The 143,438-nt window shown below is 40.4% G+C and overlaps 2 protein-coding genes across 6 annotated transcripts; one reads left to right on the forward strand and one right to left on the reverse strand.

Annotated features, from left to right (window-relative positions):
• Positions 1-1,020: 1,020 nt before the first annotated feature.
• FAM210A (family with sequence similarity 210 member A) lies at positions 1,021-63,455 on the reverse strand. Of its 3 annotated transcripts, none has more exons than XM_003276706.3 (4): positions 63,195-63,455; positions 16,061-16,561; positions 9,519-9,630; positions 1,021-4,387 (listed from the first exon to the last, which is right to left on the reverse strand). In XM_003276706.3, exons 2-4 carry the CDS (start codon positions 16,531-16,533, stop codon positions 4,154-4,156), a joined length of 819 nt encoding a protein of 272 aa, XP_003276754.1. In that variant the 5' UTR covers positions 16,534-16,561; positions 63,195-63,455; the 3' UTR covers positions 1,021-4,153. The 3 variants fall into 3 exon arrangements, with proteins under 3 accessions (XP_003276754.1, XP_030666675.1, XP_030666674.1); XM_030810815.1 differs by lacking the exon at positions 63,195-63,455 and adding an exon at positions 57,198-57,259; XM_030810814.1 differs by lacking the exon at positions 63,195-63,455 and adding an exon at positions 17,399-17,588.
• Positions 63,456-63,529: 74 nt separating this feature from the next.
• RNMT (RNA guanine-7 methyltransferase) lies at positions 63,530-100,700 on the forward strand. Of its 3 annotated transcripts, XM_003276709.3 has the most exons (12): positions 63,531-63,599; positions 67,458-67,586; positions 68,308-68,766; positions 71,288-71,423; positions 73,900-74,025; positions 77,075-77,187; positions 78,426-78,607; positions 79,473-79,637; positions 82,716-82,833; positions 88,799-88,900; positions 90,259-90,292; positions 96,094-100,700. In XM_003276709.3, the coding sequence occupies exons 3-12, from the start codon at positions 68,350-68,352 to the stop codon at positions 96,129-96,131; spliced, it is 1,431 nt and encodes a 476-aa protein (XP_003276757.1). In that variant the 5' UTR covers positions 63,531-63,599; positions 67,458-67,586; positions 68,308-68,349; the 3' UTR covers positions 96,132-100,700. The 3 variants fall into 3 exon arrangements, with proteins under 3 accessions (XP_004087807.1, XP_003276757.1, XP_030666676.1); XM_004087759.3 differs by lacking the exon at positions 67,458-67,586 and having other exon boundaries at positions 63,530-63,599; positions 96,094-96,443; XM_030810816.1 differs by lacking the exon at positions 63,531-63,599 and having other exon boundaries at positions 67,412-67,586; positions 96,094-96,443.
• The last annotated feature ends 42,738 nt before the right edge of the window (positions 100,701-143,438 follow it).

Genomic DNA, 143,438 nt, shown 5'->3' on the forward strand with positions numbered 1-143,438 from the left:
GAAGAGGCTCCCACTTCCCTGAGTGCACATGTGCCACTCAGTGCATCAGTATGATCTGATGCACTGAGACACCTCCATGCTCATAAGGACAACTGAGTAGTGAGCTTTCAGTAGCAAAAAATATAAGTGGCTTGCAAAAAAGATATTTAAACAGGTGCAAACAACTTTGATAACATTTAATCTATTTTATTTTAGGCCTTATAGAAACTCAATTTTGAAAATAAAAAATAAATGAAGGCCCCCATTTCAAAAAATGAACTTTGGCCAACAGAAAAAATATGTCCACATTACCTAACAAGTTATATTTTCAGAAGGAATCCTTTAATTCAGAAACGCGTATCTCACAAAAACATCTTCTCAACGTATCATTTCAGAAAAAGCAGGAAAGATGACTTTTTTTGCCTCATTGGCTAAAAATCATCTTCTGTCCATTCCATTACAATTACTATCTTCTACAGCAGCCTGATTCACATCTGAATTGGTTAAGAAATCCTGAATGACCCAAACCCAACACTAAGAACACAGAAAGAAGCTCAATGTGTCAAATATACAATTTCCTTCTTTTCTTCAAACACCTTTCTGCTCATACTATTAAGATCTTTAAGGCCAGGCACGGTGGCTCACGCCTGTAATCCCAGCACTTTGGGAGGCCAAGGTGGGCGGATCACGAGGTCAGGAGATCGAGACCATCCTGGCTAACACGGTGAAACCCCGTCTCTACTAAAAACACAAAAAAATTAGCCAGGCATGGTCGCAGGTGCCTGTAGTCCCAGCTACTCGGGAGGCTGAGGCAGGAGTATGGCGTGAACCCAGGAGGTGGAGCTTGCAGTGAGCCGAGATCACAGCACTGCACTCCAGCCTGGGCGACAGAGTGAGGCTCTGTCTCAAAAAAAAAACTTTAAAATTCCTGGAATTATCTTCTAAGATCATTGAAACAAGAGAGCCAGTATCTCCATTTCATCTTGAGCATAAAGCATTTGTAAATAAGTGTAGATTCTGTGACAAATAAACACACGATTCTATTTCAAGGGATAAATTTATTATTTTCACTACTGGGAGGTAGGTAATCTCAATATAACCATTCTTTTTCTCCTTTCTTAAAATCTGTAAACAGCACCCTGTTGTATGTACAAAAGGCTGTCTCAGTAAAATACATTTTTTGATGTGGTTGGTTTTGCTCTTATTCCTGAATAAACTAAGTCTCTCACCTAATCCATCTTTCATTTCAAATATCAATTTGCTTAGCAGACCCTTTTTGTGCATTTTACATAGGCGAATCTCAGTCCTAGCTCCCTCCCCACCTGGTCAACACACCTTGCATAAATGCAGACATGCGTTTAGCCAGGCATGGTGGTGTGCACCTGTAGTCCTAGCTACTCAGCAGGCTGAGGTGGGAGGACCACTTGAGCCAGGAGTTCAAGACTGCAAGTGAGCTATGATCATGCCACTGCACTCTAACCTGGGTGACAGAGTGAGACTCTGCCTCAAAAAAATAAATACAAATATAAAGGTAGACATATAAGACATGGGGCTGCTTCTGCCCAGCGCTCGCAGTTCACAGAGGTTATAGGTGAATTAATCCCAAGTGTAAGGTGTACTGTAAATGAAATGAGTTCTTTTATACATAGCAAACTATACTGTATATATTCTCAATTATTTAACTTGACATATTGGTACTATATTCTGTTAGCCCGCTATTAATACTCCAAACTCAACATATTACAGGGGTCCCTGAAGCTTAAGGACTAGGTTAGCAACATGCTAGCAACAACATTTTTGTAACATTCCTGGTGCCAAGTAATACAACAGAACTTCTCACATCTTCAGAGAATTTTTTACTAGAAAATTTCATATCACTCAAGCAGTAACTCATTGTCTATTAGATAAACACAACATGATTATGAAACTGGATGGCAACAAAACTCAAATGGACTAACAAAAGATGTCTATGCAGGAAAAGCAAATTTTAGTTTCAGGATTATTAGTAATAAGAACCTCCAATTTATCCCCACTGGAAAATATGCAACATGAAAAGTAAAAGGAAATTGTTTTAGAAGAATTCCATATAACATAAGATTTTCACATAGGTAGTCTCCAGTGGTTAAAAAGAAAAAAAACAAGGAACGTGTTTAATATCTTAAAAAATAGCACTTAAACCTGCAAAAATGTGAATTATTTGATAAATACTTAAAAAACATGTTAATCATGTTTAGATTTGAAAATGTGGCATCAATGTGAAGCAGTGCATTCAACCTTCTGTATCAGGAGACAGCGGTGCTGCCTGCCCAAGACTGCAGAGAGCGGAGACACAGCTGCATCTCTCAGCACTCTCCCCGGCCCCCAGGAAGAAAGATTCCAATCACAGCATATTCATTTAAAAAGTATTCTAAATATAGTAATTAGACTCATCAAATGCAAACTTTTTTCCCCCTTTAAACTATTCTCTAAATTTGGCCAAACCAAGTACTTGATACAAAAATCCTGGCAAAGAGCAGGGGCCCCTGCGGGACTGTGTGGCAAACCCAGACATTCTCTTGCCTTAGCAGATAAGTCAAAACAAGGACAATCTAAAAAGAGGCCATTCCCTCATCCAATTAGCAATTGAAGGGTTAGAACTGAAATAATCACTGTTAGAGCACAGGAAACAGACACATACATACTCAAACACACCCCCACCACCCCCACAACGCTCACAGCTGACAATGGCTGAATTTCATTACAAGCAAATGATTTAATGATAGCTTTGTTAAGACGGTGAAACCCCATCTCTACTAAAAATACAAAAAAACTAGCCGGGCGTGGTGGTGGGCGCCTGTAGTCCCAGCTACTCGGGAGGCTGAGGTCAGGAGTTGGAGACTAGCCTGGCTAACATGGTGAAACTCCACCTCCACTAAAAATACAAAAATTAGCTGAGTGTGGTGGCACATGCTTATACTCCCAGCTACTTGGAAAGCTGAGGGGGGAGGATCACTTGAACCTGGGAGGCAGAGGATGCAGTGAGCCGAGATCGCACCACTGCACTCCAGTCTTGGAGAAAGAGGGAGGCTCCGTCTCAAAAAAAAAAAAAAAAAAATCAAGTAGAATGCTCAAACAAGGATATTTCCCTTCAATGTAAGACAAAAAGCAGCAGCCACAATTTAAAACTTTACTCCATAATGAAATCAGCATGAACTCTGAAACTAAGACATTGGGAAATTGCACTGGTTTGCTGAGGCAAGGCCCATGTCTACCTCAAGGAGTTAGCAGTCTCCATGACTACCTGACTCCATTTTTAGTCTCCCAAACCTTTTTCTGCTTGAGAACCATGAGCTTGAGTTACTGCTGACAAATATTTGATTTTAACCATGAATTTAAGGTTTAATGATTTTTTACCTTTCCTCTGAAAGACTAGTTGAAAAGGACACAAATGATTCACAACAGAGGTTTATGTTTGAGGTGATCACCACCAACACACACTTTGAAAAGTACCATCACCATATATATATTTGCTTTAAAAAAATTATGACAAGCTTCAGGTAAAAATAATTTTTAAAGGGTCCATTTTTCATTTACGTACAATCAATACATCTTATTTACATATATATGACTGAATCTTTATTCTATTTTATTTTCTTCATATAAGATATTTTAACTGGTAGGTAACTGCTCTATTCTGTTTTTATAGAAAGACTAAATACCTTCTTATTTACAGGCAGTTTTGATGATGCTAGTTTGTCTCCAAATTACGTACTGAATATAGTTAAAATCTTAACGAATAACATAAAAATTAAGATCCAGTATTAACAGCCTATTTTATGGGTCACATTGGATATTCAAGGAGTCAGCTGCCTAGTGTGTGTCAATTACAGCTGCAACAAACAGAAATCAAGTGTGGTTCTGAAGACCTTGAAAAAGAAGTCTGACTTCTAAGACATTAACCACTGCTTAATACTGCTACTGATGGGAAATTCTTACACTGGGTTCATTTCTTCCCTTGTAATAACACTGATTTTTCTAGTGATATTTAACTTTAAAAAGGTATTTTACTTCTTTAACCCTCAGAGAACTAGTATATTTCGGCAACTAACCAAAAAAATAATCAGACACGTATCTTTGCCCATAGTTTCCAAAGGGTTAAAGTGCAGGAATTTTCTATACTGCTATATAAGGCACCTTATTCCACTTTTTTCTTAAAGGAAACTTTTTCTTTGGTTTCTTGTAACTTTTCAGTGAGTCTATCTTTTGTTTCTTCCATTTTCTCTGTGATAAGCTCCTTTGTCTCTTCCATCCTGTCCTGCAGATACTCCTTGACGGGTGGTGGCGTGGACATGTAGCCATGACTGCGCAGATACTTCACAGTGACAGATGTTCCTCCCAAAGTCACGGTATACCGAGCAGGTGTTGCAATCTTAAGCAAAAAGCAAACAGAGGCAAATCAAAACCTGGTTATTACTGTCATCTTAAGCAAAAACAAGTTAAAATTAAAATTCTTGGTAATAACCCATCAGAATAAATTGCCTCATTGTTTCACAAAGCTAATGTAGTAATATCCTATATGGTTTTCCCTCCTAACAAGAGATATTTCTTCTGTAAAGTCATTTTATGAATGTTTGTCCTCTACACAATCCTGACTCAGATAACAGAATCATAGCACTGATGTTCCTAGTCGCATGCTAGTAAACTTGGGGGACAGGTCAACCTGGAAATCAGAAAGAGGGCTCAGTACCAGTAAAAATAATAAAGGAACACATGTTTCTATTCCTTAAAACCCCTGCCATCCTGCCAAATGCTTTCTATCTGGAGCTAAACTAGAACTGAATGTCTTCAAATGGTGACAGGCAGAGCATGAAGCCACTCTCTGTTGGATTTAGGTTAGCTTCACTTCCAAATCCCTTTCCTTTGACTTTTCCAAACCTATGCTACCTTCTCATCACAATCTACCCTGAGTCTCAAATCCTAGCCAGTAATTTACACGAGGCCAAAAGTAGTAAAATGGCACACCTGCTGCAGACATGCACAGGTTTAACATTAATTGGAACTTTCAGGACCAATACTAAATAGCAGATGACTGGTCAAAGAGAACCATAAAAGTAAAACGACTGCATCACATTCTAAGTCAAAAATCAGGCTGGGTGCAGTGGCTCATGCCTGTAATCCCAGCACTTTGGGAGGCATAGGTGGGTGGGTCACCTGAGTTCAGGAGTTCAAGACCAGCCTGGCCAACATGGTGAAACCTGGTCTCTAATAAACGTACAAAAATTAGCTGGGCATGGTAGCAGGCGCCTGTAATCCCAGATATTTGAGAAGCTGAGGGAGGAGAATCGCGTGAACCTGGTGGTGGAGGTTGCAGCAAACCGAGATCGTACCATTATGCTCCAGCCTGGGCAACAAGAGTGAAGCTACCTCTCAAAACAAAACAAAACAAAAAACATAGGTGTTGGCAGGTACAGTGGCTCACGCCTATAATCTCAGCACTTTCGGAGGCTCAGGCGGGAGGACTGCTTGAGCTCAGAAGTTCAAGACTAGTCTGGGCAACATAATGAGACCCTTCAGTCTCTTAAAACAAAAAGAAAAAGAAAGAAGAAAAAGAAAAGAAAAATAATTAGCCAAGAGTAAGTGGCATGTGCCTGTAGTCCCAGCTACTCGAGAGACTGATGCAGGAGGACTGCTCAAGTCTAGGAGTTCGAGGCTGCAGGGAGCTGTGATTGCACGACTGCACTCCAGCCTGGGAAACAGCAGGATCCTGTCTCAAACAAAACAAAACAAAATGCATAGGTGTGCTGTATAACAAAACTCTGAAAGAGCTGTCTGCTCTATCTCTAATTTCTCTCCTAAACTCACGTTAAGCAAGCTTTCACCCATACCACTTCACCAAAACTGCTTTCAAAGTCACAGTGACCTCTACAAAACTAAATCCAGTTATCAATTTGGAACCAGCCCCTGAACCACTGGAACCATCTCACACAGCTTTCACTTCCCTTCACTTGGCTCCAGGCCCTCAACTTGCTGGGCTTCCTTCTAGTTCATCGCGGCTTCTCATTTTTGCCAATTCCTCCCCTTTCACCCACCTCTGAACATGGTGTGACAACAATCAATCCCTGGACCTCTTATTTTCTCTACCTATCTCACTCTCTGGTCTTTAGTGCCATCTATACATGGATGATTCTTAACTTTAATCTCCAGACTGAACTTTTCCCCTGAATTCCAGTATATACAACCACCTCCATTTGCATTAAGATCTCAAACTTAATGCAGATGAGTCACTTAATAGGGATATGTTCTGAGAAATGTGTCATTAGGTGATTTTATTGTTGTGTGAAACTTCACAGAGTGTACTTACACAAACCTAGATGGTGTAGCCCTCTGCACACTCAGGCCACAAGATACAGCCTATTGCTCCTAGGCTACAAACCTGCACAGTACACTGCTGCACCGAATACAGTAGGCAATTACAAGACCACAGTATTTGTATACCTAAACTATCTAAACGTAGAAAAGGTATAGTAAAAATATGATATTCATAAAAACATGGACCTATGGGACCATCACTGTCTGCAGTCCATGGTTAACCGAAATGCTGTTGGGTGGCACATGACTGCATGTTCAAAACTGACCTTCGGATCTTCGACTGTCCTACTTCAAACCTGCTTCTCTCAAAGTCTTACTCATCTCAGAAAATGGCAATTCTATTCTTCCAGTTGCCCGGGCCAAAAACTTACAAGAAAGCTTCAACCCCTCTTTCTTTTCCATAATTTATATCCAAACCACCAGAAAACCCCAGCAACCACGTCTTTAAAACATATCGAGAATCCAACTACTTCCTGCTACCACGTGGGTTCTGGCCACTACTGCCTCTCAGCTAAAATACTGTAATCACCTCACCTCACACCAGGTCCCTTGGCTTCTCCCCTGATCCTGCCATGGTCTGTTAATAGAGCAGCCAAAATGATTTTGATGGAACAGAGGCAGTATGCTTAAAATTGTCCAGTGGCTTTCCATGTCCTCAGGGTAAAAAGCAAAGTCCTTTTAAGGGCCAATAAGGCTGTCCTGATCTGATGACACGCCATTCTCTGCCCTGTTCACTGATTCCAGCCACACTGGCTTCCCTGCATCCCTCAAATACTCCCAGGATCCTGCAGCCTCAGAACTTTGTCTTTCGGATTTTCTATGTTTGGAATGCTCCTCCCTCTTGGAGGAGCAACTCTCTTACCTTCTCAGCAAGGTGTATCATCTCCCATTGAAAAACAAATACCACAAACATACCCCCATCCCTGGTTTCCTTTCTTAGCAGTTACCATCATCTACGTACACATACTTTGTGTGTGCATGCATTTCTAACTTCATCTTGTCTCCCCAAACCACTACCACTCACTACACTATCAGCCCTACGAGGCAGGTATTTTGCACTGTCTTCTTTGATTTGTTTATTCCCAGTACCTAGAATGGTACCTGGCACACAGTAGACGCTGACTAAAACTCTGGGTGTATTTCAAAGAGATTATGAGGCAGTCAGTGAATACATCCCGTAGCCAACTGCCACCAGACCATACATGCCATACTTCATTTGGGGACTTTGTCTTGTTGAAGCAGTAAATCTGTGTCTGTTGTTCTATTTGAGCAACTGTGGGTTACAGATAATACATAGGAGAATCCCCTCCATATCTCCTACTTCACAGAGGAATAGTGAGGGGGAAGAAACACCACTGGCACTCATCTCCCTACCATGACACCTACAGCTTCATTTTCAATCCCAACTCCACAAACATGCGCTGAGCATTTTATTCACCTACAAAACACAATACCAGGTGCAGTGAAAAAAAAAACAAGAAAGAAGACATGATTCTGAATTCCTGGGAGCTCCTAATCAAATAAACACTTAACACCTAGCACAGACTGTGCTATCAACTGTCATGCTATGGGAGTGGGATTAAGGAGCAATTAAATTAGGAAGGTTTACATCAGCATGACAGTTTGACTTACTCGGGTTAAAATTATACCCACCATAATTAGAAACTTGATAATTTTTAAGTTTAATACACTTTAATGTAGAAAAACTCAACAATTAAATGTTAGCCCTCTGCATCAAAATTATAAGAGGAAATCTACCAAGATTTCAGAGGATGCTAATGAGGATGACAGAATGAAACAATGCTACTTTTGAGTAATGCTATAAAACTGTAATTCTTAGATATTCTTATACAACATAAGTAAAATAAAACATCTAGCTTCTAAGTGTTTTCAACTTTCTTAGGTAGAAGTTTCATAGACCCTCATAAATATTTGTCAGTTTAGAAAATGAGATTAATATGGCTAAACTCCACAATTTACAGTGAGTCTTCCCTTCCAAAATAAAGACCCATAGGCATAGAAGCTATCAAGATGATGCTGTCAGGCCAGGTGCAGTGGCTCTCGTCTGTAATCCCAGCACTTTGTGAGGCCGAGGGCGGGCAGATCATCTGAGGTCAGAAGTTCGAGACCAGCCTGACCAAAACGGAGAAACCCCGTCTCTACTAAAAAATACAAAATTAGCCAGGCATGGTGGCACATGCCTGTAATCCCAGCTGCTTGGGAGGCTAAAGCAGGAGAATTGCTTGAACCCGGGAGGCAGAGGTTGTGATAAGCCGAGATCGCGCCATTGTACTCCAACCTGGGCAACAAGAGCGAAACTCCGTCTCAAAAAAGTTGTCTAAATCCAGAGAATAGTTATAAAGATTATCAACTTTTAAAATGAAACATATGTTAGGTTAAAATCTAACAAAAAAGGGTTTATCATATGAGACAATTTGGATTAAACCTATTTTACTTGCTAATAAAAGATGAATTATTAAAAACAGTAAAATGGGGAGACCTCCTCTTTCGGCTTTGGAGGCCCCCCTTCTTCTGTCTGTGTACAGGGGAGCTTCTTCCTTCTCCCTTCCTTCTTGCCCCTTCTTGCCTATTAAACTCTCTGCTCCTTAAAACCACACACAAAAAAACAAAACAAAAAACAGTAAAATAAATGCTAAATTTTGCTAACAAGTCAGGTGGCATGTAGATCACTGAATAAGAAAAAACAAATATAATTATACTTAAAATAATTATATCTCCATTTATCAGTGGGAGCAATGTCAAACAGATGACTACCACAGAAAAATCACACAAGTCTAACAATTATCTGATCACAGAAAGTTATGAATGATCTACCAATTTTTAAGGCATTTCTTCCTAAAACCACATTTTTACTTCCACTTTATTTTGTTATCTTGTACTCCCAGATACTTGGGAGGCTGAGGTAGGAGAATCACTTGAACCTGGGAGGCAGAGGTTGCAGTGAGCCAAGATAGCATCACCGAACTCCAGCCTGGGAAACAAGAGCGAAACTCCATCTCCAAAAAAAAAAAAATTATCTTACATTATTCCATTATTCACCAGACATATCAGAGATGAAATACAGTGTTTCAAGTTACAAAATACAATTGGAAGCGAACGTGGAGTCTCATGGGAAAGTGAGCAGGTCACTGGTGAGTCCTGAGGAGCAATGGGTTTGTTACAGTACCCACCTTAAACAAGGCATATGCTGTGAGTGCATTTCCACTCTGGGAGTTTTTCAGGATGCTTACCACACTGTCAGGTAACCCAATGAGTTCTAGAAAAGGAACGACATTCACTCCTCTACAAAAAAAAAAAAGTAATTTTCATATGTACAAACTTTGAATGATATTTTCAAAAATTATCTGAAAATACCAAAACCACACTATAATTTTATTAAATTTTGCTTAAAACTTGATTCTACATCACTTTACCTTCACTCTAAGAGAACATCTTACTTGATGTACAATATGCAACATGCACACAAACATCACATCATACGGTATCTTACCGCCTACACTTCTATTTGCTTCATGTGGGCATCCTAGTATGTTTAGAAAAATAGAGGCAGTTATTAGAATAAAATTAACAGCTTTAAGTAAACTATGAGAAAAGGATCAGAATCATTTGCCTGGTCTTAGTTTCCTCAACCAAATACCACTTCCTTAGAATGCTCCAACTCACATTTTAAGACCTAAAATTTTTACCTTTAAAATTACATGTTTTGTTTGTTTGTTTTGGTTTGTTTTGAGACAGAATCTTGCTCTGTTGCCAGGCTGGAGTGCAGTGGCGCAATCTTGGCTCACTGCAACCTCTGACTCCCCGGTTCAAGCAATTCTCCTGCCTCAGCCTCCTGAGTAGCTGGGATTACAGGCAGGCAACCACCACGCCCAGCTAATTTTTGTATTTTTAGTAGAGACGGGTTTCATCACGTAGGCCAGGATGGTCTCCATCTCCTGACCTCGTGATCCGCCCGCCGCAGCCTCCCAAAGTGCTGGGATTACAAGCATGAGCCACAGTGCCCAGCCAATTACATGTAATTTTATGTGTAAAATTGCCCTGTAAAAGCAAGAGATATTTTAACATCACTTTAGTGTGTTATTATGCAAAGAATAAATGACACTATGGGTTTGATGAAAACTTCAATTACTCTAAAAGGATGCTTCTATTCTATTAACAGACTTAAGGCAGGTGAAGGAGCAATTAACATATACCGTGACAAATTTCTGGAGACAGGAGAGAAGGCAGAAAAGTCTCTAACCTGAGCCGTGACTTCTTCATTTCCAGTTTCCTGATTATTAACATTGCTGAGCCCCGGCTTCTTTATTTCCAGTTTCCTGATTATTAACATCCCTGAGCCCCGGCTTCTTTATTTCCAGTTTCCTGATTATTAACATCCCTGAGCCCCGGCTTCTTTATTTCCAGTTTCCTGATTATTAACATCCCTGAGCCCCCGGCTTCTTTATTTCCAGTTTTATTTCCAGTTTCCTGATTATTAACATCCCTGAGCCCTGGCTTCTTTATTTCCAGTTTCCTGATTATTAACATCCCTGAGCCCTGGCTTCTTTATTTCCAGTTTCCTGATTATTAACATTTTGCCACAATGGCTCTTGCTCTCTTTGGACACTGTGACCCTTCACCCCTAAATCAGAACGAAGACATTCACCTACATAAGCATCACATTTATAACATACACAGTAGTCTACAGTTAACATATAATCTAGATTACAGTTTCCTAAATTGTCCCGGTATGTCCCTTATGGCTATTTTTCCTGTCTCTCTAGTCTGCTTTTCTCTAGAAGTGCTTCTCAGCATTCTGTGGTGGAGGAGGGCGGGATGTCTTTCTTGACATTGAGATTTGTGAAGCATGCAGGCTCGCTACTTGGAAGGACATCTCTCAGCTTGGGTTTGTCTCATTGTTTCCTCAAGATGAGATTCACGTTAAGTACTTTCCCACGGGAAAACGACAGAATGGACACTGTCCACCTCAGCACATCACAACAAGGGACACATAAAGCCAGTCTGTCCATCCTTAGTGCAGCAGGACGAGCCGCAGACAAAACCCCTCAGACACTGAGTTAAAGAAGGAAGGGCTTTATTTGGCCGGGAGCATCGGCAAGACTCACGTCTCAAAAACCGAGCTCCCCAAGTGAGCAATTCCTGTCCCTCTTTATTTATTTATTTATTTATATATTTATTTATTTATTTATTTATTTTTTGAGACAGCGTCTCGCTCTGTCGCCCAGGCTGGAGTGCAGTGGCGCAATCTCGGCTCACTGCAAGTTCCACCTCCCGGGTTCATGCCATTCTCCTGCCTCAGCCTCTCCGAGTAGCTGGGACTACAGGCGCCCGCCACCACGCCCGGCTAATTTTTTGTGTTTTTAGTAGAGACAGGGTTTCACCATGTTAGCCAGGACGGTCTTGATCTGACCTTGTGATCCGCCCGCCTCGGCCTCCCAAAGTGCTGGGATTAGAGGCATGAGCCATCGCCCCCGGCCCCTGTCCCTCTTAAGGGCTTACAACTCTAAGGCGGCCTGTGTGAGAGGGTCGTGATTGACTGAGTAAGCAGGGGGTACGTGACTGGGGGCTGCACGCACCGATAATCAGAACAGAACAGAACAGAACAGGGATTTTCACAGTGCTTTTTCATACAATGTCTGTAATCTAAAGATAATATATTGGGTTCGATCTTTAACTACCAGGCCCAGGGTGTGGCGCCGGGCTGTCTGCTTGTGGACTTCATTTCTGCCTTTTAGTTTTTACTTCTTCTTTCTTTGGAGGCAGAAATTGGGCATAAGACAATATGAGGGGTGGTCTCCTCCCTTATTAGTATTACTGAGTTTGCCTCTTGGTGAAGGCAGGGTTGGTAGACCTCCACTGTAAAAAAGCAGCTTTCCCTATGTCATTAAGAAAGAGCATTGCCTAGATCTATTATGATTACGGTAGCGGTAAACTTTTAATTTATTTTTAATATTAATTAGGAAAAAGATGTCCCACTCTGTGACTTCACCATAATACTAAGCAGTCAGGGAGCACCCTCCGTAGATATGGCTGATCACCCTCAAGAAAGGACTATTAAAATTACTTGTCAGAAGTCAGAGGAAACCAGAACAACTTAAGGAAACTTTAAAGAGATGAATTAAAAAATAAACCATGAGTCCAATCTCATTTCTTCTATCTTCATTCTTTCTTCTATCTTCAGTTTCAATTCTTTTTCAAATCTCTTTCTAGATAACAACTAAATCTCATTAAGATAACGTTTAGGCCAGGCGTGGTGTCAAGACTTGTCTCTATAAAAAACTAAAAAATAAAAGATCATACAAACAACAGACTGAGACTCTAAGCACAAGCTGTTTCGTCACTGGCCTGCATCCTCTGTCAGATAAAGAAGCAAGCATCTAGTTCCAATTTTTTTTTTTTAGATGGAGTTTTGCTCCAGGCTGAAGTGCAATGGCGAGATCTCGGCTCACAGCAACCTCTGCCTCCTGGGTTCAAGCGATTCTCCTGCCTCAGCCTCCCGAGTAGCTGGGATTACAGGCTCTGTAATTCTGTAGTGTAATGCACCACCATGCCTGGCTAATTTTTGTATTTTTAGTAGAGATGGGGTTTCTCCATGTTGATTAGGCTGGTCTTGAACTCCCGACCTCAGGTGATCTGCCTGCCTCAGCCTCCCAAAGTGTTGGGATTAGAGGCGTGTAATCCCGCCCCCACTTATTTCTAAACTGTTGATGACTTTTCTTAAAAATAACTTTCATTTCCTCTGGAATTACTGAACGCGAAGTATTAATGAGGGTCTGATTCAAACAGAAACATCTACTGTTTGTCACTTTCTACTCTGAAGTGCCCACAGCCAGCCAGGAATCTGTGCTTCTCAAACTGCCAGCTTTACAACTGTTTCCATAGATGAAGAAACACACAAGGACAAAAGCACATTCACCGTCTGGATAAAGTGCAGTAGAAATCAATCAGGGTTTTGCCTCACAGTGGATCTGTAACTTTAGGAACTTGAGGTCTCAAACACAAGGCATCTAAATGCAGGGACCACAACATCATTGCTGAGCCACATTTGACCAAACTAAAGCACTTCTGGACATAAGACATCAGATCTCTGCAAGGCTTTGCCAGATAGGAGCGGCAACAAAGCTCAGTTTAAAATAAAATCTATTAGCATGCACAATGTAGAACTCCTTGAAATAAGTATTTCAAAAACCTGAGAACTTCATCACTCTGTTAACTAAATATAGAATGACATTTTGCTCTACGGTGCCTAGAAAGGCAGTAATGCGAGCTGTCAGAGTAACCAAGACAAACACTGGTCAGTAATGAGGCATGATGTCAAATGCCAATCTTTCCAGCTACAAACTATTTTTCTCCCTTTCTTTTAATAGTAAGTAGGCAACAGGCAAATAACACACAACTTTTTCCAGCTAAAACAAACAAACGAACAACACTAAAATATAACTAGCCTCTTGTCAGGTGAATTGACAATCTGTATTTAGTATAATCAACTTCAATTTTTACAATACAATCATCCTACGGTGAAAATATTCTAATTCCTTTTTCTTTCATTCATGAGTTTGATTTTTTTTAAGCATTACTTGTGATTAAGATCTTCATTTAGAATAAATCGACTTTCAAATTTTGAAGGATCTAATAAAAACCTCAAGGAGGACTGTTCTGGAAAGCAACCCATCCTGCCCATTATAAATTCTCTATGTGATGCTATGACAGAATTGACCCAGTGATCGTGGTGGGGCAGTAGTGGTGGTCTGGCAACCCGATTCCTATGCTAACAAATAGCACCAAAGCAAGGTGTAATGGGGAAGGGTATTATTTTAAAGTAGACAGTTGTATCACCATGTTTACATATAAGCATTCTGCAAAAAAAGAGGGAGGAAAATAAAACTAAGAAAGTTGCATTTTACAGGGGATGACAGAGTATCACCCACAACTGCTTTAGATGCCACACAGCACTGAAGAAATCTTAAGCATTATTAAGATCACTAGATTATTCTGGGTCTACTTTTTCAGTTACAGAACTTTTACCAGAGAATAAGGAAAAGTAAAAGGAACAAAAACATTATTCTTAATAGCCTAAATGAGAATCTCATATTCAATTAATTAAAAGCTTGAATTTCTCCCTCTAAGGCCAGCCAGGAGGCTGAATGCCTTGCCTTATCATACATGGGCAACGTGACGAGGGCAAAAGAAACACATATGTATTTTTCATGTCATCTTTCACAGACTGAATCACAAAAATCCTCCATGACTCTAAAAAGAAAATTTAATATGTAGAAATCCATTCATTACACAGCAGGACTGAATGCCTACAATAACTTTTGATCAAAATGGTAACTTTATTTTCTGTCAAAAAACCAAGGGCAGTTTTGAAGACTTCTATAAATATTAAACATGTCCAAAAATGTCATTAATAAACAAAGAAACAATTCCATAAAATATACACCTAAAGAATCTTCTGCAAGGAAAGATACAATTCTTAAAGAAAATGATATGCAATGAAGAAGGATGTAATTAAATAACAGGAACATAATGTAAAGATACAAAGTGAAACAGAACAGCATCAATTACACAAGGTGAAAAAAAATCCTTTTAGAAATTTTGTCAAGAAACCTATGTGATCCTGTGTTCCCAAAAATAAGTAGTTTCTATTCCATCATCCTGGAAGAGCTACTTATAGCTTAGTCTGCAATAGGCTGCTTCTAAGGAGTGAGCTTTATGTACAACACTAACCATATTTTGTTAATGTCTTGATATCAAGCCATTAAATATAATAAAGCACTGAAAACCACTCAACTCTGGAAAGTATAAAATAATTCTCAACCCATTAGGAGAGTTTACTGAAGTGTCTAAGTCCTTCATGCACACCAGGCCCGGACACTGAGGAATGGGCACTTGGCCGACTAGTGGCAGAAATGGGAAATCACTGGTCCTCCTGCGCCTAAAGCAGTGTGAAGCAAATAACTTACCTTAAGGGGAAGGCACAGTATTAACAAGAGAGATGCACTTTAAATTGTATGTTTCAAAACGCTGGGAGGCTAGACCTACTAGATTCATTTCTGATCGGAACAAAAGACCTTTCCTTGACACTTACTGGACTTCAGTAATATCAATACAAACAAATTAGCCGGACTTTGGCAAAATCTTGCGAATTTCCCACCAAAACCATACATAGGGCAAAATAGATATCTTTTCACATTTATGAACATTCTAAGAAATATATAATTATGGAGTCATGGTGCTGCCAAATTTCTGAAATTTGATTATTTTATATCTGTGTTCTCCTGAATGCCAGGATGAGATCTGCATATAGGAGAGTGTATGCTTTGAGATCAGATGCACCTAATTGGGTTTTTAGTCCAGGCACCACTTCTTAGCAGCTGAGTTATTTTGGGAAAAGCTGAACTATTTTTACTTCTTCTTGCCTAATCTGTTTTCTCATTCATAAAATGGGTGTAACTGTAACTTGCTTTTTATGGTTGCTGGGAGGATTAAATAAGATGAAACAGTTAAAAACTGCACCAGTTGCTTGCTCCAAACAGTAAGCAAATGTTACCTATTATTATTAAAATGTGAAAAAAGCTATGAAAAACAGTTATCCTCTACTGATGAAAAACATTAAAGCATTTAAAAATCTAAAACTATCATTAGTACAATTAAAAAGATTAATATTCTGGTAAGACAGGGAAAGACATTCAACTAAGCAAAAACTTACTTCAAGGCTGCATAATAAAATGTTCCAAACCAAACACCAGAAGTTATTAGATGCACTGGAATCAGAACTTTTCCATACTGTCTAAACGTCTTCTTGAATCGTTGATAAAGACTAATAGATTTGTCTTGCAAAGGATCAGGCTCTTCCTTTTTTTCCGGAGTTCCCTGAGCTGTGGCACTGGATGAAAAAACCCTCCTGAACGAAACATGTTGCTTCCCTTGCTTATGGCGAAGGACTCCTGGTTGGGGTGGATGAGCATCCAATGGCCTCCTTTCCTTTGCAACACACTGGGCAGCAGATAAATGCAACCATTGTTTTTGAGGGCCTTGTACCAAAACCACTTTGGATTCAGCATTGTACAAAAGTAAAGGTCCCTTTACATTTTGACAGTGTCCAAAGAGACCAGCATTATGTGGTTCCAAGCATGTCCTGCGTGCCAGTCGAGATACAGTCCGTGGTACATTCCATTGCATTTTGAAGAGTGTTGATAGGTTTCAGCTTCTACAAAGACAATTTTTCAAAAAAATTAGGTAATACTTAGGTTTCCATTTTAAATCAATTCATTTGAAAATCAATCATTAACCATTAGGAGGTAAAAAGACAGACACTGCTACATAATCCACAAAAACTGATGTTAGGGTATAGAGTTTAAGCACAGTGTAATTTTAAAATCTCATAAAGGCCAGGTGTGGTTACTCACACCTGTAACCCCAGCACTTTGGGAGGCCAAGGTGGGTGGATCACCTGAGACCAGGAGTTCCGAGACCAGCCTGGCCAACATGGCAAAACCCCATCTCCACTAAAAATACAAAAATTAGCCAGGTGTGGTGGTGGGCACCTGTAATTCCAGCTACTCAGGAGGCTGAGGCAGAAGAATCACTTAAACCCAGGAAGCAGAGGGTGCAGTGATCTGAGATCGCACCACTGCCCTCCAACCTGGGTGACAGAGCAAGACTCTGTCTCAGAAAAATAAAATAAAATAAGCCAGGTGAGGCGGCTCACGCCTGTAATCCCAGCACTTTGGGAGTCCGAGGCAGGCGGATCGCCTGAGGTCAGGAGTTCGAGACCAGCCTGGCCAACATGGCAAAACCCTGTCTCTACCAAAAATACAAAAATTAGCCAGGTACGGTGGCGCGTGCCTGTAATCCCAGCTACTCAGGAGGCTGAGGCATGAGAACTGCTTGAACCCAGGAGGTGGAGATTGCAGTGAGCTGAGATCATTCCACTGTACTCCAGCCTGGGAGACAGAGCAAGACTCCGTTTCAAAAATAACATAACATAACATAACATAACATAACATAACATAACATAACATAATAAAAATCTCATAAAACACACCATTTAAGTATGATATGGTAAACTAGTCCAGCTGACACCATGGGGAATAATGTTTTGAGGCCTCTTATTCTATAGAAGCAGTGTAGCATAGTGGGGGAAAATTCAAGATCTGGGTTCTGATGCTTTGGGGATATAATTCCACATAATTCCTTTTCAGACTCCAAGCCCAGGTCCACTACTAAAATGAAGATTACAGCATTGTTACCAGGAATTACACAAAATTTCTGATGTAAATACACTTTTGTAAACTAATGAGCATCATAAATGTTATTTATGATTACAAATGTTAAGATCTGATGAATTGTTGATATTAGTATTATTTACACTATAACGCCTTCGGACTAAGTTATCAAGTTATAAATCACTTATGTTATTGAATGGCGAGAAGAATTGCCTGGTATTTATTTTCTTCCCCACCCCCATATCAATGGTGGAGAGAAAAAAAAAGTGTACAGTGATGTCTCACTGTTTGATCTGGCATCAGCATAGAACAAAGATTTAGAAGACAGCGAGACACAGCAGCTTTGGCTTGTGGTTCCAGCTACTCAGGAGGCTGAGATGGGAGGACACTTGAGCCCAGGTATTTGAGGTTGTAGTGCATTTGTGAACAGCTACTCCACTCCAGCCTAGACAATACAGCAAGACTGCAAGCCTTTTTTTTTTTTTTAAAGAATTATAGAGACTTCCAGATAATTACTTAGCCTCTCTAGACAAAGTTTTTCCCAGTGGTAAACCTAATTATAGTAGCCATTACCATATAGTCAATCAGTCCTCCTCCTTCAACATCAGGTGGTACCACACACGCCTTCCCACTCCCAACGCCAGCTCTACCTTACTACTAACATGTTGAGAACAGACAATTTAACTATATCCTAAATAACAGACAGTGAGATCTGAACTAGCACCCCTATAAATTAGCACTCCAATAAATACAGATACTCCATTTTACACGAATATTCTTTATCTGGTGTACAAAGTTGACTGGCAAAACAAAAACTGCCATCATATAAAAACATTCGGGCTGGGCGCGGTGGCTCACGCTTGTAATCCCGGCACTTTGGGAGGCCGAGGCGGGCAGATCACGAGGTCAGGAGATCGAGACCACAGTGAAACCCCGTCTCTACTAAAAATACAAAAAATTAGCCGAGCGTGGTGGCGGGCGCCTGTAGTCCCCAGCTACTCGGAGAGGCTGAGGCAGGAGAATGGCATGAACCCGGGAGGCGGAGCTCGCAGTGAGCCGAGATTGCGCCACTGCACCCCAGCCTGAGTGACAGAGCAAGACTCCGTCTAAAAAAAAAAAAAAAAAAAAATTCATCAGTAATTATCCACCTATAAAAATTAATCCTGACTCATCCCTCCCGAATGAATAATTAACATCAGCTCCTAACAGACTCTCACAGATAATCTGACAACAGTACAAATGAGTTGATAAGGGAAACTTCAAATCTTGCAAAATAAACAGGCTCCCAAGAAGTCTTTTAAAAAGTGATACTGGGCTGGGAGCCGTGGCTCACGCCTGTAATCTCAGTACTTTGGGATGCCGAGGCAGGCACATCACCTAGTGAGGAGTTCGAGACCAGTCTGGCCAATATGGTGAAACCCCATCTCTCCTAAAAATACAAAAAAAAAATTAGCCGGGCATGGTGGTGCACGCCTGTAATCCCAGCTATTTGGGAGGCTGAGGCAGGAGAATCACTTGAACCCTGGAGGCGGAGGTTGCAGTGAGCCAAGGTCGCGCCACTGCACTCCAGCCTGGGCAACAGAGTGAGACTCGTCTCAAAAAAAGAAAAAAAAAAGTGATACTGGAGATTAATTTCAGACAAAGCAGACTGCAAACATTCTTTGATTATAAGAGTTAAAGAGGGGCATTGTATAATAACAAGAATGAAAAGAAGACATAACAATCCTAAATATGTATATACCTAACAAGAAAGGATCAAAATAAATGAGGTGAAAACTGACAGAACAGAAAGGAGGAAAGAAATCCACTCTCAGAGACGTCAATACTCCGGTCAACAACCTTGATAAACCCAGCAGGCAGAATGTCTGTAAGGGCAGAGTTAAACTAAACAACAATGTTAATCAATTTGATCTAATTGACATTTACAGAATATTCCATTCAACAACAGCAGAATACACATTCCACTCAAGTTCGCATGGAACATTCAACAAGCAGACCCCATGCTGGGCCATTAAGTATACTGTAACAAATTCTAAAAAATGAAAATCATGCAAAGTTATGTTCTCAAACTACAAGAGATACTAGAAACCATTAACATAAAGATAGCTGGGAACTCCCCCCACCCCCAATTATGTGGAATTTAAACAACATACTTCTAAAAAAAAAATCTTCAAACTTCTAAAAAGAAATTTAAAAATATTTTGAAGTAATTGAAAACAAAAATACAACTTAACAAAATCTGTAGGATGCAGCAAAGCAGTGCTTTGAGGACTAAACTTTGACCTTTTTCCTCTTGCCCAAATTCCTATCTAAGAGGTCTGGGGAGTCACACCCTGCAAACCATGAAATTCCATCAGAGGGGTTTTATTTAACCCTACATAAATGGCTACTTTCCAACTTGACTCTGGCATAACATCACATGACAGATAGAGAAGGAAATCAAAATATTTTACCCCAAAACATGTTTCTTTGCCATATTTTCAAATGACCCTGCAAAGCCATTTTCTTTTTTTTTTTTTTTTGGTGGAGAAAACTGTATTTGTAAAGACTCTATTAACATAATCGGATCCCCACTTCCAGGTCCTCTCAATCCTGAAGCGGTTAACTGGGAGTCTAGCACCTTTTAAAGGTCCGAATAGGAAACATTTGCCATCTATTGTCTCTAAGGGCAGCCACCTTTGAGACTTCATCTTCATCTATCAAGGTTCATCTACCAAGAACCTTGGTATCCACAACCCCTTATCTTAATTCAGACACTCTTTTTCTATTGATTCCAGGTCTTTAGATAGTAACTCTTCCAACCAATTGCCAATCAGAAAATCTTTTAATCCAGTTAAGACCCACATGCCCCCACTTTGAATTGTCCTGCTTTTCCAGGTGGAACCAATGTCTGTGTATACCCTACATATACTGACTGATGTCGTATGCCTCCCTAAACTGTTTAAAGCCAAGCTGTAACCCAACAACCTTAGGCACTTGTTCTCAGAACTTCTTGAGACTGCCTCAGACCTTGGTCACTCATTTGGTTCAAAATAAACCTCCTTAAACATTTCATAGAGTTTGACTCTTTCATCAACAGCTTACAGGAGGAATGCACATATTAGAAAAGAAGTAAGATCTAAACTCAATAAGCTAAGTTACCTCCTTAAGAAACAGAAAAGAGGAGCAAGCAGAAAGAAACAATAAAAATCAGAGCAGAAAGCAAAGAACATGAGGAAAAGAAAACAAAAAATATCAACAAAACCAAAACCTAGTACTTTGGGGAAAAAATGAATAAAATTCATAAATCTCTAACCAAGATAAACTAAGAGAGAAAACAAATGACCAATATTAGAAATAAAAGAGGAGTCATAACAACTGATCCCACAGATATTAAAAAAGCAATAAAGGAATACTATGAATAACTTTAACTCTATGCCTGTGAGAAAAGATCTTATCTGAGGAATGCAAGTCTTTTTAACTGTCAGGCCCAAAGAGACATTAAAATGAGACCGAAATCACGCCCTACCTCCCCTCACCAACCCACCTCCTCTAAGCTTTGTATTCACCTCTTGAAACTGCTTGTTATTGCCATAAGTAACTATGAATTAACCTAATAATGCTATAATTCACAATCTATAGCTTAACAACGTATAGCCAATAACTCAATGCTACGTCTGTAAACCAGTGAGAATTCCTGACAAACAACTCTTTATTAGTTCATTCCCTGTCCCCCACAATTTTGCCTTTAAAAATCCACTTACTTATAACTGCTGCTAGTAAGTGTGTATATTCAGGGCAACTTGAGTCTATGCTCCTGGGTTGCAATCCTCAGGCTTTGCCCAAATAAACTCTTTACTTACAATAATTTTGCCTCAGCTTGTTTCAGGTTGACATCCACAAATTTGATAACTTAGATGAAATGGACCAAGTCCTCAAAAAGACAAACTGCCAAAACCCACACAAGGAGAAATAAAAGACTTTACTAACCCTATATTCATTATTCATTAAAGAAATGGAATCAAAAATTAATATCCTTTCCAAAAACAAAAAAAGAACCCAGGCTCAGACTGACTAGTGAATTCTACCAAACATTTAAGGAAAAAATAATACAATTCAGAAAACAGAGGCAGAGAAGACTTACTAACTCATTCCACGAGGACAAAAGCGGCCCTAATACCAAAACCAGCTACATATAATCCAAGAAAGGAAAACTACAGACTAATACTTCTTATAAACACAGAAAGTAAAAATCCTCAACAAAATAATAGCAAGTCAAATCCAACAATGTCTAAAAACTATCATACACCCTGACCCAATGGGATTTAATCCAGATATGCAAAGGTATATCTAAGAATCAACTTAAAGGTATATTTAAGAATCAACTGAGAATAAAAATGAAATTGTAATCTCCCAACTGACTGAATGGACCTCTCTTGGCCAAGGGGACCCTGGTGAAACCTTGGAAGCTGAGTTCAGGTCACATGCCTGTTACAGGTAGTTAGACAGGTATGGCGCGGGCAGGAGAGGGCTCTTTCCCACCCACTAGAGATGTCAGGTGATGGTTCAGCAATTATCACACTACCTTTCTAAAAGTGATAAATTGGCAGCAGGGGCCAGAGAGACGCCATTTCCTGATGGCCCACACCTGTTACACTAAAGTGTTAATTGAATGAAGGCACCAGGGAGAAGCAAAAAGGGCTTCCAATAAAATCTCAGGTATTGGACGAGTGCGCCGGGCACATGCATTAAGAGACAAAATGGCAGAGTATGACCTTCCAGGGTCACTCCACAGGAAAAGGGAAGAAAACCTCAGATGGACGTGCATACAACTTCCTAAACACACTGCTCGTCCTCACTTCCCAAGTGTAAGGAGGGCACTGTACATGCAGGTAGCCCACCCTAAGAAGAATCATGGGAAAAGCGTGCAAGACACTGGAAGTGGTCAGCCTATAAAGTCCTAGGATCACGGTTAAACACTGCACTTACCCTTCACATGCCCGCTTGGGTCTTTCCCAAGCATACTTTCTTTCTTGTTCTAAAGCTTTTTTGAAAAATCTTCCACTACTTCTCTGAAACTTGCCTCGGTCTCTTTTTCTTCCTTATGTCCATCAGTCAAATTCTATCTTCTGAGGAGGCAAGAAATGAGATTGCTGCAGACCCATATGAATTCGTCACTGGTAACTTTTGGATACCTTCCACCACTAACACACCCTTCAATATACCCCATCTCACTAACCTCCATTAGGCTTTCTTCCCGAGGAGATAAACAGAAACCAGCTCTCCAAAAGACTCCACACTGATAATGTCGATTACTAGCTTATCTTCCCATGTACAGAACAAAGACAAGATGAGATTAATTATTCTGATACAATGACAGGGACAGGAGGCAGAAAAATTCTAGGCAGACAGGGACAGGTCCCTGGCAAAACCCCACCTTTGAGCAGGAAGCCTGAAATCCACAGCCCAAAGTGAGAACTTCCAAATCTGTGTGCTCGCTCTCTCCCAATTGGTTCGTTTGTTTGTTTGTTTGTTTTTTGAGACGGAGTCTCGCTCTGTTGCCCAGGCTGGAGTGCAGTGGTGCGATCTCGGCTCACTGCAAGCTCCGCCTCCTGGGTTCAAGCCATTCTCCTGCCTCAGTTTCCCAAGTAGCTGGGACTACAGGCGCCTGCCATCACGCCCACCTAATTTTTTGTATTTTTAGTAGAGACGGGGTTTCACCATTTAGCCAGGATGGTCTCAATCTCCTGACCTCGTGATCCGCCCGCCTCGGCCTCCCAAAGTGCTGGGATTACAGGCATGAGCCACCACGCCCGGCCCAATTGGTTCTTTCTGGATGTCTTTTTACCAATCGAATGTTGTCTTTTCCAAAACTACCTACAGCTCGGCCCCATCCTGTGCCTACAAAGACCCCAGACTCAGCTGACAGAGGGGAGAAGTGGCTGGGCATCAGGAAAAAACAGCTGGACATCAAGAGAGGCACCTTGACTTCAGAGACGATGGCTGGATGAGGCAGAGAGGCAACTTAATTTCAGGGGAGAGCGACCTGCCCTTCTCAGCCCCTTTCCAGCTCATCTCCTTGCTGAAAGAGGCTTTCATCACTCAATAAAATTCTCCATATTCATCATCCTTCAATCGTCTGCATGATCTCATTCCTCTTGGGCACTGGACAAGAATTCAGGAGGTGCCAAGTGTGGGTGCCCAAAAAGGTTGTCACTCTGGCTCTTTCCCCTCACTGGCGGAGAGCAGCCACCCCATGTGACGAGCCAAAGGGTCCACTGAGCGGATAACGCTGCTGTCTGTAGATGGCAGAGCTAAGGCAGCACTGTATCACGGCCTCTGGGGCCTTGGGATCACAGGCACCCCCACCTAGATGCTGCCACAAGGCCTGCACGGAGTTTGCTCCAGCTGGTGCTAAAGCAGCCGGTTCCTGCACTCACTCGCCTGGGCGCTTTCTCCTGTGATGGGTGGAGCACAGCAGACCTGAGTGAGCAGAGTTTGGCCCTGCTGGCACCAAAGTGGCCGGCCAGTTCCCACGCTCATTTGCTCACATGCTCCCTCCCGTGAGGGGTTGAGTGGGGCAGGCCGAGTAAACAGGGCACCGCTGTCGCGAGTCCTGTGAAGGGGTCAAGAAAATATCCTGCATCAGTTCCTTCATCCCTCCCTGAGGCATCTGCTTCCTCTGTTCCCTTTTCCTTCAAAGGTTCACCTTATCTTGTGTAAAACGTACATTTACCAGGCACTAACTAAAACCTCACAAATATGCAAGTATTCCTGTCACTAAACCTCCTGAGAACCAAAAAATCAGCCATAGATGTGTCTGTAATTTGTGTTTTTTCCGGGCACACCTTCGAGATGGCCCAATAAGCCTCCACTGACTGTGACACCTACCTCAGTCACTCATTTTGGTTATCACAATCAATGTAACCCACCATAACAAGCTAAAGAAATCATATGATCATATGAATTAGTGGGGCAGCAAAAGCCTGACAAAATCTAACACCTATTCCCAACACCTATTCATGATTAAAAACAAATTTCTCAGCAAACCTGGAGGGGAACTTCTTCAACCTGATAAAGAACATGTACAACAAACCTATTGCTAAACTCATGCATACTTAATTGTGGGAGGCTGGACACTCGCCCCCGTGGCTGGGAACAAGGCAAAGATGACAGACAACCTCTACTGCCACCCTGATTCAACATCATACTGCAAGTCCCAGCTAGTGCAACAAGGCAAGAAAAAAAATTTAAAAAGTATACTGATTGGAAAGAAAGATGTAAAACTTTTTATTGCATATAGTTATGATGGTCTTTGTAGAATATCCAAAAGAATCTATTAAAAGACTCCTAGAAGTAATTAATTGGCTGTGGTTCCAAGATGGCCAATAGGAACAGCTCCAGTCTGCAGCTCCCAGCATGAGTGACACAGAAGATGGGTGATTTCTGCATTTCCAACTGAGGTACCGGGTTCATCTCACTGGGGCTTGTCAGACAGTGGGTGCAGCCCATGGAGCAGGGCAGGGCATCACCTCACCTGGGAAGCGCAAGGGGTCAGGGAATTCCCTTTCCTAGCAAAGGGAAGCCGTGACAGATGGTACCTGGAAAATCGGGACTCTCCCACCCTAATACTGCACTTTTCCAACAGCCTTAGCAAACAGCACACCAGATTATATCCCGTGCCTGGCTCAGAGGGTCGCACCCCCACGGAGCCTCACTCACTGCTAGCACAGCAGTCTGAGATCACACTGCAAGGTGGCAGCGAGGCTGGGGGAGGGGCATCTGCCATTGCTGAGGCTTGAGTAGGTAAACAAAGCAGCAGGGAAGCTCGAATTGGGTGGAGCCCATCACAGCTCAAGGAGGCCTGCCTGCCTCTGTAGACACCACCTCTGGGGTCAGGGCATAGCCAAACAAAAGGCAGCAGAAACTTCTGCAGACTTAAACGTCCCCGTCTGACAGCTTTGAAGAGAGTAGTGGTTCTCCCACCACAGAGTTTGAGACCTGAGAACGGACAGGCTGCCTTCTCAAGTGGGCCCCTGACCTCCGAGTAGCCTAACTGGGAGACACCTCCCAGTAGGGGCTGACTGACACCTCATACAGATGGGTGCCCCTCTGAGACAAAGCTTCCAGAGGCAGGATCAGGCAGCAACATCTGCCATTCTGCAATATTTGCTGTTCTGCAGCCTCCGCTGGTGATACCGAGGCAAACAGAGTCTGGAGTGGACCTCCAGCAAACTCCAACAGACCTGCAGCTGAGGGTTCTGACTGTTAGGAGGAAAAGTAACAAACAGAAAGGACATCCATACCAAAACCCCACCTGTACATCACCATCATCAAGACCAAAGGTAGATAAAACAACGAAGATGGGAAGAAACCAGAGCAGAAAAGCTGAAAATACTAATCAGAGCACCTCTTCTCCTCCAAAGGAATGCAGCTCCTCATCAGCAACAGGACAAAGCTGGACAGAGAATGACTTTGACAAGTTGAGAGAAGAAGGCTTCAGATGATCGGTAATAACAAACTTCTCCAAGCTAAAGGAGGATGTTCGAACCCATCGCAAAGAAGCCAAAAACCTTGAAAAAAGATTAGACGAACAGCTAACTAGAATAAACAGTGTAGAGAAGTCCTTAAATGACCTGATGGAGCTGAAAACCATAGCACGAGAACTACGTGATGCGTGCACAAGCTTCAGTAGCCAATTTGATCAAGTGGAAGAAAGGGTATCAGATTGAAGATCAAATGAATGAAATGAAGCAAGAAGAGAAGTTTAGAGAAAAAAGAGTAAAAAGAAATTAAGAAATCCTCCAAGAAATATGGGACTATGTGAAAAGACCAAATCTACGTCTGACTGGTGTACCTAAAAGTGATAGGGAGAATGGAACCAAGTGGGAAAACATTCTTCAGGATATTATTGAGGAGAACTTCCCCAACCTAGCAAGGCAGGCCAACATTCAAATTCAGGAAATGCAGAGAACGCCACAAAGATACTCCTCAAGAAGAGCAACTCCAAGACACATAATTGTCAGATTCACCAAAGTTGAAATGAAGGAAAAAATGTTAAGGGCAGCCAGAGAGAAAGGTCGGGTTACCCACAAAGAGAAGCCCATCAGACTAACAGCTGATCTCTGGGCAGAAACTCTACAAGCCAGAAGAGAGTGGGGGTCAATATTCAACATTCTTAAAAGAATTTTCAACCCAGAATTTCATATCCAGACAAACTAAGCTTCATAAGTGAAGGAGAAATAAAATCCTTTACAGACAAACAAATGCTGAGAGATTTTGTCACCACCAGGCCTGCCTTACAAGAGCTCCTGAAGGAGGCACTAAACATGGAAAGGAACAACTGGTACCAGCTACTGCAAAAACATGCCAAATTGTAAAGACCATCAATGCTATGAGGAAACAGCATCAACTAACGAGCAAAATAACCAGCTAACATCATAATGACAGGATCAAATTCACACATAACAATATTAACCGTAAATGTAAATGGGCTAAATGCCCCAATTAAAAGACACAGACTGGCAAATTGGAAAAAGAGTCAAGACCCATCAGTATGTTGTATTCAGGAGACCAATCTCAGAGACACACATAAGCTCAAAATAAAGGGATGGAGGAAGATAAACCAAGCAAATGGAAAACAAAAAAAAGCAGGGGTTGCAATCCTAGTCTCTGATTGACTTTAAACCAACAAAGATCAAAAAAGACAAAGAAGGCCATTACATAATGGTAAAGGGATCAATTCAACAAGAAGAGCTAACTATCCTAAATACATATGCACCCAATACAGGAGCACACGGATTCATAAAGCAAGTCCTTAGACACCTACAAAGAGACTTAGACTCCCGCACAATAATAATGGGAGATTTTAACCACCCACTGTCAACATTAGACAGATCAAGGAGACAGAAAGTTAACAAGGATATCCAGGACTTCAACTCAGCTCTGCACCCAGTGGACCTAATAGACATCTACAGAACTCTCCACCCCAAATCAACAGAATATACATTCTTCTCAGCACCACATCACACTTACTCCAAAACTGACCACATAGTTGAAAGTAAAGCACTCCTCAGCAAATGTAAAAGAAGAGAAATTATAACAAACTGTCTCTCAGACCACAGTGCAATCAAACTAGAACTCAGGATTAAGAAACTCACTCAAAACCGCTCAACTACATGGACAGCTTGCTCCTGAATGACTACTGGGTACCAAACGAAGGCAGAAATAAAGATGTTCTTTGAAACCAATGAGAACAAAGACACAACATACCAGAATCTCTGCGACAAATTTAAATCAGTGTGTAGAGGGAAATTTATACACTAAATGCCCACAAGAGAAAGCAGGAAAGATCTAAAATTGACACCCTAACATCACAATTAAAAGAACTAGAGAAGCAAGAGCAAACACATTCAAAAGCTAGCAGAAGGCAAGAAATAACTAAGATCAGAGCAGAACTTAAGGAGATACAGACACAAAAAAACCCTTCAAAAAATCAATGAATCCAGGAGCTGGTTTTTTGAAAAGATCAACAAAACTGATAGACTGCTAGCAAAACTAATAAAGAAGAAAAGAGAGAAGAATCAAATAGATGCAATAAAAAATGATAAAGGGGTATCACCACCAATCCCACAGAAATACAAACTACTATCAGAGAATACTATAAACACCTCTACACAAATAAACTAGGAAATCTAGAAGAAATGGATAAATTCCTGGATACATACACCCTCCCAAGACTAAACCAGGAAGACGCTGAATCCCTGAATAGACCAGTAACAGGCTCTGAAATTGAGGCAATAATAGCCTACCAACCAAAAGAAGTCCAAGACCAGACGGATTCACAGCTGAATTCTACCAGAGGTACAAAGAGGAGCTGGTACCATTACTTCTGAAACTATTCCAATCAACAGAAAAAGAGGGAATCCTCCCTAATTCATTTTATGAGGCCAACATCATCCTGATACTAAAGCCTGGCAGAGACACAACAAAAACAGAATTAGACCAATATCCCTGATGAACATCAATGGAAAAATCCTCAATAAAATACTGGCAAACCGAATCCAGCAGCACATCAAAAAGCTTATCCACCACGATCAAGTTGGCTTCATCCCTGGGATGCAAGGCTGGTTCAACATATGAAAATCAATAAACATAATCCATCATATAAACAGAACCAAAGACAAAAACCACATGATTATCTCAATAGATGCAGACAAGGCCTTCGACAAAATTCAGCAGCCCTTCATGCTAAAAACTCTCAATGAACTAGGTATTGATGGGCTGTATCTCAAAATAATAAGAGCTATTTATGACAAACCCACGGCCAATATCATACTGAATGAGCAAAAACTGGAAGCATTCCCTTTGAAAACTGGCGCAAGACAGGATGCCCTCTCTCACCACTCCTATTCAACATAGTGTTGGAAGTTCTGGCCAGGGCAGTCAGGCAAGAGAAATAAACAAAGGGTATTCAATTAGGAAAAGAGGAAGTCAAATTGTCCCTGTTGGCAGATGACATGATTGTAGATTTAGCAAACCCCATCATCTCAGCCCAAAATCTCAAGCTGATAAGCAACTTCAGCAGGATACAAAATCAATGTGCAAAAATCACAAGCATTCCTATACACGAATAACAGACAAACAGAATGCCAAATCATGAGTGAACTCCCATTCACTATTGCTTCAAAGAGAATAAAATGCCTAGGAATCCAACTTACAAGAGATGTGAAGGACCTCTTCAAGGAGAACTACAAACCACTGCTCAACAAAATAAGAGAGGACACAAACAAATGGAAGAACATTCCATGCTTATGGATAGGAAGAATCAATATTGTGAAAATGGCCTTACTGCCCAAGGTAACTCAGATTCAATGCCATCCCCATCAAGCTACCAATGACTTTCTTCACAGAATTGGAAAAAACTACTTTAAGGTTCATATGGAACCAAAAAAGAGCCTGCATTGCCAAGACAATCCTAAGCCAAAAGAACAAAGCTGGAGGCATCACACTACCCGACTTCAAACTATACTACAAGGCTACAGTAACCAAACTATATTACAAGGCTACAGTACAGCATGGTACTGGTACCAAAACAGAGATATAGACCAATGGAACAGAATAGAGCCCTTGGAAATAATACCACACATCTACAACCACCTGATCTTTGACAAACCTGACAAAAACTAGAAATGGGGAAAGGATTCCCTATTTAATAAATGGTGCTGGGAAAACTGGCTAGACATATGTAGAAAGCTGAAACTGGATCCCTTCCTTACACCTTATACAAAAATTAATTCAAGATGGATTAAAGACTTAAATGTTAGACCTAAAACCATAAAAACCCTAGAAGAACCTAGGCAATGCCATTCAGGCCACAGGCATGGGCAAGGACTTCATGACTAAAACACCAAAAGCAATGGCAACAAAAGCCAAAACTGACAAACGGGATCTAATTAAACTAAAGAGCTTCTGCACAGCAAAAGAAACTACCATCAGAGTAAACAGGCAACCTACAGAATGGGAGAAAATTTTTACAATCTACCCATCTGACAAAGGGCTAATATCCAGAATCTACAAAGAACATAAACAAATTTACAAGAAAAAATAAACCCCATCAAAAAGTGGGCAAAGGATATGAACAGACACTTCTCAAAAGAAGACATTTATGCAGCCAACAGACACATGAAAAAATGCTCATCATCACTGGCCATCAGAGAAATGCAAATCAAAACCACAATGAGATACCATCTCATGCCAGTTAGAATGGCGATCATTAAAAAGTCAGGAAACAACAGATGCTGGAGAGGATATGGAGAAATAGGAACACTTTGACACTGTTGGTGGGACTGTAAACTAGTTCAGCCATTGTGGAAGACAGTGTGGTGATTCCTCAAGGATCTAGAACTAGAAATACCATTTGACCCAGCCATCCCATTACTGGGTATATACCCAAAGGATTATAAATCATGCTGCTATAAAGACACATGCACACATATGTTTATTGCGGCACTATTCACAATAGCAAAGACTTGGAACCAACCCAAATGTCCATCAATGACAGACTGGATTAAGAAAATGTGGCACATATACACCATGGAATACTATGCAGCCATAAAAATGGATGAGTTCATGTCCTTTGTAGGGACATGGATGAAGCTGGAAACCATCATTCTGAGTAAACTATTGCAAGGACAGAAAACCAAACACCGCATGTTCTCACTCATACATGGGAACTGAACAATGAGAACACTTGGACACAGGGTAGGGAAGATCACACACCGGGGCCTGTGGTGGGTCGGGGGAGGGGGAAGGATAGCATTAGGACATATACCTAACATAAATGACCAGTTAATGGGTGCAGCACACCAACATGGCACATGTATAAATATGTAACAAACCGGCACGTTGTGCACATGTACCCTAGAACTTAAAGTATATATAAAAAAAAGACTCCTGGAACTAATACGCAAGTACAGTGATTTTACAAGATCAAATATATAAAAGTTAACTGTCTTTATAGATACTAGCAATGATACATATGAATTTGAAGTTAAAAAATACCATTTATATAATAATATACTCTCCCAAAATAGGTACTATAAACAACATATGTATGAGACCTATATAAGCAAAACCTCAAAACTCTGAAAGAAATCAAAGGTCTAAATAAATGGAGAGATAGTCTACATTCATAGATAGACTCATTATTGTTAAGACAGCAGTTTTTGTCAGTATGATCTACAGATTCAACAATATCCAAATCAAAATCCTAGCAAACTGTTTCTTATATCAACAACCTGATTCTAAAGTTTATATGGAAAGCCAAAATATCCAGACTAGCCAACAAAATACTGGAGAACAAGGATTGACATTTGTTAGCAGACTCACATTATTAGACTTCATCAAAAAGCAGGATCTATGAAATAAAAAATTGGTAAGTTGGACTTCACTAAAAATAAAAAACATCTACAACTCTGCAACACATACTGCTAGGAAAATGAAAAGACAAGTCACTAAGCAGAAAATATTTGTAAAACATTTACATAATAAAAGACTTGTATCTAATACAGTCATGTATCACATAGCTTCAGTTTCAGCCAGTGATGGACAGCATAAAAGATGGTGCCATAAGATAAGAGAGTGGAAAAATTCCTATTGCTTAATGACATTATATTCATGTGTTTGTGGTGATGATGGTGGAGGTAGAAGACAGTGATACTGATGATCCTGCCCCTGGGTAGGCCCAGGCTAATGTGTGTTTGTGCCTTCATTTTTAACAAAAAGTTTAAAAAATAATATAAAAATAAAAATGTTAATAGGCAAAAGCTTATAAGCATAAAAAAAAAAGGTAAGCTAAGGTCAATTTATTACCAAAGAAATTTTTAAAAATAAACTTAGTGTAGCCTAAGTGTACAGTATTTATAAAGTCCACAGTAGTATACAGTTATGTCCTAGGCCTTGACATTCACTCACTGACTCACCCAGAGCAACTTCCAGTACTACAAGCTCCCATTCATGTGAAGTACCCTGGTATAGGTGTATCATTTTTTATACTGTATTTTTACTGTAACTTTTCCCCATTTAGGTATGTTTAGACACAAAAATATTTACACATTACAATTGCTTACAGTATTCAGTAATGTGCTGTAGAGGTTTGTGGCCTAGGAGCAATAGGCTTTACCATCTACGTTTGTGTAAGTATACCCTATGATGTTCTCACAATGACAAAATTGCCTAACTATGCATTTCTCAGTCCACATCTCTGTTAAGCAACGTGTGACTGTATACAAAGAACTCTTAAAACTCAACAATAAGAAAACAACCCATTTACAAAATGGGAAAAAGATCTGAACAGAGCCCTCATTAAGATCTACAGATGGCAAAAACACAGAAAAAGATGTTCAATGCCACATCATTAGAAAATTGCAAATTAAAAACACTAAGACACTACTACAAACTTATTACAATGCCTAATATCCAAAAACATTAACACCACCAAATGCTGGTGAGGACGTGAAGCAACAGGAACTCTCACTTATTGTTGGTGGGGATGCAAAATGGTGCAGCCACTTTGGAAGAGAGTTTAACAGGTTCTTAAAAAGATAAACATACTCTTACCATACAATCCAACCATTGGCCAGGCATGCTGGCACACACCTGTAATCCCAGCTACTGGAGAGGCTGAGGCACAAGAAGTACTTGAACCTGGGAGGTGGATGTTGCAGCCTGGGAGACAGAGTGAGACTCTGTCTCCAAAAAAAAAAAAAAAAAAAAAAAATCCAACAGTTAAGTTCTATTTACCCACATGAACCGAAAACGTATGCCCCAAAAAACCTGCACATAGATGTTTAAAGCAGCTTTATTCATAATTGCCAAAACTTAGAAGCAACCAAGATGTCCTTCAATAGGTGAATGGATAAACAAATTGTGGCACCTTCATACAAACAGAACATTATTCAGTAGTGTGCTATTAAGCCATGAAAACACATAGAGGAACTTTAAATGCATATTGCCAAGTCAAAGAAGCCAGCTTAAAAAGGTATTCTGGGAAAACACACTTTCTATACTCTCACACAACACCAAAATAGTTTTTGGTCAGGTACAGTGGCTCACATCTGTAATTCCAGCTTAAGAATTAAGAACTGGCCTGGCGTGGTGGCTCACACCTGTAATCCCAGCACTTTGGGAGGCCGAGGCGGGTGGATCACCTGAGGTCAGGAGTTCCAGACCAGCCTGCCCAACATGGTGAAACCCTGTCCTTACTAAAAATACAAAAATTAGCTGGGCGTGGTGGTGGGCGCTGCAATCCCAGCTACTCGGGAGGCTGAGGCGGAAGAATTGCTTGAACCCAGGGGGTGGAGGTTGCACTGAGCCGAGATCACACCACTGCACTCCAGCCTTGGTGACAAGAGTGAGACTCCATCTCAAAAAAAAAAAAAAAAAGAATTAAGAATTAATTCAGATTAAGAATATCTGAATATCCTAGGATCCTAAGATCAAGATCCTAAAATCAAGAATTAATTCAGATTAAGAATATCCAAATATCCTAAGATTCATTCCTTTCTACCTCTTTCTTTTTATTTATTGCAGAGACAGGTTACTCCAAACTGCTTTTGTAAGCCCCCTGCCATTTTGCAGACCTTGGTCAGAGTGAAACATTCCGCAGGGGTTCAGGCCATGAGAAACACCCTGCCTAGCCACCTGACCACAAGGCACAGGAACATTTTTATCATACCCTGTCAGGCAAAGGCCCAACTGAAGGAACATCCCTATCATATGTTGCTGGGCAAAGGGCCCAAGGAACATCCTTGGCCAAACCGCCAGACCACAGAAACATCTTATCAATATCCTAAGGGGCAGCAAGGCGTACCGCCCAGACCCCTCCCCCCGATACCTATAAGTACTCCAGCCTGTAAGCGGCAGTGAGCACTGGCATTAAACAGGTCCCCAACCTCTCAGGTTTATGCTGGACATAAATGCCTGCAGTCGCTGTAGAGCCGCCCTCTTTCTCTGTGTGTGTGTGTCTTTCTTTAACTCTCGTCTTCCCTTCAAATCCTAACAATAGGGACTCGCTATGTTGCCCAGGCTGGTCTCAAACTCCTGACCTCACGCAATCCCACTTCAGCCTCCCAAAGTGCTGGGATTACAGGCATGAGCCACTGCCTGGCCTCAATCTCTTTCTTAATCATACTTTGGCTGCTGTTTTAAATCAAATTCAGTTTGCTGCTTAGAGAAAGTAAAAAGGTGTGCAAGTTTGTTGACAGTACTTTCTGGGTTCTTACTTTCCTACTCCCTAATGCACTGATGGCTCCAATTTAATTTCTACTATATAATCCATCTCCTTCAGCCTATTCTGCTTTGGGGGCTTTCTAATACCACATTTGAACCACATAAACAAGCTGAATTAAGGATGAAGCCACTGCCAAATTCTTAATTTTCAGAAAAGATTAAATTATGCCCCCCTAGTGAATTCCTATGGAAGTTCATTAATAATTCATTAATTTCCAGAGCAGTCTTATATGTCAAGTGTACCACTTATAAAAAAAATCAATGATTTTTCCAAAATCACTAGATAAATCTATTCATTTATACAAAATATTTATATCTTTATATCTTTTCAGAGGACCTAAACCATGGTTATTACCTGTAATGGTGACATAAACCCAGAATCCACAGTTCCCTTGCATCCTTTCCTTTTCACTTCCGACAGGTTGCAGTAAGAATGGAGGCTTTTGTCATCAGAAAGACCTGAGTGCTAACATTTTCTTAGCCTTCTCCTTATCAGTAAAATTAAGTTATCCTTTTATCACATGGTATTTATGAGATAAATGAGCTGGTTAAGTGTCTAGCACTTACTATGCTTTACCAATAATTATTAGTTCTAGCTCCCTTCTTCATCTTCTCATCTATGACCTGGTCAAACCAAGCTCATATTCTTCCTTCATCTAAACTTTTGCCATTATTTAATTTGGGTGACCATGCAAAATCCTACACTAAGGGTAAAAAAACTCTTTTTCTCTCTCTACTCTCACAATCAATGGAGAATACTTCTACAACTAAATGTGAAGGAGTTTTCTCCGCACATCAAGCAATTCCCCAGAGGACACCAACTGGGTACCCTATAATTCAATTCCAACACTGTCTTATTTAAGAGTCAGAATCCACAGATCAAGGGCTCAGTCCCACAAGACTACTCCTACTCCCCACTTCCGACACAAATCACAACTAGTAAGTTGTTACCCATACTTCTCAACAGGCTATACATTCAAGTTCCCACCTTGGGTTCAATTAAGTTGATAAACCTTCCATTGGAGAAACTAACAAGACCTACAAGCCAGATTTTAGGCAGAATTATAGTTAGGCCCTGACTAGGATGCATGCACTGGTACACTCTGGCCCGCTTCCCTGTAGCTGCTGAGAGTCACATAGCATGCTGAACCACCTGCTCCCCGCTGTTCCTATGGACAGAATCTCTGACACCGGACCTTTTAACCTAAGAATTGGTTAAGGTGTTTTCCAGATCCTAAATTCCAGCAAAACAGCTGACACCAAACTGTCTGAAGACCCCCACCAAGAAACTAACTCAGCAAAGGAATGCAGTTTCTTCATCTCCCTGTCACCAGACTTTACCTCTCACTTCTCGATTAATCAGCAATCCCCACACTCTAGCCCATCACTTGTCCAGAATCCTTAAAATCTTCATCTCCAAACCTCTCGGGAAGGCAGATTTGAAGTTCTTAAAGCAAAATAAATATGGCCTAAGAAGGACTCCATACTTCTATATTTGAGTCCTTGTGGACAAACTGTAACCTAGCTTAAGAGGCAGACAAGATTGAAAACCAAACTTAGGAGTATGCACCTGTACAATAGCTGAGTCTTGACCAATTCCAGTGGCCAGCCATACTTCAACCACCCATAGACTGCTAAGTGTTCGAATAAGGCAAATGCCAAACTGTAGCCAATCCAGCTGTTTCTATACCTTGCTTCTGATTTCCATATGTCATTTCCCTTTTTTTGTCTATAAATCTTCCACCACATGGCTGCATGGGAGTCTCTGAATCTGCTTTGAGCCTGGGGGCTGCCTGATTTGCAAATCGTTCATTGCTCAATTAAACTCCTTTAAATGTAATCCAGCCTAAGCTTTTAACAGATGGTGTCAGAAGTGGGATCCGAACTAGAGCTTCTAATGATCCCCAGGAGCACTGAGTGAACAAGCAAGGTACCTGCTAGACCCACTTGTGTCCTTTGATCTCTCAGAGCAGCTGGGGATCATGGTTAAGTTCTCTCTCAGATTTCAGAGCTCTACAGATTTGTGTTTTGAGCTCTCGAGTTTCTCTGAGCAAATTTCTGGTCCAAACTGGGTTTGGAAATCGCAACAGAAATTGAACTGGGTTCAGGATCAGATTGGATCTGGTAATTAACTGGTTTGGATCCAGTTAGAGGCCTCTTACATCTGACTGGGTCAGAAAGAAACTGGTAGTAAATGGTAATATTGCAGGGGGTGTAAAATTTGGCTTTTAAAAATTTGTGAGGATTTTTGTGTTCTACCCCTTCGTTTCATTTTTCTTGTGTGTTTAGGTAGGGAAAAAAAAAATCATTGGCTAAGTTAATCAAGGGAACCTGAGACTAAAGCCAACATTTTAGGCAAAAACAGGATCCTTAATTTCTGGAAATCTAAGTTCCTTCCAGCTTATACATTAGGCACAGAAAGCAGCAAAGTCTTACAGAATGGCAAAATCTTACTTAAGCTAACTTACAGTAGAACGTTCTGAATAAACCACAACACACTAAAGTGAATTTAAAAATGAGGGCTCTCAGCAATTAAATCTACTAAACTTTTAGCTTAGTTATTATCCAGATCCAAAGGAAATAGACTGCACTACCAATTGGCTGACTTTGGATAACTTACGGGGTACATTTTACTTGAGTAAAGGATGGAACTGGGTTAGACGCCCTCCCCTCAGTAAAGTCTCTCTTGGATAAAACATCGGTTAAAGATAACAGGGCCCAATCAGGGGCAAATTTGAACCCTGCCAGTTCAGTAATTTGGTACCCCCATGCAGCTGGTTGAGTGGCAACTTGCAAAATCAAGATACTTTTACCTGTGGTTCCACAAAACAGAAAAAGATGATTTTGCTTTGTGTGGCGGCTTGGCCCCCAGGGCTTTGGTGCAGCCAGCCAGGTCACAGGGCCACTCAGAAGAAGGGAACTCAGAAGCCTGGCATGCCAGCAAAAGGGTAAGACTTTCTTACCAGTCAGACTTCTGCCTCTCTCTCCCTGTGCAAACTGGTTGAATGAATGGTAAAAATCACTATTTATCTCCTGTAAAGTTTTGAGTAATGGGAAAAAGAATTTATGAGGCTAGTCTTAAGCTGTAGCCAATTTGGTATGCTTATTTATGTGTCTTCCTGCATCATTCTGTCATAAAGACAGCTAACTTAGAATAGAACATGGGCTTGAAACCCCATAAGCCCGCTGCTCAAGATGGCCCAGTAAGCTGGTCAGTAACGCTTTGCTGCAGGTCCCTCACACAAACAAAAAACTGTACGAGGTCTCCATCGTGTTTTATGTCCTTGGGAGCTTGATCCTGTGACCACATGGCTACACTTACTCTTGGTCTCTGCCTTCCGGGGAAGAGGAATTTTAAGGTTCATGTCATAGGTAGCTCTAAAAATCATCCTGAGTAGTTAAAAGCCTTTGCAAGCTCAAAATTAACTACTCTAGACTCCTTTTGGAAAGGGCAATGGAGGCTGCCCAGTGCTGTAGCTCAGTAGCTAAGGTTTTCTCTTTCATAGTGGCGACCTGTGTCCAATACCTGGCTTAGGGAATGAGTTCTTTCTTGTTTGATATCTGCATAACTGTTACCATTTGTTGATTCTCTTCCCCTCCAGGAACTGTGGAATTATCCTTTCTAAGAGCACCTGTGAGGTTGCTTTTGCTAAAGTTTAAATGCCAACAATATCAGCCATTTGGCCTGGCTAAAGTTGGGTAATAGGAAATTTAAAACGACTTTTAAAAAAAAGAGCACTGTGGTTAAAAGTCAGCTTAATTACAAGCAGATATTCAAGCTCTAACAGCATGGGACCCCTTGGGAAAAACAGGAGTTACCAGAGACCCCATTTTGGGAAAAACTTGTTTTCCTCATGAAATCCCAGGAATTGGAAGTGGATACATTCCTTTCAAAATCTAAGGCTCTGTACTGTTTTGCATTGCAATATCTAACATTTTTTACTTTTGGGGGTATCAGCAATTACTTCACATTATGAAAGAGCTTTGGTATGTAATAATTAGGTAGGAAATATACTTTTAGGGATGTCTAGTGCCAGCTATGGGGAAATACTGAGCTCTGCACGTTTGGATCAGAGAAGCATGCTCTGGGCAACCTAGGAAGTATGGAGATGTCCCCAACTCCACTGAAAGATAAGACTCCTACAGGGGATGGGCTAATTACCAATGGGCTGATTGGTTTTGGGTTGCCATACAATTAAATGCACAGTAAAAGCATTGCACTGTCTTTTCCAATAGTAGCTCCCTCTTTTGGGGGACTCATAAAAATGGGACCCTTAATTTTGGGGATCTGTTTTTGCTTTCCAGCTGTGCCTGCTTATTAGGCACTAGAAATTGCATGTTGCCCTAGCCGGTTCTTCCAAAGACTCCACCCTAAAGCCAGTAATCCAATTTAGAAACTTAGAAACTAGGAAATAAAAAAATCTTAAAACTACTTAATTTTTTTCTATCTATCTGTGTAGTTATATATGTGTTGTGTGTATAGTGTTTACGTAAAAAAGCTCTAATTAATTGGCTTAAAGAAAAACAAGCACTTAAACATTTTGAAAGAAAAATAAAAACTGTAGTATCTTTTAGTTCACATAACTTTAGTGATCTTTGGGAAATAAAAACAGCTTGGAAGGTTATTGGTGAAATAAAAACTTTTGGTCTAAATTGTGCAGGTCAGATACTAGGTTTCCTAAATGCTTTAAGGTCATAAACCACTTCTTTGACTTTTAAAAAAGAGATTTTACATAAGAAACAATCTGGTATGGTAAATTCTTTTCCCAAAGTAAAATAACTAGTTGTTTAAAAAGAGGCATGTTTAGGACAAGTCAAAGTCCAAGCATGCCACAGATGGTCTAAGTCATGAAAGAAATTTATGCACCAAAAGTAAAAGCTGCTAAGAGTTACCATAATAACATGTAATTAAAACTACTAAAAAAATAGTTTTACATGCAAGGCGTGCGAGGAAGGTGAAATGTGTTTTCGATAAAAGATTATAAGAAGGCATGGGAGTGTAAGTTTTTGCCTAGAGGGTGAAGGGGTTTTTTAATTAGATAACATAAAACTAAAGGTTTAAGTTGCTTAACGTTTATAAACACTAATCTTGTAAAAAGAAATTCTGTTTGTGAACATATTGACTAAACTTAAAGGGGTGTTATTCAGCATTCCATAAATTAAATCTTGAAATAAAAACACAATAGGGTTTTCTTAAAGCACTGATTTACTCTTTCACAAAAATTGCTAAGGGTTATATAAGGTTTATAAAAATCTCACCTCATGGTCAAATTGGTTAAGTATAATGTAGTGTTTTAAACCTTTAACGTATTTGATAGGCTTCCACAAATCAAATTTCAGCTTCAAAATTGTCTTTTCTAACTTCCAACTTTGGGATACTACAGAGGGCCCCTGAAGCATCCAAAAGAGAGGTAAGCACAGGATTATTTGACATGTTAAGTTTTAACTTTTAAATGCGAAGAATTGTCAAAATAAAAAATTATGTTTAACTCTTTCAAGTTATATTTTAGTGAATGTTAATATATATTCTAAAATTGTAAGGGATTTCTAAAATTAACATGTCTGCATATATGCTATCCACAATTACAGTTATTAGGTTGTTATAGACCATGGAAATAACCACATTTCCTTGTCAACTGTGTCTTTATAACTAAAGTCATTTCCAGTTAATTGCTAAATGCTTAATGCGGTTTCTAAAAACTTCATAAGCATGTAAAATCCTAGAATATGGTGTCTTTTAGGAGATTCATGAAAGGATGGAAAGCACCCTAAAAAGCACTCTTGAATACAGGTTTCTAATAACCTTAGAATCATATCATTTAATCTGGGTAAGAATTCCTGGAACTTTAATAAAAAGACTGACTGGTTCATAAAACTGCTAACCCAAGTAGACAGAAATTAATTGAACACCAAGAAAATACTTTGCCAGATTTTCACATTAAATCAGCTGGTACTGAAATTGTTTAAATATACAATTTAAATGAACTCCATAGTCTAAGTCAAATTGCCTGTGATAACCCATCAGTTATCAGTGCTATGTACCTAATTTAGAAAAACAACTGGCATTCAAGAGGACATAAATCTAATGTTAGTTAAGCATGGACACATGGAGAACCAGGATAGCTACCTTGTCCTTCCTAAGTCCTTACAGCTTTTGTTACTAAAAGTTATGCTTTCCATGACTCATCATGGAAAAGATAAAATAATTCAAATTAAATATACTGGTGTGGTACCTTATACATTGCTAAAATAATTTTTTTTTTAAGACAGAGTCTCACTCTGTCGCCCAGGCTGGAGTGCAGTGGCATGATCTCGGCTCACTGCAACCTCTGCCTTCCAGGTTCAAGCGATTCTCCTGCCTCAGCCTCCCAAGTGGCTGGGACTACAGGCGTGTTCCACCACGCCTGGCTAATTTTTGTATTTTTAGTAGAGACAGGGTTTCACCATGTTGGCCAGGATGGTCTTGAACTCCTGACCTCAGGTGATCCTCCCGCCTTAGCTTCTCAACATGCCGGGATTACAGGCATGAGCCACTGTGCCCAGCCTGCTAAAATAATTTCATAACCAATGTTTAGTTTGTCAAACCCACGTGCCTGAGAAGACAATGAAAGCTTCAGGTATATTTGGCTACCTGATGGGTCATTTAAACATTTGTAAAGGGGTTTCATTCAATTGTCATTTTCAATGCATGTTTTCTGGTTGTATAAAAGCTTTCCCATGCAAGAGGACTGAAGTTATAACACTAAGTTATTATGCCACAGTGTATTTTTATGGTTCACTGAGGAAAATTAACCCTTTCACAATCTAGACCCCAAAGACTGAATATTCTGAGAACATCAGAGAAAGATTGTCCTTGCTATCCATACTGCAGCAAAACTTCAGGACCTTGTATTTTGGCTTCATAATCTCACAATAGAGAAGGGTCCCTCCACAATCTTGGAACTGTACACCCATCGGAACCCTCAAGGTAAAGCTAACTAGGGAAATTTCTCCCCAGAAAAAGATGGCATCCTTGATGTGAACAGCTTTTCCCAAGATCACAGATCAAGAGTTCTACTACCATGAGACTCTTATCTTTAAATACTTTTCCCTTATTTATGCCTCTATGAACAACAGAAATGAAAATGGGGGGGTCGTCTGTTGTGTGCACTTATGGGGTATACTTTTATTTGAAAATGATTTTGCAGCCAGCCTTACATATGGATAACCTTATACCTTCATAGATAAAACATGAAGCCCCAATGTAGGTAAGAAACTTTAATGGTACATATGTTGCCTCATAATCAGTCAGAAACAGCACATTGATTCACTCCTCTTAACCCGCATAGGTTAAAGAGAACATTGCCAGGAGGCCTTCACTCTTCTAGAAGGGCATCGTTTGTTAGGTCCTTTTTTCACAGTTTGGAATAAAAGAGGGAATGATTTAAAACGTATCCTTCATGATAGGCTTTATAGCAGTTTCTACTGTAAAGGCTATTGTTGCACAACAGACTTTAAATTCTCTTGTGAAGGTTATGCTAAATAATAGAAGTGGCTAAATAGAAAAGTATCTGTGCAGCTGCTGGCACTTGTGGCCTATGAAGAAATACATCAAATGTAGCTTATAAAAATTCAGTTGTAGGGGATTAACAGAAAAAACCACTTAGTTAAGCGAGTAGACTCTTCATTTGGCTCATTCTTTGATCTATTTGATTTTAGGTGGTTTGGTTTACTGGGACCCTGGGTAAGAAGCATACTCCAAACTCTTGGTATTATCCTCCCGACAGTCATGATAACAGTCTCCCTGGTGTGCTGTATTCTCTCAGAGATTTTAAATGTTTGCATGCAGCCATCTCTAAAACGTCACATGGTCTCTCTTCAACTGGAATGACAAGAGCTGAAAGAAATGTGCAGCCATGAGGACACCATAAGCTATAAATGACATGCTGAAACTGGAAACCCAAAATAATGGTAACTGAGAGTGGCACTAAGGCCCTACGTTTTGGTCACACTCTCACCTAAGTGAGAACCAGAACAGAAGGGGGAATTTTTTAAATTATAGGAGGCCATTGTTTTGGACTGAACTCATGCACTAGGCCCCAACAGACCAAACCAAACCAAAGTGGAGCCACTTCTGTTAAATCTGACATAATCAAACTAAAACTTTAAGGAAACACATAGATCCTAGACCAGAACAGAACAGGTTTTGTTTTTCTCCTATAAACAGGACATTCCGGCATAAGGAGGTACCCTCTACTCAGTCCTTGTTCCTGCCTTTGCAAAACTCAATTCTACTGTTTCCCAGTGGTTTTCAAAATCAAGTAAGTATATTTATGATGGTAATAGTGACATCAAGGACTAAAGTTTTGGTCAATCTCTCAAAATTGAAAGAATGACCAAAAGAGGGGAACTGTTAAAGCAAACTAAACATGGCCTGAGAAAGACTCTGTACTTCTACATTTGAGTCCTTGTGGATGAACTGTAACCTAGCTTAATAGGCAGACAAGATTGAAAACCTAACTTAGGAATATGCGCCTGTAACAACAGCTGAGTCTTGGCCAATCCCAGTGGCCATACTTCAACCACTCATAGACTGCTAAGTGCTCAAACTGTGTTCAAATAAGGCAAAGGCCAACCTGTAACCAATTCAGCTGTTTCTATATCTCACTTCCAATTCCTGTACATCATTTCCCTTTTTTTTTTTTTGTCTATAAATCTTCTTCCACCACGTGGCTGTGCAGGAGTCTCTCTGAATCTGCTGAGATTCTGGGGGCTGCCCAATTTGCGAATAGTTCATCGCTCAATTAAACTCCTTTACATTTAATTCAGCTGAAGTTTTTCTTTTAACAATGTTTCCTTTCATCTTCTCATTTTGCTGCCCTATTATTATTGAACTCTTTCTCTGCTGTGGTTCCCATTGTTTCTGCATATTGGTTGTCACCTTGCAATGGGCAATAGAACCTGGTAGTCCTTTAACACTGGGTTTAATTAATTTGCTAAGAAGGATTTACTGGATTATTATAAAAAATATTGCAGAGGATACAGATGAACAGCCAGATGGAAGAGATGCAGAGGGCAAGGTATTAGGGGGGTGTCTGGATGTCCATGCCCTCTCTGGGTGTGCCACCCTTTCGGCACCTCCACGTGCTTAGCAACAGAAGTTTATCAAGTCTGTTGTTCAAGAGTTTTTGTAGAGACTAATCTCCAGCCCTAGCCTTTCCTGGAGGATGGTGGGTGAGTCTCCAAGTTCCACCACTCTAATACTCTGTATTTCTAGTGAGTTGCCCCATTCTGAAGCTACAGAGGCCCTACCCTAAGTTAGCTCATTAGCATAACCTGTTAAGGGGATCATTATTTTTTTTTTGAGACGGAGTCTCTCTCTGTCCCCCAGGCTGGAGTGCAGTGGCGCGATCTCGGCTCACCGCAACCTCCACCTCCTGGGTTCACGCCATTCTCCTGCCTCAGCCTCCCGAGTAGCTGGGAATACAGGCGCCCGCCAACACGCCCGGCTAATTTTTTGTGTTTTTAGTAGAGACGGGGTTTCACCGTGTTAGCCAGGATGGTCTCAATCTCCTGACCTCGTGATCCGCCCGCCTCAGCCTCCCAAAGTGCTGGGATTACAGGCTTGAGCCACCGCGCCCGGCTAGGGGGATCATTATTAATAAAACATACTCCCATCACTCAGGAAATTCCCAAGGGTTTTAGGAGCTCTGAGACAAGTATGGGGTAAAAAGACCAAATATATTTCATATTATACTATACCTAGCTTCTTCAGCAATTCATTTCACTGGTCATGCCCTTGGCCTTGAAATCATCTGATACTGCTCCACAAGTGAAATTCTGAAAACTACACTATCTCACTTTCAGCTACCACCCTCCATTCCCTTCTTTTCTCTAGAGCCTAGTACTAGCGCCTTGCCCAACCCTGTCCTTTCCCTAGTTCAAATCTAACAGTTTCTCCTGGTTTCACGCTGAAATCTTTAACCAGCCTAGATTCTACAGCACATTACTTGAATCACTACCTTGCCCTTCAGCAAAATCCAACCTTGAGCCAGTCCTATTATCTGTTTCTTCCACAACCACATCTCAATAACTAATCACTGCTAACAAAACAACAGAGTAAAATAATGCCAGCATACATTGATAGTACATCATCATATCTCAGACTGGCTCTGTCTGCTCCATGACAGTCCATGACAATTTCTGATCAGATTCCTCTCACATTCCGCTCAGAAACTATTCCATACCTTTCCAAATCTCTTCAAGCCTCATATATAAGCTGACCATATATATGACATCTAAGTCAGATCATGACTCTCCTCTTTTTAAAACTTTCCCATTTTTCTTTGAGTAAGAGCCAAAGTCCTTAAACTGTCAGACCAGGTCCTAAGTAATCTGTACCCCCTCCACACACCCCTACCCATGACGGCATCTCTCTCAGTGTTCTTGCTCGCTCTGCTCCAGCCACACTGGGCTTGCAGCTCTGCCCAAAGGCTGAAAAGGTGCCTGCTTTAAGACTTTTTGCAGTTCCCTCTCCTTGGAACAAGTCATTCTCCAGATACCTACATGGCCAACTCCTTCGCCTCCTACAAGCCTTTGTTCAGTTGCCACTTGCTCTGTAAAGCCTACCTTGACCATCTTATTTAAAACTATAGCACCCCTCATTTCTGGCCCCAATATCCCAGTCTTCGTTACCTTGCTCTATTGGTTTCACTTTTCCTTCACCTCTTATCTTCTAACTTCTTATATAATTTACTTACTTATTATGTTTACTACTTACGGTCCCCCAAGAGGAGAGTTTTTTCACTGTTTTTTTCACTGCATCCCAGGTGCCTAAAACTAAGGCTTGCTGGCACACAGGAGGCACTCAATAAATGTTTGCTGAGGGAATAAATAATTAGATGAAACTATTCCCTCCTCCCTTTGAAAGTGAACCAAAGTTACTGACCCCATTTTCCTTGTATTTTTCTACTGCCATTCTCTTTCCTGTCCCTTCGACTGCTCACTCCATCAAAAGTGCCTGTGCAAAGATTATGTCAGTGAGAGAAATCTAGCATGGCTGACTCCATCGTGCTGCCAGCCTCACTAGCTGGCTGTCTTCACTTGTTCCTGGGTGTAGAGAAAGCTAACCAGGGGAGGAATTTAGTTGATGGTTTAACTTTGAAGCCAAGATAATATCCCTCCCTAAAACTGATATCCTCTTCGTATGGGGACTGAAATTGCCTTGTAAAACTAATGAAAGGTCACAAGATTAGAATTACAGGAAGGGCCTAAATTCTGATTAAATGTAGGCATAGTTTCTTTTTTCTTTTTTTTGAAACAAGGTCTCACTCTGTTGCCCAGGCTGGAGTACAATGGTGCGATCTCAGCTCACTGCAACCTCCACCTCCCAGGTTCAAGCAACTCTCCTGCCTCAGCCTCTCGAGTAGCTGGGACTACAGATGTGTGCCATCGTGCCCAACTAATTTTTATATTTTTTGTAGAGACAGGGTTTCACCATGTTGCCCAGGCTGGTCTTGAACTCCTGAGCTCAGGTGATCTGCTCACCTCAGCCTCTCAGAGTGCTGGGATTACAGGCATGAGCCACCGTGCCTGGCCTAAATGTAGGAATAGTTTCTATAATCCCTTACTGTTCAGGAGTCATGGGGCCAGCGGTCACAAGATGTGTGACTTCCCTAATGGTTCCTATGGATAACATCATTATTGTAAAATCTAAGATTGGTCTTCCTAAATATTTTTTATACTGACTCCACCTGGACTTGTGACTCATGACTCAACCAGTCCTACCGCCCCCATCCAGAGATAGGCTGGGCACACAAAGACCGTTTTCCACACCCTATGATTTCATCCTCAAAGCAATCAGCAGCACCCATCCCCTAGTCCTGTGCCCACCAAACTATCCTTGAAAAACCCTAACCTCTGAGCCTTCGGGGAGAATGATCTGAGTAATAACTCTGTCTCCTGCATGGCCAGCATGACATTAATAAAACTCTTTGTGTACTCCAATAGCACAGTCTCAGGAAACTGGTTTTTTCCATGAAGCGGACAGGAAGAACCCATTGGGCAATTACACCACTGGCTTCTTTCCTTCATTGTTGTATAGATACGCCATCAAGAAAGTAGGTCTTTATGTGATGTTTGCCCAATTTCTCTTCTTCCTGTTACCAGCAAAGTGTCTTAAAACAACAGCCTTGGCCTGGCATGGAGGCTCACGCCTGTAATCTCAACACTTTGGAAGGCCAAGGCAGGTGGATCACCTGAGGTCAGGAGTTTGAGACCAGTCTGCCAACATGGTGAAACCCTGTCTTACTAAAAATACAAAAATTAGCCGGGCATCGTGGTGGGTGCCTGTAATCCCAGCTTCTTGGGAGGCTGAGGCAGGAGAAACTCTTGAACCCAGGAGGCAGAAGTTGCAGTGAGCCAGGATTGTGCCACTGCACTCCAGCCTGGGCAACAGACAGGCTCAGTCTCAAAAATAAAACAAAAACAAACAAAAAACAACCCCCCCCAACCAAAAAACAAAATAAAACAAAACAAAAAAACCAGCCTCCTCTTTTTCACTACCTCCCATTCCAAAATGCTCCTATTAAAACCAGCAATGAGCTTCTATTGATAACCTTTCGGGCCTTTCATTCTGTTACACATAATTACCCCCACTACTTGCGTCCTACTTGTTCAAAGTCTCTCAGACTTTCCTTTCTATAACTCCAGCTCTTTTCTTCCGCTTTTCTTATCCTGGAGGTTCCTTCCTGGTCTTGTTAATAGACTCCTTTTTTCTCTTAAACCTGAACGCAGGCTCTATACATTTTATCTGGGCAATAACTTTTATATCCATTAGGTGATGAACCCCAATTTATGTTTCCTGTCCAGATCTTTTTCTGACTCTCAGCATCCACCTGGATTGCTCAACATCTTTTGTATCTGGGACACAAAAGATCCTACATGGTACTCAATGACTACCTCTTCCTCCCACTCCCCAAATATGTACCTCCTTTGGAGCCCAAGTCGTCCAAGACAAAAAGCTGTATCAAAGTCAGCCAAGGATCTTCCTATTCCCTTGTACTCAGCAATTTATCAAGTCTCCTAAAATCAGTACTGTGGAGAGTACTGTGCAAACTAGAGAAGCTGTGTAGGAGTAAAGAGAAATGGTCAAGAAGACGAAAACGACAAAGAAAAGTTCACAAATACACAGATTCAAAAGAGATCTTAGGTTTCTAAAACTGTAATTAGAAAAATAATGGTGAAAAGACCCGAGACTGCAAAATCAACAGGTTCAATATGTTTAAGGCAAATTAAATTCCTTACATGAACTTGTTTAAATTATAAGAAAAATATACTATTAAGACACAGGGAAAAAGAGCTTGTCTTCATAGACCTAACTATCATGCTGGCCTTAGACTTTTCAGCTTTATTACGAACCAGAAAACAACAGCAATTAGTTGCAAAACTTAAAGAGAAAAGCATGTGACCTAAAAATTGTAAGAAAATTCAATTTGACAATCATGTTAAAGACATTTTCAAGTATTTAAAAGCTCCCAAATCCTGCACACATGCTATGATTTGAATATTTGTGTCCCTCCACATAGGAAGTCCTAACCTCCAAGTTATGGCATTAGGAGGTAGGGCTTTCGGGGAGGTGATTAGGTCATGAAGGCAGAGCACTTCTGAATGAGAATAGCGGCCTTATAAAAAGAGACAAGAGAGCTCATGGACCCTCCACCATGCGAGGTTACAGTGAAAAGAGGGCTGTGAGCCAGCAAGTGGGCCCACACCAAACACCTTTATCTGCCAGTACCTTGCTCTTAGACTTTCCTGCCTCCAGAACCATGAAAAATAAATTCCCATTGTTTATGAGCCACCCAGTTTATAGTATTTTGCTACAGCAGCCTGAACGGACTCAGACACCACATATCCTTCCTCAGAAATTCCACTGATACAAGGACTCAAAACTAAGTACTTCAAAACATGAAAGCTGCGGTATACAAAGACTGATAGCAGTGTGCTAACCTGAAAAAGGACAGATAGTGCTTGTGGACTTGGAACAGACAGGTCACCTACTGAAGTAGCTCATTTGCCGCCCTGGCTTTCCTCCAGCCCAGCTCTATTTTTCGTTGTTACAAACCCCGGAGATGTTAACAGCTAAGATGCTCAGATCCTGAAGGGATGACTTGAAGATACTCTTATCTCTACTTACAAGTTTGAACTATACATCTATAAGAAAGTCTCTTTCCTTACAGCACAACTTTTTTTACCAATAAAAAATTTAACTTTTTTGATGTTAAAACCATTACCTTGTCCTTAAAGCATAAATTAACTTTTGCTGTTCTTGCCTACGTCTAGAATGTATGTTTGTATGTTGATACACAAATTCAACATAACTTAACAACATAACTTACAATTTCCATACCTGAGATAAGATTTTATGTTCTGCCACTATCATCCTTTATGGCCTTTTGTCCAAGTTAGCATGATATATTTCTTCTATTCTTAGTCCCCCTCTTCCTTACTACTGATTTAAAATCTCTCAACCTTCAAGGTACTTCTTAAACTAGGTAAAATTCACACCAATACTAAATCATCCCATGTGTACATATATATAAATATTCCTGAATAAATTTAAACATGTGAATTAACAAAAACATATTTGCAGTTTCTGAAGGTAATGCCTGGTGAGTGAGCACAGACCATCAAACGATGTCTGAGGACAGACATCTTTCCTATCATCACAGTGAAAGGACAATGATTCCTCTACAGTCATTCCATCTTCCACTGCTTCCGTGATTAGTAGCGGGGAAGTACTTCACTATAAAACACACACACACACACACACACACACACACACGTTTAGAGACAGGGTCTTGCTCTGTCACTTAGGCTGTAGTGCAGTGGCACGATCATAGCTCATCAAAACCTCTAAACACCTGACTCAAGCGATCCTCCTGCCTCTGCCTCTCAGGTAGCATACCACAGCTCCTGGCCTGAAATATTTACTAAGCATCTCCCAGTTGCCCAACATTACTCCAGGAAATTTAACTCTTAGTTTTCTCAACTAAATTATAACTCCTCCAGGGGTATGAACCAGGGGATTTTCTTCAATATCTTCAGAGTACCTAAAATCTACCAATGTAAAACAGTTACAAAAGAACTTAACAGTGGAGCTTTTCACTAACCCCCCTACCAAAGAGTGGACATTACACAGAACTGTAACCCTTTTGGCACCTAGAACAAATTAGTATAATACATGTTTTCACTGTCTTTAAGTAGTTTACAATCTAGTTATAAAAGGGTAATTAAATATTCCAAGATAGGAGACATGTCAGACATGAGTTACAAGTTTGTTTTTTTTTTTTTATTATACTATAGGTTTTAGGGTACATGTGCACAATGTGCAGGTTTGTTACATATGTATCCATGTGCCATGTTGATTTCCTGCACCCATTAACTCGTCATTTAGCATTAGGTATATCTCCTAATGCTGTCCCTCCCCCCTCCCCCCACCCCACAACAGTCCCCGGAATGTGATGTTCCCCTTCCTGTGTCCATGAGTTCTCACTGTTCAGTTCCCACCTATGAGTGAGAACATGCGGTGTTTGGTTTTTTGTCCTTGTGATAGTTTACTGAGAATGATGTTTTCCAGTTTCATCCATGTCCCTACAAAGGACACGAACTCATCATTTTTTATGGCTGCATAGTATTCCATGGTGTATATGTGCCATATTTTCTTAATCCAGTCTATCGTTGTTGGACATTTGGGTTGGTTCCAAGTCTTTGCTATTGTGAATAGTGCCGCAATAAACATACATGTGCATGTGTCTTTATAGCAGCATGATTTATAGTCCTTTGGGTATATACCCAGTAATGGGATGGCTGGGTCAAATGGTATTTCTAGTTCGAGATCCCTGAGGAATCGCCACACTGACTTCCACAATGGTTGAACTAGTTTACAGTCCCACCAACAGTGTAAAAGTGTTCCTATTTCTCCACATCCTCTCCAGCACCTGTTGTTTCCTGATTTTTTAATGATGGCCATTCTAACTGGTGTGAGATGGTATCTCACTGTGGTTTTGATTTGCATTTCTCTGATGGCCAGTGATGATGAGCATTTCTTCATGTGTTTTTTGGCTGCATAAATGTCTTCTTTTGAGAAGTGTCTGTTCATGTCCTTTGCCCACTTTTTGATGGGGTTGTTTGTTTTTTTCTTGTAAATTTGTTTGAGTTCATTGTAGATTCTGGATATTAGCCCTTTGTCAGATGAGTAGGTTGCAAAAATTTTCTCCCATTCTGTAGGTTGCCTGTTCACTCTGATGGTAGTTTCTTTTGCTGTGCAGAAGCTCTTTAGTTTAATTAGATCCCATTTGTCAATTTTGGCTTTTGTTGCCATTGCTTTTGGTGTTTTAGACATGAAGTCCTTGCCCACGCCTATGTCCTGAATGGTATTGCCTAGGTTTTCTTGTAGGATTTTAATGGTTTTAGGTCTAACATTTAAGTCTTTAATCCATCTTGAATTAATTTTTGTATAAACATACTACGTATTGGGGAAAAAAGAAAAGGCTAACTGAACTGCAGTGATCAGTTGAAGGCTGCAGGATACCTTTGAAAGAAAAACTTCAGAGCATTGGAAAAGAAGATGGAAAGTCATTCTAGGTTAAAGTGGAAATGGTACTTGGAAAGGCACAGAGTGTCAATATGTAAAGATGGGCCTTTTCAGGGTAATGAGAAATGAGGCTGGAATTCTAGAGGATTTTTTAATTCCTAAGGAGTAACTGAAGTTCTGAGCAAGACAGTGATATGATAAAAGCAGGTTAATATACAGCAAGAAGCATAAAGTGAACTCAGTTGCTTCTGAAACTGTATTTTACTTTACAGAGAAATCTGCTCAAAACAATTATCTGGCTGTTCAGTCTTCTTTGACCTTGGATTTTGTACACGGGAGCCAGCTGAGAACTGCACGAACTTAATTTAGATCCTGGATTACCGCTTTCTGTATTAGATGTAATTTTGCATTCTTTACCATTACCTTATGCATACACCATTAAAGAGTTACCAAAAATACGAGTCTGAACAGCTGGATAAGAAACAATTCATTATCTTGGGGAATTTAACACCCCATAATTGATATGGTTATTCTCTTACTCTTAGAAGCTTAGACTGCCCCCAGTTTTAATGCACTATAAATAGCATCCTCATATATAACATTTTTGTCCATATTTTAAGTTCTTCAAGAAATTCCTAGGAGTAGTATTACTAGGTTATTGAAGATATATTGGTTACTGGATATATATATATATATACATACACACACACACACACATACATCTCCGATAACATAGTTATATAATGTGTATATATATATATATATATATATATATATATAAAATCTCATATATAAATATTTATTTTTTTAGAGACAGGGTCTTGCTATTTTGCCCAAGCTGGAGTACAGTGGCTATTCACATGTGTGATCCCACTACTGATTAGATGAAAGTTTTGACCTGCTCAGTTTCTAGACTAGGCTAGTTCACCTCTCTTTAGGCACTCTGGTGGTCCTGTGCTCCAGGGAGGTCACCATATTGATACCGAACTTAGCGCAGACAACTGATCAGCACTGCACACTACAGCCCAGAACTCCTGGGCTCAAGTGATCCTCCCACCTCCCCACTGGCTGAGACTACAGGGGGACATAATTATTTTTAAGATACTTAACATAACAATTCTTTAGCCCTAATTCTGGTTTGACAGATACGGCCTCAGAATAGTGGAGACAGGATTATATCAAGCACATCTGTGATTGCACTAATACATATTTGTCTATATTCCCTGAAAAGTTTAGCATACTCTACTAGAATGACAAACTGGGCAGTCACTTTCATTATACGGTGAGAATCATTATCATGGGTATGTTACCACATAAAGTTGTTCACATTACATTTTCCATATTCTGAACTTCAAGGTATCACCAAAATTGCACAGAGTTATTTACACAACAAAAAATAATTTGTACTTTCTTAATGGAAAAAAGTATATTTTTAAAAACAGCTCTGATATTTTTAAGTCCTAAGTAGTATCAAACATTATATTCAATCACCTCAACATGAATGAATTCCTATTTCCCATTTTGGCTAAATTTCAGATCCTATAATCCCCAACATAAGATGAAAACCTAGTAAAGCAGGTGCTATCCTTGTTTCTACTGCAGCTCAATGCTTACACAAAAACTTTACCTGAAACAATTTAGAGCAGCTCTGTTCAACAGATTTTTCTGAAATGATGAAAATGTTCTATATCTGTGCTGTTCAATAAGGTAGCCATTACACACAGCTGCCTACTCAACACCCGAAGTGTAACTAGTGCGACTTAAATACTAATTTTTCTATTTTATTTAATTTTAATTACTTTAAGTTACAATAGTAACAAGTGGCTGATGGCTACTGTATTAGACAACATGGCTTCATAGTATACAGAAAGACTTCCACTTTAAGATCTTCTGTAGTTACAAAAAAGAACAATAGATAAAACAGTGTTAACTAAATTACTGGTTAGATAAGGTAATGGAAAGTGTTGGCTGCCTACTAAGCATCCACTCCCCTCTTCCCTCTTCAGAGGCCCTGTTCTGCTCAGGTAGCTGTCTACCAGCGCCCCCAGCTCCAATGATGGATCCCGATCAAAAGGATAGGGCTCAAAGCATTGTGTGGCTGGCTGACTGTTATTGGTCCAGGGACGGGCATGTGACTTAGGGGAGCCTAAGGATTTTGAGAACTTACATTCCATGGTTTGGGGACCTAATTCCCTCTCCTAAACTGGGGGTGAGCAAGGAAACATATGGATTCTAGTTCTAGCAGCCACTCTGTAACCTTAAAGTGACATGGTTTGGCTCTGTGTCCCCACTTAAATCTCATCTCAAATTGTAATCCCCACATGTTGAGCGACAGACCTGGTGGGAGTAACTGGATCGGGGGGCAGTTTCCCTCTTACTGATCTCATGATAGGGAGTTCTCACGAGATCTGATGGTTTTAAAAATGGTACTCTCCCCTGTGCCCTCTCCCTGCCTCCTGCTGCTGCCTTGTGAAGAAGGTGCCTGCTTCCCCTTTGCCTTCCACTACGATTATAAGTCTCCTGAGGCCTCTCCAGCCATGATGAACTGTGAGTCAATTAAACCTCTTTTGTTTATAAATTACCCAGTCTTGGGTAGTATTTTTACAGCAGTGTGAGAAATGGACTACCACAGGGAGCCTGCCTAAGGACAAAGCTGACATGGACAAGGCTTGCAGACTTCTTGTTACTATGTCCCTCTTTATTGTTAATGCCAACTTGAATCCAGTTTCTGTTACTTGCAGCTGAAAGCAGCTTACTGATGAAGCAAGGCGGGGGTGGATAGATAGCATCCAATACTCTAAGGCTCTCCAGAATGCAGGAAATACCATCTGCCCTTTCTCACACTATATGTTAATCCCCCCAAGTAATGTTTACTATATGAAGTCTTTCATACTTGAACTGATAAAGGATCATTTTGAACTAGAGATTAGTGCTCGAGATTAGTGCCACCTGTCACCTACATTCAAGTCTAACTTTGTTTGTTTTTTTTTTAAGAGACAGAGTGTCACTCTGTTGCCCAGGGTAGTCTTGAACTCCTGGGCTCAAGTGATCCTCCCACCCTAGCCTCCCAAAGTGCTGGGATTACAGCTGTGACCCACTGTGCCCAGCCCAAGTCTAAGTTTTGAACTTCACCACTGCACTGCTAACTACAAAGCAGGGTTCGCAGAATTATGTGAATTCTAAAGCACTTTGGACTTACATTGGTCAGCTGCGTGACAGACTCTGAAAGGAAGGAAAAATACAGAATGTTTAGAAATCTACTATCAAAAGTCTGCCAAAAAAATAAAGTACAGAGAGGTGAATAAGAGGAAGATACATTTTGAATTATGGATTAGACAGCAAAAAGCATACTCCAGTGAGTCATTTGTTAACATAAAGGTTAATCAACTTGCACGAAAACTGCAAGGGCCCAGTGCACCAGAATATCAGGTTTAAAAAGCAGTCTAACAGTCTCGAGAAAAGACTTATGGTATAGTAGACTAAATGGTAGAAAAGATGGAAAGGACTCCACCTTAACAGGCTGGAGAGAGTCTTCTGCTGGCCTCAAGGAAACAAAGTACCATATGATGAACTGCCTACGGACAGGGCCGCATACAGGGAACAGCCTCTAGTCCCTGAGGGAGGCCACCAGTCAACAGGAAGAAGATAGCGCCCTCACTCATGTAGGCACAAAAGATGAACTCTGCCTACAACCTGAATGAGTTTGCAAACCGATTCTTCCATAGTTGAACCTCCAGATGAGAATGCAGCCTGCTTGACACTTTGAGACGCTAAGCAGCAAACCAGCTAAGATGTGCCCATACTCCTGACCCAGAAAAACTGAGAGATAATAAACCTGTGTGAAACCTGTGTTGTTTTAAGCTGCTAAATTTGGGGGTAATTTGTTACACAGCAATAGAAAATACAAGCCTGTTCTCCTTAAGAAACCTTCCCAACCCACTGCATGAGTAAGGATTATTTTCATCTTCTCAAAGTCTTTGTTACGGGGACTACAAAAATGGAAGGCCACACAGACCCTGAGTACAACTGTATAAAAGCAGCAACCTTAGGTTTAGTCATAGTTGTCTGCATTAGAACTACAGAATGTTAAGACTTGGAAGGAAACTGAGAGGCCCCTTAGTACCATCCTTTATGTTTACAGATAAGGAATGCAAGGACATGTAATAGTTCATAACTTGTTCCTGATCACATAGCTGATTAAAGGCCAAAAAAAAAAAAGGAAAAAGAACTGCTAATCTAGTGAATTTCCCACATCTTCACAAAATTGCTCATATGTATAAATTGTGTCTTTTCCCTGAAAATAAAGGATTGAGGGCCAAACTATATAAATTTCATTTCTATCTTCTATCATGAAAATCAGTTTTAACACAAATTTATTGTTACTAGTTAACTAAAACATGCTTAGCAATAGGAATTTACTTGATAAATAAGGCCTATGTTTGTTAAACCAAAAAAAGACATATGAGAAATTATACATATATTTTACACCAAGTAAATCGCAATAGAACCTGTTTCAGCTTGGCTTTGGTGAAAAATACTAGTAACCTTCTCTGTGGGGTTAACTAGTTTTGTCAGTGTTTACTGTATCAAGCATATTTCAGAAAATGTCATTTGATCATCAGAGTACCAGACGCCATGTTGCAATAAAGAGCTCTTGTATTCTGGCTCCAATTTTAAAATATCTTTTTAAAAACTTGCATTTACAGTGATGAAGATGGCAAGAAAAGTAAAATAAAAACTTGCATTTAGAACTTGACATAGGTCTGCTTTATTTTATAGAGTGTGCCACACAATAAAATTTTTCTTAACATTATATATGACATTCATTTGGCAAATACTACATTACAAACCCATCACTGTTTATCTAATTCCTCTAATTTTAAGAAATGACTCAAATTACAATGCAGCTTACTAAGCAGCTCAAACTAGAACAAGAATTGCAGTATTTCAAATAGCAAGGAAGAGTTACTATAATTCATGCTTATGTTAAAAATCAAGGAATCCAAATAAAATACCATGTTTAATTCAATTTATCAAGTCCAAGAAGTTGCAATGTGGAAGAAGTAAGTAAAAATGGGGAAGCCCTAATTTTTAAGTCTGCCTTGAAAACAATTTTTTCTTATTAATGAGACTTTCTAATAAGACTCATCTTGCCATTGGCATCCACAAAATCTAACCACCCACCTCCACTTCTCCAGGAGGATCCCTTCCTAATGTCTGATGCCTCTTCCCTCACCTCCATTCTTTGCCCACTGCTGCACGTGCTTAAAGCCCAGCCACCCTTTCACCCACAGAGGTCACAGACCACTGCTACCATGGTTAATTCTCAGAAGTAATAAACTCAGAACCTGAAAGCACAAAATGCCTATAAGACTGTTCACTATTTCAAACTTCTGCTCTGGTTTACATGAATTTAAAAAAAAAAAAACACTCTTATTTTTTCTGCTGTACCAAGGCAAAAAAATTCTACAATCACATTTAAAGGCATGGACTAATGACTTCACATGACATTGCAGTAGGAGCTTCAGCTGTGTTAAGAGAAGCTAAAAATTGGCAGGTTCTGTGCTGAACACGGTATCATCTCATTTATTCTATAAAATCACTCCATGAGGAAATTAAAACACAAAGTTTGGTCACTTACTCAAGGATGACATACTTAGTAAATATAACATAACCAGGATTTGAACACATGCCATCTGCTTGTGCTCTTAACTGCTGAAATATTCTAGTCATTTTTCTAGACAGGTTGCATAACTTGGTGGCCCATGGTTAAGCGTAAAGTTTCTATTAAGCCCAGTAGCAAGCCCAAAAGCTGTTTCTTAAAAGAGCGGTTACCTGCAAAGGATGGAAAGGCTTTGCTCCAAAATCCTAAGGTTCTACACTGTAATTATCTCCTATAAGGCCTGCCAAAGGTTCCTAACAGCATTTCAATCTGCCACTGACATTTCAAGCACCAGAAGATCTGCTGGGTCATACAGCCTGAGTGGCAGAGCAGTTTGCACAGCAGCCTGTACCTGTTGTAGAGGCGTCTTTTGTTCTGGGATCCACTCAAAACTAGCAGCATTTTGGGTCACTCAGTAAACAACCTGAAGTAGCACACCCAAATGAGGAATTTGTCACCTCCAAAATCCAAAGAGGCCCACTAGACCTTGCTTCTTTTTGTTATAGGTGGGAACATGCCCTACACCACACCAGTGGACCCCTAGAAATTTCACAGGTGGAAGGCCCCTGAATATTTGTTGGATTTCCCACCCTCTGACATGCAAATGTCATACCAGTAAGTCTAGAGTAGTTGTTCCTTCTTGCCCACCAGGTCCAATCAGCATAATGTCATCAATGTGATGAGCCAGTATGATGTCTTGTGGAAGGGAAGGGCAATCAGGGTCTCTATTTGTTTGCTACAGCTGCTGTAATAGAGAACCACAAACTGAGGAGCTTACAAAACAGAAATGTACTTTCTCCAGCTCTGGGGTTAGAAGTCCAAGATCAAGGTGTCAGTAGGGTTTGTTCCTTCAAAGGGGGTGAGGGAGAATCTGTTTCATGCCTCCCCCCTTGCTCCTGATGGTTTGCTGGAAATGTGTGACATTTCCTGGTGTTCCTCTACTTCAGTTTCATATGGCATTCTCCCTGTGTGAATGTCTGTGTTCAAATTCCTCCTGTTTATAAGGACACCAGTTGTGTTGGATTAGGGGCCCAGCCTACTACAGTATGACCTCATCTTATCTAATTACATTTTTAACTACCCTATTCCCAAATAAGGTCATACCCTGAGGTACTAAGGGCTAGGAATCCAACACATAAATTTTTAGAAGACACAATTCAACTCATAACAAGACCACAGAGATCTTGTTATGACATAGTGTTGGAGAGTTGACATTCCTGAGGTAGGACAGTGAAGGTGTATTTCTGGCTTTGTTAGTTGAAAGAAAACTGCTTTTGGTGATCTTTACTAACAGATACTAAGACAAAGCATTCAGCAGATCAATAACTGCATGCCAGCTACTAGGGGATAGGTTCTCAAGTAACGAAATGACATCTGGAACAGCAACTGCAATTAGTCACCACTCAGTTAAGTTTATGATAATCCACTGTCATTTTCCAAGATCAATCTGTTTTCTGCACAGGCCAAATAGGAGGGTTGAATGTGAATATGTCAGGAATCATCACCCCTGCATCCTTAAGTGCACTAATCTCTGCAGTTCCTCCGGGAATGAGGTATTGCTTTTGGCTTACTATTATTCCAGGAAGAGGCAGTTCTAGTGGCTTCTACTTGGCCTTTCCTACCACAATAGCCCTCACTCCACAGGTCGGGGAACCAGTGTGGTGATTCTGCCAGTTGCTGAGTATGTATATACCAGTTATGCATCCTGGAACTGGCCAAGTAACCACAGGATGAATATGGGGACCCACTGTGACGAGGACCTGGGTTAAACTTCCATTGACCACCTAACCTCAACAAGTCCCTACTTTGAATGGCGGGCCAAAATGACACTTTGAGTGTCCTGGAATTAGTGTCAGTTCAGAGTTAAGAGTTCAGTAATCCATGAGAAGTCTAATTATTTTCTCTTCTCCAATGCACACTTACCCTGATAAACCATAGGTCCCTTCGGGAAAAGCTGAGAAAAAAATTAATGGTACAAATTCTTGGCAGCGCAATGGGGTCCTTCCTCAAAAGGATCCAGCCTCCCCTCAGTCAAGGGGTTCTGGGTCTGTAAAATGACTCAAATCTGGGAATTGATTGAGGGACCGTGACTCTTTCTTTGGTAATTAAAGTAAGGCTTCCATTCACTTGACCTAGAACTCTTCTGCTTATAGAGATCAAGCCAGAATTCAGTAGACTGCCCATCGAGTTCTCTTCTAGGGACACCATGACCATCTACCCAATGCCGTAGGACCCCCAAGTCAGGCTGTTAAGACTGCTGCTTTGACTCCACTGTCCCCCATGATGGCAACACACCCACTTACTCTTTGGTGATCACATCGCCCCTGCCATCTGAGATCCAACCATCCCTGCTGCAGCTAAGGACCCCCAGTCAGTGTCAACAGCTCCCACTGCAATCTCTGACCTGAAGAGAAGAGCAACCCCAGAGCTCTTTATGGATTCCTGAGGAGAACTGGCAATGTCTTGCAAGGTAACTACCTCAAGGGAGGTCATTACAGGTTCTTCAGGCAAAGCAGAGTTAACCTCCTCAGAGGTGGAAGAATTGCTTCTACTGGCAAAAAAGAGTGAGTCAAATTTAGGAGTTTAACATCCCCAACTTCATCAGGATGTTCCCATATGGCCCTATTCCAAATGTGTGGATCCCATTCCTTCCCAATCAGTACCCTCATTTTAATAGCAGACCAAGGTGAAGAAGGGAATTCAGTTAGCACTGTAATTCAGCCACCTACAGGATAAGACTCTGGATTTGGTTTTCACCAACCTCAGCTCTGCAGCTACAAGAGATACGGGTTCCTTTTTTTTTTTTTTTTTTTTTTTGAGACGGAGTCTCGCTCTGTCCCCCAGGCTGGAATGCAGTGGTGCGATCTCGGCTCACTGCAAGCTCCACCTCCCAGGTTCACGCCATTCTCCTGCCTCAGCCTCCCGAGTAGCTGGGACTACAGGCGCCCGCCACCACGCCCGGCTAATTTTTTGTATTTTTAGTAGAGACGGGGTTTCACCATCTTGGCCAGGATGGTCTCGATCTCCTGACCTCATGATCCGCCCACCTTGGCCTCCCAAAGTGCTGGGATTACAGGCGTGAGCCACCGCACCCGGCCAGAGATACAGGTTTCTTTAGCGCAGACACAAAAACTTTTCAGGTCACTTATGTGGAGCTTCAATCGAGAATTTGAAGCCTTAAGCTCCCCTTTTCTTTTCTTTTTTTTTTTTTTTTTTTTTTTTTTTGAGACAGTCTCACTCTGTCACTTAGGTTGTAGTGCAGTGGTGCGATCTCGGCTCACTGCAACCTCCGCCTCCTGGGTTCAAGCCATTCTCCTGCCTCAGCCTCCCAAGTAGCTAGGATCATCCTTTTCTTTTCTCACTTTACCCAGCACAGTTAAAAGCAACCAGCCTATCTTATTATACTCATTAATTTGATTAAAATGTTCTAAGGTATCAAATACCTGATCATTCTGAATCTTGTCTATAAGCATGAGTGGGAGTATCTAATAGTGATCTTTTGCGTATCTCTGTTGCCATATCACACCAGGGACTATCAGTGCCCTCTTTTCTACTGGGAATACTCATTATTGCCTTTAAATCTGCAGTTTAGAAAACCAATTCCAGAAACACTATAATCAATTCCGAAAAACTCATCCTTAAGATTCTGCTCACTAGAAGTACTCTCAGCACCCAAATTTGAATCAGGGCTCTACAGAGACACAGAACTGATAGGAAAAAATATATAGATGTAGATAAAAACGTAAATATCTTTATCTACATACAGACAGATACAGAAATATTGGTGAACTGGCTCACACAACTGTAGGGGCTAGAAACTTCAAAATGTGTAGGGTAGATGTACAGACAGGAAACTTAGGCAGGAATTGATGCTGCAGTCTTGAGGAAAATACTGTCTTCTTCAGGACACCTCAGTTTTGGCTTTTTTAGCCTTCAATTGATTGAATGAGGCCCACCCATATTATTTAGGGTAATATTTTTTAGTTTAGGTCAACTGATTACAGATGTTAACCACGTCTTCAGAATACCATCATAGCATCAACCAAACTAGTATCTGATTAAATAACTAGGTATTATAGCCTAGCTAAGCTGACATAATAAAACTAATCATCACACACAGTATTACTGAACAAAATCTTATTTCCAACTGAAGGAAAACCCTTTTAAACAATAATATTTTATTTGTTCCAGAAGGACAATGAAATTTCAGTAGGTCACTATCTTAGGAAACTATAACATTGTTTCTACATTTTTAACGCAATCTCTATGTTTCAAAAATAGGATCTTCAACTCTATAACAGAAATCACACTTTAAAATTATACCTCTGAGAGAAGTGCTCTCACTTTCTTACAAATGGGTTGAAATAAATCCTGCACGTCCTTTCCTTGTCTTGGTGGAGCTCACATTCCAGCAAGATAACATCCCTACATACCTATTTTCTCTCGGGACATCATAACCCAGGCATTAAGAAGTATCAAAACACTTTCTGAAAATCTACTATTTGCTAGGCAACGTCCAGTTCTGAGTATGACCTTCTAGCCAGCACTTTTCATTATTAGCAGAGTCTGGTCAATCAGCCAGACTGCCTGGGTCCAAATCCTGATCCTACTACTTAACAAGCTGCATGATCTTGGCCAAGTTACTTAACCCTCATCTGTAAAACAAACACTCATAACTATACCACTGGGTTCGGTTAGAATTAAACAAGTGCAAATGAATAAAGCACCAAGCTTGGCACCTAAAAGGTACTCAAGTATTAACTATTATTATTTTAATGTCCAGAAAACCAGAGATTACTCAGGTAATAATGAGGGAAAAATAACACCAATGGTAACTTTAAAATCATTTTTATCTGGCTCATTTACTTCTTACATTAACTGCTTTCAAGAATCCTTCCCCTCTATTCTCAAATGAATTTACATGACTTCTAGTTAAGTTTTATAAAAACTAAAAAATGTAATCTCTATATATCCCAACATCGTGGAGTTTTCATAAACACATAGTTAAGAGGCTTTTAATCTAATAACTTTTTTTGTTTTGTTTAGTTTTTTTTTGAGACAGAGTCTCGCTCCGTCGCCCAGGCTAGAGTGCAACGGCGCAATCTTGGCTCACTGCAACCTCCGCCTCCCGGGTTTAAGCGATTCTCTTGCCTCAGCCCCCTGAGTAGCTGGGATTACAGGCACGCGCCACCACGCCCGGCTAATTTTTGTATTTTTAGTAGAGACGGGGGTTTCACCATGTTGGCCAGGCTGGTCTCGAACTCCTGACCTCGTGATCCAACCGCCTCGGCCTCCCAACGTGCTGGGATTACAGGAGTGAGCCACTGCACCCGGTGTTTAAAAACATTAAAACATGTTTATAAAAGTCAAAATTACACTCATTTTTTGTAAAACTACAACAGCAATTATCTCAAGAAATTTAAGCATCAGGACCAGGGAATGTAATTGCCTGGTTCTAATGCTAGTATATGCCTATAATGCACTCGAACTCTAAGACCTACACGTTTGCAGTTGTCAATATTCATGAAATGAGATTAATTCTCAACTTAGCTCATTTCGTATAATAACAAATACAAGCAGTCATCAGAAATTGATGGCTCATCCTTATTTGTAAAAAATAGGCCTCATTCTTGGTTCAAAATTTGTAAGGGGTCAACATCCTCAGATGGGCTAATGCTGACAATTTAGAAGTGAATAGATTGGAAAGTACAACGCTGCAAATGCTGCCTTCCCCAAAGCCAGGTCTATTCATTAATATACCTGTGTCTACTGACAAGAAGGCAGGCTGGTAAAGCACATTTTCAAAGCTGTTTTATAAATGGATCAATTTTGGTAAAGAGTAATTCAAGACGGATTGTAAATCTGATCAGTTTTACAACCTTGGAAGGTGGGGACTTGACGCACGACGTTAATATGCACACGCTTCAATAATCTATCCACGGATAGTTTTGACCCTGATCTCTGGTTGAAAGTCCTCAACTATGGAGCTTTCGAGTTTCAGTACAGTAGGCGCTTTCACTCCCCAGTAGAAATCTGGGGTGATGGCCAAAAAAAGTGTGTTGTCTCCCCCAAACCACACCATGCCAAGTTCAGCCAACGTAGACTAATGCATCCTTAGGTATTTGTCAAGAAGAGGTATAGGCTGTCCCTTTTCTCAGAATCTAACAGGTAAGAATGGCCTCTTGTGGCTTCCCAAATACGGCGGTAAGGACCAATCTGCCAGTCCTTAATAAGAAATTGCTAATTTTTAAAACCATTCCGACCGCGGGCGCTTCCAGGCTCCTCTTCAACTGGCCTCCGAGGAAGGGAAGAGAACACGGTGACGGGTTACAGCAGAGGAGGCTGAAAAACAGTCCCAAAGCAAGATTTGCCAGGACACTAGCTCGACCCGGAAGGGCGGGGGGACCTCTCTCGGCCGCCGAGGTCTGTGCGGTCGGTGAGTGTGGACGACCCGAGTCTGGCGGTGGTACACCGCCACAGCCCGAAGAGCGGCGCACGCGGAGCAGTTGCCGGGTTCGCGCCGCGCGTCAGCTCCCGGACACACGCCCAGGGTTGAAGGTGCCCTCTAGACCCCTCCCGCTGCCCCACAGAGGCCTGGGGCCCATGCTACCTCTCAGGACGCTGGAGCCGCCGCCGCCGCCGCTTCCCGCCGCGCAGGCTGGACCACAGCTCCTCGGATGCCACGGCGGTGTCACTCAGCAGAGCAGCCCAACCGAGTGTGGGTCCGCGTGCGGGAACCCGCGGGGCTCAGCCGGACGCTAGCCCCCTACCGCCCCCGGCCCCGCCAGCCGCGCCCACTAGCAACGTGCTGGCGAGCGCCAGTGCCCGCTCAGCGAAGCTTCTGCATGCCGCGCGCGGCACGTCGGGACTCGTAGTTCCGGCGTGGAGGACGTGCGTCGCGGCAACTCTCGCCTGAGCGCCGCCACGTGACTCTCCCACCTCCGGAAGTGACGTAAGCAGACACGCGTGGCGCGGACCGCCGTTTCCGCAAACAGAATCGCGTTTGGCTGTGCTGGTGAGTGTGACGGCTGGAACTCCGGCTCTTCTTTTCTTTGTGTTTATCCCTTGGCCGCCGTGGAGGGGTGGAAGTGGCACTCCCACCCCCGACATGGGCTCACTTGGCATTAGCCCTGTGCTTCACCACCCGCCGCGTGGGTCTATTGCCTTGTGTCCTCAGTCCCAAGCAAAATGGGAACTCCTTGGGGTGGGCGGGCGCTGTTCCTCCTCCAGACTGGGCGAGCCCGGGTGGGAGAAGCAGCTCGAAGAGCTGCTCCAGCTCTCGCCCCAGGGCCGTGCTGGGGAGGGGCGTGGGGTCCGCAGGTTTGTTTTCAGCGGCGCCTCGGAAACCTGAACCAGAGGTTGAGTAACAGGCCGCGCGAATGACGGAGGGGGTGAACTTGGCTGGAGAAGTCCCTTCTCGCCTCTCTGCCTCCTCTCGGGCCTCGTAGTAGAGGGTCAAGCGGGCGGGTTGGGGCTTATAAGAGCTTATCCCGCTTGGACTTTATCCCGGCGGCCCTGGCGGCCTGCTCGGTCGTACCCCTGAGGAACTGAAATGACGCAGAGACATAGCTTGCTTCGGAGGTGTGACTGGAAAGCCGGGTCGAAATGTCCGTGTGGTTATTTATCGCGTGTCCATCCCCATGTCGGTCGACCACCTCTAGAAGGTTTCTTCTCCAGGATTCTGAGGGACAGCTCTCTTCCCTTTGGAGTGTTTTCATTATTCCACTTTGAGTTTGGTTTGGGTTTTTTTTCCCCCATTTGTTAAATTGATACATAGAAGTTGCACATATTTGCAGGTACAGGTGATATTTTGATACATGCATACAATGTGTAACGACTTAATCAGGGCAATTGGGATATTTGTCATCTCAAACATTTATCTTTATGTTGGGAACATTCCAATTTTTCTTTTAGCTATTTTGAACTATACAATAAGTTATTGTTAACTGTGTCCACCCCACTGTACTATCAGACACTAGATTTTATTTCTTTTGGGGTTTTTTGTACCCATTAACCAATTTCTCTTCTTCATCCCCCTCTTCCTGCTACCCTTCCCAGTCTGTGATAACCACCAATCCACTCTTTACCTCCATCAGGTCCACATTTTTGGCTCCCACATGAGTGACAACATGATATTGTCTTCATGTGCCTGGCTTATTTCACTTAACATAATGACATCTGGTTTCATCCATGTTGTTGCAAATGACAGGATTTCATTCTTTTTAATGACTAATATTCCATTGTGTATATATGCTACATTATCTTTATTCATCTGTTGGTGGACCATTAGGTTGATTCCGTATCTTGACTATTGTGAATAAACTTGAGACTGCAGATATTTCTTAGATATACTGATTTCCCTAATTTTGGATCTGTACCCAGATTTGCAAAACTATTCATCGGACAGGGGTTTAACAAGCAGAGTATAAAAGAAACTCCTCTCAGTAGCAGTAGTTCTATTTTTTTGTTTTTTGAAGAACCTCCATCATACTTTTCCCAGTATGTAAATTAGTGGCTGTGCTAATTTACATTCCCCCTAACAGTGTACAAGTATTCCCCCTTTTCTGCATCCTCATCAGTATCTTTGTGTGTGTGTGTGTGTGTGTGACAGAGACTTGCTCTGTTGCCCAGGCCAGAGTGCAGTGGCTTGATCTCAGCTCACTGCAACCTCCACCTCCCGGGTCCAAGCGATTCTCATGCCTCAGCCTCCCGAGTAGCTGGGATTACATGCGCACATCACCACGCCTGACTGATTTTTGTATTTTTGGTAGAGACAGCGTTTCACTATGTTGGCCAGGCTGGTCTCGAACTCCTGACCTCAAGTGATCTGCCCACCTTCGCCTCCCAAAGTGCTGGGATTACAGGTGTGATCCACTGTGACGGCCTCAGCATCCATTTTTTAAAAATCTTTTTGATAAAAGCCGTTTTAACCGAGATGAGATGGTATCTCATTGTGGTTTTGACTTGCATTTCCCTGATATTACTGATATTGAGCATTTTTTACATATATACCTGTTGGCCATTTGTGTGTCTTTTAAGAAATATCTATTCAGATCTTTTGCCCATTTGTAGTAGGATTGCTTCTTTTTTTTGCTATTGAGTTGAGTTTCTTCTATATTCAGGTTGTGAATCTCCTGTCAGATGAATGGTTTTGCAGATATTTTCTCCCATTCTGTAGGTTATCTCTTCACTCTTGTTTCCTTTGCTGTGCAGAAGTTTTTAGCTTGATGTAATCCCATTTGTCTGTTTTTACTTTTGTTGCCTGTGCTTTAGAGGTCTTACCACAAAAATCTTTGCCCAGACCAGTGTCTTGAAGCATTTCCACAATGTTTTCTTCAAGTAGTTTCGTACTTTCGGGTATTAAATTTTTCAGTCCATTTTGATGTGATTTTTGCATATGGTAAGAGAGAGTGGTCTAGATTTCCCAGCACCATTTTTTGAAGAGGTTGCCTTTTCACTATGTATGTTCTTGACACCTTTGTTGAAAACAAATGGCTGTAAACATGATGCTTGGTTTTAAACATTCTTACTCATTTTTGTGGTTATCTGGAATGCTGTGTCATTTCTTCTGACCTAATTATGTTTCTATGATGTCACATCTGTGATATCGTAAAAGTGACAGAAGTAAAATTCATGCTTAAATCTCAATATTAATTTTAGGTAATAATTATAGCTAAAGATAAGTCACATTTCTTTATTTGAATTTAAAGCCAATTTCCATTAGGAAATCAATGGCAGAGGAGGAGAAATAGGAATTTGATAAGCTGGTAGCCAGTTTTTCTAGATAATCGTTTCAAGTATTTGTTCTGAAAATTACTTTTCTGATTTGTTGTTGTTGTTCTCTGATTCAGTTCTATTTGGTACCTCTTGGTATTTTGTCAACCTCAAATGGTGGGTCATGAAAACTAATAACCATTGAAACCCTTACCCATTCATAGTGACTTGTTACCCATTCCTTTAAGCAACTTGATTTCTTATTCTTTTTGATTATCCAAAAGGCTTTTTATTTGTTTACTTTTTTTTTTAAGCACAAACACATCCTTCGTGAAAAAGCTTTTTTTTTTTAAGTGGGATCTCACTTTGTTGCCTAGGCTGGAGTGCAGTGGCGCAATCATGGCTCACTGCAGCCTGGACCTCCTGGGCTCAGGTGATCCTCCTACTTCAGCCTCCTGAGTAACTGGGACTAAGGCATGTGCCACCATGCCCAGCTATTTTTTGTAGAGACGGGATTTTGCCATGTTGCCCAAGCTGGTCTCAAACTCCAGAGCTCAAGCAGTCTGCCCACCTCGTTCCCCCAAAGTGGTGGGATTACAGGTGTGAGCCACTGTGCCCAGCGAAAGCTTAACATTTTAATAGTGATATATAAGCTATAAACATCTTGAAAACATGATTTACATTGAGCTTCTCCATAGTAGGAGGTCACTAAATTTGTTGAATGGCTTAATAAATGAACCACCATAATTCTTGCCCAATAGATAGTTCAGTTATTTCTCTCTCTTTCCCATCTTAATGTAGGTCTAAAAACATATTTGGAAGAGACTTCATGGTCATCAAACTGCAGGCTGAGTCCTGAAACTTGTCTAAAGCCATTTCTACTCTCTTCATTTTCTACCTAATTGGAACACCCATTATGAAATATGATTTCAGAAATCTTGCTGTAGAATCCCAAACTTTTTCTGTTCTTGATGCCCTTAGTGTCCATAGGCCAAAAGAAATATAACAGTTCCATTTATTAAGTAGTTTACCCCAAAGAATTTAAAAGTATTTATGATCTAACAACTTTATGTCTGTTTAAAAAATTAACACACACAAATTGGGGGGAAGTGTAATGTTTGTGTTTTATTCTTGATTAATCACAATCCCTTACTAACAGGATGTGTGAACCTATTGGGTACTGTACAACTTCAAGCCTCGAAATCAGACAGGCACCACCAACCTCATTTCTTGTTTCACCTTGATTTTCTGTGATACCAAAATCTCAGCTTCACAAAGTCATTGAAAGGTATGTAGTGCAATCTATTCAACTGGAACTGTGCTGTACTTAAAGCTGGTAGTTTCTGTGATATCTTCCACATTAGGTTCTGTGGTGCCTGTTTGTTATGGTGCCAACCATGCAGTTTGGGAACCAGGGTTATAGAGTAAGGATCAGAACCGAAATGGAACTAGTGCATGTGTGTCCCCACTTCATTTGTCAGCTTTAATGCCAACAGTGACGTTTATGAATAAGATTATAGAATTTTGGGGGGATTATAATTAGTACTACCATATTCAGAAATTCATACATAATATCAAGTAATATTTTTAAATATTCTCTCTACAATGAGATTTTTTTAAACTCCTCGTTGATCAAATTCCAGTTAAAATTATTTTAGGCCAGGCGCAGTGGCTTACACCTGTAATCCCAGCACTTTGGGAGGCTGAGACAGGCGGATCACCTGGGGTGAGGAGTTAGAGACCAGCCTGCCCAACGTGGGGAAATTGCGTCTCTACTAAACATACAAAAAATTAGCTGGACGTGGTGGCAGGTGCCTGTAATCCCAGCTACTCGGGAGGCTGAGGCAGGAGAATCACTTGAACCCCAGAGGCGGAGCTTGCAGTGAGCCGAGATCATGCCATTGCACTCCAGCCTGGGTGACAAGAGTGAAACTCCGTCTCAAAAAAAAAAAAAAAATTGTTTTAAAGTCTTAGTGTTTACAAGTAATACCAATTTTTTCCCATTCTAGTGTTGGTTCATGAAGTTTTACCGTCAATTCAAGTAATCATAAATGGCAAATTCTACCAAAGCGGAGGAATATGAAAAGATGTCTCTTGAACAGGCAAAAGCGTCAGTGAATTCTGAAACAGAGTCTTCATTCAATATTAATGAAAACACAACAGCTTCTGGGACTGGGCTTTCTGAAAAGACTTCTGTCTATAGGCAAGTAGACACAGCAAGAAAGAGAAAAGAGTTTGAAGATGATCTTGTAAAGGAAAGTTCTAGTTGTGGGGAAGACATTCCATCCAAGAAGAGAAAACTTGATCCCGAAATTGTCCCAGAGGAAAAAGATTGTGGTGATGCTAAAGGCAATTCAAAGAAAAGAAAAAGAGAAACCGAGGATGTTCCAAAAGATGAATCTTCTATTGGAGATGGCACTCAAAATAAGAGAAAAATAGCACTTGAGGATGTTCCTGAAAAGCAGAAAGTATGTTCAGTGTATTTTCTTTTATTCATAATAGAATATGTAAGTTTGAAATGTGGAACACCTGTGGATTCATACTGGTTTTTACATAATAGCTTAAGAATGTTCTATTTTTAATAGATATGGTCTTAAGACAAAGTAGGCTTTTAATTCTTACGATTTCTGTTAAGGTGAAACGTCTCCTGCTAATGAGATAGATTTTTTAGTTTTTGTTTTTATTTTCTAATGAGATAATCTTTATCTTATTTTAGAATCTTATTTAACTAGAAAGTTTTTTTTTCTGAGACGGAGTCTTGCACTGTCGCCCAGGCTGGAGTGTGATGGTGTAATCAAAGCTCACTGCAGCCACAGCCTCCTGGGCATAAGCAGTCCTCCGGTGTTTTTAAAAAGACTAGAGTATGAGATCCAAATGATTTACCTATTTTTCTTTTTTATTAGGTGTTCAGCTCCAGTTTTTTTGTCAGAAGTTATCACTTAAAGGGATAACTTTTAAAATTATACCTAGCTTTACATCTGTTTATTAATGTAATTCCTTAAACTGTTTTCAACTTCTTATTAATGTATTTTACATACTGTTTTAGTTAAGTGAATGCAAATGCCTAATATTTAGCAAAGATAGAGCAAGTTGTTTTCATCTGGAAGTACCACATTAGAAAGGAATTTGAGGCAGAATCTGGAGTTAAGAGTACTTTAATGAGTAAATAAAATTCTGCCATTGGCCCTTATGAGGAAAGTGACTGATAGTGAGGCTTTTGTCATTAATGGAATGTGAATTCTTATAACAGAGGGGAGCTTTTTTTTTTTTCTTTTTGAGACAGAGTCTCGCTCTGTCTCCTAGGCTAGAGTGCAATGGTGTAAACTCGGCTCACTGCAACCTCCACCTCCCGGGACCTCCACCTCCCGGGTTCAAGCGATTCTCCTGCCTCAGCATCCCGAGTAGCTGGGACTACAGGTTCCCACCACCATGCCCGGCTAATTTTTGTATTTTTAGTAGAGATGAGATTTCACCATATTGGCCAGGCTGGTCTTGAACTCCTGACCTTGTGATCTGCCCACCTTGGCCTCCCAAAGTGCTGGGATTACAGGCATGAGCCACTATGCCCGGCTGGGAGCTTGTATTTTAAATATGGTTTTCAAACTTTTACTAGCCCCAGAACCCCTTTTTCAAGTGAAAATCTTACACTTAAACCTGTTATGTAAAATAGGTCAAGGATTTGCTGAAGGGCCTTTCAGCACATCAGTGAGATTCAGCACTTTGGCTGCAAAGGGAGGTAGGAGGATCTGAAGCCCTTTACCTATCATGGCATTTTTACAGGATTCCTAGGGCCTCAGAAAGCACAAATTGAAAACTGTTGGGTTACATATAACATGTATAATAGCATTATTATAATAGAAATCACTAACACTGCACATAGCCTACTGAATTCTAATCTCTCTTTTTTTTTTTTTTTTTTTTTTGAGACAGTCTCGCTCTGTTGCCCATGCTGGAGTGCAGTGGCCCAATCTCGGCTCACTGCAACCTCCACCTCCTGGGTTCAAGCGATTCTCTTGCCTCAGCCTCCTGAGTAGCTGGAATTACAGGTGTGCACCACCATGCCCAGCTAATTTTTGTATTTTTAGTAGAGATAGGGTTTCACCATGTTGGCCAGTCTGGTCTCAAACTCCTGACTTCAAGTGATCCTCCCACCTGGGCCTCCCACACTGCTGGGATTACAGGTATGAGCCACCTCACCCAGGCCTAATCTCTTTATATACATTATCTTATTTAATTTTCACAACAGGTTTATGATAATAATGTAATTATAGCTTATTCCTAATTTATTCCTTTGTAGAAACACCAAACATTGACTATCATTTATTGAACTGAATAAATCAGAACTCTGGAAGAGTACTGGGTTTATTAAGACATTGACACTAAAATTATGCAGATGAAATATCACAATGAAAATTTTGAACCTAGAGATGTTTTTCAAAATAAGGTCATATGGTTTGCGTGTGTCCCTACCCAGATCTCATCTTGAATTATAGTTCTCATAATTCCCACATGTGTGGGAGGGACCTGATGTGAGATAATTGAATCATGGGCGCACTTCCCCCATACTGTTCTCATGGTAGTGAATAAGTCTCACGAGATCTGATGGTTTTATAAGGGGTTTCCCGTTTCACTTGACTCTCATTGTCTCTTGCCTGCTGTCATGTAAGACCTGCCTTTCACCTTCTACCATGATTGTGAGGCCTCCCCAGCCACGAGGAACTGTGAGTCCATTGAACCTCTTTTTCTTTATAAATTACCCAGTCTCGGGTATGTCTTTATCAGCAACATTAAAATGGACTGATACACAGGGACACAGAAAACAAATCTTAGGTCTAATGATAATTAGTGAGACTTCTGTGGTTAATTGCCATTATTTAGTGAAGTTTACCAATTCTAATAGTATTTTATCCATTCACAGGTCAAATGTTCTGAGGCTTATTTTTACCATGTTCTGATCCTTGATTTTTTTCTGTTCTCTTTTATTTTCAGAATCTGGAAGAAGGACACAGCTCAGCAGTGGCTGCCCATTACAATGAACTTCAGGAAGTTGGTTTGGAGAAGCGTAGTCAAAGTCGTATTTTTTACCTAAGAAACTTTAATAATTGGATGAAAAGTGTTCTCATTGGTATGATTGTGTTTTGCTGTTTAGCTTGCAATTTTTCATTTTAGCTTATGTTTCCTTTTCTTCTCCCCACTGGTTTAACCAACACCAAGCTACTGAGTCTTTAATTCCTATTCATTTAATTATCAAACCTTGACTTTATAAAGCTAGAGCCAAGACTAGGTCTTGAAGACAAATTCTTCTAATATTTACTTTTGGTTGACTGCGTAAGATTTTAATGAGTGTTTAGTTATTATGTTAATCAGGCTTTCAGAAGGCAATATTTTTTTAATGCACAGAATTAAGGTTACCTAGTACTATTAGGTAATGATTCTATTTCACTCTAATAGTTTTGGAGCAACTGCATATTGTTGGTTAAACATTCAGGTTTCATTAAGTCAAGAAATAGGCAGTGTCTTGATTTGTTTAGGCCTTCAATTAGTTGGTAAAGATCATGTGTATTACACTGAGGATAGATAAAGACATTCAACTTTTTTGAGCCAACATTTTATCTATGGAAACTCACCTTTGAAATTAAAATGAAAGTGAGCAGAGAAAATATGATTCAGAATACAATTCTTGTCAGCACCATAAGATAGGGTAAAAAAAAAAGAGTATGATTATTGTTCTGTATATTTAGTGCATTAAGTAGACTCTTAGATAAATTTAGAGAACTTTAAAAAGTGGTTTGTTTTAAAATTTTTCATAATAAAGATTTTTTTTCAAGCCAGTCAAAGAAGTGAGAATGCTTTCTTAATTATGCTAGAAAGAATAAAGTGCTAATTATGGGTACTTCCTATTAGTTTCGATGATAATTTACTAATTTTCAAAGATAAATTACCTATTCTGAGAAGTATTAGCAGTAGGAACTAACTAGGCTTACTTGGAACACATTTTAATATTTTGTATATCACTCGTTTTTAACATTCATGTTCTATTACAAAAATATTTATTTGACTCTGCCATGTGTCAGCTTAGGCTAAATGAGTGTTCACTTTTTTTTTTTTTTTAAGATTAATGTAATGGCATTTTCAGTCTCTACTCATAAGTTTCTCTGTCTACCCCAGTCCTAATTTCTTTTCAGCCTTTCTCTTCCTTCATTATCCTCAATGATGCAGATAACTTACTGGATTTTTTATGAATTCTTATTTATTCGTGTATTTTTTTATTGAATAACTTTTTCGAGTCCATATTTTCCACATTGTTACATGTATTATTTCTATAATCAAAAAAGAGATATTTTTTTTAAAGGACTGAAGTCGTAGTTGGCAAAATTGTCTCTCAGCATATACAGGGTATTCTTTCCTTCTTCAGCTGTTCTAGCAGCTCTCTTGATGTGTGCTTTGCACCTGTCTTTAACGTCCTAATACAATCAGTGTGATCTGTGCCAAGTTTTCCTCTGGCATTTTCCTTTCTCAACACTCATTCTTTGTCACTCATTTTCTCTTTCTTCTTGGTGCTTGTAGCTTGGTAAGTAAACAGTTGAGTATAGTTCTTGAATGTGATAAAGGCTTTTTTGTAATTGTTTCTTGATGATTTCCTCTCTCGTTAGTCTTGCTGTATATAAATGAAGAGATTTTATAATTGTTTTTCGCTCTTTCAGTATTTTTATGCTATTAATTTTCATGGCAGAAAGTTAAATATTATGGAACACTTGTGCTTCTGTTGAAGTTACTTTAAGTTCCTGCAGAAGGTGAAAGTACTTGTACAGGATATTTTAGCCATCAAAATAATACACACCTGAGCTAGAAAGTGTTCAAGTCAGTGATAAAGACAAGGAGAATGTATCTAGGATTCAGTATTGTATCGTTTTAGAACTGTTGAATACTTAAACTTGCCTGAGAATATTAATATGCCTTTAATTGACGTTTGAACAATTTGCCTATTGATGTTTGGATGCCTACTGATTTTATCTGTTGGCTGTTAATGTCATTTAGCAGACTGGGGTCTACCAAATTCTGATGATGCTAAAACTAAAAGACATAGTGCTTTTTTTTTTCTAGTTTTTATATTTCTCTTGGTGGTAAGCCTGACGTCTTTGATAATCAGGCTCTCTTATCATTCCATAACAACTTTGATTTACTTATGTGTCTACTGTTAAATGCCTAGCTATGGAAAGAGAAAGCTACAAAAAAATTATGAATAATTAGTTTTTCTCATCCTTACTTAGTTTTTCTCTCATCCTGAACAAGTGTTGTGTTGTCTTATATTAGAATTTTAAATATCTGCTATTTAAAATTCATTTTTGAAAGTAACATTCAAAATGCTGCCTTTATTTTCCAAAACACCAGACACGTACTCTTTAATGATAGAGGATCAGATTAATCAACTCTTAGTCATATTTTTAGTTACTTATCAAAAGTTACAAATTACACAAATGGATGTGTAATAGTTTATGTTACATATTGGGCAAAAGATAGTAGGTTATTAGAGGTAACAGTTTATACTTCAGTAAAATTGAAGAAGAGGTAGTTTATTGTGACTGACTTCTCTCTTTTAGGAGAATTTTTGGAAAAGGTACGACAGAAGAAAAAACGTGATATCACTGTTTTGGACCTGGGATGTGGTAAAGGTGGAGATTTGCTGAAATGGAAAAAAGGAAGAATTAACAGGCTAGTTTGTACTGGTAAGATAAATAATGGTATGGGAAAGAATAATTTGTAGTCAGATAAATGGAAAATAAGAAGGATTGTCTCTAATTGCAAGATATCTGGGACTATGCATGAGATGGGTTTTTTTTTTTTAATTAATTACGGCCCGACGCGGTGGCTCACACCTGTAATCCCAACACTTTGGAAGGCCGAGGTGGGTGGATCACTTGAGGTCAGGAGTTTGAGACCAGCCTGGCCGACATTGTGAAACCCTGTCTCTACTAAAAATACAAAAAATTAGCTGCGCATGGTGGTGCACACCTGTAATCCCAGCTACTCAGGAAGTTGAGGCAGGAGAATCGCTTGTACCTGGGAGGCGAAGGTTATAGTAATACAAGATCGCGCCACTGCACACTAGCCTGAGTGACAGAGCGAGACTCTATCTCAAAAAAAAAAAAAAAAAATTAGTTACAAGACTTTCCTGATAGTTTCATAGTAAGATTAATAAGCCTGGGATAACATTTCCTTCCCAAAAGGAAGGAAGCTATCAGAGATGGTTGGAGTCATGTCTAAAGGGCAGACTTGAAAAGGTTTCCATTGGCAAAAATAGGACAATTTTAACATTAAAAAAAAAAATAGCAGTTGGACACATCAAATCAGAAAAAAACATTGTTCACCCTTGAAGGTTGCTAAGAAACTATTCTGAAACTTACAAATTAAGGGGAGGAAATCAAACATTTGTAATCAGATGGTTAAAAAGGGCAGTTCCTTTTTTTTAATCAGATAAATCAAAGAGGAATTATAGAATTAGAAAATCATTATTTTTTTCATTCTTTATGAAATAATAGATCTAGGCAATAATTTTTTTTTTTTTTTTTTTTGCTACTGAAGCCATTGAGGGAAAAGTCGATAGTAACACAATGAATCAATCAATCACCTTAGCCCAGTGGTTAGTCTTAACACTGAAGTGGGACAAGCAGACGTCAGCGTCTTTCCGATGTGGTGAGTTAAAAGAGATACATACCCCCACTACTGAAGTACTGCCCAAATTAGCAGTTCTCAGATTTTTTGGTTTTATGAGCCCTGTACACTTAAAAATTATTGAGGACCCCAGAAAGCTTTTTTGTATGTAATTATGGTAAGTAGCTACTGATATTTACTATATTAGAAATTAAAGCTGAGAATTTTGAAAATATTTTTTAGTTCATTAAAGTAAAAGTAACAAGGCTGGCTTTTACATTTTTGTAAATCCCTTTAGAGTTTGAAATTACAGGAGGCAACTAGGTTCTCACACCTGTTTCTACATCCAATATGTTGTGATTTTATTTTGGTTGATAAGTAGTTGTAAAATAAAGGAGTATTTTAATAGCCTTTTTTGATAATTGTAGATATTCCTCTTTGTTACTACATCAAAACTCAGTAAGTGGTAGTTTCTTAACAAGTAGTTACAATATGGAATCTGAAACCTTACTGATGAACTTTTTATACTGTATAACATTAAAATCCATTAATCTGTCTTGCACTTCCTGCATGATTTTATAGTACTTGGAAAATACTGTTCACTAAAGTTATGCAGATCTAATTGTTGAGAATCAAAAGATCACGTGTTTAATATCACTGCCAATCAGAAAAGTATTGGGAAGAAGTCCAGCCCACAGTGATCAATACGCGTTTTCAAGGTTGTAATTCTTATTTGAAAGTCAATTTTATTTTTGGCAACAAATATACTGTCCCTTGTTTCCCTTTAAATCAGCAGTCCCTAACCTTTTTGGCACCAGGGGCCGGTTTCATGGAAGACTGTCTTTCCACAGAAGTGGGGGGATGGAATTCTACCTCGGATCATCAGGTGTTAGATTCTCATAAGGAGTATGCAACCTAGCTTGCCTGCCACTCACCTCCTGCTGTGCAGCCTGGTTCCTAACAGGCCATGGACCTGTACTGGTTTGTGGCCCACGGGTTGGGGAACTTTTAAGTGACAGGTTCACTTTGTTCATTTTCAAGAAAATATGTGCCAGATACTCAAGTCTGCATAACCATTGTTTGTCAGTCATTCAAGTCAAAATGATTTTCTCAGAAAAAAAAGTGGCCAGTACAGCTCAAAACTCAGAACAGTCATATCAGTACTGCTCTTGAAGATGACCATCAAACTTTGTTAGGTAGCAGAAATGTTTTGTTACTTCCCATTTCATCACACAACATTTAAAAAAGTGTGTATTCAAAAGCCCAGGTTTAATAAAATTAATTTTCACAATTTTATCAAGGGCATTCTTAAACTGTTTTTCTCCCCCTGCGTATTGTATAGTGGTGAAGAATACATGAAGTACTGCCAGTACCATTTAGTGCTGCTACTTTGTATTTGTAATAAGATCCCATCGCCTTTGCATCATCAGTGTGAATCTTTAAACAGGGAAAAGGGCAGGCTGGTCACAGTGGCTCATGCCTATAATCCCCAGCACTTTGGGAGGCAGAGGAGGGTGGATCACTTGAGGCCAGAAGTTAGAGACCAGCCTGGCCAATGTGGTGAAACCCCATCCTCTACCAAAAATACAAAAAATTAGCTGGGCATGGTGGCACACAACCTATAATCCTAGCTAGTCGGGAGGCTGAGGTATGAGATTCACTTGAACCCTGGAGGCAGAGGTTGCAGTGAGTGAAGATCACACCACTGCACTCCAGCCTGGGCAATACAGCAAGACTCTGTCTTAAAAAAGAAAAAAAGAAAAGGGCAAATAACATTTTATTATAAAAATATACCCTTGGTATTTCCAAAACTGGGCTTATTGATAGTGTTAGGTTTTATAATTCATATTGGAATAAAACTTTCTCCTTTTTACTTTGAATAAGCATTTAAAAATCATGATAGAACTTTTCTAGCATCCGTACCTATTGAGATGCTTTTAGTTCCTCTTGAAAACTGTAGGGTATTTGCGTCGGAACAAAGCCCTTTTCTTTTATTTTAAAGGAAATAAGACCTTTTCACTAGTACCAAGGCCGACTTTTATGCCACAGTTTGTCAGTTGAGATCAATGTCTAGATTTCTGGCATTCTGTGTTGCTACTTACTAATACCCTTCTATCCTTCCAGATATTGCCGATGTTTCTGTCAAGCAGTGTCAGCAGCGGTATGAGGACATGAAAAATCGTCGTGATAGTGAATATATTTTCAGTGCAGAATTTATAACTGCTGACAGCTCAAAGGTACAGTTTCTTTCTTTGGTCAATTTATTTTTTACGTTTTTAGTTTGGGTAAATAATTTGTTTTAAAAATCAACTCAATTTTTACTTTTAAAAAAAAAAATTTATTCTATTTTTTTGAGACAGGGTCTCACTCTGTCGCCTAGGCTGGAGCACAGTGGCGCGATCTCAGCTCACTGCAACCTCCGCCTCCCAGGCTCAAGTGATTCTCCTGCCTCCCAGCCTCCTGAGTAGCTGGGACTACAGGCACATGCCACCACACCCAGCTAATTTTTATATATTTTGTAAAGATGGGGTTTTGCCATGTTGCCAAGGCTGGCCTTAAACTCCTGAGCTCAGGTGATCTGCCTGCCCCCCATAGTGCTGGGATTACAGGCATGAGCCATGGTGCCCGGCCACTCATTTTTTAAAATGGGTTTTGAAACTTTAAAAACCTTGGGACATGCATTTTCACTTTCGACTGGAAATTCTATTATGATAAATTCCCTTGAATGACTCACTGAATACTTGTAATTTTTTGCTTTTGAAATTAGCTGTTGCTTTTCTATATGGACATCATTTATTTTCCAGTATTTTGAAATAGGACTGAACTTATACTGTGTTTTGTTCACCTTGTAATTTATTAGTTTCCCAACATATCAGAGCCTGTTTGGTTTTTTCCTACCTTCCACCTGTTTCTGAATTTCTTAAAAAGAACTGCTTCAAGGGTGAAAGTCTCACCATGAACTTTTTGTTCTTCATTGACTTACTGGCTCATTGAACTGTTATAGATACCTTTAATCATACACATTTTGTTTGAAATTTGAAAGTGAAAAAGATAAGTGGGAGTATACTGCCAGAAAGTTGTAATACCTTTAAAACATTTTTGCATTTTTTAAAAAATGCCAAACGCCAGACAGATGTTGTTTTTTAACTCAAGTTATTGTTGAATGTCATTTTATTTTAGCTGTCAGGTAAAGTGATGAAAGGATCAACTTGAAATGTCATAATTGACTAATACATTTTAAACATGATTTCAGAATTCCTCAGTTTTTAAATACTGTGAAAGTGGGAATCAAATTATTCTGTTAAACTAGAATACATGCATGATTTGTGTGTGTCCTTTATTGTACAAGGGAAAGAATAGGCTGAAGATTGTGAGGGAAAGGAAGAACCTTATGTTCTAGAAGTTAATTTACTAAAAAGTTTTTAATCTGTGTTGTAGTTACCTCACAATCATAACTCATTTTAATTTGTTTCAGGAACTTCTGATTGACAAATTTCGTGACCCACAAATGTGTTTTGACATCTGCAGTTGTCAGTTTGTCTGTCATTACTCATTTGAGTCCTATGAGCAGGCTGACATGATGCTGAGAAATGCATGTGAGAGACTTAGCCCTGGGGGCTATTTTATTGGTACTACTCCCAATAGCTTTGAATTGATGTAAGTACTTTTAAATATATTGTGGTTTATAAAATATTCAGTATTAAGTAGCAAATGTTTATCAGAGGTAGATTTTATTAAAATATGCTATTTTAATCTTATAAGTGTTGAACACTTTCATAAGATATTTGAGTAGACATTCAAAATTTAAATTCAATAGACAAATTTACAGATGAACTTTTAAAAGTTCATGTTTTGTGTGTTTTAAAAGTTCATGTTTTATGTGTTAAAAGTTTTATGTGTAAGTTAGAGACTGAAGTTATACTGATAGACAAACTGCAGGTCAGATGGACAGGCACAGAGATTAACCAGCTGTCATGAGAGTGATACCTACTTCCAGCTTAATTTTATTGGTGTGACTGTTGGTGATCTTTTAGTATATTGCTTCTTAAAAGTAGCTCAAATCAGGAGAGTGCAGTGGCTCATCCCTATAATCCTAGCACTTTGGGAGGCCAAGACAGGAGGATTGCTTGAGGCCAGGAGTTTGAGACCAGCCTGGACAACATAGTGAGACCTTATCTTTACAAAAAACTTACAAATTAGCTAGCATGGTGGTACGCTCCTGTAGTCCTTGCTCAGGAGGCTGAGGCAGGAGGATCACTTGAGCCCAGGAGTTGGTGACTTTAGTGAGCTATGATCACACCACCACATTCTGTCATTCTGCCACCATCTGTCATTCTGCCTGAATGACAGATTAAGACCTTGTCACTTTAAAAAAAAAAAAAAAAGGGGGTAGCCCAGATCTAATTAAAAAGCTAATCAAGTGTGCATCATGTAGTTTTTCACATGCATAATCTGATCAAAATAAGTCTACACTAATCACAATTTTAATCTTTTTATTTTGATTGGGGGATAACCTTGATAGAAGACGCCTTGAAGCTTCAGAAACAGAATCATTTGGAAATGAAATATATACTGTGAAATTTCAGAAGAAAGGAGATTATCCTTTATTTGGCTGCAAATATGACTTCAACTTGGAAGGTGTTGTGGATGTTCCTGAATTCTTGGTCTATTTTCCATTGCTAAATGAGTAAGAAGTCATTAATCTGTTCACTCTTTTCTTTTTGTCTTAAGGGAAAGAAAAGGGGGGAAAAGCAATATTTCTTTTACTCTTTATTTTAAATGAGGGCCAAAGAAAAAGTATAATCTTGTTTTTTTGTTTTTGTGTTTTTAAAAAAAAAAACAAAAACAAAAAAATGACTAGCCTCATATCTAGGGGATTATTGCCATAGGTCTCATAGAGCCTAACTTAGTTTTCTCTCATTCCTGGAATTTTTTAATCCTATGGGTGAAAAAGGGAACCAGTTGCCTTCAGCTTGTGGCACAAAATGCCTGACACTGCAAATAGCAAAAGTTTTTTTTTTTTAGTGACTGCTGGTAACTTTGATGATAAACAATGAGTCTTCATGAATCAAAGATCCTCCTATTGACAGAGATGAGTATTAAAAGTTGTTTGCATTTCACTATAGCTTTGAAATTGCCTATGTCTCACAGGCAATGTTGATGATAAAATCCTGATTCAGGAATGTATTCTCCCATGTGGCTGAATTCCTAGGAGTCCTGGCAAACTGTAGACACAGGAAAAGCTGGGGGTAACTGGGCCTTACCAGGTAAGGCTTCAAGGCCTTGTGATACACCTTGGTTTCCAGAGTTTGCCTGGTAGGGAGAGTATAAAAGTCAGCTTAAATGTAGGCCATGTCATGATTGATTGAACTTGATTTTCTACTTTTTAGAAACAAAAATCTTTTGTTTTGGATATTAACTGAGAAAAAGAAGAGGTATATTGTCTGCTTACTTCTGCTTGGTGATTATTTTAATTGTAACTCAGTCAGTCTGTAAAATTAGGGTTACAGTATTTTCAGGAGTTCTATAACAGCTTATTCAATAATATAAGAAAGCCAAGTAGCATTGTGACTGAACATGAGGAAAATACTGTGCATAATTTTATAAATATAAACCATTTACAAAATTTAAAAATATCAGTTACATTTTGCTTTTTAATTTTTAAAACTAATAAACTGGGGAAACGTTACTGCTCTTCAACTTTATTTAAAAAAGAACTTAATTGTGGAATGTTGTTGAGTATGTTTAATATGTTAGCTTGAGATTTTAGTTAACAGTTTGGTGATTTTAGTATAATCAAAAAGATAACAAAACAAAAGATTTGTTTTAAATGTTAAGACCTAGCGATCTTTTTTTTTTTTAAGTTAAATTGCCTAATGATAGTAAACCTAAGTCATCAGTTTAATATCTAATTTTTTAAAAGATTATTTATTGAAACAGTATTGGATGAAACAGAATCTGAAAATGTATGGGGATTTTGAGATGCCTTTTTGCTATTTCATTAAGAAACTTAACAGAAATAAGCTTTTTGTGTGGCAAAACTTATTCAAATTGGGCCTCAATTCTTTGAATCATGATATTTTTTAGGTGTAAAACTTGATTTCATTTCTAAAGGCTTATTTTAGAGATTTACAAAAGAAAATGAACTGCCTGGAATAAAAGACTTAATTTTGCTCATGTTGCCTTTCCAAGGAGGATTAATTGAAGTAATACAATCCTGCCTTACATATACCTCTTACATAGAAACCTCAGTGGCCCTTCAGTGTTTGCCGTTACCCTATCCCCTCAAATGCCACCCTGTACACGAGCCCTCCCACCTAATTTTCAGGGTTTCTCCCCTTTCTTCCACTCTTCCTTTAACTGCTGCCTGAAGTCATCTCCAGGCTCCCTCTTGTTGTCTACAGATATATAATTATAAACTTGGCAAATGCAGTGAGGAAAAAAAATACCTGAGAGTCTAATGGAGAGACCTAATATAATTGAAGATTTAAGGAAGGTACCTGTAAAGAAGCAATGTTTGAGTCAGGATCTAAAGGATGGAAAAGTAGGTGGGCAGCTGAGGACTGGAGGGAAGAATGCTCCTGACAAGAGGACAGCGTGTGTGAGGGCCCAGCAGTGGGAAAGCTAGGCTAGTCCAAGACGTTGAAAGAAGGCCCATCCTGACTGACAGTGGGGGCTATCCCAAAATGAGGCAGCATTCTTTTACAGATCAATGTCTTTGAGACCATGTTCTGTGTCCTAAGTGTACTGGAGCCCAGTGGAGGGTGTTAAGGAGGGTAGTGGTGACATGACTCAGGTCCGCATTTCTGAATGCTTAATCTGGCTGCGGTTGGAAAATTCATTGGGGGAGAGTAAGAATAGAAGCAGGGGACAAGCAAAGTGAGTTTATGGACTGGTACCACTGAGTGGTGATGGTGACTGAAGCAGCAGGATGGTGCCAAATGCAGGAGGTAAGAAGTGGACCTATTTGAAATTGAAGTTTTCTAGGTAGAATAGGACTTAGTGATGTGTATTGAGCACTGGGTAAAAGAGAAGGGGAGATGGCATGGATCACTAGATGGATTTACTGAAATGGCAAAGATCGGCAGAAAAAGAGCAGTGATGTTCAGCCTTAGATGTGGGAAGTTAGAGAGTGCCAGTGACACATGCAGGTGAAGATTTCTAATAAGCGGTAGAATCCATGAGTGATGAGAGACAGCTGAACTACCGATAGCTGGGGGGTGGAAGTGAGTAGGGCTCTGGACTGTACTCTTCAGAACCTTGAAGTTTAGAAGTTGGGTAAAAAAAAACCTGTAAGGAAAAAGGAAAAAAAAAAAAACCTGCAAAGAAGCAGTTCATGATGTAGGGGAAAAATTAATAGTGTATCTTGCCAGAGAAGTCAAGAGATGAAAGTGAATCTTTAAGAAGGAAGTCGGCAGCTGTTTGCAGTGCAGCTGTGAGAGATCGAGTAAAGTGAAATGGAATCAGTAGAAAAGAGTTTCCTACACTGCTTCTTCCGCATCTCACAGCTCCGGAGACTCTCATTTGCTTCCTGACCTTTATGTTATACTAATAGAGCTCTCTGAAACCCCTGAGATTTAGAATGCATGTTTCTTTTAGGTGTGATACGTTACTCTTGATTCATTTTGTATTACTCTGTTGTGAATTTATCAAGGAAATGATAGCTTTTTTAGTTAAGTCCAGAAGATGTCATTGCTGTACAAAAGTAAGTTGAGGAATTACAAACATGTGGAAGCTTTTTCATTAAGTATTCTTTTTTGGACAGAATGGCAAAGAAATACAATATGAAACTAGTCTACAAAAAAACATTTCTAGAATTCTACGAAGAAAAGATTAAGAACAATGAAAATAAAATGCTGTTAAAACGAATGCAGGCCTTGGAGGTGAGTATTTAGAAAAGATGTAAAAATTCCAGTCATGGTGAACTTGTTCGGCTGTTCTTGAGATCCTTGCAAGGCCATCTGAACATGAAATAGTTTATGTGTATTACGCTTTTCAGCACCTAGGACAGAGCTTGATACAGAAACTGCATGGTGAGTGCTCAGTAAATACTTGATGAAAGAATGAGTACTGCTGTTACCAAATTCTGTTTTCTAGATAGTACTGCTTTAAAATAGGATTTCTCAGCCTCAGGACTGTTGACATTTTGTTCTGGATAATTCCTTGCTGTGGGATGCTGTGCATTGTAGGATATTCAGTAGCATTCCTGGCTTCTACGCACTAGATGCCTTCCAGTAACACTCTTGTCCTCAGTTATGATATCCAGAAAACTCTCTCCAGACATTGCCAAATGTCCCCTGCTGGGCAAAATTGCCCCAAGTTGAGAACCAGTTCTTTACAACAGTGCCTTTTGGTTACGACAGTAATTTAGAACCTTCCTGGCCAGTGTCCAGACAAGCTCAAACCATACATAATTTTATTGTACGGTAATTCTTTAGCAGGGTTCCAGTCTTTTAGACTATGTTGTTGCTAAGACCTCTCCTGTCCTAATGCAGCGGTGAAGGTATCTATATAAGCTTCAGTTACACAGCCATGGATTGTTTTTCCTTTTTCTCCTTACCAGACAGTGTTTGGTTGGACAGACCTAAAATATTCAGTGAGCATTTTTATTATTGATCAGTAGAATCATATTCATCAAATGGACATTAAACTTCTTTAGAGAGTTTATTCAGTTTAAGTACTTTAAGCATACTCTGACTTATTTATCCTTATAATTACCTCCATGAAGTAGGCAGAACGGTAACTTCTCACTTTTTTTTTTCCTTTTTTTTTTTTTTTAATGACAGGATCTCGCCCTGTTGCCCAGGCTGGAGTGCAGTGATGTGATCACAGCTTACTGAGGCCTTCACCTTCTGGAAGGTGATCCTCCCACCTCACCCTCCTGAGTAACTGACTACAAGTGTGTGTCACCACACCTGTCTCAGTTTTAAACTTTTTGTACTGATGAGGTTTTGCCATGTTGCCCAGGCTGGTCTCAAACTCCTGGCCTCATCAAGCGATCCCCCTGCCTTGGCCTCCCAAAGTACTGGGATTACAGATGTGAGCCACTGTACCCGGCCAGTTTTCACATTTTTTTAGTGGGCAGCCTGAGGCTCAGAGGATAAATGACTTACTCAAGGCCTTACTAACCTTTAGATTTTCTTCAGTATTTGTAGATGATAAACAGAAGTCTCCTGTTGAAGTTGCACCTGCACCCAGCCACTCCCACAATGTTGAGTGGGAGGACTTTCTATAAATTCTAAATTGTCTTTTAAGAGACATAATCAGTAAAATGTTATATTCCTCATTAGTTATATTTCCTATACTTTAGATCTAAGAATGTTTTTATTGGCTTTATATTAGGAAGGGAGGCTTGGTTTGTCTTAAGGAAGAGGAGAAAACTAGCAAAACTGTGTGGATAAGTCCCCCCATCCCACATATACAGCATATCTTTAGCATATTGCCTTTATTTGATGGTGCTTTGCATGACAGTGGTCAATTGTTTAGCCTTTCTCTTAGCATATGGGTAATGAATTCACTTGTGTAATGTATGCCAAAATGTACTTAGGTATAGTAGGTATGGGATAACAAGAATTTTATGGCATGTTATTTCAGTGAATAATGCATTCCATGGTGGGAACTGCAGTATTGAAGCATTCCAAGTGCAGTGAGTATATAAAGGGCCTGTTGGGAAGGAAGAAGATTGGTAGAGGACAGGCAGAGAAACCGGAGTGCACAGGGGATGTTTGAGGAAGCAGCACTAATGGCCTTCACAGTTCTTCAGCAGTCTGCCTTCTCTCCCAGTACTGCTCTTGGGGATATGACCTGTTACCATGGCTGTCTGGGGACAGAAGCAGTAATAGCATGTAGTTTGAAAAATCCTTTGGTTTTCCTGCTTCTTGACCAAGTCACTCTGGTGGGCGTGTAAAGGACTTGGAGCAGGAAAGGATATGACCAGATAAGAGTTAGGACACTACTTGGGTGGCATAATGGGGGACGGTTTGGAGGGACTTTGAGACCAGACCAGAGGTGGAAAGAGCAGTCGGATGCCACTGCTTTCGACCAGGTCAGAGGTTTAAATGGATCTGTTTCTTGATATTTGCCCCCAAAAGTCTTTTCCTGAAGCATCCAGCTTTTATCTGGGTTCAGCACTAGAACCAGTACAACTTTTCTGCTTTCCTGGAGCATTGGAACAGAGAGAAGAAAGAATGAAAAGACGTAGGCCATGGAACTGTAGGTCCTGACACCTGTTTTCTTTTTTTTCACCAGCAAACATATTCTAGGGACAGTTCTGGAAAAGTAACTCCTTTTAGAGGAGACACTAAGATATATATGTTTTAATAAGTTTTGGGCCCGGCACGGTGGCTCATGCCTGTAACCCCAGCACTTTGGGAGGCCAAGGCGGGCAGATAACCTGAGGTCAGGAGTTGTAGAGCAGCCTGGCCAACATGGTAAAACCCCGTCTCTACTAAAAATACAAAATTAGCCAGGTGTGGTGGTGCATGCTTTGGAGGCCGAGGCAGGAGAATTGCTTGAACCCGGGAGGTGGAGGTTGCAGTGAACGAAGATCACGCCACTGCACTCCAGCCTGGGTGACAAAACTGAAACTCTGTCTCAAAAAATAAAATAAATTTTAAAAAATAACGATGTTTTACAGCTTTGTAATCATGTATTGGTTGGTCTTTCAAAATGATCAGTAGAGAAGAGAAACTGGGTGTCCAGTGATAAGCAGATAATCACATGGAGGATAAGTTGAAGAACAAGTTTACAACAAAATAGTTTGGCAGGCATTCAAAAATGAAGTTCTGAAGCTTTGTAATATGGTAAAACTACAAAATATATGGAATTAAAGTACAAAAAAAACGGATTGATAGTCTGTTCTTTCTTACAGCCCTGTGTTGGGATGTGATACAAAGTAAAGTGGTTTATGCTAATGATACAGCAGTCCCAAATAGCCGAATACTTTTAAAACAGCAAATAAATAGGTTAATTTCTAATGCCTAAACTTGCTGCAGGATGTTTATAAAGAAAACAGACAAAGAGGATTGCAAAGCAGATATTCATAGATCATTTTCTTAAAAGTTTATTAGGGAGTTGTAAGTTTAAAGTGCTTCCTTTCTAGCTGGTTTGTTGCAATAAGACAAGTATAAAGAATTATAAATGAATTATTAAAAATACAAACTTTGTAGAGTAGATGGTTCTATTAAATGTTTTATGTAATTTATTGTGTTTTGATTTGCATGTATCTGGTTTGTTTTTTGGTGAGGGAGTGAGGGAGACAGAGTCTCGCTCTGTCATCCAAGCTGGAGTGCACTGACACCATCTTGGCATCTTGGCACACTGCAACCCCTCCCCCCCGGGCTGACCCCTTCCCCAGCCTCACCAAAACCTGGCCTAAGTGATCCTTTCACCTCCGCCTTCTGAGTAGCTGGGACTACAGGCGCATGCCACCACACCTGGCTACTTTTTTGTATTTTATGTAGAGACAGGATGTTGAAATGTTGCCAGGCTAGTCTCGAACCCCTGAGCTCAAGTGATTTGCCTGCCTCGGCCTCCCGAAGTGCTGGGGTTACAGCATGAGCTACCGAGCCAGGCCTGATTTACATGTATTAAAAGGCAAAATGCAGATACTATAAAGGGATATCACTTAAAATGGATTAAAAATAGCACTTGAAGTAACTTGGATAAACATTTGGCCAGCATACCCTTAAAAACACAGCATGTTTTTCTGACCCTTTTCCAGAGTCTTAGGTAAATATGGGAAATGTCTGTATTTTGGAGGCTGGATTATTAAACAGGGTTCTATGTTGACTTGACTTTTTTATTTGTATTATTTGTAATTGCTATTTATGCTTTTCATGGCTATTAAATTGCCATCATTTTAATATTTAGCTCTTTTTATGACATCTTTAAGCTCTGTATTTATAGATACAAAGCCTTTGGCTAACAGTAGAGAAGGTGCAAGTGTTTGCTGCTAAATGGTTCTTGGTGGTGATTAAATTATGTAGCTTCTTCCAGCTGTGAATATCCTAAGATTGTGATAAAAGTTGACCATAAGGCTGGATGTGGTGGTTCACACCTGTGATCTCGGCACTTTGGGAGGCTGAGGTAGGAGAATTCTTTGAGACCAGAAATTTAAGACCAGCCTGGGCAACATACTAAGACCTTGTCCCTACAAAAAAAATTTTTAAAATTAGCCAGCACAGTGGCTTGTGCATGTAGTCCCAGCTACCCAGGAGGCTGAGGTGGAGGATTGCTTGAGCTCGGGAGACCAAGTTTGCAGTGGAGATCCTGCCACTGCAATACAGCCTGGGAGACAGAGCAAGACTCTGTCTCAAAAAAAAAAAAAAAAACCACTAGTTTACATCTGATCTTTGACAAACCTGACAAAAACAAGCAATGGAGAAAGGATTCCCTATTTAATAAATGGTGCTGGGAAAACTGGCTAGCCATATGTAGAAAGCTGAAACTGGATCCCTTCCTTACACCTTATATAAAAATTAACTCAAGATGGATTAAAGACTTAAATATAAGACCTAAAACCATAAAAACCCTAGAAGAAAACCTAGGCAATACCATTCAGGACATAGGCATGGGCAAAGACTTCATGACTAAAACACCAAAAGCAATGGCAACAAAAGCCAAAATAGACAAATGGGATCTAATTAAACTAAATTAGATGTACTTCTGCACAGCAAAAGAAACTATCATCAGAGTAAACAGGCAACCTACAGAATGGGAGAAAATTTTTGCAATCTACCCATCTGATAAAGGGCTACTAATATCCAGAATCTACAAAGAACTTAAACAAATTTACAAGAAAAAAACAACCCCATCAAAAAGTGGGCAAAGGATATGAACAGACACTTCTCAAAAGAAGGCATTTATGTAGCCAGCAGACACATGAGGAAATGCTCATCATCACTGGTCATCAGAGAAATGCAAATCAAAACCACAATGAGATACCATCTCAGGCCAGTTAGAATGGCGATCATTAAAAATTCAAGAAACAATGATGCTGGAGAGGATGTGGAGAAATAGGAACGCTTTTACACTGTTGGTGGGACTGTAAACTAGTTCAACCATTGTGGAAGACAGTGTGACGATTCCTCAAGGATCTAGAACTAGAAATACCATTTGATCCAGCGATCCCATTACTGGATATATACCCAAAGGATTATAAATCATGCTGCTATAAAGACACATGCACACGTATGTTTATTGCGGCACTGATTCACAGTAGCAGAGACATGAAACCAACCCAAATGTCCATCAGTGATAGACTGGATTAAGAAAATGTGGCACATATACACCATGGGATACTATGCAGCCATATAAAAGGATGAGTTCATGTCCTTTGTAGGGATGTGGATGAAGCTGAAAACCGTCATTCTAAGCAAACTATCACAAGGACAGAAAACCAAACACCACATGTTTTCACTCATAGGTGGGAATTGAACAATAAGAACACATGGACACAGGGCAGGGAACATCACACACTGGGGCCTGTCATGGGGTGGGGGCCTGGGGGAGGTATAGCATTAGGAGAAATACCTAATGTAAATGATGAGTTGATGGGTGCAGCAAACCACCATGGCACATGTATACCTATGTAATAAACCTGCACATTTTGCACATGTACCCTATAATAGTATACCCTAGTATAATAAAAAAAGAATTGGTTTAAGAGAGGATTCCGTTTTTTTTGTTTTTTTTTCCCGTATTTCAAAAGTATGTATAGTTTGTATTCCTGAAGTAGTACTTACGGATTATTCTCCTAATTATGTTATTTCAGTGATGTAGCGTGTTTAATTCTGAATTGTAAATTTCAGTTATTATCGTAACTAGGACTTTCATTTGTTTCCCCAGCCATATCCTGCGAATGAGAGTTCTAAACTTGTCTCTGAGAAGGTGGATGACTATGAACATGCAGCAAAGTACATGAAGAACAGTCAAGTAAGGTTACCTTTGGTAAGTTTTAAGGAAGTATTTTATAGAGAATGAAAAAAAGAACATGCTTATATGGAGACATAGGAAATTATTTCACTTGTTTACAATACTTGGGCTCACTGACTTACAAATCAGTTGTTTCCACTAAGTGATGTTGACTTGTTATAACCACAGAATATGGAATAAAATTTATTTCAATGGACTGAGAATGGAGTGCTATATCTAAGGCAGTGAGGATAGTGAAAAAATTACAGGCTTGGTTTGCAAGTTCCCTGCTAATGTAGGCAACCAGTGAATCACAGCATTTCATACATAGAATTCAGCGGTCCAGGAATTTAAATGGGAAAAAATTACACCTTCACTTATACTAATTTCTGTGTAAAAGTTTACATTTTAAAAATGATTACTACAATAGTACCACAGTGGTATTAGCTGCTGCTGTGACTTTGTCATCAGTAGAAATTACAGATATTTTCATAGCACATTTTTGCTAATATCTTAGAATATTGTTTTCATTTATGACGTCTGGAAAAATCACATCACTAGAACTGCCACTAGATCTTGTTATTAATGGTGTGTGCAAAGCAACACATATCTTTAATAGCTACATAAATATAATTTATTTCCTTTGTGTAATATGTACTTTATTTTGTTATTCCTTTGAAAAAAACACAAAAATTGTATTTTTTCCACCAGTGCTGTTTGATGTTTCAAGATAGGCCTTTTTTATTTTTTCATTTTCCAAATTAAGAATATAAGATAGGGCCAGGTACAGTGGCTCACGCCTGTAATCCCAGCACGTTGGGAGGCCGAGGCGGGTGCATCATGAGGTCAGGAGATCGAGACCATACTGGCTAACACAGTGAAACCCTGCCTCTACTAAAAATACAAAAATTAGCCGGGCGTGGTGCCAGGCCCCTGTAGTCCCAGCTACTCGGGAGGCTGAGGCAGGAGAATGGCGTGAACCCAGGAGGCAGAGTTTGGAGTGAGCCGAGATCGCACCACTGCCCTCCAGTCTGGGCGACAGAGCAAGACTCTGTCTCAAAAAAAAAAAAAAAAAAAAGAATATAAAATAGATGCATTTTCCAGTTACACACACACACACACAACACACACTATGCCCTCTTCACACACATTCACCCTGTGAATGAGAATTTGAGAATTTGGCAGGAGGATAAAAGTGTGAGAAGATGACTTTCAAAGTTAATCTCACTGATTTCTTTTATATGCTCAGGTCACAATATGATTAACAGTGAATTGAATGTGTATTTACAGTGAAGTTAGGGTCTTTTGGCCATGTCTGCCAATTATTTAGAAATAAGCATGTGTTTACTTCCATATCGAATCTAAAATTTTCTTTTTCTCTTTTGTAATTTTAGGGAACCTTAAGTAAATCAGAATGGGAAGCTACAAGTGAGTATATCATCAGCATAGATTAACTGATAATTTCAAAGGTCTTGTTTCAAAGTGATCATTAAAACCTGAAAAAAGGCTGGGCACTGTGGCTCACACCAGTAATCTCATCATTTTGGGATGCCGAGACAGACAGATTCCTCGAGCCCAGGAGTTGAGACCAGTCTGGGCAACATGGCAAATGCTTGTCTCTACCAAAAATACAAAAAAATTAACCAGGCATGGTGGCATGTGCCTGTAGTCCAGCTACTCAGGAGGCTGAGGTGGGAGGATTCCTTGAGACTGGGAAGTCAAGGCTGCAGTGAGCTGTGATCACATCACTGCACTCCAGTCTGGGCAACACAGTGAGACACTCTCTCAAAAAAAAATCTGAAAACTTTGAGTTTTTCTGACATTTTAGGTTGTGTTTGTGTTTACACACACACAAATACGTATATCTCTACATATGTCTAATCCTCCTTTCTTGCACAGCTGTGTAGCGCCAAGAGAAGATACACTGTACACAGGGTCTTCCTCAGCATAAACTTTAGTGAGCATGTGTAAACATTCTCATTGCCTATTTGTTACTAAGTAGCCATCTCCATTTGAAGTGTTTACCTCAGATTTCTAGTGGAATTTTTGGCTTGTAGAATACTTGCATGTCTTTTTTTTTATTTGGCCACTCTGATGTGACAGTGAAGGCATAATAATACTAGAACAGTCAGTGAAACATCCATGAGCAGGATGTGTTAGAGGTGTGCACGATAGGGGACAAATGTGGTGCAAAGATATTCTGAAGTGAAGTTCCTGTGTTCAGAAGAGAAGCCAGAAGCACAGCAAATCTGTGAAGGCCTGTGGTTCTTCAGCAGTGGGTGTTGAGGAAGTCAGGTCGCAGAGCCTCATTGTTACTGTAGGAATCCCCTTACATGGTGGTTGATGATGTTGAGGCACAAGTGGTCATTAAGGACAATCCATTTGATAAACATTATTGATTTACATGAAGTTCTGTGAAAGGTAAAGTAAAATAAAGATATTAAATCTCTACCTTCTGGAAGTCTACACTGTAATGGAAGGAACAGGCACAAATAAACATACTACTAGGCAAACTTTTAAGTGCTAATGATACTGTAGTGGGGAACAAAGGTGAGAGAGCTTAATGAAAACTAATGACATCTGGGATGTAGTAGTAATATTGATATTACTGAGTGTTGAACACGTGCAGGTGCGTGTGATGTTTTTAATCCTTATAATAACTCACATGTAACTCATTTAATCCTCACAATGACTTTATGAGTAGAGAGTATTATATCCTTTCACAGATGAGAAAAACTAAAAACTTAGCTAAGATCACAGAGCTAACCTGTGGTTAGCTTACCTAAGTGATCTGTCATTTTAACTCTGGTTTCATGGAAGCCTGGCAAAAGGAAAATCTAGTAAGACTTCCTGAGTTGGATAGAGAAGAGGAAAGGAGTCAAGCAAGACCAGTATTTTGAGGCTATTTGTCTCTGAACATTGGTACTATTACTAGAAATCGGACTGGAGGATGCTATACGCATACAATCATGCTTGACACACTGATGAGCATGTGCATAAACTATGAATTTTATTACTTTTTCCCTGCAATGGAGACTGGTTGCCTGTCTTAGACATCCTGCTGGTCCCAAAGTAGAGTGTAAATTTTGATCACGAGTCATCATGATGGTGGTACTGGCTGTGGCTTAGAACTGTATTTTTATATTATTAAGTGTGGACTTTAGTCATCATGTACAAATGAAAAATTAGATGGCCCCAGACAATTGGAAGAGATGGGCTGGACATGTGAAGAGAGCAGTGGCCAAATTGCACCTCGGGTGTAGCACCCCAGGATTGTTTGGCTGTTTGATGAATTGCTCTGTTCTAAGCTAGAGGGCTTCGTGGGTTGAGCGTATTTTGCATGCCATCACGAGTCTAAAAGGCCCAGGCTACATTTTAGACTTCTACTGGTGTGATCATTAAGCTATCACCAGAACTGCTGCTCCTCTAGAAGATGGCTTTAAATGAGAAAGGAGAGAATTGCTATTGATTTCTGGAAGTGGAAGTGGTTCACGATTTGATTTTTTTTAAATCCCAATGGAAATGCCTGCATAGAAGGCATTTTATACAGTAAGTGGGACTTTTTAGGAGTTTCAAGTTAGAAAGAAAGTTGCTATTATGTATTGAAAATCAGACTCTAGCATGTTAGTGGTTTCAAGTGACCCTAAATGAGGACAGGACAGGACTGATGGGTTGTTTGCAATTGGTATGGGCGTGTCGGGGGTGGGATTTGGCAGGGCCGGACTGCACAAAGGTCACACAAAGTGGGGGACAGCATGAATGATACTGGCCAGCTGTAAGTGCTGACATGCTGTGCACGCTGATGTGCTGCAAGTGCTGGGGACTGCTTTGTCTCCTTACCTTCTGGCAAGAACCGCAGAATTGATGAACACCCTGCCTGTTTTCTGTCCAATCACTGCTACTAGCCACATTTCATTTCAACTAAAAGAAATTGGAAACCAGTAAATAAGGAGCAGATAGTAGCATGACCAAAGTAGTATTTTGGAAAAACTGCTGTGGTATTCCTGTACAAGTTGGGTTGGAAGAGCAAGAAGCTGGAGTCTTGGGAGGCCATCAGGCAGTTAGCTGTGTTCATCTACCCTCCCTTCAAAAGAAGTCATCTCAAGGAGTGAGGCCTCCAGCTTAGGTGGACTTGATCTTGACTCACTGTTGAGTATCTTAGCACATGCCCCGAACATCCCTGTGATGTTTTCAGGATTTGTCACCTTTTCAGGTATTTTCTTGCCCTAAAATCTATTGGTATTTTATTAGAAGATATACAGGCATATCTTGGAGATACTGCAAGTTCAGTTCTAGACCACCACAATAAAGCAAGTCACTCAGATTTTTTGGTCTCCCAGTGCATATAAAAGTTATGTTTACACTGTACTGTAGTCTGTTAAGTGTGCAGTAGTGTTGTGTGTAAAAACAATGTACATACTTTAATTTAAAAATACTTCATTGGTAAAAAAATGCTGATGATCATCTGAACCTTTGGTGAATCTGAATCTTTTCTGCTGGTGAAGGGTTTTTCCTCCATGACGGAAATACTCTCGATGGATGGTGGTTGCTGAAGATTGTTGTGGCTGTGGCAGTTAAGACAATGAAGTTTGCCTCATTGATTGACCATTCTTTCACAAAAGATTTCTCTGTAGCATGCAGTGCTGTTTGATAGCGTTTTACCCACTGTAGAACTTATTTCTAAATTGGAGTCACTCCTCTGAAACCCTATTGGTGCTTTATCAACTAAGTTTTTGTAATATTAATATTCGAAATCCTCGTCATTTCAACAGTGTTCCCAATGTGTTTATCAGAAGTAGATTCTATCTCAAGCTCATCCGTAAGAAGCAGCTCCTCATTTGTTCAAGTTTGATCATGAGATTGCAGCAATTCAGTCACATCTGCAGGCTCCACTTCTAATTCTAGTTCTCTTGTTGTTGCCATCCCATCTGCAGCTACTTCCTCCACTGATGTGTTGAACCCCTTGAAGTCATGCATGAGGGTTGGAATCCAGTTCTTCTAAACTTGTGTTCATGTTGATATTTTGACCTCATCCCATGAAGGATGAACATTCTTAATGATACCTAGAATGCGGAATCCTTTCCATCAAGTTTTTAATTTACTTCATCCAGATCCATCAGAGGAATCACTATGGCAGCTATAGCCTTACAAAATGTATTTCTTAAATAATAAGACTTAAAAATGAAAAGTACCCCTTGATCCATGGGCTGCAGAATGGATGTTGTATTAGCAGCCATGAAAATAACATTAATCTCCTTGTACATCTTCATCAGACCTCCTGGGTGACCAGGTACATTGCCAATGAGCAGTAATATTTTGAAAAGAATTTTATTTTTCTGAGCAGTAGGTCTCAACAGTGGGCTTAAAATACTCAGTAAACCGTAATGTGAACAGATATGCTGTCATCTAGGCTTTGTTCCATTTATAGAGCATGAGCAGAGCAGATTTTACATAATTCTTAAGGGCCTCGGGATTTTTGGAAGGATAAATGAGCATTGGCTTCACCTTAAAGTCACTAGCAGCATTAGCCCCTAACAGGAGAGTCGCCCTGTCTTTTGAAGCTTTGAAACCACCAGGTATTGACTTCTCTCTAGCTATGAAAGTCCTAGATGGCGTCTTCTAATAGAAGACCGTCTCGTCTTCATTGAAGATCTTATTTAGTGTAGCCACCTTCATCAATGATCTTAGCTAGGTCTTCTGCATAACTTGATGCAGCTTCTACATCAGCACTTGCTGCATCATCTTGCACTTTTACATTATGAAGGTGGCTGCTTTCCTTAAACCTCCTGAACCAACTTCTAGTTTCAGACTTTGCTTGTGCAGTTTCCTCAACTCTCTCATCCTTCATAGAATTGAAGAGAGTTAGGGCCTCTGAAACAGGCTTTGGATAAAGGGAATGTTGTGGCTGGTTGATCTTTGCAGACCACTCAGACTTTTTCTGAAAATCAGCACTAAGGCTGTTTGCTTTCTTATTCCAGTGTGTTCATTGGAGTAGACTTTTATTTTAAGAACTTTTCCTTTGCATTCATAACGGCTGATTTCAAGCCTAGCTTTTTGCCTATTTTAGCTTTTTACATGCCTTCTTCACTAAGCTTAATCATTTCTAGCTTCTGATTTAAAGTGAGAGATGTGCAAGTCTTCCTTTCACTTGAACATGTGGAGACCATTATAGGATTATTAACTGGCCTTATTTCAATATTGTTGTATCTCCAGGAACAGATAGGCCAAGGAGAGGGAGGGAGAGAGATGAGGGAACAGCTAATTAGTGGAGCAGTCAGAGCGCACATGACATTTGTGAGTTCTCCATCTTATAAAGGCACCTCTATAAAGTTTGTGGCACCCCAAAACAATTACAGTAATAACAGCAAAGATCACTGATTACAGATCATCATGACAAATAATAATGGGAAAGTTTGAAATAATGCAAGAATTACCATAATGTGACATAAAAACCCGAAGCAAGCATGTGCTGTTGGAAAAATGGTGCCAGTAGACTTGCTTGATGTGGTGTTGCCACAGACCTACAATTTGTAAAAAAACACCAATTTGTAAAGCTAAATAAAGCTAGGTATGCCTTTAATAGGTTTCAACTTGATTCAGAACAAGGAATCCTAAATTCATTTAGCTGTCTTTGAGTCAAAGCAGGAAACCTTATTTCAGGGAGAGAGCTCTTGGGGCCAATACATGCAAAATAGAAATAATATATCTTAAGTATTAATTGTCATAGAGCTTTTGGCTTACTTTCTTCACAAGGCCCTACAACACAATAATTGGATAATTGGGTGAATTGTTAACATGTCATGTTATGTATGTTCCTTTAATTCTAGTTTTCTAAAATATCTTTAATATTTTTAATTCTAGTTTTCTTTGTTATACTTATTTGAAATTTAATTTTATTATAATTTTAATTTGTTATACTTTTAATTTAGTTATACTTTTATGTTTCTTACCTTAAACTGATTTTTAGAGCTGTTGAACTGGTTTTCCCATGGGCTGCAATGTCACTGAGTATTATAGTAAGTAGATAATTGTTTTAAAGTAAACAAATACCATCCCATGTCTGCCTAAAAATGATTCAAATAATAGAGGAACTCTTAGAATTAACGGGGATTTTCCTCTTCAGAAGCTGCTTGAGAGCCTAAGAATTTTCACCAAATTATGAACAAGACAGATTGTTTTATTTATTGTAATCATATGAGAAACTAAACTCTTATTTATTTCCTCTTTAGGTATTTACTTGGTGTTTGCCTTTGAGAAACAGCAGTGAGCACGTAGGCAGGAGTCCCAGAGGGGCTGTGTTCTGTCCTGCACAAATTTGAACAACTCATCTCGATAATATTTGATATTTCTCTGTTTGTTGATTTTAATTCTAAATGTGCAGGATGCTGCCAGAAACTCCAGTGTAGAAATTCAACATTTGCTGTCTGTGACAGATGAACTTTCGCATGTGTATATAAGAATGAGTTGGGACCTCTGTCTTTAAAAATCTATTTTTAGGTAATGTTCTAAGGTTTCCATTTGCCTCTATGATTTTAGCTCATAAAAATATAATATGACTTGTTAAAGCAACTAAACTCTTTCCACAGTGCTCGGATTTGTCCTGTGTGTGTTTACGGTATTCAATTTATTGCAGTTGTAGAATTGGTCAGAGAGCATTTTCATAGTATGCTCATTTCTATGGTTTTGTTATATAGCATTTTTCAACATTTAATGGTCTGTACAGTTGAATGTAAGTGTTCAATATGTATTGTTAAGTTATAAGTTTAAAACTCAATTTCAGATGCTCATAAAAGTTACTTAGCTAAAATTTTAGCAATTTATTGCATTTTGAAATAATCATTAACATGCTGCAATTCAGGAGCTGGTTAGAACATCTTAAGTGGCAGCATAGAATTTTGGAATTTTGGGGCTTTCTTTTGAGAAATTGCTACCATAGCAATTAATATTTCCAGTTATCAAGATTGTGATTAGACACATTTACCTTTCTTCATTGAATAAATGGTGCCATAGTTATTTTTCTCAAAATTTAGTGAAAATCCCTCCCATGTAAACATGTTGCACATTTTTTCCAAATTTGTACGCGGAACTGCAATAGGAATATTCTCACCATCTGATGCCATGTACCCACTTCAGAAATAAGCAATACCTGTTCCTCTGTTACAACCTCAGCACTTTGCACCATAGGAGCCATTGTTAAAATTGTCACTTGTGTAATTGACTGCTTTTCCAAAACTGGTACTTATGTGAACTGTTGTCCTTACTTTACACCACCATTTGAAAAACTTGCCAGTTTTTAGATGTAGATGTAGTGAAGAACTTCAAGAATGAAGCAGAGCAATTGAGTATTCTTTTTTAAATTATTAAGCCATGATTTACAAAAACATTACTTTCTGTATTAATTCACAATACTTGTTTTAAAAACATAGTGTCTTCGTTAGTGTACATCTATTAACTGTTCATGGTGTAAGAGTTGCAAACTTGTTAGCAAGAAAATATGGGTTTCCTCATTTCAGTTCCTTCTGCAGCCTGTGAATCTCCACAAAGTGTTACCAGTTTACAAAAATAAGTCTTTTTGCCTTAAGTCATTTGGGAAATAAGTAATACTGCATCTGACTCTGGTGGCTGTCATTAGCTAGGAAAGGTTTGTAAATGATGTCAGTGAGGTAGGGAAAGGAAGTCTTCCTGTCACATATGCAGGTTCGTTTTCATTCTAGGGCAGTGCCAGGAAGTATATTGATAGCTTTGTAGGTACAGGGAAAGCATCATCATTATTTCCTCTGTTCACATTTACTGGTCTTAATTAACAGGTAATAATAATACATGTACTTTTAGCCTGAAACCTCTTCCACGCCATGGGTAATTTGGGGGAGAGAAGAATCCTCCAAACGATGGAGTAGCCAGTGGTAATACAAAGCAGGGAGAACAGAAAGGTAGAGTTCCTAAGTAAGGCCTTCAGTGAACAGAAAGGAGCAGAGAGCAAGATTAGATCTGAGAAGATGCTCTGGGGACCGAGCCCACTGTTGTTGGTGTCAGGGAGGCTTACTGGAGCCACACCTGCAGGCACTGTGTTCAGGCACCACCTTCCTCCTTGAGCTTTGCCTGTCTCTTGCCTTACTAGTTCTCCCTCCACCACCCCGCACCCCCCTCCCCCCCGCCCCAAGCCCCTGTGTCTCCTTGTTACAATTAAGTTTCTGGACATTGACTTACGAAGTGTTAGGAAGAGGACTAGAAAAGGCATCCCCTGCCTATTCTCTCCGATCACCAAGGTGGAAGGGAGCTAGTAGGACTCTTCCTCGATACACCTTGTGTCTAAATGTTCGCTATTCTATTCAGGACTTATGGTAACTATTAGGGGGGCATGGCTTTCCACCATCGGGCCAGGAAGAGCACCTGTTGCCACAAGCTCAGTGAAGTGGGGCACTCCCAGACCTGCCATGCAGTTTATCCTCTGAGAATGGAATTAGAAATGAAAACCTAACCAGCTATTGGTGGGAATGATGGAACTGGGGATTGCAACGATTGATCTGGGAACATGGCTGGATTGTGATTTAACCAAGAATGCTGATGTTGAATTCTTTGGGCCTAGAATATACTTGAGAAAGCACTAGTGGCTTGTGTTCAGGGAGAGGAGCTGGCAGTTTTTAACCACTTCTGAGGGAGCCGTGTTCTAACCTGCGGAAAGTATTGCAATTCTGTGAGAGTGACTCTCTGCAGAGTCACTGCACCATCAGGCTTGGCCCTGCTGTGCCTTCAGTACCCAGCCAGGCTCTCTGGGTCCAGGGTGACTCTCCAAAGAAGTTGGCCTTCAGCTGGAGAAAACACTGGGTGGAGACTCTCACTTATGTTAATGCATTCTTGAAATGACTGAAAGGTAGATTGCCAGCACAGTGAGTTTCCCAGCCTGCTCCCCCATCCACACTTGGAAATTGAGGGAGCATGACGGCTGTCTGACTTCACATGTTAATAGAGGATCAGAGCAGAGTTGGGAGTATACTGGTCAGCATCACAGAAAAGAAGACAAAGTTGCCCAGCCATGAGATGGCCAGGTATCCAGTTTTGTTAACTCTCTTGGGAATTTCTTTTTCAGCCTGTTTTTTAGCTTAGTGCCATTATGTCATTTTGATTTGTATTCAAGTACTCTTCAAGAATCTTTGTGATGAAGGTGTGGCTACTTGTATAGGTCTGCCTGCAGGGTGAAAATGCCAGTGTGAATATTCTAGCTACCGAACATTGTTTTTTGTTGAAAAACTGACTTTCTGTTGTCTACCTCAGGCCTTGTGCATTTGGGTTATCTCGAGCCAGTCACCACAGAGGGTCTCTAGGGTCTGCAAAATAGAGGCCAAATCCAGGGACCAGGCCCCAATAATAGAAGTTGTACCAAAATGCCTGTGGTACTTGATGGCCTGTTGGTCAAATAGGAAGTACAAGTGTGTGATGTTAGAACCTCCCTAGTTGCTGCTATATCAAACACTGCACACTTGACAAGTGTTTTCATTCCCCACCCTCTGACAGAACGACATTCCTAATTCTTTGAAGGCAACCAGTGCGAAGGCTACTACACTTATGTAATGATATTTAGCAGATACATACAGGACTGGATTCCAGGGCACTGTCAGTTCTTCCCTCCCTCTTGTGCTTCTCAGTTTGTCCTCTACTCCCATGTAGGCCTAAAGTCACCCCACTCCTTAGTGCCTGTGCCTCACCACGGTATTGAGGAAGCGCAGCACACCCAAGGGTACTCTCCACAGTTTGGCTGTGGAGACTTGAGCAAGCCCTAAAATACGCTGCTCCCTGGACTTCTGGGTTGTGCTTTTTTGGGGGCAGCATACCTTGAACAAAGCTGAGCTGACAGCTAATGTTTATTAGCCTCCTACCTAAGTCAGTCACTTTGCTAAATTCTTCACCTGTGGTAACTCATTTTGATTGTTATAACATCTCAGCACCATTATTCCCATTTTAATGATGAGGAAACTGAATCATAGAGAATACAGACTTGCCCAAAGGACAGCCAGGATTTTCACACCCCCTCCTCAAGTCGGGCCTGCCCTCCAAGTGCTTGTTATATACCTCCACGGGTGTCAGCCCAGATGACTCCTCACCCATCCACCACCTGCAGCTTGAGATGTTAACTATTAGAGCTCCATCCTTTTGGTTCAAAATGTTGATACTTAGATGTTCCCTGGGAGGAGTGTTTATTTCTGAGTAAGGGGCTTTGTTGAAAGCGGGGGTTAGAGAGAGCAAGACAGCACTTGAGTGCACTGGCAGGAAGCAGAGATAAGACTTGAATTTCAGTTTGGTAGACCTCCTCCTTTAGCAGCCCAACCTGTAGCAAATCTAGTTTAGCCTGCATGACAGGGAGAAGGGTTCTCTTTCCACCCTCACCATTTGCAAGTGGCAGGAGCTGAGAATGCCAGTACGAGAGTGTAGCCAAAGTGAGAGGCTGAGAGAGGAGACATTTTTTTCAGTTTTGAGTCGAGTATCCAGACAGAGGCAAATCATTTTAACTTTTTATTAAAGTGTAACTATAGAAACACATCAATGATTTTTCACAAATGGAGCATGTGCATACAATCGGCACCCCAGAAGCCCCCCGTCAGATTCCCTTCCAGTTAACTACCTCTCCAAGGGAAACCACTATCCTGAGTTCTAAGAGCATAGATTAGTTCTGTCTGGTTTGGGGAGATATATAAATGGAATTATGCATTCTTTGTATCAGGTTTCTTTTCACCAATATTATGTTTGTGAGATTTTTGTTGCATGTATTTGTACATGGTTTTTCATTCTCATGGTTGTATAATATTCCATTGTGTGAATAAACCACATACTATTTATCTGACAGCTGTTTGGTTCATTTATCATTTGGAAACTAGTACTGATCCAGATATTCCAGTACATGAATTTTGGTGCGCATAGGTACATACTTCTGCTTAGGAATGTGCTACAATTTGAATGTTTGTCCTTCTAGATCTTATGTTGAAATTTGATACCCAGTGTTGGAGGTAGGGCCTAATGGGAGGTGTTTGGGTCATGGGGGCGGGTCCCTGATGGATAGATTAATGCCTTACTCTGGTGGGAGTGTGAGTTCTTGCTCAGTTAGTTCCCAAGGACAAGTTAATTGTTGTTGCCGATTAACAACAATGACACCTGGTTGTTGAAAAGAGCCTGGCACCTCCCCCAGTTTTGCTTTCTCTCACCATGTGATCTCTACACACCAGCTCTCCTTTGCCTTCCACCATGAGTGGAGGCAGCCTGAGGCCCTCATCAGAAGCAAATGTTGCAGGATCTCACCGGGCCTTTGTCTTCTATGCCTGCATGTCCGCTGCTCGGTTACTCTCTACTGCTCCTTTGCCTTTGCTCTGTCACCCTGTTACCTGCAAGTGTTGGGAGATGTGTAGGGAAGATACCAGTACACTCCAGAACCAGGAAGTGGAAACAGAGGAATACCAGAACATTGAAGATCAGTACAATAATGCTTGGAGAAATCTAAAAGAGTTGGGGATGGGGCCAGGAAGAGCATCTCTCACCAAGAGACCAGACCATCAAGAAAACTGGCACACCCTGAGCAGATCTTTGGAAGGAGGGTGTTGAGAGTGGACAGAGGGAAAATACAGACACTGGGCTCAAGGGGAAGGAAGCTGGGAACCCTGCCCAGGGCAGGTGAGCACTAGGATTTGTTCCTGGTCCCCAGTGGCTCCTGGGTAAGGGGTGAGTTAAATAGACGAGTGACCCACTCTCACCATGGACCTCCGGAATCCTAACTGCAAGAAACCCCACAACCCCTATGGACATTTAAGCTGACAGGGAGAGTTGTTTGGAGCAGTGGCAGGGAAAGGACTCCAGCCTTTGCAGAACCCAGAGGGTTTGGCATGGGAATGGCTACAGCGGAGTGCAACTAAGGACACCCATCCCCTAGGGCTCACCACACTCCTTGTAGGTTTTTTAGTTTTTGTACATAGAGGTGTTTGTAACAGTCTCTGAGGATTTTTTGTATTTCTGTGGGGTCAGTGGTAACTTTGGCTTTGTCAGCTGTCACACCTGGACAGAGTAGGGTGGTCTTGCCCTTGGAACAAGGCCAGTCTACCTGAGTGCCCCTGCTCCTCTAATCTGCTGGCCTCTCTGGGATCCCTGCCTGGCCATGCCCATTTGCAGCGCAGCCACAGATGCCCAACCAGGGTGCTCCCCAGTGGCAGCGAACATAGCTCCTTTACAGGCAGACCATACCTAACTGCTAGAGAGTTCCAGCAGACTGGCCCCTACCGGTGGGTGCACACATACCCACAGCCTCCTCCCACCACAACCTCCCTGCACCATTTGCCAGCACCCACTGGTGGTCTCACTATCCTGCTCCCACCAGTACCCGACCTCTGCTGACACACGCACACCCCACTGCGCCGCCACTTACACCACAGTCAAACCCTCAAGGGCATCAAAGAAGATAAAAGCAGGCCAGGCATGGTGGCTTACACCTATAATCCCAGCACTTTGGGAGGCCAAGGTGGGTGGATCACAAGATCAGGAGTTCGAAACCAGCCTGACCAACATGGTGAAACCCTGTCTCTACTAAAACCACAAAACTTAGCTGGGCATGGTGATGCATGCCTGTAATCCTAGCTACTCAGGAGGCTGAGGCAGGAGAATCTCTTGAACCTGGGAGGTGGAGGTTGCAGTGAGCTGAGATCACACCACTGCACTCCAGCCTGGGCAACAGAGCAAGACTCCATCTCAAAAAAAAAGATAAAAGCAAAAAACCCTATAAAAAAAAAAAACAGCAATTTCAAAAGATTAAAGGAACATCAGCACACACAGGTGAGAAAGAACCAGTGCAAGAATTCTGGCAACTCAAAAAGCCAGATTGTCTCCCTACTTCCAAACAACCACACTAGTAACCCAGCAATGCTTCTTAACCAGGCTTAAATGGCTGAAGTGACAGCTACAGAATTCAGAATTTAGATAGGAACAAAAATCATTGGGATTCAAGAGAAAGTCAAAACCCAATCCAAGGAATTGAAGGAATCCAATAAAACAATATGAGAGCTGAAAGACAAAATAACCGTTTTAAGAAAGAACCAAACAGATCTGCTAGAGCTGAAAAACTCACTGCAAGAATTTCATAATATGATCAGATTTATTAATAGCAGAATAGATAAACTGAGGAAGGAATCTCAGAGCTTGAAGACCAGTCGTTTGAAACTTAGACAAAAATGGAGAACAAAGAATAAAAAAGAATGAACAAAACCTCTGAGAAATATGGGATTATATTAAAAGACCTATGACTCAAACCTATGGCTCATTGGCATCCCTGAAAGAGACAAGAGAGTAAGCAAGTAACTTGGAAAGCATATTTGAGGATCTCATCTACGGAAATTTCCCCAGTCTCACTAGTGAGGTCAACATTCAAATTCAGGAAATGCAGAGAACCCCTGCAAGGAACTACAAGACAACCATCCCCAAGACACATAGTCATCAGATTCTCCAATGTCAAGATGAAAAAATATTAAAGGCAACTAGAGAGAAGGGGCAGGTCACCTACAAAAGAAACCCCATCTGACTAACAATGGGCCTTTCAGCAGAAACCCTACAAGTCAGAAGAGATTAGGGCCTTATATTTAGCATTCTCAAAGACAAGAAATTCCAACCAAGAATTTCATATCCAGCCAAACTAAGCTTCATAAGTGAAGGAAGATTATTTTCAGACAAACAAATGTTAAGAAAATTCATTATCACCAGACCTGCCTTACAAGAGGTCCTTAAAAGAGTACTAAATATGGAAATAAAATATTGTTAAGATCCACCACATAAACACACTTAAGTACATAGCCCATTGACACTATAAAGCAACCACACAAGTCTGCATAACAACCAGCTACCGGCATGATGACAGGATCAAATCTGCACATATCAATATTAACCTTGAACATAAGCGGGCTAAACACCCCACTTAAAAGACGCAGAGTGTCAAATTGGATAAAGAAGCAAGACCCAATTGTATGCTGTCTTCAAGAGATCCACCTCATATGCAATGACACCCATAGGCTCAAAGTAAAGGGATGGAGAAAAATGTAGGAAGCAAATTTAAAAAGAACAGGGGTTGCTATTCTAATTTCAGACAAAACAGACTTTAAACCAACAAACACAGAGAGACCAGGGCATTACACAATGATTAAGGGTTCACATCAACAAGAAGAGTTAACTATCTTAAATATGCACCTAAACACTGGAACAACCAGATTCATAAAACAAGTTCTTAGAGACCTTCAAAGAGACTTAGATAACCACACAATAAAAGTGGGAGACTTCAACACCACACTAACAGTATTAAACAGATCTTTGAGGTTGAAAACCAACAAAGATATTCCAAGACCTGAACTCAACACTTGAGCAAATGGACCTAATAGACAACTACAGAACACTCCACACAACAACAGAATATACATTCTTCTCATTTGAACATGGCATCTACTCTGAAATTGACTATACATTGGCCATAAAACAATTCTCAGAAAGGAAAAAAATATGAGAGCAAAAACGTATCAGTTACACTCTGAGGCCACAGTGCAATATAAATAGAAATCAATATTAAGAAAATCACCCAAAACTATACAATTACATGGAAATTAACCTGTTCCTGAATGACTTTTGGGGAAACTATGAAATTAAGGCAGAAATCAAGAAATTATTTGAAATGAATGAAAAAACAAAGATATAATGTAGCAGAATCTGGGACATAGCGAAGAGTGTTAAGAGGAAAGTTTACAGTGCTAAACACCCATATTAAAAAGTTAGGAAGATCTCAAATTAACAGCCTTGCAGCATACCTAGAGGACCTAAAGAAACAAGGCCAAACCAACCCCAAAGCTAGCAAAAGACAAGAAATAACCAAAATCAGAGCTGAACTGAATGAAACTGAGATGTGAAAAACCATACAAGAGATCAATGCAACCAGAAGTTGGTTCCCTGAAAGAATAAATAAGACTGATAGACTGCCAGCTAGACTAATAAAGAAAAAGAGAAGATCCAAATAAACACATAGATGACAAAGAGGACATTACCACTGACCCCACAGAAATACAAAAAATCCTCAGAGACTGTTACAAACACCTCTATGTACAAAAACTAAAAAACCTACAAGAAATGGATAAATTCCTGGAAACACACAACCCTTCAAAATTGAACCAGGAAGAAATCGAAACCCTGAACAGATCAAAAACAAGTTACAAAATTGAATCAGTAATAAAAAGCCTGCCAACCAGAGTCCAGGGCCAGGTGGATTCATAGATGTATTCAACCAGACAGATAAAGAAGGGCTGAGTGGCGGTGGCTCACACCTGTAATCCAGCACTTTGAGAGGCTGAGGCAGGCGGATCATGAGGCCAGGAGATCAAGACCATCCTAACACAGTGAAATCCCGTCTCTACTAAAAATACAAAAAATTAGCTGGGCGTGGTGGCAGGCACATACAAAAAATTAGCCAGCGTGGTGGCGGGCACCTGTGGTCCCAGCTACTCAGGAGGCTGAGGCAGGAGAATGGTGTGAACCCTGGAGGCGGAGCTTACAGTGAGCCGAGATCACGCCATTGCACTCCAGCCTGGGCGACAGAGCGAGACTCCATCTCAAAAAAAAAGAAAAAAAAAGGCCGGGCGCGGTGGCTCACGCTTGTGATCCCAGCACTTTGGGAGGCCGAGGCGGGCGGATCACGAGGTCAGGAGATTGAGACAATGGTGAAACCCCGTCCCTACTAAAAATACAAAAAAAAAAAAAAGAAGGGCTGGTACCATTACTACTGAAGCTATTCCATGAAAAATTGAGGAGGAGGGACTCCTCTCTAATTCATTCTATGAGGCTAGAATCATTCCAGTACCAAAGCCTGGCAGAGACACAACAACAACAAAAACTTTAGGCCAATATCCTTGATGACTATAGATGCAAAAATCCCCAACAAAATACTAGCAAACCAAATCCAGCAGCACATCAAAAAGCTAATCCACCACAAAAATGGAGGGTTTATCCCTGGGATGCGAAGTTGGTTCAACAAACACAAATCAATAAATGTGATTTATCACATAAACAGAAATAAAAACAAAAATCTTATGATCATCTCAATAGGTGCAGAAGAGGCTTTCAATAAAATTCATGATACCTTCATGTTAAAAACCCTCAACAGACTAGGAACTGAAGGAGCATACCTCAAAGTAATAGAGCCATCTATGACAGACTCACAGCCAACATCACACTGAACAGGGAAAAGCTGGAAGCATTCCCCTTGTGAACCAGAACAAGACAAGGATGTCCACTCTCACTACCCTTATTCAACATAGTACTGGAAGTCCTAGCCAGAGAAATAAGGCAAGAGAAAGTAATAAAAGGGATCCAAATATAAAAGGAAGTCAAACTATCTGTTTTCAGATGATGTGATTTTATACCTAGAAAAGCCCATAGTCTTTGCCCAAAAGTTGCTTGATCTGATAAGCAACTTCAGCAAAGTTTTAGGTTACAAAGCCAATGTACAAAAATTAGTAGCATTTCTATGCACCAACAACATCCACACTGAGAGCTAAATCAGTAACATAACCCCATTCACAATAGCTACAAAAAATTAAAATACTCAGGAAATACAGCTAACCAGGAAGGTGAAAGATAGCTACAATGAGACGTACAAACCACTGCTGAAAGAAATCAGAGACAACACAGATGGAAAAACATTCCTTGCTCATGGATAGGAAAAATCAACTGTTAAAATGGCCATACGGCCCAAAGCAATTTACAGGTTCAGTGCTATTCCTATCAAATGACCAATGACATTTTTTACAGAATTAGAAAAAAAAGTATTCTAAAATTCATATGGAACCAAAAAAGCCTGAACAGCCAAGGCAATCATAAAGAGAACAAAGCTAGAGGCATCACATTACCCAACTTTATACTAGAAGGCTACAGTGACCAAAACACCATGGTGCTGGTACAAAAACAGACACATAGAGCAATAGAACAAAATAGAGGACCCAGAAGAAAAGTTGCACATCTACAACTACCTGATCTTCAACAAATTTAACAAAAACAAGCAATTTGGACAGGACTCCCTATTCAATAAATAGTGCTGGGATAACTGGCTAGCCATATGCAGAAGATTGAAACTGGACCACTTCCTCACACCATATGCAAAAATCCACTCAAGATGGATTAAAGACTTCAATGTGAAACCCAAACCTACAAAAACCCTAGAAGAAAACCTGGGAAATACCATTTTGGACATAGGCCCTGGCAAAGATTTCATGATGAAGATGCCAAAAGCAATTACAACAAAAACAAAAACTGACAAATGGTAACTACACAAAAAACTTTCTGCACAGTGAATGAAACTATCAACAGAGTGAACAGACAGCCTACAGAATGGGAGAAAATATTTGCAAAATATGCACCCAACAAAAGTCTATTATCCAGAGCCTATAAGGAACTTAATCAAATTTACAAGCAAAAACCAAACAACCCCATTAAAAAATGGGCTAAAGACATGAACAGACAATTCTTGAAAGAAGACATACAAGAAGCCAGCAAACATGAAAAAATTGTCATCGTTACCAGTTATCAGAGAAATGCAAATCAAAACCACAATGATATATCATTTTCACACTAGTCAGAATGACTTTTGTTAAAAAGTTAAAAAAGAAAAAAAAGATGTTATGAGGCTGCAGATAAAAGGGGGCACTTATACACTGTTGGTGGGAATATAAATCAGTCCAGCCACTGTGGAAACCAGTTTTGAGATTTCTCAACTACCATTTGACCTAGCAATCCCATTACTGGATATATACCCAAAGAAATATAAATTGTTTTACCATAAAAACACATGCATGCACATGTGTATCATAACACTATCCATAATAGCAAAGACTTGGAATAACCTAAATGCCCATCAATGGTGGACTGGATAAGAAAAATGTAGTACATATACACGATGGACTACTATGCAGTTATAACAAAGAATGAAATCACGTTCTTTGCAGCAACATGAATAGAGGTGGAGGCCATTATCTTAAGCAAATTAACACAGGAACAGAAAATATGTTCTCACTTCTAAGCGGGAGTTAAACATTGAATACACATGAATACAAAGAAAGGAATAGTACATACCAAGGCCTACTTTAAGGTTGGGGGTGGGAGGAGGCTCAAAAAACCTACCTATCAGGGAAGTCCAATTCTGGCTCCCCTCTCTCTTGCAAGAGAGAGAGCTGTTCTCTTTTCTTTTTCTTTCACCTACTAAACCTCCACTCTTAAATCAAAAAACAAACAAACAAACCTACCTATCAGGTACTATGCTTATTACCTGGTTCACAAAATAATCTGTACACCAAACCCCATGACATGGAATTTACCCATATAACCTGTACATGTATGCCCTGAACCTAAAATAAATTTGGAAAAAAAAAATGAGCAAACGTTGGTACCATGCATCTTGTACAGACTGCAGAACCATGAGCCAAATAAACCTCTTTTCTTTACAAATTACCTAGCCTGAGATATTCTTTTATAGCAACATTAGATAGATTAAGAATGGAATTGCAGGGTCATAGTACATACATCATGTTCATTTTTAATGAATACTGCCAAACAACTTTCCAAAGTTCCAATTGTCCAACATCTTCAGCAAACTTAGTAGTGTCAGTCTTTCATGTTATTCTGGTAGGCGTGTAGTGGTACCTTATGGCATTAGTTTTCATTTCACTGATTATTCATGAGGTTGTGTGCTTTTCAGGTGATTATTGGTTTTTGTCCTGGTGTGAAATAGCTGTTCAAACTCTTGCTCACTTTAGGAGGCTAAGGGTTGCTTGTCTTTTTATACTGACATGTTAATTTTTTAAAATATATTTTTGTGTTCTGTATACAGTTCCTTTGTTGAATATACTGTGTTGTGAGAATATGTTTGATGAAAAAAGCTCTTAATTTTAAGGTAGTACGTTTACTGATGTTCTTTATGGTGAGCATATTTTGCTTAAATGTTTGTCTGCTCCAAGGTCATGAAATGTTCTGTATTTTCTTCTTTTTTTTCATTTTTTTTATTATTACTATTTTTAGACAGTGTCTCGCTCTGTCACCCAGGCTGGAGTGCAGTGGCATGATCTTGGCTCACTGCAACCTCCACTTCCCAGGTTCAAGCACTTCTCCTGCCTCAGCCTCCCGAGTAACTGGGACTACAGGCTCATGCCACGCCTGGTAATTTTTTGTATTTTTAGTAGAGATGGGGTTTCCCTGTGTTAGCCAGGATGGTCTCGATCTCCTGACCTTGTGATCCGCCCACCTCAGCCTCCCAAAATGCTGGGATTACAGGCGTGACCACCGTGCCCAGCCCTCTATGTTTTCTTCTAAACTCTTGCTTTAAATATTTAAATATGAAATCTTACTGAATTGATTTTTGTTAATAGTGTGAGGTAGGGTTTAAGCTAAAAGTTTTTCCTTATGAATTTCCAGTTGGCCCAGCATCATTTTTTTTCTCCAAGCAACATCAGAACAGACCACCACCATTTTTTGAGAAAAATCATCCCTTCCTTGCTATAACAGTTTTACCTTTGTCATGTGTAAGGTGATCATATATGTGTGGGTATATTTCTGGACTCCATTGTGTTCACTGGTCAGCTTGTTTCTTCTTACACCAGTAGCATACTATCTTAATTTTTATGTTTTTATAATCAATCTTGATAGTATATTGTGTAAGGCCTCCGTATCTGTTTCTTGGTTCTTTGCATTTCCTTCATGATTTTAGAATCAGCTTGTAGACAGGGCAATCTTGATATGCATTTGCTGCCACCCACTAAACGCATCATTCAACTGCCTCTACAGTTTTTACCAGACAACTAAGAGTAATTTATTCCTCTTTTCACCCTAAATGTAACCACTTAAATGAGGCATTCTAAGCTTCTTAACAACACATGAACAAGCAGGACTGAAGCAGCCTCTTGAGGCACAAATCCATAGGTACCTAGGAAATTTAGCCATACTTTCTTTATAAGGCCATTCTTGCATGGCTATAAAAAATACTCAAGACTGGGTAATTGATAAAGAACAGAGTTTTAATTGGCTCACAGTTCTTCAAGCTGTACGGTAAGCATGGCAATGGTGTCTTCTTGGCTTCTCAGGAAGCCTCAGGGAACTTTAAATCGTGGTAGAGGGTGAAGTGGGAGCAGGCACATCACATAGCGACAGCAGGAGCAAATGAGAAAGAGCTGGTGAAGGGAGAAGTGACCCGCATTTTTAAACAATTGCATCTCATGTGAAATCAGAGGGAGAGCTCACTTATCACCCAGGGGATGACCCAAACCAGTAATGAAGAATCAGCCTCCATAATCTAAACACCTCCCACCAGGCTCCATCTCCAGCATTGGGGATTACAACTCAACGTGAGATTAGGGCAGGAACAAATATCCAAATTATGTCATTCTGCACCTGACCTCTCCCAAATATCATGTCCTTCTCACATTGCAAAATAAAATTATGCCTTCCCAATAGTCCCCCAAAGTCTTAACTTACTGCAGCATTAACCGAAAAGTCCAAAGTTCAACGTCTCATCTTGCACAAAGCAAGTTCCTTCCAACAGTGAGCCTGTAAAATAAAAAACAAGCTATTTACAATGGGGGTATAGGCATTGGATAAACATTCCTGTTCTAAAAGGGAAGATCTGGCCAAAAGAAATGGGGCTACAAGCCCCACACAAGTCTGAAACCAAGCAGGGCAGTCATTAAATCACAAAGCTCCAAAGTCATCTCCTTTGACTCCATATCCTACATCCAGGGCACACTGGTGCAAGAGGTGGGCTCCTGTATTAGTCTGTTTCTTACACTGCTATAAACATACTACCTAAGACTGGGTAATTTATAAACAAAAGAGCTTTAATTGACTCAGTTCTGCATGGCTGGAGAGACCTGTGGAAATTTACAATCACGGCAGAAGGTGAAGGGAAAGCAAGGTATATCTTACTTAGTGGCAAGAGAGACAGCATAAGGGGGAACTGCCAAACACTTTTAAGCCATCAGATCTTGTGAGAACTCACTCACTATGATGAGAACAGCAGCGGGGAAACTACCCCCATGATCCAGTCACCTCCCACCAGGTCCCTCCCTCGACGGGTTGGGATTACAATTCAAGATGAGGTTTGGGTGGGGACACAGACCAAACCATATAAGTTCCACAGGCCTTGGACAGCCCTGTAAATGTGGCTTTGCAGGGTGCAACCCTCCCAGCTGCTTTCACAGGCAGGAGTTGAGTGCCTGTGACTTTCCCAGGCACAGAGTGCAAATTGCTGGTGGATCTATGATTCTTGGGTCTGGAGGATGGTGGCCCCCTTCTGACAGCTCCATTAGGCAGTACCCAGTGGAATCTCAGTGTGGGGACTCTAGTCCCACATTTTCCCTTGTCACTGCCCTAGTAGAGGTTCTCTGTGATAGTTCTGCCCTTGCAGCAGGCTTCTGCCCGGACACCTAGGCTTTTTGATACATCCTCTGAAATCTAGGTGGAGGCTGCCAAGCCTCATTCACTCTCACATTCTGTGCACCCGCAGGCTTAACACCACATGAAAGCCATAAAGGCTTATGGCTTGCATTCTCCAAAGTGGCAGCCTGAACTGGCCCCTTTAAGCCCTTGCTGGAGCTGCAGTTGCCTGGATGCAGGCAGCAGTGTCCTGAGATTTCACAGTACAGCAATGACCTGGCCCTGGCCCATGAAACCATTCAGCCCTCCTAGGCCTCAGGGTTTGTGATGGGAGGAGGGGGCTGCTGCCAAGGTCTCTGAAATGCCATCAAGGCCTTTTCCTTATTTTCTTGGCTATTAGCACTTTACTCCCTTTTAGTAATGCAAATTTCTCTAGCAAGTGGTTGCTCCACAGTCTGCTTGAATTCCTCTCTCTCAGAAATTCCTCTCTGTCTCTGAGAAATTCCTTCCAACGGATACCCTAAATCATCATTTTGAAGTTCAAACTTCCACAGATCCTTAAGGCATGAATGCAATGCAGGCAGGTTCTTTGCTAAGGCCTAACATGCACGACCTTTTCTCCAGTTCCCAATAAATTTCCCATTTCCATATGAGACCTTGTCAGCCTGGAGTTCACTGTTCATATCACTATCAGCATTTTGATCACAACCATTTTACCAGTCTCTAAGAAGTTGAAAACTTTCCCTTACCTTCCTGAGCCCTCCAAACTCTTCCAACTTCCGCCCTGTACCTAGTTCCAGAGTCACTTCCACATTTTAAGGTATCTTATAGCAATGCCCCACTCCTTGGTACCAATTTTTTATGTTAGGCTTTTCTTGAATTGCTATAAATACCTGAGACTGGGCAATTTATTTTAAAAGAGGTTTAATTGGCTCACAGTTATGCAGACTGTACAGAAATCATGGCAATGGTATCTGCTCAGCTTCTGGGGAAGCCTCAGGGAGCTTTCAATCATGGCAGAAGGCAAAGTGAGAGTTGGCACAGCATATGGCAAAAGCAAGAGCAAGAGAGAGATAGTGGTGGGGAAGTGCCCCACACTTTTAAACTACCAGGTCTTATGTGAACTTAGAACGAGAGCTCACTTATCACGAAACTGATGGCCCAAGCCATTCATGAGGGATCTGCTCTTATGATCCAATCACCACTCATCAGGCCCCATCTCCAACAGTGGGGATTACAATTCAACATGAGATTTGGGTGGGGCAAATATCCAAACTATATCACTTTCCCTCATCAACCATGGCTTCTCAGATTTAAAGGTAGATTTCCTACTACCCTTATCGGTGGGATACACTTTACTTTGTAAAAGCAAACACTCGGGGAGTAGTCAGCAAAGAGCAATTGGCCACTTACATAAAGGTTAGTTGTCAGGAGGTAATAAGCCTGCAGAAAGAATTGTAAAGGCAGAAATGTCACAACGTGGCTTATAACTCTTTTTTTTCTTCGAGACGGAGTTTCACTCTTGTTGCCCAGGCTGGAGTGCAATGGCGTGATCTCAGCTCACTGCATCCTCCGCCTCCCAGGTTCAAGTGATTCTCCTGCCTCAGTCTCCTGAGTAGCTGGAATTACAGGCACGCACCACCACGCCCGGCTAATTTTTTGTATCTTTAGTAGAGACGGGGATTCACCATGGCCAGGCTGGTATTGAACTTCTGACCTCAGGTGATCCTCCCGCCTCAGCCTCCCAAAGTGCTGGGATTACAGGTGTGAGCCACCACACCTGGCAGCTTTTCTCCAGACAACTTTTCATATTATTTATAACTATTAATTTTTCCAGCAATGGCAATCCAATCATACCAGTAAATTGAATGGAATGTTTAAGAGTTTTTCCTAAGATTTTTTTTTTTCTTTCTTTTCGGCATGTATCACTTCTCCTAAACTGGTAATAAAATGAAGTTACCACTATATGCAAATAAATTGCCCTTCTCACAAAAGTGAATATATCACTTTTAATCACATGGTAAATCTTTTCACTATTTTTTTTTTTAAGAGATAAGGTCTTGCTCTGTCACCTAGGCTGGAGCACAGTGGTACAATCATAGATCACTGCAGTCTTGAACTTCTCAGCTCAAGCAGTCCTCTTGCCTTAGCCTCCCAAGTAGCTAGGACTACAGGCACATGCCGTCACACCTAGCTAATTCAAAAAATTTTTTGTATAGACAGGGGTCTTGCTATGTTGTCCAGGCATGTTGCAAACTTCTGGCCTCAAGCTATGCTCCCACCTCAGCAGTTGAAAGCACTGGGATTACAGCCATAAGCCACTGTGCCAGGCTTTTTCTGTTATGTGATGATAACAGTGATAGCTAATATTTTAAAGCAGATACCATTAATTACATTATCTTTTAACTCTTGCCAGCATTAATACAAAATAAATGCTGTATTATTATTATTTTCTTTTTTTTTTCTTTTTCTTTTTGAGATGGAGTCTTGCTCTGTCCCTCAGGCTGGAGTGCAGTGGCATGATCTTGGCTCACTGCAAGCTCCGCCTCTTGGGTTCATGCCATTCTCCTGCCTCAGCCTCCCGAGTAGCTGGGACTACAGTTGCCCGCCACCACGCCTGGCTAATTTTTTTTTCTTTTTTTGTATTTTTAGTAGAGATGGGGTTTCACCGTGTTAGCCAGGATGCTCGTGATCTCCTGACTTCGTGATCTACCCGCCTCAGCCTCCCAAAGTGCTGGGATTACAGGCATGAGCCACCATGCCCGGCCTATTATTATTTTTTTAATGATGCTGATGAAAAAAACAAAGTTGAATGGAGCTAAATGGCCCAAACTCAGTGAATGAGTGTTGATGCTGAACTTCCATCCAGACCTCTAAGAATACAAACCCAAATTTCCTAACCTCACTATATTGTGTGTATTGACTATGTATTTATGGTCATCTGAACTCCAAGAAACCTTTAGAAATTATATAGTCTTTCACCTTTACTAGGAAGCATTTGAAAGTGAACACTTAAAGCATCAGATGGATGAAAATGGATTTAAATTTAGCACCAGTTATTGAGATCTCTTGGTGAACTACTCATGATTTATCAAAGAGGCATTCCAAGAATAATTATTTTTATTTACATTGTCTTCATTCCGGGATTTTACTGTACATGGCAGATAATTAATTTTACACTGTATTGGCTGAATGGTATTAGAACTTTTCCAGATTTTTCTTTTTTAGAAAACTTAAACAGAAATATTTTGAACAACACAGGTTTGAACTGTGAGGATCCAATTTTCTGCAGATTTTTTTCAACCAAACATGGATTGAAAATACAGTATTCACGAGATGTGAAACCCACATATACAAAGGGCTGACTTTTCATATACATAGGTTCTACAGAGTTAACTCTGGGACTTGAGTATGCAGGGATTTTGGTATACTTGAGAAGTCCTAGAACCAATCTCCCATGTTTACTAAGGGATGACTGTATATAATCTTTCAAATTTCTTATATGATAGAATGTAATTTTAAGTTATGTATGTTTAATTTAGATCAACATATTAAAGTCCTAGTCGTATAAATGTTTATAATGTCTTTCATATATAGATGGATAATTTTTTTCTAGTTTTTTTCATTTACTAAGTCAAACACCTTTATTTTAAATTATGAAAATATTAGTATAATTTGTTAAATATCATTTGAAATGATACAGTGTCTGGTTTGGATGCAAAATATATATTAAAATATATTTAACTTTTAATTTTTAAAATATATTTTACAGGTTATGCCATTAACTTAACATATATTTTTAAAGTTAATGGCATAACCTGTAGAATTAATGGCAATTTCAATCTATCCACATATGTTCTAAAAAACACACAGGTGGCCGGGCGCAGTGGGTCACTCCTGTAATCCCAGCATTTTGGGAGGCCGAGGTGGGTGGATCACAAGGTCAGGAGTATAAGACCAGCCTGGCCAAGATGATGAAACCCTGTCTCTACTAAAAATACAAAAATTAGCCAGGTGCGGTGGCGGGTGCCTGTAATCCCAGCTACTTGGGAGGCTGAGGCAGGAGAATCGCTTGAACCCGGGGGGCAGATGTTGCAGTGAGCCAAGATTGCACCACTGCACTCCAGCCTGGGCGACGGAGTGAGACTCTGTCTCAAAAAAAAAAAAAAAGAACAAAACAAAAAACAAACAAACAAAACCCCCACATAGGCTAACAAGAAGAGTAAATAAAAATTACCCATAGCTCACACATACAGCTTACCTAGGAGACAGAATACTATAAACTACAGTTTCCATTGAAGTAGTTGGAGGTTGGGGTGGCGTAAATAGAAATAGTTCCAGAGTCTACACCAGAGCAGTTTCAGAAGGAGACAGTACATAAAATAGAGAGGGCAGTAATAAAATAACCATCAGAAATTGAGAGTGCCACCCTGAGTAGACGAATGATGAAAACAATAAATTTTTCCTGTGGACTCATGAAAACAGCTGTTATCTGGCAAGCCCAGCAGGTGGGCCAGGGTACAGAATGACCACTGGTAAATTTAGATAGTGACAACGCATAAAGAAAGTCATCAGAATGATTTGATAAAAAAGGCTTAGTGGAGGCAGAATAGAAAACAGGTTTGAAGCTGGGCGCGGTGGCTCACGCCTGTAATCCCAACACTTTGGGAGGCTCAGGCAGGTGGATGACGAGATCAGAAGTTTGAGATCAGCCTGGCCAACATGGTGAAACCCTGTCTCTACTAAAAATACAAAAATTAGCTGGGCGTGGTGGTGCGCATCTGTAATCCCAAGTACTCAGGAGGCTGAGGCAGGAGAATTGCTTGAACTGGGGAGGTGGAGGTTGCAATGAGCCAAGATTGCACCATTGCACTCCAGCTCTGGGCGACAGAGCAAGACTCCATCTTGGGAAAAAAAAAAAAAAGAGAGAGAGAGAGAAAGAAAAGGAAGGAAGGGAGGGAGGGAGGGAGGGATGGAGGGAGGAAGGGACGGGAGAAAGAAAGAAAATAGGTTTGATTGTTGGAGAAGATCTCAAGAGGCAGTATTTGAGCTCAGACCCGAATAATCATATAAGGCAAGAATGCCCCAATCTAGGAGAATAGCAAATGCAAAAGCTTAAGTCAAGAATAAGACTGCAATTTCAGAAAATGAGAGTAAGTTATTTGAGTTAATTGAGTAAAGTGATGAGTGTTATATAATGGATGCATAGAGATAGGCAGGGACCAGGTAATGTAAGACCCTGTAGGTGGTGGAAAAAGTCTGGATATTTTTCTATAGTCAATGGAAAGCCACAAGGGGTTTATGAGATATGAATGTAATCATCCATTCTATGTTTTTGGTAACCAAAGCAGCAGGATATTGGTACAAAAATAGATACATTGACTAACGGATCAGAATGGAGAACTGAGAAATAAAGCCACGTATTTACAGCCAACTCATCTTCAACAAAGCCAACAAGAACTTACATTGGGGAAAGGACACCCTCTTCAATATGGTGCTGAGAAAATTGGAGAGCCAGTTGCAGAAGAATGGCACTGGACCCTTATCTCTCATCATATACAAAAATCAGCTCAAGATGGATTAAAAACTTAAATGTAAGAACTGGAACTTTAAAAATACTAAAACCTAGGAAAAACTCTTTTGGACATTGGTCTAGGCAAAGAATTTATGACTAATACCTCAAAAGCACAGGCAACAAAAACAAAAATAGACAAATGGGACTTAATTAAACTAAAAAGCTTCTGCACACAAAAAGAGATAACAGAGTAAGAGACAATTTGTTGAATGGGAGAAAATATTTGCAAACTATTCATTCAACAGGATACTAATATCCAGAATATACAAGAAACTCAACAGGAATTCCATCAAAAAGTGGGCAAAGGGGCTGGGCGTGGTGGCTCATGCCTGTAATTCCAGCACTTTGGGAGGCTGAGGCCAGTGGTTCATGAGGTCAGGAGATGGAGACCATTCTGGCTAACATGGTGAAGCACCGTCTGTACTAAAAATACAAAAAATTAGCCAGGCATGGTGGCGGGCACCTGTAGTCCCAGCTACTCAGGAGGCTGAGGCAGGAGAATCGCTTGAACCCAGGAGGCAGAGGTTGCAGTGACCTTAGATCACACCACTGAACTCCAGCCTGGCAACAGAGCGAGACTCCATCTCAAAAAAAAAAAAAGTGGGCAAAGGATATGAATAGACATTTCTCAAAAGAAGACATACAACTGGCCACCAGGTATATGAACAAATGCTCAACATCACTATCAAAGAAATGCAAATGTCAATAAATTTTAAAGTATTAAAATCATATACAATATTTTTTTCTACCACAACAGAAATTTATAAAAGAAGAAAATTTGGGAAATCCACAAATATTTGGAAATTAATACACTTTTATTTTCATGGACCAAGAAAGAAATCACAAAATATATTAAGTGGAATGGAAAAAACACATCAAGACACATGGGATGCAATGACAGCAGTACTTAGAGGGAAATTTATAGCTACAAATACATATTAGAAAATACAGATGTCACGTCAATAAACTAAGCTTTCACTCAGTAACTGGGAAAAAAAACTAAACTCAAGACAAGAAGAAAGAAGCAAATAATAAAAGATTTGAGTGAAAAATCAATGAAATAGATAACAGAGAAGCAATAGAGAAAGTTGGTGAAATTAAAAATGAGTTTTTTTAAAAAATTCAACAAAACTGACAAATCTTTAGCTAGACTGATCAAGAAAAAAAGACAAATTAGTAAAATGAGAAATGAGGGGACTTCACTATCAAATTTATAAAAATTAAGGCACCATAGTGGAATAACATGAACATATTTAGGTCAACAAATTTGACAACTTAGATGGAATAGACTAATTTCTCCAAAGACAAAAATACCCACAGAATACTAAAAATGACTCAAGAAGAATGAGAAAATCTGACTAGTAAAAAAATGTAATTAGTGCCTTAAAATCTCACACAAAAAGCCCAGGCCCAGATGGTTTCACTGGTGATTTCTCTCACATTTACAGAAATAATACTAACCCTTTATAAACTCTTCCAGAATGGAAAGGAGAAAGGAACAATTCCCAACTCGTTCTATGAGGATAGTATTTGCATATCAGAGGCAAAAAAGAGCATTATTTTTTAAAAACCTACGGACAAATATTTCTTACAAACGTAGATGCACAGATCCTCAACAAATCTCTAACAAGCAGAATGCAGCAGCATATACAAAGAATTGTACACCATGATCAAGTGGAATTTATTCCATAGTGCAAAGGTGACTTAACACCTGAAAAGTAATATATTGCACCGTACTAATAGAATGAAAGACAAAACCACATAATCATCTCAATAGATGAAGCATTTTTACAAAATCCAGCATCCCTTCATGATGACATTCAGTAAAACTGGAATAGAAGGGAGCCTCTTTAATCTGATAAAAGCATCTACAAAAACCTACAGCTAACATCATAACTAAAGATGAAAGAAAATAAGAAATAAGGCAAGGATGTTCAATCTCACCACTCCTATTTAGCATGGTACTGCAGGTTTTAGCCAGTGTAATAAAGCAAGAAAATGAGATATGTATAGACAATCCTTGGAAATTCACAAAATTATGAGTTCAGCAAAGTTACATGATACAAAATCAATATGCAAAAGTACTTGTATTTCTATATCTTAGCAATGAACAAATTAAAGATGAAACAGAAAAAATTTAATCAACAATAATAATAACGCAGGAATAAATGTAACAAACAAAGTGTAAGGCTTGTACACTGAAACTATAAAAAGTATTGCTGAGGGAATTAAAGATCTAAATAAGTGGAGGGATATTTCATGTTCGTGGATTGGAATGCTCAATATTGTTAAGATGTCAGCTGTCTTCAAGTTAATCTATGGATTCAACATAATACGCATAGAAACTCCAGCAGACTTTTTTTTTTTGCAGAAATTAACAACCTGATCTTAAAATTTATAAATTAACGCAAATGACCCAGCATAGTCAAAACAATTCATAAAAGGAACAAAGTGGAAGAACTTATACTTCTTGATTTAAAAAATTACCATAATTCCAAATAAGACAATGAGTGTAGTATTGGAATAAAGATAGACATCCAGATCAATAGAATGAAATGTACAGTACAAAAATAAACCCTTGTATTTAGGTCCGTTGATTCTCAAGAAAAGTACCAACACATATGGGGAAAGAATAGTCTTTTTGACAAATAATGATGAAACAGTTTTAAATCTTATCTCACACTATATGCAAAAATTAATTCCAAATGGATTTAAAGCCTAGTTTAGGAACTTTAGAAGACCATAGGATCTTTAGAAGAAAATATAGAGAAAAATCTTCATCACCTTGGGTTAATCAAAGGTATTTTGGATATGACACTAAAAGAATACATTAGAAAAAAATAGACAAATTGGACTTTGTCAAAATTTAAAACTTTGTGCATCAGAAAATGTCATTAAGAAAATAGACAATCTGCATAACGGTAAAAAATATGTGCAAATAATATTTATGACAAAAGTCTTCTATTCAGAATATACAAAGAACTTTTACAACTCAATAATAAGGCAAACAATCTTGTTTACAGATAGCCAAAATATTTGAATAGATATTTCACAAAAGCTATGAATGGCAAAAGGCACAGGAAAAGATAGTCAACATCATTAATCATTCAGAGATTCAAATTAAAACACAACACAATATCACTTTTCACCCATTAGAATGGCATAATCAAAATAAACAGGCAATAATAAGTATTGGGGAAGATATAGAGAAAAAGGAGCTCTTGGCTGAGTGAGTGGTCAAGCCTGTAATCCCTGCACTTTGGGAGCCTGAGGCTGGCGGACCACAAGGTCGGGAGGTCGAGACCAGCCTGGCCAACATGGTGAAACCCCGTCTCTACTAAAAATACAAAAAATAGCTGGGCGTGGTGGTGGGCGTCTGTAATCCCAGCTACTTGGGAGGCTGAGGCAGGAGAATCATTTGAACCCCGGAGGCAGAGGTTGCAGTGAGCCCAGGTCGCACCACTGCACTCCAGCCCGGGTGATAGGGCAAGACTTCGTCTCAAAAAAAAAAAAAAAAAAAGAAGAAGAAAAAGAAAAAGGAGCTGTCATACACTGCTGATGGGAATGTAGAATGGCACAGCCACCACTTTGGAAAGCAGTTTAACATTTTCTTAAAACGTTAAACATAAATTTACCATATAACCCAGCAATTCCACTCCTGGATATCTACCCAAAGAAAATGAGAACATATGTCCACACAAAGACTTGTTTAGGAATCATAACAGCTAAAAGCATTATTCACAACAGCTAAATGCACATGTCCATCAAGTGGTGAATGGATAAACAAAATACAAAATATCCTTATAATGGAATATCATTAAATAATAAAAAGGAGCTAACTTGTTATCCATGGGTGGACCTCAAAAACACGCTAAATGAAAAAAGTCGGATTTGAAACATTACATATTGTATGATTCTATCTACAGGAAATGTCCAGAAAAGACAAGTCTACAGAGCAGATATCAACAAACATTTGGCATAAAGGGCAATACAGTAAATATTTTAGGTTCTGTTGGCCATAAAACAAAGCTCTCTTACAACTATTCAATTCTGCATTTTTCAGGAGAAAGCAGCCACAATGTATATGTAAATGCATGGGCAGAACTGTGTCTCCATAAAACTACAGTTGATCCTTGAACAACACAAGTTTGAACTGTGTGGGTCCACTTACATATGAATTTTCTTTCACCTCTGCTACTCCTGAGACAGCAAGATCAACCCCTCCACTTCCTCCTCTTCCTCAGCCTACTCAATATGAAGATGACAAGGATAAAGACTTTTATGATAGTCCACTTCCACTTATTTGTGATAGTCCATACTATTATGAATCGTAAATATATTTTCTCTTCTTCATGATTTTCTTTATAATGTTTTCTCTAGCTTACTTTGTTTAAGAATATAATAGATAATACATATAACATGCAAAGTGTATGTTAATTAACTATTTATTTTATTAGTAAGGCTTCCAGTCAACAGTAAGTTATTAGTAGTTATGTTTTTGGGGAGTCAAGTTATATGTGGATTTTTGACTGTGCATGGGGTTGATGTTCCTAACCCCTACGTTGTTCAAGCATCAATTGTATTCATAAAAACAGGCCACAGACTGGATTTGGCCCATGACAGTAGTTTGCAGACTCCTGCTATAGAGGAAAGAGTACATTAATGGCCTGGAGCTGGGTGGGGGTGAGGAGGGTGACAACTGCAAGTAATTGAAAAAGGTGAAGGGGAATATTTTGCAGATAACGGGAGTCTGCAAACTATTAAAGAAGAGCAAGAGAAGAAAAGTCAAAGAAGAATATGCAACAGAGAGGATTCTGTGAAGACAATGGAGTAGGAAGCACCAGGAGTAAATGCCCAGGGAAAGGCACAGACTCAGAAAAGACCTAAGAAATCTTTAAGTTTACACCTCAAGCTAATCCTTGGCACAGAGACAGCCTACAATAATAAAAATCAATACACAAATAAAAACAATAACAAAAAAACTGCCACAGGTCTCTCTCTGTGCAGCAGTCTCCTCTCTGGTGCTGTGCCTGGAAGTGCTGCAGCCACTCTGACTCCCAGCTCTGCCTGACTCCTGGCTAGCTGGCTAGCCCAACTAGCGGCCTGCCTCCCTGAACTTCCAACTCTGCTCCTCAACTCAAGGAGGCTGCCTGTGTTCCCAGCTCTGTGCCATATCCTGGGAACTCTCTAAGCAGTAAACTGAGGCAATCATAGGACTCACCCGGATAGTGAACCTTGTACCAAACAGGTAGTTTTTCAGTCCTTGCCCTGGCCCTCCCTCCCTACTTTCGGAATCCCCAGTCTCTACTGTTCCCATTTTTATGTCTGTGTGTACCCAAGGTTTAGGTCCCACTTATAAGCGAGAACATGCAATATTTGGTTTTCTGTTTCTGCATTAATTCTCTTAGGGTAATGGCTCCCAGTTGCATCCATGCTGCTGCAAAGGACATGATTTCATTTTTTATGGCTGCATAGTATTCCACAGTGTATATATACCATATTTTCTTTCTCTTTTTTATTATTATACTTTAAGTTTTAGGGTACATGTGCACAACGTGCAGGTTTGTTACATAGGTATACATGTGCCATGTTGGTGTGCTGCACCCATTAATTCGTCATTTAGCATTAGGTATATCTCCTAATGCTATCCCTCCCCACTCCCCCCACCCCACAACAGTCCCCGGTGTGTGATGTTCCCCTTCCTGTGTCCATGTGTTCTCATTGTTCAGTTCCCACCCTGTTTGGTTTTTTGTCCTTGCGATAGTTTGCTGAGAATGATGGTTTCCAGCTTCATCCATGTCCCTACAAAGGACATGAAGTCATCATTTTTTATGGCTGCATAGTATTCCATGGTGTATATGTGCCACATTTTCTTAATCCAGTCTATCATTGTTGGACATTTGGGTTGGTTCCAAGTCTTTGCTATTGTGAATAGTGCCGCAATAAACATACGTGTGCATGTGTCTTTATAGCAGCATGATTTATAATCCTTTGAGTATATACCCAGTAATGGGATGGCTGGGTCAAATGGTATATACCATATTTTCTTTATCCAATCCACCACTGACAGCCACCTAGGTTAATTCCATGTCTTTACTTGCTTTTTAGAATCAATTCCTTACCCATACTTTTTCAAAGTTGTTTTTTTCTAGCCTTTTGAAATGAATGCTCAATTCAGTGATTTTAATCTATTCTGTATAAATATTACCTCCTTTAAGGCTATGAATTAGCCTCTGAAAACAGCTATATAGTCAGCCCTTCATATTCATGGGTTCTGCATCTGTAGAGTCAACCAATTGTGGATCAAAAATATTTGGGGAAAAAATGATGATTGTATCTGTACTGAACTTGTACAGACTTTTTATTCTTGTCATTATGCCCTAAATAATAGAATATAACAAATGTTTGTAAAGCATTTGCATTGTATTAGGTATTATAAGAAGTCTAGAGATGATTTACAGTATACAGGAGGATGTGCATAGGTTATATGCAAATACTGTACCATTTTACATCAGGCACTTGAGCATACATGGCTTTTGGTATCCATGGAGAGTCCTGGAACCAATTCCCCATGAATACAGAGAGACAACTGTATTAGCGTATTGGTTGTTATGCTTCAAGCTACAAGGAATGGAAAACAACTACAAGTAGCTTAAACAAGAGAGAATTATTATCCCATTGTATTAACTATATTTTCTTATCTTCTGCATTCATGATAATCTGGCATTTGAGGACTTGATTCTGGAGAAACTGCCCCTCCTAGGGTTAACTCATTCCTAAAGAGCAAATGACTCCCCTGCAATCACACCTTTTTTATACAAACCAACCGATCCAGAGCCCACAGTTATACCTACTTCATAGGACTGGTGTAAGGAGTAAATGATTATGTATGTATGCATGTATGTATGTGTGTGTGTATGTATGTATGTATGTATGTCTCTATCTGTCTATCTATCTATCTATCTATCTATCTATCTATCATCTATCTATCTATCTATCATCATCATCATCTCTATGTATAGGCCAAGTTAAAAACATATAGTGGATTCTCAATGTTTATTTCATTCTCCTTTTATAGTAGTAGCTAATATAAAATCAAAAACTTTTCACATCTTGATTCTTTTTAACAACAGTTATTTGAGATATACTCCACATAAATAAAAGTTCACCCTTTTAAAGTTTATAATACAGTGTTTTCTTAGTATATTCACAGAGTCGTGCAACCATAACCACTAATTTTAAAACATTTTAATCACCCCAAAAAGGAACCCTGCACCCATAAGCAGTAAGTCCCTTTTTTCCCCTCCCCTAGCACCCGGCCACCCTTAATGTACTATCTGTCTTTATGAATTTGCCTATTCTGGACATTTTATGTAATTGGGATCATACACTATGTGGCCGCTGTAACTGGCGGAGATTTTTGTTGGACTTGTGCTGAGTCTGTAGGTCCATTTGGAGAGGATTGCCACATTGGTAATATTGTGTGTTCTTATGCATGCACATGGGATATCTTTCCATTTATTTAGATCTTTAATTTCTTTCAACAATATTTTGTAGTCATCAGTGTACAAGTGTTAGACTATTTGTTAAATTTATTCCTAAGTGTTTTATTCTTTTTGTTGCTATTGTAAGTGTAATTGTTTTCTTAAATTTTCAATTATTCATTGCTAGGATACAGAAATACAATTGACTTTTGTGTATTATTTTGTATCCTGCACTTTTGCTGGACTTATTTTTTTAGTTCTAATAGCTTTTTAGTGGATTTCTTAAGATTTTCTATGTACGAGATCATGTTATGTGTAAACAGAGATAGTCTCACCTCTTCTTTTCTTATCCAGATACCTTTTATTTCTTTTACTTGTCTAATTGTCCTGGCTAGAACCTCCAGAGCAGTTTTGAATAGAAATGGCAAGGGTGGACATGCTTGTCTTTTTCCTGAGCTTTGGGGGAAAGCATTCAGTCTCATCATTAAATATGATGGTGGCTGTTTTCATAGATGTCATTAGTGAGGCTGAGGATGTTCACTTGTCTTTCTAGTTTGTTGAGTGCTTTTGATCATGAAAGGGTGTTGGATTTTGTCAAATAGGTTTTCTGCATTGGTTGAGATGATCATTTGATTTTTTTCCTTGCTCTATTAATGTGGAATATTTCATTGATTGGTTTTCATATTTTGAACCACCCTTGCATTCCTGGGATAAATACCACTTAGTCATGACGTATAATTCTTTTAATATGCTGCTGGACTTGGTTTGCTGGTATCATATTGAGAACTTTTTATGTCTTTATTCATAAGAGATATTTGTCTATCTCTTATGTTTTTCTTGTGATGTCTTTGACTATCAGGGAAATATTAGTTTCATGGAATAACGTGGGAAATGTTGCTCCTTTCTTATTTTTCTGAAAAGTTTGTGAAGGACTGATGTTAATTCTTCTTAAGCCATTTGGTATAATTTATCAATGAAATGATCTAAGCTGGGGTGGGAAGTTTTTTGATTACTATTTAAATATCTTCACTTATTACAGGTTATTCAGATTTCCTATTTCTATTTCTTCTTGTGTCAATCTCAGTAATTTGTGTCAATCTCAGTAATTTGTGTCTTTGCAGGAATTTGCCCATTTCATCAAGGCTATCTAATATTTTGTCATGTGTTGTTCATAGTATTTCCTTATGCTTCATTTTTATTTCTGCAAGGTTGGTAGTGATGTCCCTCTCTTTCATACTAATTTTAGTAACTTAAGTCTTTTTTCTTTTTCCCTTGGTCCATCTACCTAAAGATTTGCCAATTTCATTGCTCTTTTCAAAGAACCAACTTTTGCTTTCATTGATTTTCTGTTTGTCCAGTCTCTAGTTCATTTCTTGTCACTCTAGCCCTTATTACTACTTCATTATTTCCTTCTGCTTATTTTGGTTTTGTTTGCTATTTCTCTAATTCCTTAAGGTATAAAGTTAGGTTTTTGATTCCAAAATCTTTGTTTTCTAATATAGGCATTTTCAGTTATAACTTTTCTTATCCTAATTACTGCTTTTACTGTATCCCATAAATTTTTGTATGCAGTGTTTTTGTTTTTATTCATCTAAAAATATTTTCTAATATCCATTTTGATTCATCCTTTTACCCATTGGCTACTGAAGAGTGTATTGTTTAATTTTCACGTATCTATAAATTTCCCAAAATTTCTTCTGTGATCAATATCTAATTTTATTCCATTGTAGTTGGGCCATATACTTGGCATGATTAAAATCCTTTTAAGTTTATTAAGACTTGGCCAGGCGCGGTGGCTCACACTTGTAATTCCAGCACTTCGGGAGGCTGAGGCAGGCGGATCACGAGGTCAGGAGATCGAGACCACGGTGAAACCCCGTCTCTACTAAAAAATACAAAAAAATTAGCCGGGCGTGGTGGCAGGCACCTGTAGTCCCAGCTACTCGGAGAGGCTGAGGCAGGAGAATGGCGTGAACCCGGGAGGGGTCCGTCTCAAAAAAAAAAAAAAAAAAAGAAAGAAAGAAATGGGGTTACACCACATTGCCCAGGCTGGTCTTGAACTCCTGGGCTCAAGTGATCCACCCACCTTGGCCTCCCAAAGTGCTGGGATTACAGGCATGAGCCACCACGCCTGGTGCCTCGAACTATTATTGTTGAATTGTGTATTTCTCCCTTTATTTCTGTGAGTTTTGCTTCATGTATTTGGGGGCTCTGTTGTTAGCGTATAAGTGTTTATAGTTATGTCGTTCCAACAGATTGACACCTTTACTATTGTAAAATGTCTTCTTTGTCTCTAGTAACAATACTTGTCTTAAAGTCTGTTTTGTCTGATACAAGTATAGCCACTGCAATTCTCTTTTTCCTTATAACAGCTTTATTGAAATATAATTCATATATCATATAATTCACACATTTAAAGTATAAAATTCAATGGGTTTTAGTTTAATCTGCACATACAGACTTGTGAAATCTTCACCAGGTTCAATTTTAGAACATTTCCATAACTCCAAAAAGCAAACCAGCTCACTGCCGCCTTGACTGCCAGGGCTCAAGTGATACTCCTGCCTCAGCCTCCTAAAGCGCCAGGATTACAAGCATGAGCCATCATGCCCAGCCAAACATAAAGCTTATGCTAGGTTGCTGGTTTCTGACAGCATTTCAAGCAGCCCTCAAGCTGCTGCTGCCATACCATGACTGTGAGGGGAGGGATGTTTAAAGCTAAATGAACGGATGTGAGATTCCATCGCGTCACAGTCCATCGAATGCATTGAAGTGTCATAAGTGTAACTCAGTGAATCACCAAGCAGAGAACACACCCATGTAATCACCTTTGTCAAGAAACAGAACACTATTAGCTTCCAGAAGCCTCCCTCATGCACTCCCACAATGATTATTCTCTTTCTGCCAAAAGTTACTCTACTCTGACTTCTAATGCCATAACGTAGTTTTCCCTGGTTATGAACTTCAGATAAATAGAACCATATGGTGTGTAATCTTTTAAGTCTGGTTTCTTTTGTCCAATATTACGATTGTGAGATTCATCCATATTGTTATTCGTACCTACATTTTATTCATTTTCTGTGATATAACGTGCCATTGAATGAATATATCACAATTTTTATCTATTCTACTGTTGATGGATATTTGGATTACAGTGGGCCCTCCATATCCACAGGTTCTGCAAATTCAACCAACCAAGGATGGAAAATATTTGGAAAAATAACAATACAAAAATACAAATTTAAAAAATACATTATAATAACTATGTACTTGGCATTTACATTGTATTGGGTATTATAAGTAATCTAGAGATGATTTAAAGTATATGAGAAAATGTGCATGGGTTATATGCAAGTACTATGTGATTTTATATGAGACTTGAGCATCTGCAGATTTTGGTATCCTCAGAGGTCCTGGAACTAATCCCCCAGGGATACCAAGGGACTACTGTATTTCCATTTTCTTAGTTATTACAGTTATTACAAGTAATGCTGCCGTGATCATTCTTGTATATTTGCTGTATATATGCACAGCGTGCATTCTTTTTCTTTCTTTCTCTTTCTTTCTTTCTTTCTTTCTTTCTTTCTTTCTTTCTTTTTTTTTTTTTTTGAGACGGAGTCTTGCTCTGTCACCCAGGCCGGAGTGCAGAGACATGATCTCGGCTCACTGCCACCTCCGCCTCCCGGGTTCAAGTGATTCTCCTGCCTCAGCCTCCCGAGTAGGTGGGATCACAGGTGTGTGCCACCACACCCAGCTAATTTTGTTATTTTTAGTAGAGACGGGGTTTTGCAATGTTGGCCAGGCTGGTCTCGAACTCCTGACATCAGGAGATCTGTCTGCCTCGGCCTCCCAAAGTGCTGAGATTATAGGCATGAACCACCCCGCCCAGGCCTACAGGAGTGCATTCTGTTTGGTGCACTCCTAGCAATGAAACTACCTGACTGTTGAGTATTGTATATTCCACTTCAGTGACTGGACAAATTTGCACACTCACTGGAGCTGTGTAGAAGTTCTTGTTGCATTACTTCTTTGTCAACACTTGGCATTGTCAATCTTTTTCATTTTAACTCTTTTGGTGTGTGTGTAGTGGAATCATTGTCAATAGTATCTTTTAAAAACTTTTATTTTCTATTTGTTGCTGATACATAGAAATATGTCTATTATTTGTATTTTGACCTTTCATCCAGCAAGCTTACTAAACTCACTTATTAATTCTAAAAATTCACCTGTAGATTTGTTGGCTTTTCCACATACCTAATCATATGATGTGTGAATAGTACCATCTTTATTTTTTCTAATTTTTGTTTCTTTTTATTACCTTATTCTGTGTAGGGTACACAGTAAAATGCTGCGTAGAAGTGTTGATAAGAAAGCATTTGATAAGGTTGCATTCTGCCTTTCACCATTACACGAGACATCCACTTCAGGGTTTTTGTAAAACATCATTTATGAGAATAAGGAGGTTATTTTCTATTTCTTGTTTTCTAAAAGTTTTCATCATGATGAATGTTAAATTTCAAGTGCATTTTTTGATCTACTGAATGTAGACCAAAAATAAAATTTGAAGTCCCCCTGCAGCCATCTAAATGGACTCCCTCGTTGACCAGGACACTCTAAAATTTAACCTGAAAGGCTGGTGCAGGCCATGGCAGGAAGTGGGGGTCTGACATGCCTCATGCTACCCTCCTCCGTTTTGGATTTCAGGAGAAGGCGATCGGCATTGAACATCAACACAGACCTTAAGTATGATAAGAAACATTTACAAAATCTATTTTTTCTGAAGCCTGCTACCAGGAGGTTTCATCTGCATGATAAAACTTTGCTCTTCAAAACCTCTTTATTGCAACCCAGAAGTTCCTTTCTATTGATAACCAATTGCCAATTAGAAAAATTTTAACTCTACCTATAATCTGGAAGACCCCCGCCACATTGAGTTGTCCCACCTTTCTGGACCCAACCAATGCATACCTTAAACGTATTTGATTGATGTCTCATGACTCCCTAAAATGTATAAGCCCGAGCTGCGCCCTGACCACCTTGGGCACATGTTCTCAGGACCTCCTGAGGGCTGTGTCATGGCCCATGGTCACTCATATTTGGCTCAGAATAAATCTCTTCAAATATTTTACGGAGTTTGACTCTTTTTTTCGACAGTTTGTTGTTTTTGTTTTTATTTGTAGTCTTTCTCATCAGATTTGTGTTCCTTGACAGAGTTGGGGAGAGGTATGCTTCATTTAGGGTGTGTCCAGTGCCTGGCATTTTTATTTGGCATTTAATAAATACTTGACAAATTAATAAGAGCTCTCTGGACAGATGAACTACAAGGAAATGTTTGAGATCGTTGCTAAAAGAGAGGTCCTTAAGCTGTGGGTCTAGGAAGAAAGTTCCTCTGGGCAGGGACCCTCATCCTATTGCAAGCAGAGTTTCTTGTGACTAGGCTACCGTCTGCAGGGCCCTGGCCCACTCTCTTCATCAAGATTTCCTCACAGCCAGTTACCTCCCCGTCCACCTGCTCCTCCTGCTCCCATTTCAGCTTCTTCTGAGGTTTATCCACGTGGCATTGCTAATGGTCTCCCTGCTAGTGGGAATTTTGTGACAATGGGACCTTGTTTATTTTACTGCTGTATCATGATTGCCTAGAACACTGCCCAGGTGGTCAGCACATACTTGCATAGTGAATCATGTGCTATTTTTCCCCCGGGAGAAATGTTCAGATTTTTCGTTTTGTTTTCTTTTTTTTTTTTAATGGTTTCTTTTTTTATATATTGTACTTTAAGTTCTAGGGTACATGTGCACAACATGCAGGTTTGTTACATACGTATACATGTGCCATGTTGGTGTGTTGCACCCACTAACTCGTCATTTGCAATAGGTATATCTCCTAATGCTATCCCTCCTCCCCTTCCCCCCACCCCACGACAGGCCCCAGCATGTGATGTTCCCCTTCCTGTGTCCAAGTGTTCTCATTGTTCAATTCCCACCTTTGAGTGAGAACATGCAGTGTTTGTTTTTTTGTCCTTGTGATTGTTTGCTGAGAATGATGGTTTCTAGCTTCATCTATGTCCCTACAAAGGACATGAATTCATCCTTTTTTATGGCTGCATAGTATTCCATGGTGTATATGTGCCACATTTTCTTAATCCAGTCTATCACTGATGGACATTTGGGTTGGTTCCAAGTCTTTGCTATTGTGAATAGTGCCGCAATAGACATACATGTGCATGTGTCTTTATAGCAGCATGATTTATAATCTTTTGGGTATATACCCAGTAATGGGATGGCAGGGTCAAGTGGTATTTCTAGTTCTAGATCCTTGAGGAATCGCTGCACTGTTTTCCACAATGGTTGAACTAGTTTACAGTGCCACCAACAGTGTAAAAGTGTTCCTATTTCTCCACATCCTCTCCAGCACCTGTTGTTTCCTGACTTTTTAATGATCGCCATTCTAACTGGTGTGAGATGGTATCTCACTGTGGTTTTGATTTGCATTTTTCTGATGACCAGTGATGATGAGCATTTTTTCATGTGTCTATGGCTGTATAAATGTCTTCTTCTGAGATGTGTCTGTTCATATCCTTTGCCCACTTTTTGATGGGGTTGTTTGTTTTTTTCTTGTAACTTTGTTTGAGTTCTTTGTAGATTCTGGATATTAGCCCTTTGTCAGATGAGTAGATTGCAAAAATTTTCTCCCATTCTGTAGGTTGCCTGTTCACTCTGATGGTAGTTTCTTTTGCTGTGCAGAAGTACATCTAATTTAGTTTAATTAGATCCCATTTGTCTGTTTTGGCTTTTGTTGCCATTGCTTTTGGTGTTTTAGACATGAAGTCTTTTTTTTTTTATTTTTTTTATTTTTTTTTTATTATACTTCAGGGTTTTAGGGTACATGTGCACAATGTGCAGGTTTGTTACATATGTATCCATGTGCCATGTTGATTTCCTGCACCCATTAACTCGTCATTTAGCATTAGGTGTATCTCCTAATGCTGTCCCTCCCCCCTCCCCCCACCCCACAACAGTCCCCGGAGTGTGATGTTCCCCTTCCTGTGTCCATGAGTTCTCATTGTTCAATTCCCACCTATGAGAGAGAACATGCGGTGTTTGGTTTTTTGTCCTTGCGATAGTTTACTGAGAATGATGTTTTCCAGTTTCATCCATGTCCCTACAAAGGACACGAACTCATCATTTTTTATGGCTGCATAGTATTCCATGGTGTATATGTGCCACATTTTCTTAATCCAGTCTATTGTTGTTGGACATTTGGGTTGGTTCCAACTCTTTGCTATTGTGAATAGTGCTGCAATAAACATACGTGTGCATGTGTCTTTATAGCAGCATGATTTATAGTCCTTTGGGTATATACCCAGTAATGGGATGGCTGGGTCAAATGGTATTTCTAGTTCGAGATCCCTGAGGAATCGCCACACTGACTTCCACAATGGTTGAACTAGTTTACAGTCCCACCAACAGTGTAAAAGTGTTCCTATTTCTCCACATCCTCTCCAGCACCTGTTGTTTCCTGATTTTTTAATGATGGCCATTCTAACTGGTGTGAGATGGTATCTCACTGTGGTTTTGATTTGCATTTCTCTGATGGCCAGTGATGATGAGCATTTCTTCATGTGTTTTCTGGCTGCATAAATGTCTTCTTTTGAGAAGTGTCTGTTCATGTCCTCTGCCCACTTTTTGATGGGGTTGTTTGTTTTTTCTTGTAAATTTGCTTGAGTTCATTGTAGATTCTGGATATTAGCCCTTTGTCAGATGAGTAGGTTGCAAAAATTTTCTCCCATTCTGTAGGTTGCCTGTTCATTCTGATGATAGTTTCTTTTGCTGTGCAGAAGCTCTTTAGTTTAATGAGATCCCATTTGTCGATTTTGGCTTTTGTTGCCATTGCTTTTGGTGTTTTAGACATGAAGTCCTTGCCCACGCCTATGTCCTGAATGGTATTGCCTAGGTTTTCTTTTAGGATTTTAATGGTTTTAGGTCTAACATATAAGTCTTTAATCCATCTTGAATTAATTTTTGTATAAGGTGTAAGGAAGGGATCCAGTTGCAGCTTTCTACATATGGCTAGCCAGTTTTCCCAGCGCCATTTATTAAATAGGGAATCCTTTCCCCATTTCTTGTTTTTGTCAGGTTTGTCAAAGATCAGATAGTTGTAGCTATGCGGCATCATTTCTGAGGGCTCTGTTCTGTTCCATTGATCTATGTCTCTGTTGTGGTACCAGTACCATGCTGTTTTGGTTACTGTAGCCTTGTAGTATAGTTTAAAGTCAGGTAGCGTGATGCCTCCAGCTTTGTTCTTTTGGCTTAGGATTGACTTGGCGATGCGGGCTCTTTTTTGGTTCCATATGAACTTTAAAGTAGTTTTTTCCAATTCTGTGAAGAAAGTCATTGGTAGCTTGATGGGGATGGCATTGAATCTATAAATTACTTGGACAGTATGGCCATTTTCACGATATTGATTCTTCCAACCCATGAGCATGGAATGTTCTTCCATTTGTTTGTATCCTCTTTTATTTCATTGAGCAGTGCTTTGTAGTTCTCCTTGAAGAGGTCCTTCACATCCCTTGTAAGTTGGATTCCTAGGTATTTGATTCTCTTTGAAGCAATTGTGAATGGGAGTTCACTCATGATTTGGCTCTCTGTTTGTCTGTATTGGTGTACAAGAATGCTTGTGATTTTTGTACATTAATTTTGTATCCTGAGACTTCACTGAAGTTGCTAATCAGCTTAAGGAGATTTTGGGCTGAGACAATGTGGTTTTCTAGATATACAATCATGTCATCTGCAAACAGGGACAATTTGACTTCCTCTTTTCCTAATTGAATACCTTTTATTTCCTTCTCCTGCCTGATTGCTCTGGCCAGAACTTCCAGCACTATGTTGAATAGGAGCGGTGAGAGAGGGCATCCCTGTCTTGTGCCAGTTTTCAGAGGGAATGCTTCCAGTTTTTGCCCATTCAGTATGATATTGGCTGTGGGTTTGTCGTAGATAGCTCTTATTATTTTGAGATACGTCCCATCAATACCTAATTTATTGAGAGTTTTTAGCATGAAGGGTTGTTGAATTTTGTCAAAGGCCTTTTCTGCATCTATTGAGATAATCATGTGGTTTTTGTCTTTGGTTCTGTTTATATGCTGGATTACAAGTCTTTGCCCATGCCTATGTCCTGAATGGTATTGCCTAGGTTTTCTTCTAGGGTTTTTATGGTTTCAGGTCTAACATTTAAGTCTTTAATCCATCTTGAATTAATTATTTTATAAGGTGTAAGGAAGGGATCCAGTTTCAGCTTTCTACATATGTCTAGCCAGTTTTCCCAGCACCATTTATTAAATAGGGAATCCTTTCCCCATTTCTAGTTTTTGTCAGGTTTGTCAAAGATCAGGTGGTTGTACATGTATGGTATTATTTCTGAGGGCTCTGTTCTGTTCCATTGGTCTATATCTCTGTTTTGGTACCAGTACCATGCTGTTTTGGTTACTGTAGCCTTGTAGTATAGTTTGAAGTCAGGTAGCATGATGCCTCCAGCTTTGTTCTTTTGGCTTAGGATTGTCTTGGCAATGTGGGCTCTTTTTTGGTTCCATATGAATTTTAAAGTAGTTTTTTCCAATTCTGTGAAGAAAGTCATTGGTAGCTTGATGGGGATGGCATTGAATCTATACATTACCTTGGGCAGTATGGCCATTTTCATGATATTGATTTTTCCTATCCATGAGCATGGAATGTTCTTCCATTTGTTTGTGTCCTCTTTTATTTTGTTGAGCAGTGGTTTGTAGTTCTCCTTGAAGAGGTCCTTCACATCCCTTGTAAGTTGGATTCCTAGGTATTTTATTCTCTTTGAAGCAATTGTAAATGGGAATTCACTCATGATTTGGCTCTCTGTTAGTCTGTTATTGATGTATAAGAATGCTTGTGATTTTTGTACATTGATTTTGTATCCTGAGGCTTTACTGAAGTTGCTTATCAGCTTAAGGAGATTCTGGGCTGAGATGATGGGGTTTTCTAGATGTACAATCATGCCATCTGGAAATAGGGACAATTTGACTTCCTCTTTTCCTAATTGAATGGATTATTTTGTTTTCTTTAAATTCTTCAATGGGGTATGACCTTCTCCCCAAGTCAAGAGCCACTGCTTTTTCTCGAATCACCTCTTCTGTCCCTTGATCCCCCAAACTGATGTGCTGCTCGCCACAGTGAGGGTGACTGGTCTTGCTCTGCTTGGCTTCTAGAGGGGCTCAGGGTGCCCCCATGAGGGTATGGAAGTGGGATCAGTGAAAACCAGGCAGAGAGTTGCAGCCATTCCCAGGAAGGAAGGCAGAAAGGCCCTGGGCCATGTGAAAGAAACAAGGAGGGTGGAACAGAGAGGATTGTGCAAGCCTGGCTGGTGTGGGAGCCCTGTGAGGCACCTTGCAAGGACAACAGGAGGCCACTGCAGTCTGAGGTGCCTGCGGGGCTGAGGCCCCCGGGGTCCTCCAGGGCCGGTAGAGGGTGCTGCTGCAAGCTCCCGCAGAGTGTCTGTAGGCCTAGCCACCACCCTTCAGCTGCTCCCCTAAGACGCCGTGATATACGTTTTCCTCTTAATTTGTGTTGTGTTGGTGACAACTGCATGCACAGTACCACCTCCCTGACTCGTTTTCTCCTTGGCTGCTGACTGCACAGACCGAGACTGGTGGCAGAAAATGGCGAATTCTGGGAGAAAATAGTGTTTTTCTAAGTCAAACTTTCTGCCATTTCCACGTTTTCTATGCTATGTAAGTCAATCCATTCATGTTTTGAATTTTAAAAGATTTTGGGATGTTTGAACATAGAAGCTTCCTTGCACACATGATTTTTCAAGATTCTAGGGAATTTTTATCTACCATGGGAGAGAAATATTTCATATGTCTAGTCAAAATGAAAATAAATACCAATTACCCATATATCTCTCTCTCTCTTGCCCAAGTTCTTGCGAATCTTAATGGAATTCTCCCTGGCAGCGTGCAGCTTATTGGATCTTGGAGGCAGGAAATACTCAACATATTTAAAGCATTACATTGTCCAACAGTTGAGGAATGGGGAAATACTTATATCAGTTACTTGGGCACAGTCCAGTTAACTAGAGAGGCTGTATGTGTTTTGAAGATCTAGTTCCTTGAAGCTATGTAAATGTGTTTTAATAATACCAAGACGAGCAGATGGCATTTTTTTTTCTAAGGGTCAGGGGTCAGGGTGGTATAGGGAAGCTGTTTCCCCACAAGGGAAAGAGGGGATTTGTCAGAAAACCAGACAATGGCCATAGGCCGGGGACCTATTGTTTTTCAGTCACAGGACATATATCCTCTTGGGCCCAGGTTGAATTGCTCAGGGTCTCAGTATCCAGGAAATGAAGCTGTGAGAAGAGTGAATCAGAACATGAGCTCAGGACTTCCAAGTTCATTGAGAATTCACCAAGGAGCCCCGGAATTAGACAGGAGCAGTAAGGAGTGAAAAAAAGGAAAAAAAAAAAAAAAGCGGTATTCTTCAGCATTATGGACATTGCATCCATAGGGGGCTCTTGGCGACAAACGAGGTTTCACTTGTAGGCAGCGTGGGCTGTCATTCTCAGGGAAAGAGCTGTCTGCATCAGCTTGGTAGAAAACCCGCCTGAGTTTATCTAGATAGATTCTACTAGGTAAGGTTGTCAGTCTTTCTCCCCCCTCTAATTTTTCTCCCCTTACTGGCTCTTTCTGCTATCAGAACCCTTCTTGATCAAAGCAATGAACCCGAAACCAACAACTTCTCACACTCCCCACCTGCAGCCACAGACCTTGGCCACCACTGCCCTCTCACCCTCATTCAATCCTCTCTTTTCCTCTATCACTAAGACTTTTGGAAAGAGCTGTGCTGCATGAATAAAACTGGAGTTCTGCTAATGAAGAAGAGAGGAAGGGAATGATTAAGACCTACCATTGATAGCACAATAGGGTGACTGTAGTAAATAAAAACTGTACATTTTAAAAGAACTTAAAGAGGCTGGGCATGGTGGCTCAAACCTGTAATCCCAACACTTTGGGAGGTCGAGGCAAGTGGATCACCTGAGGTCACGAGTTTGAGACCAGCCTGGCCAACATGGTGAAACCCTGTCTCTACCAAAATTACAAAAATTAGCCAAGCGTGGTGGCGCATTCTTGTAATGCCAGCTACTTGGGAGGCTGAGGCAGAAGAATCGCTTGAACCCGGGAGGTGGAGGTTGCAGTGAGCTGAGATTATGCCACTGCACTCCAGCCTGGGAGACAGAGCGAGACTTCGTCTCAAAACAAACAAACAAAAAACCTTAAAGAGTGTAACTGTATTGTTTGTAGCTCAAAGATAAATGCTTGAGGTGATGGATTCCCCATTCTACAAAGTGTGCTTATTTCATGTTGCATACCTGTATCAAAACATCTCATGTACCCTATAAATGTATACACCTACCATGTACCCACAAAAACTAAAATTAAAAAAGAGAAGAGGAAGAGCAGCCGCTGCAGTGATGCAGAAGCTCCTCGCCTCCAAACCGCAAGCGGCTTCTCTGCTGCGCCTTGCCTGAGCTTTTCAGGGGCATCTGTCTGTGGGAGCTTCCCTCCTCCCTTGGCTTCTGCCGGGCCCCTTCTCATCCTCCTCTGTTCTCTCACCTGCCTTCTTCACACACAGTGGCTGCCAGGCTCCTGGAGGTGCTGGCCTGGTCCTCTGCTCTGTTTCTCGGTGGCTCTTCCAGAGTTCCCGTTGTCCACACCTTTGGCTTCAGGGCCCACTGCCCTGCTGATGACTCTCTCCATCTTTCGTCTCTGCTGAGACCTCTATGTCCATGGCCTTCCAGACATCCCCATGTTCTGGCTCTCAGGCAACTTCAATTTCACATGGTCAATTGCGGCCCTTCTCTTTTATGCTGAACCTGCTCTTCCTCTTGCAATTCCTCTTCGGGTGAGTGGAGCCAGGAGCTTCCCAGTTGCCAGGGCAGAATACAGAGTATCATTCCTTCACTCAGCCCATACCCAAATGGTCACTGTAGGAGACACCCCTGTGCCGCCTTTAATGGCTGCTGTACCCATCCCCCAGGGAGCTGCCTTCGGGGACCACGCCTAGGAGACTGCATTTTCCCTCACCCTGCGGCAGTCTGCAGCCATAACTGACCCATGTGAAAGGCACTGCAGCCCAGGCTGCTCGCCTCGCACAGCACAACCTGTGTGGTGCAGCAGACCTGCTCCAGGTCTTCCCTGAGGCGGATGGAGGCTAGACTTCTCCCAAACCACAGGGATGCTGAGCTGCCTTGCATGCTCGCCTGCTCCTCTCACTCCCGCAGGGGGTTCTGCTGAGAACCTTCCTCTTCAGGCACTCGCGTGAGCATCCCCATCCCAGGCTCTGTGTCTAGGGTGCCCCGACCTAAGGCTGTCATGGTCTCACAATGCTGCTTCACTGTTTTGCATCTGCCCCACTTGGCATCCCCTCCACCATTGTCTCATCCAGGCCGCACTCATTCACTGAGCCCAGAGGTGCAAATAGAAATAGAACGCAAGCCACATTCACCATTGAATATTTTGTAGCAGCCACCTTTAAAAAGTAAAAAGAGGGCAGGTGCAGTGGCTCATGTCTGTAATCCCAGCACTTTCGGAGGCCGAGGTGGGAAAATCACTTGAGTTCAGGAGTTTCACACCAGCCTGGCAACATACTGAGACCTCATCTCTTTTTTTTAATAAAAAAAAGAATCAAAAGAGTCAGGTGAATTTAACTTTATGAATATATTTTATTTATCCCAATATATCCAAAAATAGTATACTTTAACACGTATTCAATATAAGAATTATTATTGAGATATGTGATATTCTTTTATTCATTCCAAGGCTTTAAAATCCAGTGTGTGTTTTACTCTTACAGCACATCACAATTTGAATGCTAAATTCTCAAAGAAAATGCTCGTTCTTTATTTAGATTTCATAACATCTACAATTGTAAAAAATGAATTCACATACTCAAGTTGTTCCAACCATACATACGTTTTCCAATTACGGAATTGAGTATCAGTGTTAAAATTTAAGTTAATTAAGGTGAAATTAAATTAAGAATTTAGCGTCTCAATTGCTGCATTTCAGGTGCTAAATGACCACATGCAGCCGCCAGCCATTCTGCTGGCAGTGCAGATGTACGCTATGAAAGCAGCTTAGAGTTGGTGTCCACTCTGGATGCAACTCTCCCAGTCGGCGCTCCGCACTGCAGTCACTTTGCCATGTTAACATGCACATTACACAGGAAAAATCAGTAATGCTGGTACTGTCATTTCAAATTTTGATATTATGTTCATCATGAACTTTTTACATTAATTTTGATTTTTAAAAAATATTGGATTACAGTATTATTTATCTCGATTATGGAGGTTTTGGGCATTCTCTTACGTTTTGTGCCTGGGGTGAATTTCTCATTTGCCTGGCCCTGTGTACTGATTGCCTGTGTGCACAGTGGGTCAGATTCCAGGTTCCTAAAGACTGGTGGGCTCTCCCTCCCTAAAGTCACTCCTTACCATCTAGGAACGGGAGCCTCGCACTTCCCTGCCTTCAGTCATGCTGTTTACTTAGTCTGAGAGTCACCTTTCTATTTTCTTTAACTAGCTATTTCCTACTCAGTCTGCAAACCTCCTCTCTAGGGGCAGGTTCTGGTGTTGCCTGGTTTCGTGCAGCTTTTTGCGCAGTCTTCACCTTCGCTGGCCATGCAGGGCGGGCCACGGCTCTCTGCTCTGTCCAGCTCAGATTCCGGGAGGCGTCGCCTGGAGCCCCTTCCAGCTGGGTCCCCGCTGGAGGCCCCGGCAGGCGATGCCGAAGCAGCCGGAGAGAGGCTGGGTGCTGCCCGTGGCCGGTCCCTACGCTGGTGCAGCCTTGGTTCTGGTGGAGCGCTAGGTCCCCGTACGCAGGCCCGGGCCGGCGGGCTTTCTCCAGGGCGCCAGCGCCCCCCGGCCCACAGGTATCGGGACGGGAATGCTTCCGGCTGAGGCCGGTTTATGCGGCCTCAGCGCGCTCCGCCTCCCCTCTGGATAGTCCCTGCCTCTTCAGTTGCGCCTTTTGAGCAGAACCCCGCTTTATGCTGAGATTTTGCCCAGTACGTGAGACGTGGGCTGGTTTCCCTCTCCGACTCCCGTAGTCATTCTTACTTCTCTTTTGCTACATTCTGGGTTATGTGATTTTCATTCTGGGCTTCTCTCTTTCTGCTTCGTTTCACTGTAAACAGCCTGAGGACAAAGCAGGTCTTCCTGACATTTGCGCCCCTCGGGAAACCCAGCCCCTAGCTGCGCACAGGAGCCCAATGAGCGCTGAAATCGACACATTCATGGAGAAAGGCAAATATAGAAAGTGTCTTAACTCATGGCTACCTGCGACTTCTTGTAGAACGTCTATGAAACAGATATTCTGAAATTATTCCCAAGATGAGGAGGTTTTAATATTAGGAAACATTTTCTTTTCTTTTTTTTTTTTTTGAGGCGGAGTCTCACTCTGTCGCCCAGGCTGGAGTGCAGTGGTGCGATCTCAGCTCACTGCAAGCTCCACCTCCCAGGTTCACGCCATTCTCCTGCCTCAGCCTCCTGAGTAGCTGGGACTACAGGCGCCCGCTACCAAGGCTGGATAATTTTTTTTTTTGTATTTTTAGTAGCGACGGGGTTTCGCCGTGTTAGCCAGGATGGTCTCGATCTCCTGACCTCGTGATCCGCCCGCCTCGGCCTCCCAAAGTGCTGGGATTACAGGCGTGAGCCACCGCGCCCGGCTTAGGAAACATTTTCTAAATATTAATCCATTCTTATTCACTCTGGAAATAGCCTCCCCTTAATCTCTATTTTCTGAAAATAGAAATTCATGTCAAGATGCTACATTATTGAACTGATGTAGCCATAGTCTTTTACTCCACAGAAGACTTACTAGTTCAACTGGAGAAGGGCATGCCATTTTAACTTCCATCCACCTAACAAGAACTATTTATATACATGGAGGTTGCTGCCCTTAACTTCTTCGAGATATGTGACATTCCATTTAAAAAGAGATTGTTCAGGCCAAGCGCAGTGGCCCACGCCTGTAATCCCAACATTTTGAGAGGCCAAGGCGGGCAGATCACCTGAGGTCAGGAGTTTGAGACCAGCCTGACCAACATGGTGAAACCCTGTCTCTACTAAAAATACAAAAAATTAGCCTGGCGTGGTGGCGCGCACCTGTTATCCCAGCTACTTGGGAGGCTGAGGCAGGAGAATTGCTGGAAACCGGGAGGTGGAGGTTGCAGTGAGCCGAGATTGTGCCACTGCACTCCAGCCTGGGCAACAAAGAGTGAAACTCTGTCTCAATAAATAAATAAATAAATAAATAAATAAATAAAAATAGATTGTTCAGAGTAGCAGAAACTGAAAAGAATTGACAGAGAAAAGCTAGGTCCAAAGTTTAGATTCCCAGTGCATCTCCTTTGCATTTTTCTTTATTAAAAATTGCTTGTTTTTTCACATGCTGCTTTGGAGTGGGTCTTGTAGAATCCTGGGACGACCGCTTTCTAGCCATGTGACCTTGGGCATTACTGAATCCCACCAAACCTCAGCTTCTCCATCTAAAAATGGGGATAATCATACCTTCCTCTTATATATTAGAAGATAAGTAGCTGGCGTCTAGCAGGTACTCAATATATATTCTCACACAGTAGTGTACCTAAGAACAGGAGATCATTAAAAGCTGACATTCCTAGGCCTCTTCCTTCTGAGGTTCTGGGCTAGCCTGTGGGTGCTCTGGCATATGTATTTGTCACGAGCCCCTTAGGTAACTCTTATGCAGGTGGTGTATAGACTGCACTTCAGGAGATGCTTCTGCAGAGCTCATCTTCTTGGGATGATAAATGCACCACGAGGAGTCCTGGACCTCCATGGCCTGCTCAGGATGTGTGTATGCAACATGGTCTTACAACACTCGAGCTCAAACTCTCCCAGCCGCTTAGAGTCCAGCTGCCTTGACGTCTGCTCCTCTCTTGGCTGTACACAGATGGTTGGAAACTGGATCCTAGGTCTCCTAGGTCTCCAAGTCCCTGTAGCCTTCAGTAGAGATTAAAAGCCCTGTAGAGAGAACCCATTGGCCATCCTGCATTGTGAGCTACTCTCCCCTGGAAGGAGAAGGAGCATCTGCTCTCCAGGTGGGGATTCCTCCTCTTCTCATTTACATCTGATTGTTCTTCAATAACTGGATCGATGTCCACACTCTCCACTGTTAGAGTAAAACCCTGAGCAAGGAATCAGGTGGAGGGGTAGAGTACTGATGCAGGGCAAAGAATCAGGTGGATGGGTAGAGCGCAGATGCAGGGATGCAGAGAAGGGTAGAACCCCGTCCTCCAGGGAAGGAAAGGTTAGGAGGTCCACTCTCATCACGTTGCCACCAGCTCACGCTCACTCTCCAGACCTCTACCCCTCCTCCCTTAGTTGTTGTCTCCTGCCCACTTTCTCCATCACATCCACATGTAGATACATGTATATCATACATATTTTTAAACACAAGGTCTCACTATGTTGTCCCAGATGGAGTGCAGTGGCTATTCACAGGCATGATTGTAGCTCACTGCAGGCTCCACCTCCTGGGCTTAAGCATTCTTCCCACCACAGCCTGCCAAGTAGTTGGTACCACAGTGTGTACCACCATTCCCAGCTACCATGTCCATACTTCTAAGGATTGTTTACACATATATAATTTTTTTTTCATTTCCTTTCCTGCATCCCAAACCAGATTTCTCTGAGGTTAGAAGGGGACAAAAAAGAAATGCCCAGGTGGTGTCTCCAGGGTTTAGATCCTAAAGAAGAGGAAAATTTAACTTCTTTCAGTTGGCAGCTGAAATAGGACCTATTTATGCCTAATTTTCTCAAACACTGGACTTTGGAGAAAGGACTCACAGGATGGCAGAAGTGACTATTAAGTATCTCATGAATTCATTTCTTTCTCTTTTTTGCCTTCTTTAATATTTTAATTTTTTTTTAATAGAGATGGTGTCTCGCTGTGTTGTCCAGGATGGTCTTGAACTCCCGGGCTCAAGCGATCCTCCCACTTTGACCCTCAATGTGCTGGGACTGCAGGTGTGAACCACTGTGCCCAGCTCTAAGAATTCGTTTCTTGTGTGTGGCTGAGCAGGAACGGCGAGGACTTGTGGCTGGGAAGGGCCTGGTTGCTGAGCTTTCATCTAACTGCTTGTCTCCTATCTGAGCACATACATGGAAAGAGAGGGAAAAGCAAGTTTGGAAAAATGTCTGGACCCTTATCTCTGAGGTGTTGGCAAGCAGGAAAGATATTCAAGCATTGATAGACTTGCACCGAGACATTGTTTTTGTCGAGATTACACAGAATGGAAAACTGAAAGGATTAGCATCCGGTTTCCAGTCCAGTGAGTACAAGCATGCACATTGTCACTCCCATTGTCACAAGAAAAAAGCTGAACAAACAAGATCAACAACTCTTCTTAGGTCCTTCAGAGAACTGAAGTCACAGGGCAAATGGCCACACCACAAACTGGAGAGACTGGCAGATACCAAGAATCACAGCTAGCCTTGAGCAGAAGCTGAAGCTGGAGTCAGAAATGGGAAGAAATGTAACCATAACAGGCTTGTTCTCGGATGCATGGCCTGTCAATATGCCAAACACTGGGTTGCAGCAGAGGAATGGGTTTCATTGTAAGGAAACTGAATGAGGAGGTGGGAGGAACCCTCAAATCCAGCTCCCCAAGGAGTTTGAGGCTAGGGATTTTAAGGGGTTTGGAAGAGTAGTGGGCCAAGGTGTAGGAATCATTGACTGGTCAAAGAGTGTAGGGTGAAGTCATGGGATCGACAGATGAAGATTTTAAATAACTGTGATTAACATGCTAAGGGCTTTACTGGAAAAAGTGGGGGACAGGAGGACAGGTGAGTAAGTTAATTGAGAGGTGGAAACTACAAAAACAAAAGCTCCATCCATGTTGCTGCAAAGGTATGATTCCATTCTTTTTTATGGCTGCATAGTATTCCATGGTGTACATGTAACATATTTCCTTTATTCATTCCACCATGGATGGGCACCTAGGTTGATTCCATGCATTTGCTATTGTGAACAGCATGATGATGAACATTTGTGTGTATGTG

The sequence above is a fragment of the Nomascus leucogenys genome, chromosome 4 (assembly GCF_006542625.1).
Source record: "Nomascus leucogenys isolate Asia chromosome 4, Asia_NLE_v1, whole genome shotgun sequence".
NCBI classification, from domain to species: Eukaryota; Metazoa; Chordata; class Mammalia; order Primates; family Hylobatidae; genus Nomascus; species Nomascus leucogenys.

What these genes read in the sequence shown, in the direction of transcription:
- FAM210A (XM_003276706.3), bottom strand. Translation starts at nt 16,533, where the DNA reads ATGCAATGGAATGTACCACGGACTGTATCTCGACTGGCACGCAGGACA. An exon ending in TTTTATTATGCAGCCTTGAA is followed by an intron (nt 9,631 to 16,060) that starts GTAAGTTTTTGC and finishes TTTTTTTTGTAG; the next exon opens with AGGAGTGAATGTCGTTCCTT. An exon ending in CAGCATATGCCTTGTTTAAG is followed by an intron (nt 4,388 to 9,518) that starts GTGGGTACTGTA and finishes TTTTTGCTTAAG; the next exon opens with ATTGCAACACCTGCTCGGTA.
- RNMT (XM_004087759.3), top strand. Translation starts at nt 68,350, where the DNA reads ATGGCAAATTCTACCAAAGCGGAGGAATATGAAAAGATGTCTCTTGAA. An exon ending in TAACAGGCTAGTTTGTACTG is followed by an intron (nt 74,026 to 77,074) that starts GTAAGATAAATA and finishes CTATCCTTCCAG; the next exon opens with ATATTGCCGATGTTTCTGTC. An exon ending in AACGAATGCAGGCCTTGGAG is followed by an intron (nt 82,834 to 88,798) that starts GTGAGTATTTAG and finishes TTGTTTCCCCAG; the next exon opens with CCATATCCTGCGAATGAGAG.